At 37.2% G+C, this 103,613-nt stretch overlaps 1 protein-coding gene across 1 annotated transcript; it reads right to left on the bottom strand.

Moving 5' to 3' along the window:
• Positions 1–21,215: 21,215 nt before the first annotated feature.
• On the bottom strand, positions 21,216–74,659 carry LOC129362979 (short transient receptor potential channel 7-like). The gene is made up of 12 exons (XM_055034835.1): positions 74,172–74,659; positions 69,245–70,007; positions 60,335–60,517; positions 56,656–56,820; positions 51,017–51,233; positions 49,484–49,717; positions 46,747–47,011; positions 30,124–30,319; positions 29,535–29,756; positions 25,276–25,356; positions 24,315–24,390; positions 21,216–22,298 (listed from the first exon to the last, which is right to left on the bottom strand). Exons 1-12 carry the CDS (start codon positions 74,657–74,659, stop codon positions 22,159–22,161), a joined length of 3,030 nt encoding a protein of 1,009 aa, XP_054890810.1. The 3' UTR covers positions 21,216–22,158.
• Between the last annotated feature and the right edge of the window lie 28,954 nt (positions 74,660–103,613).

A 103,613-nucleotide genomic window follows, 5' to 3' on the forward strand; every position in this document is an offset into this window, starting at 1 on the left:
GGTTACAGTCCTTCAGCAAAATGTTCTGCAACCATGCTGTGCATACAAATAATAGGACCTGGGGCTCCACCGTGTGGTCAAAATATAAACGGCAGTTATTTCAAGGTGAGAAGGGAGTGGATTCAAGCTGGTGTTACATGCTAAATTGGAGGATTGGATCTCAATTCCGAATTTAGAAACAGACAACCGCAAGTACATTTTTAAACATACATTTTCAAAGGACTTGTAATTCTACTTCGGCGAAAATTCTATGCGTTGACTTTCATATCAGTTGAAAACATACAGATGAAACTTTGACAGAATGAGTGTTTGGTATTATTTTTGCTGTCTGCTTTATAGATATAACAAGATAAGATTCATTGCATAACTTTGACTCAGACATACACAAACTTGTAAGCGCGCATAATCTCCCTCTCTCTATCACTCACACAGCAAGAGAGACAGGATCACACAGACAAGCTTATTTTATCTGTCGTGGTATGTGAGTGATGTTTCCCAATAACAAGATTGGAGAGGATTTGCACATCACCGGTGGCACTGAAAAAGACAACACTTTGGTCTGCTTTATCGCACAGGACCCCGCCACAAATCTTCGTCGCCAACAATGGTTATGAAGCTAAAAATTGTCTATGAGAAGTTAATTACAAAAGTGATAAGGCTTGCAGTCCTGTGGCACTGTGTGTAAATGCCTCTGTGGGTGTAATAAATGATAAACAGTTGGCCTGTTGTGTCAGCACTTTGCAACATCTTCTCCTGTATTATTCGGTCAGAAGTACACAACCAAAAGAACAACAGAAGACATTTCAATATCTTTATACAACGACATATAGCCACTATAATCTGTCATATTATCATTTTACAGTTGAAAAAAACTTTTCAGATTGTATCCTAATTGTCTTACAAGACAAGACAGTCAAGTTACAGTATTACAAAATACTTTTGTACAGATTAGTACAGTAGTTCCTATGTTGACTCATTGCGAGCCATGTTTTCATGAAGGAAAACAGGCCCAGGGCTCAGTTCTGTGATGCAAAGTGCAGGCGCCATGTCAGATTTGTAAGCAGTTGGATGAGTTAATGCTGGAACAACTAACTGGAATGAGGATCCTGGAAAAAATTGGCTTCCGTTTTGTGGAGAGCTGCTGGTGAATCATGGCAGAGGATTGTTTCACGTTTCATTATTTAGATTAGCAGAAAGTACAGGCCGGTGATTAATGAATCATTTCTGAGGTCCCCCTTTTATCTTTCCACCTGTCACAGCACTGAAGTGTTTTTATATGTCAGTTTCAGGCTTGCGGGCAGCATCTACTGTCACCGATGACATTCCAGGTAAGAGATCCAGCAAATGTGCACCAGGAGTTCACTAAACAACACGAATGCCAGAGCTTTGTCCCTGTGGGGAGTTATTTGTAGGAGGTCCGGGCCTCTCTCAGTGACCTGTCATATGGCATGGAGGCGAAGAAGGAGTTCCGCAGCTGGCAGTTGATGAAGAACACAATCAGCAGGACCAGCAGGAAAAGCAGTAGGCACATGACGATGTAGGTGATCAGGTCCGGTTTGTGCAGCTCGCCCTCCCGGAGGCCCCCTCCGCCGCCGCCCCTCCCCGTGGTGGGTCTTAGAAGGGCGGCCACGCTCACGGAGCCGCTGTTGGAGGCATTTAGAGAGGAGGGGGCGTGCGTCGTGGACTGGGCCATGAGCACCAGGTCGAAGTCCGGGGAGTCGGTGGAGTTCAGGAGGATCTGTCTCAACATGACGCCCTGTGGGTTCACCGACGGTCGGCTGCAGGAAAAGAAAACAAACAAGCAAACAAATTATACAACTGACTGACAGCTCAGTTGTTTACAGGGGGCATCTAGTGTTTGATTAAAGGCAGATAAAAAATAAATAAATAAACAGAAAAAGCAGCATCAGAGTAGAAATGTTATTTTAAAAAAATTCCATCAAAAACATTTGTATTCAGCAAGGTAATGATGATATTGGCAAAATAAACCATAAAGTAGTCAAGTAGGTTCTAACAGTAAATAATGGCCTTATATCACTGAATATTCTACAAGGAAAAAAAAAACTAATTTACTTTGGTGTGAGCTGCGAAGAGTTCCGCAGGTGATCTGAAGAAGTCAAAATCCGCATTCCTTAGCGTCCCCGATTCTGATCCAGCGCCGCCAAGGACGAGTCGGCCCGTCGACAGCTTCTTATCGGCGTCCACGCGTGCAGAGTGGGTCCTGGTGGCCGCTGTAACGCCGTCTCCCGTCACATTAAGAGGACGCAACCAAATCCACGTGTGGAGACGCAACCAAACCAAAACATTGTCTCACTCGCAATCGTCGCGTTTCACAGCCCACACTTTCTACTAGAACAATATCCAGATGAATTTGGGAATTTGAAGTTGAGCGGCGAGCGCCGGTGCGCACACATGTAGTTGGTGCGTCGCGGACCGCCTGCATGCGCGCACAGGACTCGGCTTGCGATTTCCGTCGCCCGCCCTTCTGGTTGCCCTTTTTATCCGGTAAAAGAATCGATGCGTGTTGATTTGATACTATTCCGACGTCCTGCCCTTACGAGTTCATCGATTCAGTGTCACTAAAACGAGGTGAAAGGCGAGGATTAATGGATAGCGAAACACACCAGCGCGCCAGGTCTTGAACAGCTTTCCATCCTCTCCCTGGGCTGCATGTTAGTGACACAGACAGGGGGAGAGAGAAGGAGCAGAGAGGGAAAGAGAGAGAGAGTATTGCAGCTCAGGAGGCACGCACATCCCCGGACACCACGTCTCTATCTATTCCATCTGTTTTCCCTGTCTATCTTTCTTCGGTTCATAAAGGTTCGTTTTCAGATGAGTGACAGGAAGTCCATTCCCAACTCTGGTCCATTTCTGGGCCGGCATGGGGAATGTCTCACACTGGGGTGATGAGAGAGCAGTGGAAAGGTGTGAGACTGGAGGGCGCATGTATTACCTCAAAATGGATGATTAACCTACAGAACAGACCTACCTTCGTCTGTGGTGCGTTTCTCGAAAGCATAACCTTTCAAAGTGCTTGAGATTGAAATTAATGCAAATATGATGCAAAGCAGAATCAAACGTGAGTCAAACAAAAAGCTCACAAGAGATGAATCTCCAGGTGTGTCCAAAAATATGTAAAAGGTAATTTTCCTGTTTTCTCAGAGGAATATTGTTCCACAGTAGAAAGACCCCACTGAAAAAGCACAGACTGCTTTTTCGGTCTATATTGAGGAACAAACAAAAGATCTTGATCGGATGACTTTATAGGTCTAATGGGAGTGAATGGTGTTACCAGACTGCTGATGTAAGTTGGAGCCAAGTGATGGATTGTTTTGGGGTTGAGAAGAAGGAATATATATTGAATTCTGAATGTCCCCTCTCTGGCAGCCAGAGAGGGGACATGAGACCTGTAATCATGTGGGCATGAATGGAGTGTTGGGAAGCAGTTCTGCAGGTGAGTTTTAGTGCATCTGCAAGCAGGAAGCTGACTCATTATTTAAGCAGGAACAGACAGAGTTGCAGCAATGTTGGAGTAATGAAATAAAAGCAAGAATTACTGTCTCCATGAGGCAGGAGTATATTATTTTATCACTTAGAGAAAAATATCAACAATAACTACCATATCTAAATTGTCATTATATTATACACTTGACTCTAATGGATCAGACAAAATTATTAGAAAAAGCTCTTTGGTGCAAAAAACAAAAAAACAAACAAACTAGAACATCTGTTTGTAATTTCGGTAGAGGAAATTAAGAGCCATCTTGTTAATAATAACTGAAATGCATTGGTGTTAAGTTGTGAGCTTTGTATGATCTTTGAAGGGGTGACTCAAGGGAAATAAATACAAAGAGAAAGGCCCAAGCATCGATACCTGTGGGATATCATGGGTGAAGAATACTAGGGAAGAGTCCAACTCATCAGTTGTCACATAAAACTTTAAATTTGATCCCTGACAGAATCAACAGAACTGAACAAGAAATGTTATGATCTTATCGTAATTCAATTTGTGAAGAACCCATGCGTAAAGATCTTCAGGGAGATGAGTATTTAATTGGATGAAATTAAAGGATAGTGAACTAACAAAGCTCTTACAAAGAGGGCTGGTCATATGACACAGGAAACAGGCAGAACAGAGATAGGCAACAGAAGGATGCAGCAGTAAAAGAGAATGAGGAGCCTGATTACCAAACTCAGGACAGGTGATTGATTGGAAATAGGAGAGAGCACCTTCTAAAAGCCCCTAGAACCTTCTAAAAAAGCATAAATGGGCAATTTCAACATTACTGTTACCCAGGGCCAATCTAGTGCTTTGTACAAAATGATATGTTTGCAGCCTGATTCTTATCAGAATCAGGCTGCATGCAAAGAATGAACTAACACAGTAAAATCTAAACATAAGTAGATAAGCAGTTAAGGAAGATTGATTGAAATGAAAACACGATTGATTGAAAAAGAAATAATTAATTACTATTGTTAAGCACCAATAAACAAGAAATGTGATCAAAAATGCAAACAATGGAGAAACTCAATAGCCTAACAGAAACCTGACAGATTTAATTCTAGGATATCATTCATAATCTTGAGGATAAATAGTCTTTGTCTTTCACAAAGAATATTTTACTTTGTTCTTTTGAGACAATAAAGAACTATTTTATTCAATTTTAATTCAAAAGGTACTTTTTTCCCTCAGATTTTAGAGAAAATGTGAATCTTAGATGTAGGTCAGTAATTTATTGGTGACTGTTGGTTCAGATGAGGATTCTCATAAACGGATTTAACTGAAATTATTTTAAGTAATCCAGGCACAACACCGGTGCTAAGAGACTGATTTATTCATGACCAGCAGACTTGGCCCAAAGACAGTGCAAGTCTTTGGACCTTGGGGTCATAACAATATCAAGGGCCAACGTATTTCATTGTCCCTCATTAAAACAGAAATATTATCAAAGCAGACTGACTTAGCAAAGAATGCTGCAGAGCTGCGTTTGGAAAGATTAGGAAGAATGAAGAATGTTCTAATCTTTGATCACTTACTCAATGAAAAGGTTCTCCAAGGAAAATTAAACGTTACCCAATGATCAAACTTTTGCTAAGTTAAGTTTTGACCGAAGTCCTAACTGATGTGAGTACTTGGCCCACTGATTTGTTTGGTTTCTCTGTGAAATGCATTAAATATCATCTGATGCTTAAGTGAAGGTGCTAAAGATGAAGTGTGCATACAAGGTATTGCCCTGTTTCATATTCATCTACATCTGCTCTCTTTCAAATAAATTAAATCGGTAAGCCCAGAACAGAAGAACAGGGGGGCAAACACACAAACGTGTGTTGAGACATGTACATACAACACATCTCAATCAGCAACCAAGATTAATGACATATTGACACAAGCAAAATGATCTAAAAGAAAAAAAAAAATCAGTAAATAATGCATCCTACCTTGTGAGGTCTTGCTATCCTGTGCCTGCTTTACACCCAGCAAGAGGATTACAACAATCCAGTGTTTGGGAGAATGTGTGTCGCCTGGGAAATCTGAAAACAGCCCGAAGCGTTGTTGAAACTCTAGTTATTGTGATTTATAAGGAGATTACAGTTTAATGCGGCATCTCTTTATTATTCTTTAATATTCTTCATTGCGGTTTTTTCTCATTTTCTTTGACTTGCCTTATTTTAAGAGGATTACTGTTGTTTCAAACAGTATGCTCCCAGTTATCAATTTTTCAAAGAAGATTAGGATTTCACATTAAGCCAAGCAAATTGCACATGTTTTGCCACATAGTGCAAAAGGAGGAATTTTTTGCATAAGGAGAAGCAGACATGTTCGCCACAAATACTTCCTAAAACGCTAAATGTTATTGAGTTAAATAGCTTATGATGCCTGTTAAGTTATTCAATCACATTTGAACAAATTTTCAGACAAGAGTGGGCTCAAAAAACAGACATAGACTAAATGTTCTTGGTGGAAATTGTTGTCCAGACTAAAGGAGAATGTGAGTTTTAATTCCTACTGCATTAATCATATTATATCATGTTATATCTATTTTCTTCAAGCCTTTTCAAAATTACTTTCCATAGAGCTCATGGCAGAACAAAAAGGATGCTTAGATGGACCAGATTTAATTAGTAGAAGCATTCATCGGGTGGGATAAACCAAGGTCAAGTTTGCTGATCGCTGAATTTCTTCCATCATACTCACCGTTACTGAAGCTGTTTGGCGATATCTCTATCTTGTAGACATGAAAATAAATTGTCAAAATATCAGATGTGTCTACTGAGATGCCTTGTGATGACAAAGACTGCTTCACCCTGTGCAAGGATTTCATTCAAATCAAAGGAAGAGATTGGGCAAAAATTTCTATTGTAATTTTGCCTAATCTATTCACCATTATTATAATACATTTTTCAGTTTGACTGGAAAAAACAACTTTTCAGTGTTTTTATTTTTCTTATTTTTTTTAATGAACACTGTCCTGAAATAATAATGAAAAAAGATGAGTTGCAACCTTCTACCACTGACTACTATTGCATTAATTCTCTAAACACCTTATGCCACTAAAATGAAATAACCCTTTTGAAGACATTTAGTGTCTTTTCAAACACAATTTCAAGTCGGATTCAACAGTTAAAGCAGAGCAGAGCATCTCTGAATGGTTGAACTGCGTGTTGGGAGGTGGACTTAGCTTTCTACACAGTCCCATTTAAAAGATATGTGTGTGTCAATAAAATTCAAGTCAACTCAGTTCACTTTCACACAGTTAAATTCAGTCATCATACAGTTTGTTTGTAAAGTTAAATGGATTTGCATATTAGTATTAATAAACTTAATGTTATTTAGAACTGCATAAAGCAAGCATTAATCAGATGATGGATGTAAGCCTAATTTCAACAAGTACTTTTTTTTTTAACTATTTATTTAAAAACAAAGACAGAAACACTCTGGGATCATAAACCCAAAACCCAAAAACCTATGGAAAAGAAATGTTCATGTGAACATTTTGCAACCAAAGTGTTTAAGTGAATGTTTTGAGATAATTAGACATTTTCTGTAAAGAGAGGCTATAGGTTGCTGAATGCTGTATATGGAAACTGCAAAAATCTAAGATTATTTCTTAGATCAACTACTGAAGAGAAACCAAATAGATTTCTCTCTGATGTACTTGAAAGTAGTGGCTGCATTTTGAATGAACTATAGTGTGTTCATTGATTTGCTTTTGACCTAACAAAATGGTACTGCACTGAGTCTATCTAATAGCAATAAAAAGATGAAATAACCTGTATGTTTTATGTTGCAAAAGCATAGTTATCATCTTCGAAAAGCTTTTTTATCCTGAATATGTAGAGAAAAGAAAAGTCTTGGACAATGAATCCAAGATTTTCTTACAGAATTTCTTACGATCAAGAGAAACACAATAAAACCTGAGTTTTTAAGTACAATATTGACTATTTTTCATTTTGTCCTTTTGCTGTTTTGGTCTTTTTATGGCAAATATACTACTGCACTTTTTCATTTTTTTCCCCTTTTAACAGATTTGCTTTACATTTGAGTTACGCAGGATGAATATAGCCCTATGTGTGGAAACATATAGGAGAATTACTCTAATACAAAATGATAATGGAGGTAGTGAAGGGGAGACCTGACATGGACCCATCTATGCCCCTACTCATAGTCTGTGTAGTTTATCAGGGCTGGGTTTTGTGTTTAAGGCTGCAGGAGAAACAACTGTGGCTCAGTGAGCACTTACCTCAAATAACAGCACAGAAATACCTTTGTTGGAAAACTCCTTTTGTCTCTTGTTTTCCTTCTTGATTTTCATTTGTTATTTACTGTTTCTTAATCCCATAAAGGATGAAAAGACAACTCATTCATTAAGAACTGACGACTCAAAGTAAGATTTAATAATAAAAAACAAAACATGAACGTTTGGGTGCTTCAGTCAATCAGTTTTGCAGAAGCTAAATGTTTAAAATAGTTTTTATGCTCCCAGTGATTTAACACACAGAAAGCAAGTGACAGACTTGAATGGTCGGCAGTGATTATGTTTGTAGCCTCTACAAAGACACCTCTCTATCTCTATCAGCTAGCTGGACAATTTGGCTTTTCTAATTTTGTTATTAGTCAGTTTTTTCCATGAGTGGCAGGACAAAAATACAGGAAATATCTCCTCAAGCAGCTCTGCTGTTTTGCATTATTACGTTTCAGTCACCTAGAATTATCAGTAAAGTGAGGGCACCGTTAATAGCAGCAACAAAAGAGGAGGTAATCTCCACTCGCAGCGGTGCTTTACTCAGCCGTCACGGCTTATTTCTCTGAGGCAAATTGCTTCAGTCTGCTGAGTTTTGTTTATTTTTTGCTCCATTAAATTATTTTCTTGCTTTCCTCAGCATGAACCCCACAGAGCAGAGGAGTCAGCCGACGCACCACCAGGATGCCAACAGCCACAAAATATAGTGTCTATAGGGTCTATCCATCTCTGCTTTATGCTGCCTCGGTGGCAGATGGGCTCATAAAAACTGTTCTGCCAAAGTCCCCAAATCACAAATGATCGATTTTTCGAAACAATAAAATCCTCTGTGTTTGCATGCCAAGACACTACAATTGGCCTCAGATAATAGCAGTTCCACAAACATAGTCATTGGTGACACAAGCGACTGATTACAAGCACTCTGCTGTACTTGTCCTGCGTATGCACATGAAAACACATGCATGGGAGTCAAATGGCCTCTATAAACCTCAATCTTGAATCACACACTGTTTACACTTACATAAACACAGACAGAGAGACAGATTGAGAGAGAAAACAGGCAACCACACAAAACACAATATGATGACTAATATCTATAAGGGCAGCGAGTGCTCTTTTGTCTTTTATGTCAATAAACTCCAATTATCACCAAGACTGACTCAGTAGGAGTGAATCTTAAACAGACAAAGCAGATGTCTCCTCTCTCTCATTTTTTTGTAATTGCATTTAATCTCTTCAATACATCTTCTTCATCTGGCAAATCACAACTTTCTTCTGCCAGTGCTTGAAATGCCCCCAATGGCAGAACTCAGATGCTGCACAATTAGTCACTTGATTATCTCACGAAGCGCCAAACGCTTAGAATATTTTTTTTGTGCAAGGGAGCGCTAAAACGAGAAGCACGCATTGTTTCCCACAGTGTAATGTATAAATACTGCCTTGCTGTTTTACAACGGGTGAGACAACAGAGCTGTTTGATGCCCTCGAAGATTTAATAATTGCAAGCACTTCAAAGTGATGACCATAAATCATTGGTTTGGAAGGCCATTAAAGCGCTTTCAATCATAAACCTCTTGGGATCCTTCACAGTTGTAGAAACAAGTAATAAACTTTGTGACAGAAGTCTGTGAAGGATGTTCGTGGAAACAACAGCGATTCTAGTGTTACTGGCGCCCTGGGCAAGCCTATCCATCTGCCATCCCACACACCCTTCAAATACACACGCAGACACGCGCACACACTCCACACCATAAAGCCTATTAAATCACAAACAAAAAGAAAGAAAGAAAAATACTTTCTGTTGTGTAACTAATCAGAAGCATTAAGAATCAACACAATTCAGGCAGAAATGTTACAAATAAGATTTCAATATTTCTACAATTAAGTGAAAGAAATCTGAATCTCTCAGTAAAGACTTACTTAATTACTTACTTGATTAACATTTAATATCTTCCTCTGATGAACCGCATTTCCTCAGCTAAATTTAAAATATCTTCTCTTATCGTTGCATGACAACTATAGAAATATATCTCACTTTGCATAAGCAGGATCGTAATGTGCAGTCAATCTGCAAAATTGCTGAGAGTCATTGATCTTTCTAGCCTTGCTCGATCTGAATTTCAAATGTGACTGATTCAGTGGAGTTTGCGTTTGGCATCAGTGAGGAAGTTCAGTAAAGTAAAAGGTGGGTCTGCTCCGGGTGAGCAGAGTGTGGGGAGGTCCTCGGTTCGGTAGCCACATGACGGAGCATTCATTATCCCAAAAGCCTGGGATCTAAGGGGGGAAAAAAGCAAATGACTGATTAGGGAAAGAGGGAGATGTTGAGCAGCAAAAGGGTGGAACAGAGGATATCAGACCAGCGAAACAAATAGATGGGAAATGACAAAACTAGCACTCCATATAGAACATAGCCTCTGATCCCACCAGAACTATGCATGTATGTGTGCCTGAGCCGAAGAGACGTGAAATGTGACAAGAACTAAAATGGAAGCTGAAACAAACAGGAGGTGACAAATAGTTGAGAAAATGTCACATGCAAGGAGAAATAAAAAACACAAAGGAACTAAAGTGAAAAAAGAAAACAAAGAAGCAGGATAAGTGAGAAAAAGTAGAACAAAATTGATAACAACCAAACTGGGATGAAAAGGGGAAAAGTGACTCAGAAGATGAATGTCGGCCAAAAAACTGCAGCAACCCCATAAAAGGAAAACTATGTTGCAGGTACATAAAGAACCGAGAGGAAATTTAACTGAATTTACGAGCCGAGTTGCTGCGACTGAACATAATTTTCTTTGTGATTCCCTCCTGCTTTCTCTCAGTTATTTCTCTCACAGAGAAGGAAAATCTGAGAAAAAATCTGCAGTTCAGGAAATGGCCTGGAACAGCATTTCCTATCTGCTGATCGCAGCTGCCAATATGACTGATGCATTTCATAAGAGGATGAATTATTAGAACATGGTAGTCAATTATGGCTGATGCTGACTTTAACAGCTCATATTTCATTAGCTGTGCTCTGATTACAGTGGGGCTGCACAGTGGTGCAGTTGATAGCACTGTTGCCTTGCAGCAAGAAGGGTTTGATTCCCAGCCCAGGGTCTTTCTGCACAGAGTTTGCGTGTTCTCCCTGTGCATGTGTGGGTTCTCTCCGAGTACTCCGGCTTCCTCCCACAGTCCAAAAACATGACTGTTAGATTAATTGGTCTTTCAAAAAAAAAAAAAGAAAAAAATTCTCCCTCAGTGTGTGCATGGTTGTTTGTCCTGTTTGTTTCTATGTTGACTGTTGACTGGCGACCTGTCCAGGGTGTACCCTGCCTCTCGTCCAGATCGCAGCCAGAGATAGGCAAAGAAATGTCACTTCTATGTATGAAAAAATGTAACAAGCATTTTCAGTCAAACTACTCTTTAGGTGATCAGATTATGTACTAACATTTCATCAGTAATTCATTACTTCCTGTTTTTCTGGGCAAACACAGCAGCTCGTGTCTTTTAGCCACCTTACAAAATGTTAAAAAGATCCTTTTATTTGTTAAAAACATAATAGATGTGGGATCTTCAAAAGTCAGGAAAGGACTGAAAAGAAAATAGTTTTCCATCTAAACCAGCAGATATCTAGAGTCAGATCAAGAATTAAAAAGGTTAGAACAGATGGAGCTCTGATAAACAAAGCTGAACAAGGAGCCCACATTATTTTGTCACTTCACTGAAGATAAATCCATTTTAAACAAATATCACCTGTGGAGTGCCCTCTAAATGAAACGATACAATAGAGGAACTGAGGCAGACTTTGATGGCTGAAATCAGATTGATAGTCATACAGAAATTTGTTCAATTGTTCTTCATGAATGGTTAATTAAGAGGTCAAAGCCTGAAGCATAGAGAATGATTTAGTTGCACTATTAGCGTCTTTTTGTTCTCATCCAGTTTCTACAAAGTGCATTAAAATGTTTTTTATTTATCCATTCGCTCATAATAAGGGTTTTGAATCTCTCTGGGCCTGAGCGGACATAATTCTCAAACTACAATGAAATATTTTGTGATGGTGGAGGACAAATATTTCTCTTAGGGGGCAAAAAGAAAACACATCCAATTACAAAGATGCTCTCGTGACACATTTATCTCGAGTCAAGGCTGCCTCCACTCTCATCCCTCAGTGCAGTGGTTCATGCCCCTCATGGCTCTGCGGAGCCACCTGGAGAGCCAATAGGAGGTGTCCTATCAGGCTCTTCATCCATCCTGATCTGGTGCAGGGCAGCTCTGAGAAGAAGGTAAATACTCAGAAAATGTTTTCATCTTGATGCCCCCGCCCCTCCCCTCCCTGTGGCCATGTCCTCTGCCACTCCATCACCTCCCTGACTGCTCCAGAAATGAGATATTGGCGTTTCGGCTTTGGTCAGAATTCATAGCAGAAGTCACACAGTCATGAACTTCGGCTTCATTTTGCTGGCCGTTATGCCGGAGAAGTAAAACCGAGATAGAGCAAGTTAGAAATTATTTCTATGTCTCTAATGGCACGTCTTTTCTGTTGAAAAACTTGAATACGATTGGAGACTCATGACAGCTGTTCTTTAGCTTGTTTAGCAGGAATTTGATGATAAAGTCACCTCCAGAAGGCGTACTGAGATGACAGGCTGAAACAGCTTACGGGTGTGATTAATCCCCTGGATATAAGCTGTATATGTGTGTAAAAAAAACATGCAAGCACATGTGTCACTTTAGGAGCCAGACATGCATTTGAATTTAAAACCCGCTTCCTGGCAAATCCCTCAGAGTATTTTTGCAATCTTTCTGTTTGTCGACCAGAAGGTACATTGATTGCAAAAATATACACACCGTTTAGCTTTTTAAAAGTACAACCATACACCTCAGAATATCTGATTGGAACTTAATGTGACAGACTAGCTCAAAGTAATGCAACAGGAAAAACATAGATGAATTCCAAAATATTTACAAATAAGAACCTGAAAAATGGGATATTTGTTCCTCAGTGCTTATTTAAATCATTTTTTGCAGTTACAGCTGGAGGACTGCGTTGTGTCTTTACCTACTCAGTGCAGAGGACCTGTACATAACATCTCAAGTGTTTGAAAAAGAATTGAAACTGAATTTAGGTCTAGACTTTGACAGGGCCAGTCTGGAGAATGACTATGCAGTGATTTAAATCAACCCATTGTATCTCTGGATTGGACCAGATTGAAGGAGAACCCCCAGCTCAGTCTCGAGTCTTTTGAAGCCACTCACTCGTTTTCTTCCATGTATCTTCTAACAATCCCAGACTAGTTTTTCTGTTCTTTGTAGAAAAAAAAAAGCACGCCACAGTATAAAGCAGTAACCGCTTTGTTTGATTGCAGGCATGGTGTCTTCAGTGGCCTGTGCAGCTTAAGTGTCCTGCCAAATGCATTGGTCTCATCTGACCAGAGCACCCGCTACGACTCCTATAAGGTGTAACATCTGTTCCTGCTGTCACACATCAGACAAGAGGCTGAATGTTACCTTGGAGCAGCTGCTGGAGAGCCACAAAGAAGAGAGTCCCATCTGCTTCAGTTCTTAAATGGCACAACCTCATAAGCGGATCATACCATTTAATTGCAAGGAGAAGGGAAATTTGTTATTTGTTTAGTTTTTCTAATATTTGGGGCAACTTCTTGTATTGGATTTATTTACAGGTTACTTATTAATAATATTATGTCCAGTATCTGTATGTTAGTTTGTTGTCATTTGTAGCAACTATTTTTGAGAACTTCCAGTGTGTCTGGCTGGTCTGAACCTCTCACACATATTGCCGCAAACTGTAAATGTGACTTTTCACGGCTTTCTTTTGTCTTCATTACCACTTTTCAGTTACTAACAGCATTACAAACCACACTTTTTGGAACATGTATAAAAGGTCAAAACGATACACTCCAAAGTTATCTGACGTTTAAGTTTGGTCAAAGAAATACAATCCAAATAACATACACAAAAATTAACAAATGTCAAAAAGTTGAAGCGAATTTCACACTTTTGCATGACTTGTTTGTATGCTAAAAGTTGTATGGTATGTAGATCTGCCTGGGTTTATGTGCATTAATGCTCCAGTGACTGAATAATGCTTGCAGGTTACATCTGAGACCACTATAGAAGCTTTTGTGGAGAAAATTGCCATATTTTAGACCTGTGAATGCAGTAGACATTTATCTCCCTGAGAGAGCGTAGGAGACTCTTCTCTAAATCCATGGATTCCCTGTCTCTCAGTGGCAGGAGGTCTCAAAGCTCCATGCTCTCAGGAGAAAGCGAGAGGAAGACAGAGGAGGACAGATGGAGACACTAAGAGGAGAGAAGACTAAAATTCTTCCTCACCTCAGGCCACAGGGACAAATTACACCAGAAAAGCAACGTCACTTCATACCATGCACCTCAAAGTAACAATCAAGACACAAACTAATTTATGTGGTCTTGCTGTTTTTTTCTCTTGTTTTTTTTTTTTTTTGGAATCTATTGTCAGATTGCATTTCAAACATATCAAGCATCAGTACATTTAACTTCTTAATTTTATTTTATTAAAACAGAAAACTATGCTCACCGATGCACAAACAGTCACTGAGTGAATTGTTGAGTAATGCCCTGAAAAGCTCAAACTCATGTCAGAAATGTAAGGGAGAGCAGTGAAGGAAGTGATATAATGATATCTCCTGTGAACCTCCAGGACCCCGTGTTCCTCAGACTAAATTTATTACAGCAAAGGGGCTCGGTTGTTTGTGCCTGCAGGCTGTGCAGCATTTTTAAACAAACTTTTTTTTTTACTTGCTTTTGCGTTATTTTACTCAATAGTCAATAGTATACAAAATGCACACTAATCCATGTGTGAAAATGATGTCTCAGGCTCCCTGAACCACTCTTTCACGATTTGAGCCAGATCTTTGTCATATGCCCATGCCATCAGAATAGAAAAAATAATAATTAATTGATGAATTAACCTGGTCATTTAGCATTTTAGTACTCAGGTGATCACATAATGCTGCTGAACCTGGACCTGACCAACTGCAATCATAGTGCTGCCCTACAGACTGCTACAGTAGAGGGATGCATCACTTCTTCTGCCTCTGTTCTGAACACATCAGTCTGGAAGAAGGTAAATCTGGACACATCAGACCACATGACCTTCTTACATCATTCTAGAGTCTAATCTTTATGCTCCCTATCAAACTGAAGCTTTTTTTCCATGTTGTTTTATGGCTACAAATTTTTCCCTTCACACACTGCGGATGCTCTTACATTCACCATTACACACAGCATCAATTTCTGTTGTTTATTATTTGTTTTAAATTTGGATTAATTTAAGTGATCACCAATTATTATCACTCAGGATTTTTTCGGACCACACCAAAGACGATGCTTCTCCTTTTGTCTTCCAGTTTTCAATAAAGTGTTGGACAGTTTGTAACCAAATTTAAGTAATGTCTGCAGTCTTCTTAGACATTGTCTTGACATGCCAGTGATTTTGTGGTTCCTAAACAGACAAATAACTTTTCCACAACACCTGATTGTGTCTTTTGACAAGAAATGAGGGGCTTCTCATTGCATCAATTGGGGTTAAATAACTTGTTGCCAGCATTAACTATCCAACATTTGAATCTTTTTTTTTTTTCCTGAAGGTTATCTGCAAAACAAATAAGACTGTCAAAGACATGCAAAGAGAAAAGAAGACATAGCAGACCTGGCAGGGTTTTATAAGATGTCTATTTAAGGAAAGTTTCTTTTTTTTTTTTTATGACAGCTTCACTTTGGCTACAAGCAGACCGGATAATAAAACGGAGTCGTTCAGAGACAGCTTGAAACAATGCAGAGAATGCGTTGAGTGAAAGGTATGGATGAGTTTGACTTCTTATAAACATCTGGATGTATGTAGGACCACAGTGTTTACAGTGTGGCTTTATGGGGGACTGTTTCAGGATGTGTCTGGTTCATGCCAAGTGTGTTTGGTGGGGTCAACACAGGTGCAAGACCACACACCCAACACTTACAGGCAAATAAGGTTTCAAATTCCACATTAGCTCTTCAACTTTTAAACCTTCTAAAAGTTACTTTACATCAAATAAGTGAGGTGGAAGTAAGGAGAATATTTTTTTTTACTGTATATAAAAAGGGATTCTAGAGGAAAACTTTGACAAGGACACCAATCCTCTCCATAACTCCAAATGAGTCAATGAAACCTGATCAAATGGTGTTAAAAGTATGACTTTATATGTCATACTGCTAATTATTTTCCGTTTCTGTCCTTATTAAAGTTTAAAAAGTGCAATGTGCCATTTGACATGCCATATGATTTGTTAGAATATCCAACAAATGATGATTTAAAATGCTATTTCGGTATGTTAACCAACTATGATGTCTTTCCGTTGAGTTGCTGCAGCTTCAGGCACATGGAGCGCTCAGTGTTTAAACAGTAACAGAGTAAAGCGACATCTGTGTTTGGATCTGTGAAAAGGACATCGCTGACTGGAGTTGCTGTCAGTGTTGCATATTTGAAGAGGAGTATTCTTGGACTACGGAGCAAAAGTCTAATGATATTAAAAAACATATTTCAAACTTAAGGCTCTGGAGCCAAATCTGGACCACCATAGCTTCTTATGTGGCCCTCTAGACTTCAGAGGGATACAAAAAAGATATCAATTTTGTGTTTGAATATTTTATCAGTCAAGTCAAAGCAGTTTTTATCTATATGCTGCCAGATTACATCGAAGTGAATTATTATTTAATACTTAGAAGAACTCATATAAAGAGAGCTATTCCTCCAAATTTTACCAGTTTGCAAGGTTTAATGCTGTCTCCCACATCGGATTAAAGACGGCATAAGTGAAACACCAAAGACAAAAAGATCAGTTTTGTTCTTCTTGTATTGCAGAGATTGTTTTAATTTTTTCCTAGGTACATATAAGCAGTTCTGGTTGCAGGTTTGGGGCCCAAAACCTTACAAAGCCAATACTTTTTTTCTCTTACTCCTCACATGTCTGCAAGTCATTTCATGTGACATGTGCCACTGATCTGAAAACACAGCTAAAGGAGATGATTTGCATACTAAATGGACCTCCTAGCATGTAAATGAAGAACAACCTGCAGAGCAATTCAGTAAAAAGCCTTCAGTTTAACCCAACCACAGCAGAGCGTTCTGATAAGCATTAAATGAAAAGATAATGTTTCTCTTCATGCAAGACAGCAATTATTTGTTCTTTCATGTACAAAGCTCTTAATGGCCATGCTCCATCTTTTCTGAGAACTAAGAATTCAGATTTTTACAGCAGTGCGTCTTACTCATAAACTACAGGTTTATATTCGAAAATGTCCATTTTTGATAATGCTTATAGTTAGAACTGACTCAAAAGGTAAAAGTCTGCTGGTTTAAATGATTATTTTCTTGACACTGGGTTCTACTGAACATAGCTAGTATCTGAATACAATTACAATTTATATTAGCCAGAATATGACAGTATTAGATTAAATATTAGAAACTGTTTTGCAATGTTCCTTTAGCTCAGTTTTGCAAGCTATCATAATATGAATACAATAAAATTAAATTATTGAGTTGAACAGAAGACACATTTTACATATAATAAATACTACATCTCAGTATATTTGAGTATGTACAGTTTGTCCTAGGTGGGATCCACCTGCTGCTAAAATTTCGATTTTGAGATCATCTGTGGGTTTTGTTCTTCTGAGTGTGTTTGTGTTCTTTTGTGGAAGCGTGGAGCAACTTTGCAACCACCTGTCTGGTTTCGCTCCAGTACCCATCATCCATTTAAAATGGATGATGGGTACAAGCACAATTAGACTACACCAGCACAGACACACAGAGTGCATCAATCCCAAACCAACCAGTTTAGCATATTTATTTCAAGGATCAAAAATATGACAATATACATGTACAAGAGTCTGGTCAGTATGTTTCGCATACAAGTCAAAAATACAGTATTTCAGTATTTTTATAGGAATGATAAAATGTTCCCTTGGCCAAATCTTATAGTTTGTCTGATTTTATAAATTCGGAAGAAGAAAAAAAACAGACAAACTATAAGAGAAATCAGCAGTTCTCACACATAACATTACTATGTGAAGATACTTTTTACCTTCTTGTCTAAAATAAAGGACATTTGTGTATGTGAAACAAATTAATTTACTGCAAGTAGAAAATAAAATGATGCAATAACAATCAGACAGATCAGATAAAAAATAAATAAATAAATACTCAGATACTGGCAAAAGTAACCCTGGGTCTTCTGAGTCTGGTTTTGGTCATGGGTTTAAAGGTTTAACTCTGTAGAAGAGGAAGATGCTACAGAAGAAAAGCCCCTGGAGCTCGTTCATACACAGTCAATGTTAATCAGGATAGAAAACATTTACATTTTCCCAATTAAAAATAACTCATTGCACATGTGTTGTCAGAACTTAAGACTCTTCACTGCTCAGGAAGTGTTTCATCCGAACTTTTAAAAAGTTGCAGCGGAATGCATAAGAACATGAGCTATGACTGAGCTGCACTGAAAAGATTGGAATAATGGCGCCCAGGTTCAAGATTATGTCAAGAAAGTGCTGAACCTCAGTTTGCACTGCTCTGTTAGACGACTTTTGTTGGATTTTGGAACGGCTGAAAATGCTAATCAGGCAGAAGATGAAGATGAAAATCAGGGAGACTTCTATTTTTTGTAAACAGCACACAACCTGCGTCACGGGACAAATAACGCAGGCACTGAAAGAGAGATGACTGAGACTGGACTGAGAAGTGAAACATAAACAGAAAAAAGTTATTTCTGTAGAGATTCTTTCCATAATGCAGTCAGATTCTTTAAGCAGCTGACACAGGGAACAATAATGGCTTCTTCACTTTGCAGAACTGACTCGGTTTATAATAAATGTTGCAATGTCTTCATTTGGAGATAAAGTTATTAAAAAAACAGGATACCAAGCAGACTGTGTGTTTTCCGAACATATTTGGACAAACAGATATTTAATATGGTGAAACACTGTAACAAATCACATGGAAATGTTTGAAACATTTTAAGGTCCGGCCATTTTGAACCAAGGTTTTTGTCTTCTCCTGACTGTGGAAGAACAAAGGGTATAAGTGAAGGAAATTCAAAATAATTTCCAACATACTAAGGTCGGGTCATCTAAGCAAGTTCATCCTGAAAGCAGACAGGAAATCTTCAAAAACCCTAAAATGTCAGCTTAGGACCTGACATTTTTGGTCCGAAGCTGACTTTGCTCCTATTTATATGAAATTGTATACCTCTAAATTCAGAAAGAAACTCAACTTCGGTGGGATATGTGGAGGAAGAAAGCTTTGCTCGCTAAGAAAACATGTCGGCCAAACTAAAGTTAGTATAAACATTTTCCTAAGCTAGAAAATATATTCTTGATATGTTATTTCATGAGTAAAACAGGTAATTGTACTCAGGTAATTGCAAAGGGTAATGTTTGATGTTCATCAGGAATAATCTAAGTTGGTTTCTTACATGATTAAAGATAAATATGTGGCCATAAAAAATAACAATTGCTAGGATGCGCACTCATGTAGATGTAAGCAGCTGAAATAATTTACTTTTATGTGCTCAGTCCATTGAGAAAATGTCTGAATTGATTCTCATAAACAATTTAATGAAAGTATGTGAAATCAAGAAAGATGTTTTCCATTGTCGTAAACTGTAGGAAGTGCTATACGAAGGGTAAAGAAATATCATTGGAAAAAGGTTGAAACTTGTGCCATGGTGAAAGTGTTAGATAAATATTATTACATCTGATCCAGAGAGATTAATGTCTCATTTTGATTTACCCAAAGCAGCGGGGTGCTCATTCAGACATAACATTCCAGTGTTCAGTCACCCCCGGATTATTGGAAAAGTGGTGCAAGTCTGCTTGGGTTTTTTATTTAATGACAATCTGAGCGCATCAGATACAAATATGACAAATATTGTTTTTCTTTGCATGAACGCCTCGTGCTATAACAGTGCAGATTTTAGTTGCTGCTAGTCAAATTGTTGTCTCTACACAAAGCTTTATCAACACACAAATGTATCCTGTCAGCAATTAATATGATATAGTCAATGACATTTTAAAAAAAATTGTGAGCAGACCATAATTCAGAAAATATGAAAATATGATAATTTCTTCAAGCTGCTTAGGCACCACATGCCAATATTTTTTTATGGTAAAGTCTAAGTGTTTACTCTGCAAAACTAAACAACTACTTTAGAATCAAAAAAGCTAAAATTCAGTTGTTGCCTGCAGACTGTTACTGCTCATGTCTCAACCCTGTGCAGCAGAGTCTCAAGGGACAGGAAAAAATAGACCAGAAAATGACTCCATGCAGCTTCTGAAAAAGAATCTCACCTTTATAGCCAAATCAATGCATGTGAAAATAAAGTCCCACATCGCAAGGTTTTCCTCATCTCCCAAATGCACTGCTTCACCTGAAAAAAATTGACTCCTGGATTTTACAGCTGTAAACACAACTCTATCAATGTGTTTTGACATTTCGGAAAATATTCTGAAAATGGGTCATGTAAGTTTCAGGAAACGTAGAAGAGAAAAGTAAGTATTGAACACGTTAACATTTTTCTCAGTAGCTATATTTTCAAGTGATTTACTTACATTAAATTAATATCAAATGTTGGCAACAACTCAAGCAGTCTCTACATATTTTGAAATCAAAACGATTTTGAAAGGAACAAAACTGAATCAAAGAGCAAAGAAAGTGTTTGTATTTACAAAGTAATCACTTCTCCTGTCAGTGCTAATTGATATTAGCTATTTCAAAGCTCTGAAGATATATTTTATCATCAAAGTATCACATGAAGAATAGAACTCTTCATCTTTGGTGTTGCTAAACATGCTTATGAAACCGGTTATAGATGTATTGATAAACTTTTGAATAAGTAAGAGAATAATTTCACCATAAATCATTCATAACTGGTTGCTCTTTTAAAAATTTCAGGCAGGTGCGTGAAAAGAAAAAATTAGAGCCAGGGACCGCTCACAGAGAGTTGCTATGCACATTCACTGCACAAGACTCCACTGCTGAAAGAACAGCATGGTGACTGTTAATGTTTGCAGCTGAACATTTGGCCAACTCAAAGAAACAGTGAAAGAATATAGTGTGGCGATAAGACACCAAAATCATGTTGGATAAGAACCTGAATTTAAAACAACGGTGGATTTTCTGTTTTACCAAGACAATCCCAAACACACAAACAGAGTTAAAGAAATTCTCAGTTGGTTTCAGAAAAAAAAAAAATCAACAAAATGGAATCAACAAAATGACAAAAAGTTTATCCGATAATTTACGTAAGCAATTGAAGATTAGACTGCATGGAAAAAAAATCTAAGAACAATTGAGTTTTAAAGACAGTTTGTTTTCATTTCAATGTGTGGATTACTTTGGTTGCTTTTTACAATGTGAACTTTAGGCCAATAGCAGAAAAACATCCACTGTGAATAATGTTGACGTTGTTCAATTCCTATTTTCCAGGGTGCATAAGAGATGCACATTTTCTTTTATTTGCAAAATGTCTACAGCTGAGTTGAAATAACCATACTATCTTTTCATGCTGACCTAGTGCATTTATCACTTAATTAACTGGTTGTGTTTGGGACCTTCCATTCATTTCTTTCTAAGAGACACAAAGACAACATCTTACTTTTCAAACTATTTCTGTAAAGAGTTGAACATCAGTGCAATGAATCCACTTTACTGCCTCCGACTTGTATCACAGGTTGTGAATTAGATCTGCATTAATTAGATAGCCTTGTGTATGAAGGTGTGTGCATTATCTCAACCAGCAGGAGCACTTCATCTGACAAATTAAAAATATGGAACGTAGCAGGCGTCTCTGCTGTGAGTAGCACTTGGAGTTTCCTCTTGCTGTTCCAGTGTCTTCCCATGGCTGAGTTTCACCTCTCTCTTCTAAATTGGTGATAAGCTGACACACTGATATCTTCTGGCAGTGGGTGTGGGGCCCTCATTGCTGCACTGCATCGCTGTTGATGCCCATGGTGTCTCTTCATATCTCCTCACACTTGTCTTCCCCTTCTTACTCATCTCTATCTTTCCCTTTAATTAGAATTGAGCTGACAACACAAAGTCCTTCCAAGTGAGTTTATTTTCCTAACCTCACGTTCAGTTGCGGTTTTATAAGTCTTCTCTAATTGGTCATTTTGCGTTGAAAGCACTTGGGTTTTTATCTAAAGCTAGCTCATTTTAACTCGGCACAGTTTCGATATTTTAAGCTGTTAACTATTCTTCGTTCATCCTGTCCATTCACATAAACATCCTGCCTCTCCATTGTCTCTTGTCTTCCCACTGAGGTCATGAACTACCTGGCCCGAATCTGCTTTCTACGCCAAACCTTCTCCTCCTTCCTCCCTCCCCGTTGTGCAAGGCCTGTCAGTGTCTCATGGTGTTTTTGCCAAACTTGTCGCCAAGTTCCTGGATGAGCAGAGCCAGCTCCCCAGCGGCCTGGGACTTCTCCTCCAGCAGCTCATAGCGGAGGCTGGAAATGTCTTGCTTGATCTCCTTCAGCTCGCCTGCAACACACACACAGAAAAGAAAGGACGAAGTGAACAAACACCAATCAGGATGGGAACAAATTTAGGCATGAACTGGGGTCAGTTTTTGACATTTAGTTTAAATCTCTGCTATGATACAGTATAAGAGGAGGAGGATAATTTTGTCAGAAATATTTTATTTACAGATGTGGACGCATTCATATGTGTAAAAAACCTTGAAATAACTTTGTTGTTTAACGCAGTACCATATTTTAGAAAAAAATTTGATCAATTTGAACACCTTTAGTGTCAGGGGACAAAAAATATGAGTCTATTTTTCAAAATTCCCAGTTAACATCCACTTTTTGCCAATATGACAGTGCCTAGTTTTATCCTAAATCCACCTGAATGTTAGTGTAGCACCACTCTCAGATCTCAGGCTTTCCTCACGAGGCACGCTGAGAAATTGATAAATAATCCTGAAGCCAGTCCTGCATTGCTTGGACAGATAAGGTTCAGCTCGGCGTTTCACTGAACCCTAAAGTTTCTGAAATTGTGAAGCAATTGGAGAAGCCTTTTTTCTCTAAGACTTTGAATATATTTCATGCAACTTTGTCTTGACAACACTGTCTTAAGCATTCCTCTATGCTTAAGAAGAGAAGAATGCTATTCTTCTTTGGGGAATGCTTTAGGGATATCAAAAGAATAATGCTTTTGTTATCCTCACGTTTAACTGAGGAAACCTAGAATGGAAATCATCCAGTACTGGAGAAATGGTAGCGAACAATTGGTGCCTTGTATTGATTTCCTTTATGGACAAATGAAGGTAAGCTCCCATGATGAAGATTTCTATTAAGATTTTTTTCTACAAAGAGAAGGAAGTGAAAACATTTTAACACTGGGAGTCATTAGTTTGGAGACCAGAACGCTACCAGTTCAAACCTGAAGGAAAACCAATCTGGCCAAGGTGATGTGCGTCTTATTATAAGGGAAATTTGTGAAATTACTGAATTCTGCAGTGATGATAACAGTTGCAGTATAGTCACATTTTCTCCACTCTTTCCTTCTGCTTTTGTCATCACAGTGTACCCATGAGCTACGGATAAAGCTCAATATTACTCAAAAACTTTCTTTTGCATTTGTGGCGCTGCACATATTGTTACAGTGATGACAATTTGACAATTAAAGTCATTCATGAGAATGTTCATATTTTCACAAAATTTAAGCATAAGTTTAATTTGTTGACAAAACAGAAAGCAACATAGTTGAAACTGAAAACTAAAAATAAACAGCATTCTTTTGAGCGAATGGCTGCTGTAAAGATGACCCCATTCAGGTTATATTTTCACTCAAAGATCAAAAGCGCTCCTGCATATCTACTTTTGATGATTCAAAGATAAGACAAGGTCAATGACCAGGTGAGATGTAGTGATAAGATACGGAGCGAAGAGACAGCGGTACGTGAGTCCAAGTCGACTCCATTTTATGATCCTTTCTTCTCCAAGTAATCTCAGAAATAGACAATAAAATCCTGAGTTTGGTGCCAAATAATGCTGACGTTGGAGCACAAACAGCAACGAATTGTCTTTTGATTCAGTGATGCAGATTCAGATTCCTGGTTTAAGAGACTCTCATTGTGGTAAAACAGTGTCTTGTATGTTATTGTTATTAGCTTACATGTTTTATACCACAGAGGTATGATGACATGTGGTTTTTTTGGCTTTCCAACAAGTTCAAATAAACCTCATGTAGTCAGAAGATTCTTCAAACCCAGCTGGAGAATGTCAAAGACAATGAGAAAACTACTTGGATATCAAAGAGTTATAAAAGTGAGTCTGTTGTGTTATATGGATTAGCTAACTACTCCAACCAACATTTTTATTTATGATTACATGCAGCCTGATGCAGAAAAAAAACCCAACACATTAAACTCAAGGATCTGCAGATGTGCATCGAAACTCACTGATCAATTCCTGCACACATTTCTGCACTCATACCATTATGAGCTGATAATGGTGCAACTGAAGTGTGCTGAATTGAAAAAGCGATTCTTACCCTCATTCACTTCATCGCTTTCTTTGTCCACTTGAGCTTTCAGCACATAACGTTTAATGAGCCGCTTCATGATCTTCTGCAGTGAGGAAAGAGAAAGGTGAAGATTCAAGACAAAGGACGCAGCAGCGACAGATGACAACTCATTCTGTATTTATGAAGACAGAAAACTCAAATCGTTCTCGAGACAAAAAGAAAACAACGCTAATTGTGGTACAGAGTTTCACTCGGTCTCTCAGACAGTGTGTAGAATATTGAGTATTGATTTGTGACCAGTTGCTGCTGCTGAGCCTGAGGCAGTCTGTCTCTGAATGTAGGCACTCTGGTTACGGGTCGATAGCTGCCACCATCCAAACAGAGTACTTACATATGTTTAATTAGGTGTCAATTCACTGTTGTGTGTGTTGAGCTGTTGGTGTGTGTGCAATAGATATCCTTAAAAATGTACAAAACTAGAATATTTTCAGAAAAAAAAAAATCCAGGTGACCTGTGAGGATTTTCCTCACAGCAGAGTAAAAATAGGTTTTGACTTCTACTTAGTAAAATAATGTAGTTTGAGTTGATGCACAGAGTGTCTTGATCTCTGTTACTCTCAAAGATCTCATTAGAGGAACTTTCAGCCATGTTCATTCTTCTCTCTCTCTCTTTGTACAAGTTCCTTTTCATTTCAAACTCGCTACATTTCTTTATTACTGTTGCTTGGTTTTGTCTCACTTACACCTCTTCTCCTCTACCGCACCTTTTCTTTCCTTCCTTCCTCTGATCCTGCCATCAGCGTCCGTCCAACCAACCTCAATCTGTGCATCTGCAGTTCTTTGATTTCTCTCTGCTGCATATTCCTCTGCCAGTTTGTCTCACATTTCATTCTTCCTCCAGACTCAATCTGATTTCCAATTCCCTTCCGTCTCATCTTCACTCCACCCTAAATGTTGTCATCTGCATTCAGTTCTGTCAATCTCTTACCTGATATCTGGTCGGGTGTTTTCGAGCTTTTCTCTGGATGAACTCCTCTCCTGATCGCGCGTAAGACCTAAACCGTTCATCCTGCAACAGCAAGAAGTAGACACACTTCAGAATAATTGAAGTACTTGTGAAGGATGTTGAAGAAGGCGGCGAACTAAAAACTAAACAAATAACAGTGTTCAGTATTCATGAGAGAATCAGCAACGCTGCTTTATCTGAAATCAACTCATGTTGTATAAGTGTGAGAAAGACTTTCACCTCTAGTGTGGACAGACAAAATCACCTATTATTACACTGAAAGCATTAAATTCACAGAGCATTAAAATCTATTAATATTAGATCTGATTAACGTGAAATGTCAAAAAGCCAGAAAGGTAAATTTACAAACTTATATTGACAACATTTAACCATTCTTCAGATTTAAAATCAAGAAAAAAATGCACTTTTGAAGCCATGATTATAACTTATTTGTAACTTTATTTTTCCTTTCAACCAAAACCACATTATAAGAGAGCAGCATACAATCTTTAAGCAATTACATGGGTCGCTATGTAAATATTTTCAATATTTATATAACGCAATGCAATGAGAAATACAATATGACAGATGACACTCTGTCTGTCTGTCTGAAAACATTTAAACAAATGAACCATTTGGGTTCTGGTCGCAGATGTCTATGCATTTATCATTGGCTGCGTATCATTAATTCTGACCTTAAAATGTATCAACTATTTCAAGAAGAAGATAAAAAAAATAACAATCTAATTTATTTTGGATTACAAATTCAATATTAATCGCAACTAAAATTGGGTTAAATGTGACTTTTCGAGTTGCAGAGAAGACAAAGGTTTGTAGCCATCAACGAGGTCCTGGCATATTTTTCAAATGTTTTTTTTTTTTCTTCTTCCATCATATGTTCTTAATCCTTCCACCTAATTTTTATTTATGGCTGCAGAAATCCAACCTTCTTGTATTTCCAAGTTTGCCTTGACTGTCACTAACCTGCACTGTTTCTGTGCACCTTTGGAGAAACCCTGCCACTGTCTTTGAGTTCCTGCCTGTGTGATCTCAGTACTCTGTGGTCTCAAACCAGACATCGCCATTACATGTCTACCTAGCTTGAGCTTAACTTCATGAGAAGAACTGCTGGACTAGCTTATCTGCATCTGTCACCCATTTCACTGTTGAGCTGCCAAAAACCAAGTGAGAGAGAAAACAGTCCCAGCTACCTGTCCACCCTCAGTCTGCCACGCCACTCACCATCCCTCCAAGCCACAAAGCAAACAATGACAACTGTACCGACCACCTACTCTGTTTTATTGTCTCTGCTCCCATCCGGAGATCTCTTGTCAACTCTCCACCGATAAGGCTTCATCAGCAAGAAAGTAAGATCACTAAATAAATAAATTTATAAAAAGTCTCACTTGAATGTCACAAATTTTTCTTTTTCCCCAGAGTTCATTCAAAAACTAATTCTATGTTCTTGTGATTTTCCATCTGGATCAGAATTTGCAAACAAAACATGGTATTTAAAGCCTCACCCTGACTCATTCAGACATACTTCTGGTCCTTTTCTTCATTACTTCCTCTGATAATAATGTTTTTCCAACATTAATTTGGCTGGTCCATGTAGGAAGCAACAAATTTCAGAAGGTGCTGATTTTGTACTAAGTGTGTCTTTCTTGGCCCAGTGCCCATTCACTCCCTCTTTATGTTAAACAGGAACTGAGAGGTGCAGTGACACAGGCTTAGTTCACTGGGACAAATAAAACAATCCAGTTAAATGAGCTCAACCATTTCTGTTCAAAATGTCAGTAAAAGCGTTTGGTTTCTCTGCAACTTTATTCACACATTATGAATGAGAACTTGTGGATTTGTGAAACTCCCATGAGATTAGATGCTGCTAAAAATCAAAGAAGTTGACTGTTTTATGACTGTCCCACCCTGGAAAAAGTACAGTTTAAATAAATAATTAACTATCCATTTTGATAATTTCATCAACCTAAAAAAACAAAGCGTCTGAAATTGAGAGAGAGACAGAAAATATATTGTGCAACTTTATAAAGAGTTTATGAAGAGTATATTATTTATTAACTACAGGAACTTTTAAAAATGATTTTTAAGAGAAGTATTTCTGCAGAGGAACAGAAGCCAGTGGCTCAGATAGCCATTTTATTTGTCTATTCCCCACATTGCTGCAGCTACATCCAGATGAGACAGAAATTTCCAGTTTTATGTGAATGCTGAGAAGGCATCTTCTAATCAGAAGTCTCCCCAAAGCCAACTGGCAATATTAAAATATATTTCCTGCAGTTCTTAGTCAACATTAAAAGCTTGATTTGCTGGGCTCTCCTGACTCTGTTTAACTAAGATTCACATAAAGTCCAGGCTGGCAGTTACCAGCCAAATACCAACACAATATAATCACATCAAATCACTGACTTTCACACATAGTTTTAAAGGAATCAGTTGGCACAGCTGCTTTTCCTAAAACATTTTTATTAGTTTAATGCCCATATCCATCCTAATATCATAATGAAAGCACTGAAAGAGAGAAGAAAAGAATCGGTGGTTCAGACAGACCACCCATCACTCCTAAATCTCGCTTGACATCCTCAATGCTTTCCAGTGGATTAATGTGGGCTTATCCATTGATCGATTCCTGCACCTTCCTGCCTTCTGCCTCGGTTAAACTGTCAGGTCTGCAGAAGGTTTTAAACACTCACAGAGGCAGCAGGGTGAAGCCTATCTTGTCCCTATCCGAAATCTGCCCCGGCATTAGCAAACGCAGGCAGAAGCAATGGGCTGACTAATAGCTCCGGTGAGGTGAGCCATTCCAGCCGAGCAGCCCGGCGGAGGAAATGTCTGCGGCTGGTGGCTCGCGCTATGTTTGATGCCTTGTTAAATGTTCTCTGGTGTTTCCAATTAAAAAACAAAACTTTCTTTCTATTATAGAGATTTGACATAGAGGGATGCTCCACTTAAATCTGCATGTTTCCTAAATATACAGATTATACTTTCAAAAACAACCAACCAACACAGACAGATGTCTAATTATATAAAGAAAACAATGAGGATTTTTGTTGTTGTTTGTGCATCTGTCATTCTCCCTCAGTGTAATTATGGCAGTTATATAGAGCTACGTTGGAAATCAGAAAATGTTAATTTGACAGGAAGTATTTAGTACAGTAAATGCGCAAATTAGTATATAATTAGAGAGTCACTGCAGCATGTTTTGTTTGACTAGAGAATAAAATGGAGATTAAACTGTCTGGAAATGATATTGAAAAAGAAGACAAAAGAATAAGCTGCTTTTAAGTTAATAATCTCCTGCAACATTGATTCAAGAGGTAGAAATAAAATGACTTTAGATGAAAGACGCAGAGGAAAACATTACTGGAGGGATCACAAACCTCATTTTATATGAAAAACGTATTTAAAAAGTACTTAAAGACTTTGAACTTTTTCATATTTTGCCAAGTTACAACCATAAATTTCAATGAGTTGTTTTTAAAACTTGAAATATGAGATAGATCAACTCCAAGAAACACAAAGATGGTCAAGATATATACAGCAATATAAAGGACATCTAAATAAATAAAACAAATATAGATCTGGAAAATGTGGCATGTATGACCTAGAAAGCTGTAAAGAGTAAACTGAAAGATAAACTATGATAAATGCAGAGCAAGGCCAGGACAAAACTTATGAAAAAAGGGATTTTCCTTCAGTAGGAAAATGACACTAAACATGCAGCCAGACCTACAATGGATGATTTAAATAAAAGGACATTCAAGCAGTCAAAGTTCAGAGCGAAATTCTAGAGGGAATCTGTATTATGGCTTGAAAGGAAAGAAAAAAATCTCTGCATCCAATCTGATGGAGCGAGAGCTACTTTGCAAACAACAGGCTCACACTTCAATCTAGATGTGCAAAGCTGATACACACGAAACCCAAAACACATGCAGCTGGAGTTTCTGCAAAATGCACTTCTACTTCGAAGTGTTGATTCAGCTTACACACAGACACACACCACATTTTTCAAATATTCACTAGTAGAAATAGAACATAGAAAACCATGTATAATTTCTTTCTGCTCCAGTATTATATCATCATGCCTTGTAAAGGTTTATCTATAAAATCCTAATACAAAATACTTTGAAGTTTCTGGTCTAACATGACAAAATATATGAAAGTTTTATTGACATTCAAGGCACGCTTTTGCAAGACACTGTAAGTAGAAAATGCTAAATTTTGACCTTGGTCTGTGTGTGGAGCATGCCCATCTCCACCTCATTGTTGTGGCGGCGGCCATTGGCTTTGCAGAGGCGTATCAGGCAAGACTTGATGCGAAGGACCAAGTAGTAGAAGGATTTGGGGCTGGGAACCAAATTAAACGGGGCAGGCAGGGTCCGACCCTCGTCAAAGTAGGACAGCCACAGCTTGGCGCGGGCAAACTTCCACTCCACGTCTGCATCCTCCTACGGGGACAAGCAAACACAGACGCAGGGTGAGTCTGCTGATGGATGATGACAGGAGAGACAGGAATAACAAATAGCTATGACTTTCTTGAGCACTTTGACTTCTAGAGGACAGTGCTACGGTGGCAGACAGCCCAACGTCTGCCTGTTGACAACAAGTCTGTGTTTTATAACTTTGAGGGGAAAAAAAATCTTTGAATTTTTTCTGTCTTTGACGGAGTCTTATGTTGTTTGATTGATTTTCAATAGCTGATGGCATTTTTTAAGTCGCAGTCTAATCCTCTTGTAGACACGTCACTGATACCAGATGATCCTTATTGACTTGTTGACAACATTCTGCCCTCTTTTCTATTGAGCCGCTCCATACCTCAATCTCCTGGTACGAGCTGTTGATCATGGCAATGAGCATGTTGAGGAGAACCACCACCATGGTGACGTTATAGACTCCGTAAAGCACATAGCCGATGTTCTCTATGAACTTGTGGTCGTATTTCAGCACCACAGAGATCACTTCAGACAGCCCAAAGATAGACCAGAACAGAGTCTTGAAGCTCTCCTCCACCCTGAGAGAAAAGAGAGATGGGGTGAAGTCAGAACACAAGAGGGTGCAGGTGTGGGTAAACACTGTTAGCTGCTAGTTGCTGAGTCACACACATGAAGACAGACAATATGTGATCTAATGCTTCTTGATTTGTGAGGCAGGAGTGATGAGTCATGTCCAATTTGAACACACAACCCCTCTGCTGCACACAAAGTGCTGCAACTGCACACACATGAAAAAGCAGACAATGACTCAGCTGAAGCATTTAGGAGGTAATTAACTTCTCAAACTAAGTTTATTAAGTTTTAACCTTTTGTCAAACTTTATGCAAAGCAGACATCTTACGTTAATGGGGACATATTAAAAGTTTGCTCAGATCAAAAATTTGTAAGTGGCTTACATACAATATGGTTGGAAATGTATATATTTTAAATTTAGGACTTTAATACTTTAATTAGACCACTTTTTTTCTGGATGGAATAATTATACAACAAACAGCCTTCATGAAGTTTAGCCAAAAGAATTGGATGCACATCTGGTCGATAATTATCTCTACTCCACAAATACTCCAAATTACACATGTAGGCTCAAATACATAGATAATTAATACATGTGGCTCAGGACCATTTTGCACCTGAACCACAAGCTATTTGTAGTTGTCAATACATTTGTGACATGGGTCTAGTTCAGAATCATGTCACGTTGAGTCCAACATTCAACCATCTGACTCACATAATTATTTAAATGAATGCAAGTGGTTTGATGGATCAGAAACAGAAATCACCACGGCTTAAGTCCATCATAAACAGGGCTCTGCTGGAACACCAACAGCAGCTCTGTCTGCAGATAAATGAGCTCTTCACTTAAAGAAGCATCCACTTCAAATTAGTGAAATTCAACTGAGAAAACTGAGAAAAGCTTTGTGTTCGGGTGAGACAGAAAGACTTTGCTTATTCACTTAACAACCGGATGGTTCCTGTTTTGTGAGCAAAAGGTAATTTGAGGCACCAAGGTTCTTGGTAAATAACATATTTTTCATCAAAAAGAATTCAAAGTAGCGTTGCAAACTCAAGAACTTTGAGGCAACTGTGAAGTCTGGTGATGGCAGCATCTTCATGTGGCGCTGAGTCGTAACCAGAGGTACTGGTATGTTTTACAAAATGGATAAATTAATAAAGAAGTAGGACATCCTGTACATTTTTTTTTACCTTCAAATAAAATCAACAGCTAGATCTTTGAGAATTCTCAAAAGACCTTTACACCAAACATGCATCAAAACTGGTTTTGAAATAGATAAAGTTGGCTAACTTTGAATATTTGGAAAGCTTTGACTTCAACTATAGTGAAAATTTGTGGACTGAACTGAAAACCAGGTCAGTATATAGACATGAATTCAAATGTATGAATCCATTTGCTTTTGTTTAATTTATTGAAGATGTATGTTGTATCATCATTCCTCCCTGAAAAAGAACAGGTCAAATCCAAAACTGAAAACATAACATTCATGGTCAAGAAAAATGTATATAAATGGATTGCAATGGTATGGCAGTAGTTGTCATACTATTGACAAATACCCAATTTGTGTCCTATATTCAAAAAATCATGTTTGTCAAAATTACTTTTCTCAGTTGAATGAATTTTCACTGAATAGCCTATCCCTGTGGATGAAATACAGGCAGTTTTTCACCTCTAATTGACTTTTCCTCTGTTATTCAAGGGTGCTAAATCATCCACTGGCACATAATTAAAAGGACATATCTAAGTTTCTGAGTTCCACAATTAAATGTCCAGTTGTGTTTCTGAGCCTGAAGGTTGAAAAAGGAAAAACCAGCAACAAGGCACAACAGCAAAAGGCTGCATGACCTGTGAGCACCAGTGTCGTGTACATCTGTGTCGTAAAATATTCCATGAGAGGCCAGCATGGGGCTTGAGATGACAGAGGAGTCACAGTGGGAGGAAAGAGCGGGCAGGTTGAACTGCTGGAGGGCTCGGAGGTAAGAGAGAACACTCTGGAAAGGAAAGATGTGTAGGTTGTGGAACTGCATCTTCCAAAAAAACTTCATCCACTGGCACACAAAAAAAGGCTAGGTGTTGGCACAGAGGAAAAACCATCATCTCGCATGCATGAAAGGAGTCTGTCAGACAGGAACACAACTTCCCCCACGTTTCTCTTTCTCACTCTTGAAAACAGAAAAATCCTCTGGGTGCTTCACCTTTTATACCATAGGAGAAGATGGGGGGGAGGGGAATCCTTTATTCTTCTATGGAGCGAGAGTAACTTTATTTGTTTATATTTAGCCTGTTCAGCGGAAATGAATTTCTACAATGTTCTCTAAATGTTGTCATTGTTCTTTGTGAACCTCATGAGTTTGTTGAAAAGTATAATTAATGTTTATTGTGCATAGAAAGCTTTGAGATAATAACCATGCTTCATGTCTTCAAAAGAAGCAACTTTTCATTTTCAATCAAGCCTCTGCGCATAGAAGCTTCTGCTGAGCGACAAAAAATTGTGTTGGATGCAAGGAAGGTTTACAGAGGAATATTTTCTTTGTGCCATTGCACTCCCCTCAAATTGCCAGTTTTTTTGCAGACTGCTGCTGTTGCTGTTGGAGACGGACTATAGCTGTGATTATGGCTATTTCCACGAGATGCCATTGCTGTAATTGAGGCCATGGCTGTGCTTTAGTTGTAATAAATGCTCTGTCATGTCAGCGGCACATTAGTTGTAATGGCTGCAACACGGATGACATGTAGAGGTTATATGTGTGCCAGTGAGTTGACATCAAGAGAGCGTTAAAGAGTATTTGCAGAAGAGAAATGTCAAATATAACAGAAATGAATGTTAAATAAAAGTTCAATCATTACCTGAAGTCTGATTTTCACTGAATGGCAGAACAAATCTGAAATATAATTTTTTTTGCTATTGGAGCAAGTGAGGAGTGGTAATTTGTATCTAGCACAGATCAGCTGAAACAAATGATGTATGACATCAGCAGACCACTTAACTAAAATTACAACTAATGATGTGGGACATTTTAATGTGCCTCACAAGCCTGTTCATAATAAAATTAACTTTTCTATGTCACAGTATTACATCCACAACATAGAGATGTTCTGTTTTAATTTTACCAACAAATGAACGTGGCTGGAGATAGGCACCAGAACCTCCCGACCCCACAAGGGACAAGGGTGAACAAAAAATGGATGAATGGATAGATGGAAAATGCAACACATAATTTTAAAGCCGCGGAAAGTAATATGTGGTTTTCAAACTTAAAAAATGAAAGAAAAAACTGAAAATGTGTGGCTTGTTTTTGTGCTCAACATTGCTAAATGCAATTGCCTTCAGGAGACGCTTGAGAAGTGAATAGAGTCCACCTTTTTGTACCTGAATCCTGGAGAACAAACAGCATGAAGAATAAAAAACAAATCAGACAGTTCAGGATGTAGCTGTGAAAAGGTTAGAATACCAAACAACTCTCCTCGCTTTGAAGATCTCAGAGGACACTTATCTAAAAATAGTGTGGCATGAGAATACCAAAACATGGGCGCCCACTTGAAAACAGATTCTCTGGAGAAGCTGCTAAGCACCACTGCTCAGGTGGTAAAACTAAAGGACATGCAGTCCACATCTTAATGGAAGAGTGGCAAAAAGCCACGACAAGCTCAACCGGAGCTACGTTTAAAGCAAAACAAACAAGAGGAACACCACATTTTTAAGTTTTGATGACAAAACTTAAAAATGTTATTTTCAATTAATTCAATGTTTTTTATCGAATTAATTATTCGATAAAAAACGTGTATCAATGTATTAAAAATTAAAACCCTACACTGTGAAAAGGTGATCATGTCCAACAAGGGACTAATTCATTATTGCCAGATAAATGTTCAACGCTGACATTTATCTGTGAAAGCACATCTAGTCAGTCTCTTACTTATACTATTATCTGTTATTTTCTTGGCATATTTAGCTGACACAGAACATCTACAATGTACGTCAGTACAGACTGAGTCAAGTAGATCTCAGTGAATTACTGGTACTTTAAAGACTTTGACCACTGGTAGGAATGCTCCACCAGTAGTGATTCTTTTATCAAGAACTATTCCCTCAGCATAAAACACAGTGGGATCTTTTTGCAAAAGCAGAAAGAGAAGACATTTCTGGCAGTGTTCCTCATGTAGATATGTATGTAGTTATTGCATTCTAGCTTGTAGGGAACAAATACAATTTTGCAATTCATACAATGATAAATTGTTAACTCGGTTTAAAAGAGACAAAAGCCATAATGGTTTTGGTTTGTATCAGATGAGTGCAGTTAAAACGGAAGAATTCCTACAAAGAGATTACCCAAACATTTATTGTTTCTATGCAATATTCATAAAAAACATAACTTAATAAAGGATTAAATAGCTGCCATCTCCACTGCAGATTGCCGTACAATCATCTAATTAAATCTCATGTACTGTGAAGGTGTCCAACAACAAAGAACTTTCACAAACCACCGTTTTGGGTTTTAAGTGGCTTACTGGCAGCGACGAGGGAGGAAAGCTGTTTCCATCAGTATTTTCCCTCCAGCACTATTAAAATAATGAAATCCAAAAGGCTTTGGTGCAATCAGAGGAGCTAAAGAAGGTGATTTTGGAGGGCATACTGTGAAGACCAGTGACTGAGACTCTCTTACAAGATGAAACAAAAAAATTGACTTTTGAATCAACCCCAAAACGGGGGACACTTTCCTGCTCTTGATTATGTTATATTCCATTTATCTTTCTAATCTAATAATTTAAAAAAAAAATCAGTTTCAAGGTCCTACTTCCCAACCTGTGAAACTTGCCTGATATGGAGGAGTTTCTCTAAAATGTAAGAGGAGATAATTATAGACAATTTTCTTTCAGCCAACATTAAAGTGTTGTTAAGCAGACATTTGCAGGAACAAATACAATTAAAATTCCACACTCACCAAAAGGCAAGTCTATAAATAGTCATTGCTCATCTGCTGGGGCAGATTGTTAGTTTGATAGGAGGAGACTTGCAAAAATGTGACATTCATGCGTTGGCAGAGTGGCTCAGAGGGTGTTATTGTTTAATAAATGTGGACACAAACTGGAGTTTTCACTTCATATATCTCTAGATTTTGTGACAGTTAAGATGTTTCTGCTCTTCCGCACATATAAGCGTATTTTATAAGCATTCATATCTGATCTTTTGCAATAAATGACTGCTAATGAACAACAAAATACTATTTTATGCTGTTAAGTTGTAGGTCTTACTACAACTTTAACGTGTTTTTGTTTGTTTTATCTTTAGATATAAACATAAAATATACTGGGCAATACCACAGCAGGACTTCCATGATACATCACAGATATCTTCATATTTACAGCAACCTATGCAAAATGTGCAAATGACAAATAGTGATGTTTGTCAAGAGAGAACAGGTAGCTCAACCATTTTTCCTCATCGAGCATCATTAGCTATGATGCTCAAAAATCGGTGAAGAATGTCTAGTCAACTTTACGTGTGTGTGGAAAAACTGGAGTACTTGAAGAATACCCAACCATTGAGAAACATGCAAACAAAACATAGAAAGGCCTCAGCTAAGATTAAATCCCCCCCAAAAAAAAAACCTTTTCAAAAACTTGGTAGCTGTTCAGTACTTCACAATATGATTCTTTGAAGGGTCGATGACCTGACATAACTAGTTTGAGTCTGTTGGACTCGAACAACTTTTTCACCTAATAGTTTTTGTGACTGATTAAATTTTAATGTATTATATTTTAATTGGTTTGTCTGACTCTGTGTGGACTGCTGGACGAAGAACCCCCGCATCTCCATGACCTTCGAATAAGCTGCAATAGAAAATGGATGGATGGATGAATTGGGCTATAAGCCACTAGGTGGTTATGAATTAAAACTGTTTGACAAAAAGTTTATATGTCACAAAATATTTAAAAATGGAGTAAAGATAATGTTATGCTTAAAGACAATAGTTCAACACTTTGTACTTTATTTTTGACAGAAATAAATTGATTTTTATTTTTTTCAATTTGAAGAGCTGTAAACCATTCAGCATTTTATTAACTGGATCTCAATAGTTGTTTTTTCTCAAATTTAAAATTTGTACCAATAGTTCATACCTGTAACTCCTAGGAGGGAAATCTAACAAAATAAAATGTGTCTGAATCTCAGTACAACTGGGAAAGTCTCCACGCATCACCTCTCTCTGCACCAACCTGAGACATTGCAGATAGAAAATGGATGCAGGTATAAACTGAGGAAAGAGCTTCTGCTTTGGTTCTGGCATATATTGATGCATGAGCAGAGAGCGTTGCTGAGTATCATCATTTGTTTTGCTTATCTTGTTTTCAGGTTATTTAATTTACTGAAATCTATGCGAGGTGCCTCTCGGGGAGGAAGTCCAATTATGGGAAATCTAAAATGTATCCGTGGAGATCAACAGCCCTTATAAATTCAAATTTGTCCAATGTCAGCCATTTATGAGAGTATTTTACAAGAAGAGACGGATGATATACTTGATACCTCCGATTATGGAGGATTAATGTTTCTGACTCGCTAAGATTCTGATTCATTCGTTTTAAAATTGCATGTGACTGTATTTTATAGGAGTCATCTGGAAGCCGTAATAGATGGTCTGTTTGTTTTTATAGCTGCCAGCTAACAAAGGGCTGCATAAGGCATGAAGGCTTCACACACAACACAAACACAGTCATGAATGTGAAATCTGACTATTTTAAATAATTTCCCTTGAGGTCTGACCTAAACCAAAGCAACGACTACCCCCCATATTTGCTTTTCGAGAGTTGCTTTATGTCCCTCCAAAGAAGTCAGCCTCCCAGATTTCTGTCCCAGGGTGTGAATAATACAAACCGTTACACTCAGCCCTGCAGGACTCTAACAGTAAAAAAACTGATGCTGCTTCTCATTCTCTTTCTACCAAAATCATGCCACATGCAGCATGGCGTGCGTCTGTGAGTGGGAGACTGGTGACTCACCCCATCTCTGCGGGAGAAGACCAAACCTAATCACCAATGGGCCCAAATCAACCTCATCGCCTCAGAGACAAGCCCTTATTTTCTTTCTCCATGCTTTATGTTTCCACCTCCTCTCTGCCTCTCTTTGGGGCCATGTCCCGCTCCCAATTTCTCATTATAGTTTCACTGCTTTTACAGCATTCTCCACATTTCTCTCCCAGCATATCACTCTCTCCATTGTTTTCACCAAACAGCTTTGACCTATTCCTGTCACGTTCTCTTCTTTTAATTTATTTTCAAATTTTTGTGTAATCCACAGCAAATCTTTTTTATGGGTATAACATAACATAGAGCAAATGTGAACATACCGTCAGTGAATGGCCGCAGCTGGCACACTGCTCATTATCTTACCGCACTTCTGTCATTAGCAAGACATTTAATTCACCGCTCTTCTACACCTCTAAAGGCAAACAAGTAGTCAGACAGGCAAATATAGACAAAATATTAAATTGAGTGATAACTACCTGTTGTGGGGGAAAAAAAGAGAGAGAGAGAGAAAGAGAGAGAGAGAGAGAGAGAGAGAGAGAGATGTCACCATGGTAACCAGACGGGTGGGGTCATATCCACATCTCAATTTAATCAACAAATAAATTTGGCTCCCAAGAGATGTGCATCTGTGTGCATGTCTGATAGTGAGCCAATCAACCAAGAGGGAAGAACAACATAAGCTGATGTGTTTGCCTCTTATATGCACTTGTGCATGCGTGTGCATGTGTGATAGACAGAGGAAATACAAAATGAGGCTAAAAGAGAGGAAAAGCAAAGGGAGGCTGTTGTGGTGAGTCTTCAGGCAAGATGTGAGAGGAACCATATTTAGCAGAGAATAGGATATAATGCCAAAAGAGGAGCAATTACAGAATCAAGCATGTCTTAAGGTTCCTTTTTTATGCGCCTGACTGGTTTTTGGCTCTAGCTTCCCTGTTCTGTTTTCTCACATAATGTGGAGCAATTTTAAAGACTATGCTAGATGAGATATTTTCTGTTTTGTGTTTCCGAGCATATGTAGTTGAAATTACGCTCATGAGGTATGGTTTAGGACAACATGTTGAAGTAAGTCACATAATTAAAATGCAAACTGTACAAATCACATTTAGAAAAAATAACAAGGAAAAGAATGGACGACCAGGCTCTCTGCGTCCCTAAGCAAAAAAATATACTATTTTTTTTTGTTCAGGCAGCAATTATTCTTTAAAAGGAACACAAAATATTATTTTTGTTAATTACAACATTGCAAATCATTGCAATCATTCCGTGCGCCATTCCAACGATTCACCCATAGCGATTTGTCGACTGATTTCCATTGACTTCTTTTGTAGCCTTTTGCTAATTTGCTTTAATCTCCAAAAACACTTTGGGAAAAATGTGTTATAATCAGCGTAAACCAAAGTTGAGCTTTTTCTTTTTCTCTAAAATCTGTTTCTAAAAACTGCAATGACTTTACTTGTATGACGTTTGGGTTGGTAATATTACTTCTTTGTTGAGAACATAAATCACTCATGGGAATTTTCTTGTGAAATCAGTCAGTTTTTTTTCCCTCTTCACTTGATTTGAGACGACTCAGTGCTGAATGGGCGTGCAGCTGAAATTACCATCAGATCTAATCAGATTAAAAAAAGCCACTGTTGTTACACTGAAAACTCTGGCTTTGGGCCCTACCTAACTCATCAAACCATTAATCTGTTTCAGTGCACCCCTTAAATCTTTTTGTGAACTAAAAATATTCCACTAAATCTTTTGGGGGGAAAAATTAGAGGCATTCTCATTTATTTTGTCTAATAACACATTTAGTTCTTGTATTTGCATCTCTGGGCCATGCAGTTTTTGTCTCAGTTATTAGGTACAATGTCATGTATGTAATGAGAAAACAAACAACAGCTGCGTCAAGTAGCAGAAAGCCACCAGTGCATGAACACACAGAAACAGTGGCAGATAATATAACAACCAAAAACTTGGGGAAACAAAAAATAGTGACAAAATTAAGAGACAAATCTTTATACATGACAAGTTGGTGACCACATTGTTTCCCAGGATGATGACGTTGAAAGGCCCAAATTAGAGAGTTATAAGGTATTCAAAGGAGGTTGAATTTAAGCTACAAAGTATTTGTAGCCCTGCCTCCAGTAAATTATATCAATGGCCTGGTTGGGTGGAAGGAGTGAAGTTACAAGGATCTTTTATGTTGACAGACATAAAAAGTAAGAACAAACTTTCACACTGTGAGGTAGCTCCATGTTTACAAATGAAGGTTTCTAAAGCCTTTTCAACCCTGTTGGTAAGTTCAATGAGAGACTGAGGCCTGACAGGCAGCCCACAGGGCAAGGAGGGTTTTTGAGCTAAATAAACTGGAGGGTTTTTTTTTATGACAGATTCAAACAATGAAGAGTTTATTCCCTCAATTCGATGTCAGCCATTCATTTATGAACAGTTTTCCAGTTTGTCATGAAGTAGCTTGAAACTCTATGCAATCTATCTATAACCTCTCTGTTGCAGTTACTGATAGCGGAGCTTTTTTGAACTTTATGAGTCACAGAAAGGCAGTTCATAGATGGAGAGATGAGTTAAGGCTGCTATTGAATGTTGGATTAAACATTTATAGATGGGAAAATAGTATTTAGTTTGGATCAATAAAGGGATGGCGATGTCTTGCTTTACTAGACAATGGAGAGGAAAGTAGTGCCACAGAGGACAAGAGGCCTAGAAAGCTATGCCTGCTGATCAAAATCCAATAATGTACTCTTTCATGACTGGTTTGCCTGCTGGATAAATACAGCAGGCAAAATGTCATCCAGGTCAAGATACACCTAGCAGAGAGGTCAGCTGGATGTCTGGGTTTTTCTGTAGTAACAGAATTTTCTCTGATAGACAACAAACAGTGAAGACTCGAACTAAAGCTCCAACTTGTTTTTTATAGGATGATGAGCTTTTACCAATAAATAACACCCTGTTGGAGGCAATTGAAGGTAACATGACAATGAAGCAAATTTATCTGCTGGATGATTGCATAAAATAAAGTTTTAAAGGGTCAATGACAGTCAAGAGTATTCAGCAGTGGGAGCAGATTAAAAGTGACCAAGTTCAGATGACTGACTTTGAATTCAGAAGCTCCCTGGTTCAGATGAATTGTGGTAGAATAATTGAAATGATTAACTTTTTGTAAAACATATCACAAAGGCAGAAAAAAAAAGAAAGGCAGGGTGACCTGAACCACTTGATCCACTGATTCATGGCAGAGCTTTTCTACTGCTTCTTCTATGTCATTCAGAGATCATTTTACCTTGAGGAGATTAAAAAGATCGGACTCAAACGTAAAATAGAGAATATTGATTTCTCCCGGAAAGACCGAAAGAGCAGTTGAAGACATGGTGGCTGATTAGCAGTGGGGTGTACTGGAAGAGTACTAGAAGCAGGCTTCATCTCCCAGCGGCGTGCCTAACGTTTTGGCGAAAAGTGAAAAAAAACCCACAGAGGATAAACAGAGCAGTAATGAGGAGATGAACAACAGCTGCACCAGGTAAGCTATCGGGGACCAGGAAGCCACATGGGCGAACACATACACACACACATAGACTGACAGAAAGACAGATAAGAGACTAACAGACACATAATGAAGAAGGGGGAGAAATAACAAGAGGAGAGGCAGACCCTCCTGTCAACGAGAATCATCACAGACACCAAATATGTAATCTGAATCATTGGTTTGCTTTTGACTGTAAGGATTTCTTTGTTCATTGGTATTTTATTCCTCACCATGAGGAAACTAAACTTTAATTTTAAGCCATGTAAAGAGAAGTGGATTGTTGGCAAAAAAAAAAAAAATCCATCCATCCAAAAATGATAAAATTATATTCCCAAGAATAATCTTATTTTAATGAAAGTTTTTAAAAAATAACAGTCCAAATTACACTTAGGTTGTGACTTGTGAGGAAACTGTTTTGTAGTGTTAAACTATATTTATCCTTCTTTGAAAAAAATAGGAGAAATCTGTCTACATCTCTCAACATTGTTCAAAGTAAATTCACTTAGCTACTTTTTTTTCCATTTTCTTTAGCAGTTCATCAGCTTGACAGTTCTGTCCTCCCTTTCATAAATACTGACGAAGCATCAAGACAAAGTCACACAAAAAAAAAACAGAGGTTTATGTACCTCATGTGCATGGAGCGGTGTGGCACCTGTTTTCATTCTGTGCTTCATTGAGATGGAACCAATGTTTTCAAGGGCAACAGCTGGTGTCAAAGTAAGAATCAAAATGTTAGGCTTGCAGAATACATTATCTTCTTGGAAAGCTCCAAGATGGTGTGTGTTTTCTAACAGCCACACTGCCATCCATGTTTGGTGGGATTATTATTTAGATAATCAAATTTTGTACATGGTGCTTTGCAATTGCACTTGCCAGGCAACGATTTCTAACTTTCATGTATTTTAATGGAAATTAAAGTGATAAACACAGACCAGAAAACAACTGTCAAGTGGAAGGACAAGGTTGTAAGGTTTTTATGGATATTTGCAAATAAAAACATTGTGCAGTTGTGTTTAATCCCATTTATTCTGTCAAACCCTAAGTAAAATTTAGAACAACCATATTCCTTGGAAGTGACTTATCTAGTAAATGCTGTATCCTCCACCTGGTTGTACTTATTCCAATAAATATACAACTTTTCTATAAATTTATCTGACATTTGCAGGAGAACACCATGAAGCCTAAACTACTCTCCACTAGGTCAGGTGAAAATACTGTTGAAGAATGAATCATAAAAGGAACCAAGTAGGTTATTAAATCTAAAGAAGCTGCAGTGATCTAAAGCTCAGAGTACAACTATTAGTTGAAGATTCCTCAAATCTTGCCATAAGTAAGCAAAATGAAGTCACTCATAGCTGAAAGAAGTATCCTTCTAAATGTAAAGGAGATAACACAATAAGGCTGGTACTCAGTGATGTCAAAACTCTGCTTTTTTTTTTGTTTTTTACCTGATTGCAAGTCGGTATGTGAAGCAGAAAACTAAGATTGCACTTCGTCCTGAACCCATCATGAAACTGACAGCGCCTTGTTGTCGTGAAGCTTTTGTTCTAAAGATTTAAGACTGAGAAGTTCACCTTGAAGTAGAACAATAACCCAAAACATATAGCAGGTCTACAAAGGAAAAGGTAAAACTCTAACTTATTTATGTGGTCTATCACAATATTCTGTCAGGTAAGTGGTAAACATTGTCAGATTAAAGTGCTTTACAAGGTTAGAGAGCAAATTAAATCTTGTCTGCTTTAATCAATATCTACGGTGTGTTTTTAAACGTGTTTCACTAAAACGAAACTCATGTAATATTTAAGGCAAAATTCAAATAGCTTGTGTCACATACTGTGACACAAGCTGCTATAAAATGAATAGCATAAAATGAACACTAGCTGGCAATAAACATACTCAGAACTCATGTCCTGATTTCTTCCCACCTTTCCAAATGCTTACGCTTAAATCTGTGCTAATCCTGTGAGGATGCATGGCTGTTGCTCAGTCTGCATGACCTTCTCTCATCCTCTCTTCGCTGTTCTTCTTCCTTTGTCTCCATATTCTGGCAGGACTCCTGCATTTTGCCTGAACACAGAGCCAGTCCAAAAAAATCCACCTCTGCATCGCTCCCTGTGGTTCTCCTCTCATCTGTCATCCTCTCCATTTCCCTCCATCTTTCTCCTCCTTTTCCTAATGAACTCTGTCTCCTTAGTTTTTTTGCACCCGGAGGTATTTCTGTATTTATTTTCATATTTCTTCTGTTTAACTTAAAGAGAGGGTTATCCATTTTTTTATATTGTAACATGTCTTCTGTGATGTCCATCTTTCTTTGTGTGTCATGTAGTCATGCATAGCTAACCAGAGTGTAAAAGCTCTGTCTAAATCAATTTCTTTGTCAGTGTTTGTCAGTAAATATCAGAAGATTCTTTGCACATATGCAGCTGTTTCAGCAACACAAACTCTGAAGAACAGTAAGAACAAGTATCCACCGGCTAAAGTGTATGGGCTCTTAACAGAGCATAATAAGATACAGATAACAGCATCTTATCTGTACATTTTGAATTCTGTGATTGGAAGCGTCTTCAAGATTTTCCCTTTTTTTGTATAAGGGTGGTTCAGTCTTCATTAAGCTCTATCAAGCTGTGCATTCATGTGCGAGTTTTTATTAGTGTGAGAGTATTTGAGTGAAATCTGCATGTCGGCCTCACTTTTTCATGCTAATCTTCCCTTCTTCCCCTCCTTCACTGCAACATCCAGCCTGAGTTGTCCCTCCTGGGGTATCATTACCTCCTACACCTGGCGCCCCCTTGAACAGCTATCAGACTGGGCTGTTCTTCATCCCTCCATCAAGCGTGCCCTTTCAGATGTCTGACGTCACACACACATGCATACGCACTTACAAAACAGGACACTGGGACATGTTTCTTTCCAAGAGAATAAAGGACAAAAGGGACAGATTTGTCACTGTTACTATTGTTAACACTCAGCTGCCATACAACCTCTTCTAATTCATGAATATCATGCTAAAAGCAATCAAAAAGCCCTTCTGAAATCTTCCAGTTAGATGTAGAACACGAAAATGTAAATATTCTCTTACATATACAGATACATACATATAAAAAATATATTTCTTTCTCTGTATGCCTGCCTCCAGATACTTTGTTCTGACATGCCGACCGGATAAGATTTAATACCAGACTGACCCCTGGTGGTAAAACAGACAACATCAATTTCTACGAAAGTGAAAATCTACTTTGTGTACAGGTAGACCAAGCAATTCATTGAATATCATCAACCTTATCTCACAAGAGAAATACAGACACTCACAAAGGTCAGTAATGCATTAACATTGTCTTATTTGAGCAACATTAACAACCTTCTTTGAGGAAGAAACTCTAAAAGAAGAGACTGGATTCTACACTTCTTTCTGTCTAGAGCAGCACATCTGTGCTGTGCTTGTTCTTTGCTTTGGGAGAAGTCTTCATTAATGTCAGATGGTGGGTCTGTGGCCACGATCTCTTTGACACTCAATTCCAACTCCATTAGACCTTGTTTCTGCCTTTCTGTGTGTGCTGCTGTCAGTTAACTCTCTGCACTTTCTGTCTGCTCGTCACATTGTCTGGATATTTGGCTCCATGTGGGTAGCCAAGCAGAACACAAAGCCACTCGGTGCCGAGACGAGATACTGTACACGCACCCACTCAGCACAGCTGTGGCTGTAAGTTCAAACAAGAAAGTACAATTTCTCTTATGCTCCTTGTTAGAAGAAGTGACTGTCAAGATTAGTGAGGTCATTTACTATTTTTTTTTTTTGCATTGTATATATAACTGATAGGTGAAGGATATGAGGATGATGAAAGTTGAAATCAGATTTTGGATTTTGACCCTGTGAACATCTGAGCTGACAATTTAAACAAAGAATCTAACAAGAACTGTTTACAATAGTTCAAGCTACTATAAGCTATTATAAAGTAGATTGAACTATATAGTGGATTGACGTAGTACATAACGTAAAGCGTATTAGTGAACATGCAAAGCTAGGCTGAGATTGAGGGTTGTTTTATTTGAATCAGATTAAAAAGTTGTCTGGACAGAGGATAATAAGAAATCAGGAGCTCAACTAAGAAACACAAGTATAAACCCTTTTTTCTGATCTAGCTGAAAAAGAGAAAGGGAAAGTGAAAAGCCGATAAGTTGAAATTAGATGAGAAACATTATAATAGTACAACAATATGACTTAGTCATTTTGAATAATGAACCTACTGTAAGTGTATATTTAGGTGCTAATTCAATCCTTTGAAGGAATGCAACTATTTTTTCAATCTCATTTCTTTTTTTGTTAATTAGTTTTTATATAATTTTTAATGCTTTTTAGAACTGGATGCTTTCACAACATCCAGAGTGAATATAGCATCAAGAAAAGATTATGATAGAAAATATTTGCATTTTTTTCCTTATACAGTTTAACGTTCTGCAACTGTGATAAGGTACATGTTTATTTTAGCACTCGATGTAGATTTTCATGAGAAGTGACAATGAATTTGTCTGGATGAGTCTCACCTTCCTTGGAGATAATAAAACATGATATGTAGTAGGGAAATATATAAAGGGTATTCTCTGTCAAATCTGAGTGATAATAATCAGAAACATTATGTTAGCAGCAAAACATGATATCTTATCCGACAACGACAATGTCAGATATTTGGGAAACGCAAAAAGCTATGCAGAGGTAAGAGGCAGAAAAACTGATGTTATAGGAGATGTTGGAACAGCTGATTCTTGTGAAAGGTAAATTTCTTTCCCCCATAAATGTTGCCTCTGTAGATGATGCCTGAAAAATGCAAAAATGGCTTTTATGCTTTGATGCCTTTAAAGAGTAAACACTTTAACAGTTTGAAATGGCAGACAATAATCATAGGAGGAACAGACACTTAAGCAGATTAATGGTTTTACAGTTTGCTATGAGTGTTGCTGAAAGCTTCTTTGCGATTTAAAATTCTCAAATAAACAACCTGCCTCACTTCAACTTTCCCACAAATTGTTTAAAACACATCACAGACCTGCTGGAAGAAAGTGACATTGTGCAGAACGTCAGATGGTCAATATGGTCCAAAGATACCAAACCAAATACCAAATACATTGACGATGGAGGACCAATGTGTTTAAACCAAAATCACACTTCACACAACTCTGTTTCATATCATCGAATGTTCAAATATAGGCTGATGTAAAGTGATATTATTATTCTTAAGTTTCTAGTTCACTTGGAAATATCTTACCTCTTTGAATTTTTTTAAATTCTGATTCATTTCACAGAGGGCAGTTCCAATCAGCCATTTTGTTTTTCACTTTAAGATAAATCAGAACCTTGACCAGAAAGTAATGACTAAATGGCAATTATCTTTGTTGCAGCTACAGCAGTGACACAAAGCCAAGATCCAAGCTGCCTGTAGATATATCACTAGATATATTATTGCATAACTTTAAGTCTTATTTGATGCAACCAGGTAATCTGGTTTTAATGCCTAAAGATTAAAAACTGACCTTTCCTCTATAAGAGCACCATGACTTTAAGATTTCAGTTTATTTCTTACCTTGTGCAATAATAACACAAATTGAGCTCAAATTGAATACCTCTGGAACACAACGATGTCAAAAAGTATTTACAAAATTACATATCTGTCTCAGTTGGACATTCTCTAATCATCAGTGACAGGAAGTCCCAATTGAAAAATGTAATGACCTGACATGTTTAAATGTGAAAAACTCTAACCCTTTCTGCCCCCCAAACAACAGAAGAAGTCTGTAAGGGGCAAAACTTTTTCAAAGTGCAGTAACAATAAAGGCAATTAAACCTCAAACAGGTCAAATCTGTCTCAGTGCCAGGGTGAACTCACGTGGTGAAAGCTGGATTGTATTTGGCCCCAAGGTAGTATGAGTAGAGGTTGAACATCCCAATCATGAAGGCCACAAACACCATGATGAAGATGACCATAAACTTGAAGATGTCTTTGACCGTCCGTCCCAAAGAGATCTGCAGCGGGCCGAAGCTCTCATTGGCTGGCAAGATGTAGGCGATGCGTGAGAAGCTCAGCACCACGGCAATCGCGTACAAACCCTCTGAGATGATCTGAGGGTCAGAGGGGCGCCACTTGTTCCTGGCTGAAGAAAAAAGGCAGAAATTTTTTTGTGTAAAAAAAACTGACCTTTAGTATCTTCAACAATAAAACCTTCTTGTCTTCTAAATTGATGTTTTTGAGTAGTTTTCTATTGCTTTGTGAACTTTTTGTACTTATTTGTTGCGCCTTCTTCTTGACCATGACTATATTCAGTGGTGCACTTAAAAATGAAGAAGATAGAAAAGTCAATAGTAGAGGAAGAAAACTATGACACATACAATTTAAATGTAATGTCAAGACATCACACTCAACTAGTTTTCAACTCAGATAAACTAAAGCTTTCATACATATGTAAGAGCAGGCACACAAAATAGATCAAATCAAAAACAGCAAACAATATATTCACAAAATTATTTATATAAAAAAATTTATATAAAATTATTGAAACTTTTTTCAGCTTTTTTTTTTCAGTTTGAAAATTTTGTAGGTAAAACCAGGTGGGCAAATAAACACACACACACAAAAAAAGGAAAAAGGAGTGGCCTGAAAATGATCTGGAGAAGAAAAGTGAAGCATTAGAAATTACTACAAAAAGCAAAGAAAAAAAAGTTAATAATAATTACTTCAAAAGCTCACAAGTCATACATGTTTCTTAAAAACACAATGGAAAGCAAGAGGGAGTGACTGTAGAGTATTTTTAATTTCCTAGTATTGTTTTTTCCATCAATTTATTCCCATGTTACTGGTTCCTGAATTCATACACATGTGCTATGTCTCTGTGTCCTTTAGGACTGCTAGCTGCAAAAACGATAAGGGCTTCAAATCGAATCAAGCATGCTGTACATTTTGCCATTGTCCTCATGTGCATATTGATTGCTTTTACAAATGTTTCTGAGCAGAAAAATATTCAGTAAAAGGGTGTGAATGAAAGTAAATGTTTGAAAACGTTAAAAAGCAAACAAAGGGAAAGGGGGAAAAGTAACTGATTAAACAAATATGTAAAAGTAAATCATTTAAAATGGACAGAAGGAGAGCAGCAAGACACAAAGCAATGAAGGTAAGCTGAGAGTCAAAGGGAAGTGTGTTGAATAGAAATGTTAACCTTCAACTTAAAAATGCTGAATATAATAAATCTACAGTTTCATTGTGCCTGTTAGTATCTATTTAGAACAATCGCCTCCATCTGCTGAGTCTTTTGTTGTGACAAAGTCCAGCCAGCAGGGGGAAGCACTAGTGAAGTTTCTTTACACGTGCAGATAAGCATATCACCTGCAGCCGGGAGTCCTATTGCTACATCAATATGTGAGGGACTATAAATGAATTAATTACTTGGTAAATGTTCACACAGATATTTGCTTGTTGTCATAAATTTAAGTAACACTAAATATCATACTTTCTAATCATTGTTCACATTATAGAATAAGATATAGCTTTGAATGCGATAATTTTGTTGATGGAATCACAAGCAGGCCAGACCTGGCACGTCATGCTCTGCATATCAATTAATAAACAACATCCATATCATTTTGCTTTGCACAAGGCAATTATAAAGCTCTTCCAGAATCTCAAAAGTAGATTGTAACTCGTCACTGTGTTAATTTCAACCATCATTTGGCTCAGCGTATGACCACAATGCAAAAATCAAACGTGATCAATTATGTGCCAAATTTTTACACAAAACTAAATGTTGCAGCTAAGGTGTGCTCATTATGCTGCTGTTGCTCCACTCTGCCTATTTACAGTGATCAACCAGAAGTACTGGTCTGTGCTTCAAGCCTGGTGGAGAAGAAAAGAAAATCTGAGTCACCGTCTCATCTCCAAGGCAAAATGATTACTTATAGGTCCAATTCAGGGGTGAAGCAACTTCAATGCCTAGTTCCTTTGTATTATATTGAGAATGGCAAGGCATAATGAAGATGCAGCAATATCTTTTAGAACAGGCAGTGCTCGAGAGGCTATAAGCTGAATTGACCCTATCAATGCTTCATGTTCATTCAGTCAATGCTATGACAAAATCTCTATGATAAAATAATTTCCTGTAACTGAAGCCACACTTGCATTTCCTTTCACTGTGAAAGGAGTTTATTTATTTTGCTAGATGCTCTTTTACTTAAACCCTGGACCTATTTTTTTTTAAATAAAAAATACCTAAAAGTCTTCAGAAAGCTGTTTACAAGCAATCCGAGCCATAGCTATATATGGTAATACCAGGTGCAACTGTTTCAAGTCAAAAGCTGAGATATTTCTGCATTTCTGACATTTACTGTACATATCTGATTTGAAGCTTCTTATTAGCAGAGCATGTATCACAATAAATAACCAACCCAGAAAAGATGTTAAATTTTAAAACAATGTCTAATAATCCATTTGTATGGAAATAATTGCTAAACATCATAATGGAAGAGTTTCCACCCATGGGGAACTCAGGTTTTGTGAAAGCAAAGTTCAGCAAACGGTTGAAACAAACATTGCTTATATTATTGCCTTTTTTTTCCACAGTGAATCAAGTGTTTACCGTAGGTGAAGTAAGCCACTTCATCAGGCAGTGAGGCATTGCTGAGGTCTTCATCTGGCACATGCATGTCCACATACTGCTGGGCTTTTGATGCCTTCAGGAACGCCATGAGACGTGCCGTGAAGGACGCCACAAAGATGGACAACATGCCAAAGTCCAGAACATTCCAAAGGTGCATGATGTACTCCCTGGGCCCATCGCTCCAAATCTCCTTACATTCTGACCAAATCATGCCTAAAGGAGAAGAAACATGTTATAGTCAACATCAGTATCTCATTACAGGGTGATAAGGCTTTGGATGGTGACTGTATGAAAATCTATCAACATGTTCAACAGGGATGAACATGAATGAAAAAGCACAAAATTTGAAATAAACTGAGTCGTAAATCTAAATAAATTGCTAATAAAGGTTTTTCATTCAAACAAAACCACTTAAGAGATGCTATTTGATGCTCAGGTGTATACAAACAGACATAAACATCTGAAAGCCAAATTCTTTGCTGTGAAGCCATTATGTCTCTCTCCAGATGGAGCCAAACAGGGGGAAAATTGCCTAGTGAAAAGGAAGCCCTGATCGGCACCATCTCTTTCACAATTACTGAATGACAAAAGCATGGCTGCGAACGAAATTATGCAGCAACTAAGCCACAAGCCTCTGTGCAGACTCGCACATGCATACACATTTGGGGTAACACACAGTTATACAAACAGCTGCTGCCAAAGATGAGCATGTAAGAGGGACGAATGATGCTATTACACATAAGCAAATAAAAGCAGGACCATATGAGAACCAACATGGACAAACCACACTTATAATGTTGTTATGTGTGAATGAACGGGAGGAAGAATATCAGCAGATGGGAAGCAGCTGAGGTCTGACAGATATCGCCATGGGCTATTTATCCTTTGAGTTTGTCTTTGTCAGTCGCCTCTATTTTCTTGCTTCCTCATGCCTGTCTTTTGGGGAGCCACACGCTTCATTCTTGTGCACTCTTTTTTTATCTGTCTCTTTTAGCCACTTCAAACTTTTCCCTCATTTTTGCTTCACTCCAGCTCTCTGTATATTTCCTCAGCACAACATCTGGGGCGAACCTGAAACTTTCCCGCCAGGCTCATCATTAAGACTCAGGATGAAAACTGCTTCAGCAAGTCAGAATGGGACTGAATCCATGCTGGCAGTAACCTCTGTTTGATCTTTGGAAGATGAAAGACTATAATTGGTTGTACAACTGTAACCTTGTCTTTTATCCACTTGGTTAGTGTGTTGCTGTAAGAAATTTTAATTATGCAATATCTGAAAGTCGGGCAAAACGTTTCTGACCCTTAAGAGAACCTGTAATCATTTATAAAGGATATGTTTTAAACAAACCTTTGTTTGGTATTTACACTCTCATACTTTGCATACATCTAGTGTATACATGCAGTGCTCCATAAATGTATTTAGAAAAAAAATCTGAAATATTCTAGTATTATTGTTTTTTGTTTTCTTTTTAATGTTAAGATATCAGTATATTTGTGCATTATTCGACTCACCCAACACCCACTTCATGATCAGCATCTCTGTCCACGAGAACTGTGTGGTTTTGACCCTGAAAACCTGTCGGGGGTGGTCAGTGATGGTCTCGTTGGGCAGGTTCTTCACACCCTCAAAGCGGTCTGAAGCATTGACGATCAACAAGCCGAGGAAGAGGGTGAAGGAGACGGCGTGAGCCACAAACTTCATGAAGGGACTGCGTAGAATCTGACCAAGCTGGAAGCAAAAACAACAGGATTTAGTTTGTTCAATTGTGTTTAGACCTGTGGTTTGTTAATATTGTTGAATAAAATATCTTTACAAAGCAATAGGAATGTTTTAAAATTGTTGAGTTACCTAGGAGTCAACCTTTCAAACATTTCTTCCAACTATTAAAATTGAAGCCAAACGCATCTGTTTGTCTTTCCTCAGGTAACTCAGCTTTTCTGAGGAGCTATACACATTCTGGTCCTCAGAGATGAAAAGATGGAAAGCATCACTACAAACCCATCTTAGCAGGAAAACAGCAGCTGTTCTAATTCAATGATCCATTTTCCAAGCAACATAATGCCGGAGTAACTCACTGCCAAACAATCAACAGTTAACAGAAAAGCACCATATGGACAAGAGGAAAGGCTGGAAGGTACTGAGCAAAAAGTGTTAAAAAATACCACAAGGATGGCACCACAGTATGTCAGCGATTATAAATACACACATGCTCACACTCGCAGCCACATATAGACCTCTGGGATCTCAACATTTGCCAGTCTCATAACCTGCTGTGTTCAATATTAACTACCTACGGGACACCTGTACCCGCTCTATGCAGAGCAACTCATGAAGGTGAACGGATGCAACACACACTGCTACATCAAGCAGGTAAAGGTTGCCTGATAATTTTTAACCCTGTAAAACTTCATCTGAAGATCTGGCCTCCTTCATTTCACTTTGCCGATGCATGAAAGAGGCTGGTCCAACTTCACCGTCGGCCTCATAAGACCCTTACTAGGCTTTTGTTCTTTTGATGCATGAGAACCGCAAAGTATGTGGGTCTATGAATCGAGACGTCATAGACCCATAATGAAGCTTTAGTGCTCTCTGACTTATCAAGTGGGACTAAAATCTGCACTGACTGCAACAGAAATACATTTTGGTATATGTACTGTACATGCGTGAGCACTGTGTGTAAATCAAATTTACTCTCAGGGACACAAAAGGTTTTAACCTTTAAATTGTTTATGCACACTGCACAGAGCTCAGCACCTTATAACTTTAAGAATTTGTAAAATCAAAAGATATGAAGTACTTTCTAATTCATGATGTGCATTGAGGAGTCATAAACGTATATTAGCAAAATGTGTGCTGTTCTTGCATCTATTTAAGATCAGGCCATGAAGTGTTTCTTTTATATGGTGTAAAATGGTGGGGAAAAACAGTATCTTTTGCTGGAATAATTAAAAAACATTTGAAATGTGAGACCGAAAATACAATGAAATGGGGTAATTACCTTTGTCTTCATTTCAGCTTCTTCCTTCTGTTTCAGTAATTTTCAACACCAAGACTTCATAATGTATTTTACCTTTTCTGTCTGAAAATAATCAAGTTACCTTGGAGCACAGATCTGGATTTAACACATGCTGTTGGAAATTTGATTTAGTTTTGATCCCAGAACATGGCGCCATCAGCTACCACCTACGTTGTGCTTTGGAAAGTCCTGCTTTTGTCCCTGCGCCTGCACCCAATAAGGGGTTTACTTTTATAGAAAACTGAATGTGATTTAAATTCTTCAGACAAAATTGAAAGGGTAAGAACATTCACTATTGCAAACTTAAATATTTGTGTTTTAAATCAATTATATGAATGTTCACAAATGTTGAACTACTTGCAAATGTTAACATATCATTGATTTTGTTTGCTTTCATAATCACCATCAGCAGAGAGCCTTTCTGTAATTACTGTGTTGCAATTATGTTCCAAGTTAAGGACAGCAAATCCACCATAATTCCAGGAGAACCTATTTTTATTTAGTCAGTGTTCCTCACACACACACCCAGCCTGTCTTAATTAGCCAAACAGAGACCGAGTTAATCCTTGACAAAACACCTAAGGCTCATCTCTGGAGGCCTCAACCAGTTCACATAAGACTCAATCTTTTTCTCTTTTCTTGGCTGCTCTCTATGTGGAATGTCTTACTTCATTCAATAGAAATGTAAATAAAAGGAAAATATATCTTAAATGTTAAATAATGTTTGTACTGAATTTCCATAAAATCTGTATCGATAGCTGCATTTGATAAGGCGTTACAAAAATGTAATATAACTGTGCAAATCAGTTTTCCTCTACAAAAACAGCATTCAAAGTCAAGAATAACTCCAGTAATCCACACACAAAGAAATCAAAAAGATTACTTCAATAAATTGTGAATGTGTGATCCAGTGCATTGACACAGAGAAATAATTACAGAATGTATGAAAAAAGCATTATTTTATAAGGTAAGCTCTATAAAAGTGGATTCAAAAGAATAATGAACAGAATTGTCCATGAACAAAAGGCTATTAATCCGATCTCTGTTAAGACTTGGGTTAGGTACAATTTTCAATAACAAATAACTTACAGCACAAGACTCCACTGCTGAAGGAAAAACAGGTTAAAACTTGTTTAAAGTTTGCTGTACAGCTTTTGAACAAGTTGAAATAATTGAACAGCATAGTCTTATCAGAAGGGACCAAAATTTAACTTTGGATGTCACTGCACACCCAATAACTGGAGGACATAAGGCACTAAATATCATCATAAAAATAAAAGACAAGCAGTGAATTTGATAGTGAGGACATGATGGTAGCGGATGAATGGAGAAATGTACTGAAACAATAAGAATCTGAGAATGAACAAAGGTACATTTTTCAGCAAGACAACAATCTTGAAGTCAGCCAAGAAAATAAAACCGAGGGAATGGCCGAATCAACTAACTCGAATTAAAAAATCTATGTAAAAACCTGAAGATCAAAGTGCATATAAGAAACCAACTAGATTTTTCAGATTGTTGTTTTGCAGTAGTTATCCTTCTGCCCTTAAGGCAGTTTTGTCTTTATAACCTGATAAATCTAGCTACCAGAATGATATAATTACTGCTAACTAATAAACAGCAGCCTCTACATCCCTAAATCAACTCTTCATTTCAGTGCACTGCTTCTTGTGCACGTTCCAGTGTCACAATTTACAGACTGTCAGATCCAGCCTCATCGGTTGGCTGATTCATAATTAAAAGTAATTATACACACATGCACACACACTCATGTACACAAATATTTTTGTGACACAGTGAGATCAAATGCAGACAGTCCGTCATGATTGAATCCCTGTCTCAGTGGTGAGGAATCTCTCAGCTGTATAGCACTCGCCATCGTCTCACTCAAACACTCGACATCAGATGCTCTCACTGCCTGCAAAATGACACACTCATCAGTGAAAGACCAGGCATGAACCAGTGGCCCACAACAATGTCAGTGCATCTTACACACAGGCACGCACACACACATATGCATGCGTGCATTCCCCCACTTGATGATGAGGTGGTAGAGGATTATCCAGCATGATGAGCAGATTTGCATAACTGCTTGCAGAGTTCCTGCATGGCCTTTGCAATATTGTCACTCCACAAATTATAATTTCCTTGATGGAAAATTAAGAACGTGTGATAAAATGCCTTTGGCACCGGGATGAAAGTCAGTAATTTTTAAACCTCAAGGCAAACATCTTAATCTGTTAAAAGCTGGTTTATACTTTGTAAGAAAACTCATGATGGAGCAACTGAGGTGATGTTCTGACCTCAGTTGCTCTACTCCAACAAACACATCCACAAGTTTCAATAATTAGTATCCTGATTAGAGAACAAGACTGCATGCAGTCTCTGCCAGGGCTGCTTTTTGTCACCTATTCTGTTCATTACTTTCATGGAGAGAATTTCTAGGCGGAGCCAAGGTGTTGAGGGGATCCGTTTTAGTGGCCTTAGGATCGCATCTCTTCTTTTTGAGGATGATGTGGTCCTATTGGCTTTATCAGGTCATGATCTACAGTTTTCACTGGAGCAGTTCACAGCCGAGTTTCAAGTGGTCAGGATGAGGATCAATGCCACAAAATCCGAGACCACAGTCTTTAGGCGGAAAAGGTCAGAGTGCCTTTACCAAGTTGGGGGGGTATGTCCTACCCCAAGTGGAGAAGTTTAAAAAGTTTAAAAAGTGGCTACTACCCTTGTTTACTTACATACCAAATGATATTTACATATTTTTTTCGAGCAATTTAACTAGCCTAATTACTGTCAGGCTTGTAAAATCAAAAATCACTTCAATAAAAGCTGTTTGGCAAAATGAAGGAGGATAGAAGATTTTAAAAACCAAAATCCATCATGTCTTCTTCATTGCACTGTACATCTTTGATCTAGTATACGAACTGGCAATCCATGAATTATATCAAAAGTTAAATGTGTACAAGAGAAAAACCTCAAAAAATAAGATGATTGAATGAACTGTTAGTCCATCACTATCTTTGAGCTTAGCTTCAACCAACCAGACCAGTAGAAGTGTGCCAGCTGTTAAATTACTTAAAAAACACAACACAACACACCACACCCACACACCCCCCCCCCCCCCCACACACACACACACACACACACACCCACACACACACACACATTTATTTTGCTGTTTGAAGAACAACAAAATGAAAACAATTCTGTCACCAAGAAAGCCCTCACTAATGCCCATGTCTATGTATATTGCTTTTCTTCTTCTGTTATTGGTTGCTGATGACTTCCAATACCTACAATTAAAGGTAAAATTAAGAATGTCCCAGGATGATATATCTTGTAGTAACATCTATAATAGCAACAACTTCAAGTAATTTTTTGTTTGACTTTCTATGTCTCTCACTCTGTTCAGAATAAAGGTGTTTCTTTTTTTGCTTGTTTTCTAACAAAGCTCCAGCTAATTAAGGTTTTCACTAATTGTATTAGTTTCTGCAGAGCTTTTCTGTTAAAATCCCAGCAAAACATTTCAATTAATTTGAGATATGAAGTTTAAATGAACCACTGCAACACCTAGGGTCTTTCACCTATTCTGTTTGAATTTGCTGTGTTTGAATCCACAGTCTGGTTGCATGATCCGGTTTCATCTAAACTCCAAACTCACATTTGACTCTGAAATACTTTGGTATACAAAGGAGTTCATGGTTGAATCAGTGACTGCAAGGAGCACAGATCCTAAGTATGTTAATTTCTTAAATATAATACTCTAAAAGTTCATTGCTCCAAAAGTGTTTGAATTAACAATAGACTTTTTCATTTCAATCCTTTCAAAAAGCCACACTTGCTCGAACTTTTTTCTAACTTCTCCAGTCAAAAGTTTGGACATTTAACATATTAACTACAGTTTCCCAAAAGGAGCAGATTATACAAGCAGAACAAGAATGCTAGATCTTTAACCGTAATGTTAACCTTTAGTCAACAATCCCATATTTCCTTACTACAGGTGTACCAACATGATAAATCACCAAGACAAATGTTTCTATTACATGTTACTTTGCATATAAAAACAACAATATTTCCAAAATTGCTTCACACTTTTTTTTTTACATTGATATTGCTGTTGCTATCAGGTCCTACCTTGCTGCATGGCATTATCCAGTAGGCAATAGCCAGGAAGGGGAGACCTACAGTTACCCCCAGGACTGTCCAGCACTTCACGCCGATGGACTGCTGCCTCAGGCCCGGCAGGTTCTCGTACCAAATAGTCAGCAGCTGCTGCTGGCAGTTGGGATGTGCAACAAACTGAAGACAAAAAAACCAAAAGAAAATTTAAAAAATGTGGAAATAATAGACAGAAGGATGTGGAAAAGCAAGATGAAAGAAAGCCAAAGTAGAAATAAATGTGCCCTTGGTAATATGTTCCCGGAAATAACACTTTTTTAATATGATCAAGGCTGTAATTAGGGTAGAATGATACAAAAATTTCACACTTGATACTGATACCAAGAAAAATACTGAACACTATTTCAATTATATTAATGAACTATATCTGCTCAATTGTGCCACTGTGTGTTTCATGTCAATTTCATGTTTTTGTAGCCAATTTAATCGTCAGCTGATGAACAATTTTCTGCGTTAATTCGTATCGCAGTAAAACGGGGATTGCAATGAGGCGTTGAGCTGCATCATTATTTTATTCAAAAACTCTATGAGTACTAAGAAACTACAATTTATATTTTTAAAGTTAAATTGTTTAGCCTTGAGAAGGTTAGTTATATTTCAATGAGCCTAAACTTGGTGATAGGTCTGGACTTCAGGAAGTTGATTTCTGGTCTTATGCTGCCATTCAGTGTGTGCAACAGTTGGATTAATGTTGCCTTTGTTGACATCAGTCAAAATAAAGCACTGAACAAAAAGCAGCAAAAAGTACATTTCAAACTGTGTCTACATGCACTTTGACCTTAAACAAAAAGTGCAAGGTAACCAAAATGATAGATGTCAAAAATGAACATATTTCCTCTGTTCATTGAGGTAAATTAAGTAGAAAATCTGTTCTATTTGAATAAATCTATCATCATCAAGATCTAGAAGTATAACTCAGTTATTTGTGCTGTAAATATTGCATAAATGGCTTTGAATTGTATTAATTTTGAATACACATCTATGAGCAGGTTTTGAAATCACTTTGATGAAGGACTAGCAAAGGAAAGCATGAAAGAGGGCAGCGAGTAGCAGTGACTGATTGCACACATTAATTAATGACATTACTCAGGGAGATAAATGAATGGTAGAAAAGGTATTACGGGGACAAATAGAGTACATGCTTCCTTTTAGCTGGTGGAAGGATGTGGGATGGAAAGGAATCAATGCTTAGTCAATGGCTAAACCTAACAATCAAATTCCATGTGGAAGTGTTATTATGTTCATGTTTAATGTTGCAAGAGACTGATTTTCTGTTGATTCAAACATGATTTCTCTACATTTTTGTTGTAGATGTAGAGGAAGCACCTATAACAACTAAAAGTTTTCATCTCAGTCGTTTTCACCTCCATCCCAGTGGGGTTGAATTCATCTGAGCAAATCTGACTATAGCAACACGTATGGGTAAGGTGTATTTGTGCAGCAGTTCAGTTAAAAAACAAAGATAACGTTGTTTCCAGTCAGTTTCCAGTTAGTCCTGTAAGCCACGAACCCATACGCTTAATTCTGTCTGTGTCCAGTCGTGCTCCACCTTGTTCCTACGGCACTGTGTCTCATCCCTGCAACTTCAGTAATTAGCAGCTTGCTACTAGAGATGCTTTTGTTTACTGGTTAAAAACAAAAAGTGCATCGCACAGTTTTCTTGCTGCCCAACACACACACATAACAGAGATGCAGGAAAACCATCGCTACCCAGGGGTTGCGATGGTTCAAAAAAACATACAGCATTGATGCCAAATGGAAATATGCGCCAACAGGACTTTTGTGAAGTGAAATGGGGGAAAGGGATTTGATTTGACATTTTAAAGCCAACTCTGCTGAGCGCGGATTAGTTCTCCCACAGGGGCCTGTCAGTTGCTTACTTTAGGTCTTCTAAAGGCACAACTCAAAAGTTTAAAATTTATTTAATGTAATTTTTGTACAAACACTTGATGCTTACCCACATAGTTATTATATGATCCAGGCACTAATGCTGAGTTCATTAAATATTAATGCGAGACCCAATTACCACAAATGGTTGGAAGCTTTTTTACACACACACCAAATGTAACATAAATCTGTAACTCCGTTTACGTTTTTTAGCAAGAATTTTTTGCTGAAATATGTATAAAAGTTATGCATTTTTAAATACGGTTCAAAATGTAATTTGATCCAGCTGATGTTAAGTACCCCCCATTTAAAAACAATGTTATCTTTGATAAATCCATTCTGACATTTATTCTGCAATTTGAAATTAGGAATGAGGATAAACAATTATTCTTTTTCACTATACAGGCTCATTATATGTTTGTATTATGCAACTTGGAAAACAAAAATCTGAATGATCTTCATGGTCTCCATCTCCAAAGACAACTTGACATCTATTTTACAGTCACGTTCATAGCTGGATATGAATTTCTACTCAGAACATTATCATTGTTCAGGGTATAATTGTTATATGTCTGATACTTGTGCAGTTCATTTTTATGTTATAAGCAGTTGACCAAGTAAGAGGCAAATAGTTCTTCAAAATTTTCCAGTATTCAGAAGTAGCTATATTAATCCTAAAACCATGACATGTATTCCATGTTTCCCTCAAACTCAAACTTTGGTTTGTTTGTTTGGCTTTTCTCGGACAAAGTGGGTTGAAAGGAATATAAGTGATTTCTCAGCCAACATGTAATACGTAGGGGAAACACTTTGAACTATATATTTATTTTTAAAACAACATGCTACAGTTTTTTACTTTCATTATCTGTAGCGCAACTGAGTGTTACACAAAACATAGTCTGGAGAATGAGCTGGATTCTTATTTTATTTGTTTTTTTTCTTTTTACAAATAGGTTGTCTATAAGATGATAACATTTGGATGAATTATGTTTACTGGTGAAATTTATTTTTTTTAAGATTTGTTTTTTGTATTCTGCATAGATGTTGCTCACTAATGAAATGTTGTTTTTGGAACAATTTTATGCTTGGTTGGTTTTTCCCCTCTGTGTAGTTTGTGGTAGACCGCAAGCTTTATTTATCCATTCATGACACATTCAGTTTAAGCTCTTTATATAACACTTTGTTGAACTGTAACATGTCCTCACCAAACCCTATTACGACTGGATTATGTCAGGTGGCTTTACTAAGCTTAGAAAGTATTTTTTTTATATTGGATTTCTGCCTGTAGCTTTTAAAGATCCATTACAATCTAAAATGTACTATTTTGCAGTGAAGGCAACTTGATCTCATAACTCTGCTGGTTAGTTTAGAAACATGTAACTTCCAAATAAAATGGGATATGACCTAAAAGGATGAGTAAAAATCCTTTTCAGTGGAAAAACATTTTCATTTGTCCCTTTATCAAAAACAGTAAATGAAAAGTTTAAACTCGCATAACAAAAAAATAATAATAATAATTCAAGAATGCAAATTGATCTAATTAAATATGAAGAATTTTGATATTTTTCAAATCTGTTATTTAATATACAACTGTTGTGTAATGTCAAACATATTAATTTATTTTTTTTGAATGTTATCAAGAATAGAGCTAGCCTTCATTTGTTCTTTGTTTTAATCTTGGTTATATTTCACTCTGTATATCTGGTTTAGCAATTTTCTGTTTCCCAAATTTTTACTTTATTCGTACCTTTTTGACTTCGTATTTGATGGCCAGCTTGACGCGACTGAGGCAGGGCCGGTTGTAGGGACTTGGTGGGCATTGGTCCACATCTCCATTCAAAATGGCCTCAACTTCTTCGGTGTCTCGACAAAGGTCCAACACACCCACTACAAAGTCTTTGCACTGCATGGACAACTTTCGGTAGTCATTCTGCAGAGGAGAAAGGGTTAGAAGTGTTAATATCAGAATTACAAATAATGTCAAAAACTACTTTTGCACAATGCAAGCAGTTTAAAGGTATTTAGCAGTGTTTTTAGTAACCCTCCACCACTTTCTTTTTCATTACCCATAATAAAAAATAATTATAAGGTGTATAATTATAAGGCACAATATATTGCATGAACCAAATATACATTATGGATTTCATTTTGAGTTCTACCATCTAGCGTGACTTTTTTCTTATATTGCATGTTGGACATATAAACCTGCATCAACTGTTTCCAAATAGATAAAAGATAAACCATCATGTTCATTTTTCAGTTCTGTTACCCCTCCTGCGGTCGTTGTACAATGCTTAAGATGAGTGTGGAAAAAGCCACGGCCAGACAGCGGGGAAGCTGGAGTTTTTCTATCAGATTGTCAGTTTCCAAACGTACACACAAAAATAAAAACTTGTAAAAGCGCAGTGTCAGTAGGACTCCGTCGGACCGTGCCCAAAGGAAAAGACGTGTGGGGTCTAAATGACTGTGGGAGGGTTAAACATCTTTCAGGTGCATACTCTATGCTGAATAAGATTTGTTAGTTCAATTATTTTGACATAAATTAAACTGTGGATTGATTATAATTGATTATACATTTCTTATATGTCACATGGGACTTTAGCTGATCATTTCACAGCTTAATTTTTTAATGCAATATAAATGTATCAGAATATGTTTATTATGAATTTGTCCTAACAACTTATGTGTGATCGATAGTTATTTTACCTATTAAATTAGTGAAACAGTGACAAAAAGGAAGCATTTTAAAATTAGCTTGTTCTGTCACGGTTGCTGACCAGGCTCTTCTACAATTTGCAAATTATGTCACCACAAACTCATACATTGTCATACATATATATAAAGGGAAAAAATATCACAACAGTGTGATTTTTAGATTATTTTGGGTTAAAAGTCACGCTGGTACGTGATGAGTGATGATACATATCACTGAATGTGTGTGAGACTGTGATCCGTACACACACAGCATGCTCTGTGCGTGTGTGTTTACGTCACCTCAGATAAATTTCTGGTTATTCTCTCAACTGACATTCATACTTCACACTGTTTTAAAGTTCCTGAACCTTTTGCCACTGATACTTGAAAAAGCATCCCTGACTTCTGACATGATAAATGACAACCCCACTATTTGCAATTATAATATGACTCATGTGTTAAATAATTTAAAGAGTTCATCTGCCATTTCTTGACCTCTTCTTATGAATCATTTCAAGATTACCTTTGTCAGAAAGGGGGGAAAAAAGACTGTCTTCTTCAGCAAAAGTCTGATTTAGAATAAAAAACTCCCAAATAACTTAAAAACAAAAGGGTTTGATGTTATAAATTTTGGGTTTATGCACATTTCTAGATGGCACATTAGAAAGAAATATAAAAAAAGACTTAAAATTTCTACCAACATCGCAATATGAAGAGTTGCATTTCAGAAAATTAGAAAATGTTTTAGTGTTGCTGTTCTGGTTAAAAATACCTTTTTAAACTACCAACCTCAATAAGCCTTCATTTCCATAGTAAAAAGTTTTTCTTGCTTTTGTCTGATGTTATACACTAATCGTAATACACAATAAAAGATAAAAGATCAACAGAAATTAAAAATTGAAAACATCATTCTGTGTGTAATTAATCTATATAGTGTGTTTCCATCAGTGCAGAAATAAATTAGCTATTCAGTGATATTCAAATTTATTGGATATGACCTTCTATCTCTGTCTGTCTTTCCATTTCTCTGCTCTTTCATCTATTTATTACTTAAAAAGGGTCAAAGACAGGACAAAGAAAGTACAACGGTCAGATTGAACTTTTGCATGATGTTGCAAAGCTCCCTGCAAAGCTTTACAAGAACAAAGGCTTCATGAAATTTCAGTAAAAGTAAAAAAAAAAAAAAAAACATTCTATTGAAAGGGCAAAAAATGTGAAACTTTATTTCGCTGGATAAACATTTTCTGCAGCCAGGTTTTTAAAAACTGTATGGAGCTCACCTACTGATCATGAAGTTCATTTGCATTCCTTCAGTGTGTGACCCCTGTGATGATTGTGTTCTTCCAAGCATAACTTGTATCATTTGTGCTGAATATAAAATAGCAATGTTAGCTCCTGGAGCGGTGTGCAATTTCCTTGGATTCATTAATAAAACTAGAGAGAAGTGCGTTTGATAACACTGGTTAGATGACTCATCACTGTCAGTCAATTAAAGGTAAATAATTTAGACTATCTGTTAGAAACATCTGTTTGGTCAGTGTTTCTTTCAGACAGCTTGCTGAAATAAATCCATTTTAATCTCAAGACAATACATCAGAGTGCTACATGTACCAGCAATATATTGACAAGCAACAACATTTACATGGCAAGGTGGGAAAATCTAGTCTAACAGATGATAACGCGTATAAAAATCCAATATCAATGTCAGATGCATGTCTTTTTTAAACCGGATATGAGATTACAAAAGATTCAGGAGATTAAAATCGAATGATGTGAAACAGACAAAATGGGGAGGAACCCAAGAGAGAAAAACAAGTCAAAACTGGATATGAACAACAAAAATCTAATTTCACTGAGAATTAAACTCATTAAATAATTAGCTTTGTGTTTCATCCTAGTTCTTTTAACATAAAAATCGGCAAAAATAATTAAAACAGAAAATAAGAACTGCGTAAATGAAATAACTCCCTCTCCACTGCACTTTCTTAAAAAGTGTGGCTGCCTTTGTCCGGAGGCTGACATGCAAAATTGATAGCCTGTCTTGAAAAGTAAGACGTTTGATGATAAATGTCAAGTCACTATGGCAGGTTCTGGTGCCGGTAGCTGTACTCACATCTTCATTTAACTTAACTTAAAACAAAAAAATTCAGCATTTTTTGACGTTAGATATTTCGCCAGAGGAAATAGAGTTGGTCATTTCTTTCGCAGATGTGTTCTTTTTAGATACACACATTACTGAGATTTTTTACACACACTTATTCTATATTATCCCAATGTTTAAGATATTAACTCAGAGCTTTCAGTCTTCAGAGAAGACTCTTGCAAGGTCTGTAGAGGCTTGCTATTTCTGGAAGCTCAGGGATGTTGAAATCTGCAAAACACACAATGAATCAAGTCTATAAAAATATCTGAGTTTTAGACTTTAAGACGGACCTCAAAAGATACAGTAATTAAAATTAGGTTTATTTTCTACAAGACAACTAATTACATGCTACTACCCAAACGTTGAACCACCAGAGTAAGGAGACAGTCATTACAGCAAACCCAACAATGCTAAAACCTGTGTTCAGTTCTGCTCTCACAAATTAATGAAAGACGGCCATTTACTTTGTGTTGCAAATCAGAGATCTGATGTAAAATAAATTTCCTCTTCAAAGAATAGGTACGACTTTCATTTAAAATTAAGTTCTTTTATTTTTTTTTGCACAGATTCGACCAACAACAACCATTCACACATGAATTAAAACAGATTTACTGCTGATTATTACAAGCTTGTTTCAGGTCAACATGTCTGCTTGGAAATAGGCCTGTGAATGCTTTCTGTATTTATGAACTTATTTTTCAAACTTAACCAAAGTTTCACCCACCCAAGAAATAAACAAAAGGGAATGAATACTGGTGGGTTGTGATGATGTAAATTTGGAGGATTCTCAAATCAAAAAAGGCTGCTGTTTACAAGCTGTCCTTCAAATCTCAGATATGACAGCTGTGCTGGTTATGTGTTTGCCGTGATTATGATTATGCATCTGTGTGGCTCTGAGATGACACTGGAGCTGATGACATAGCTTGATTGCTACACCCAAAGAGATTTGGAGCACCTGGCACCAGATCTTTTTTAGATGTGCAATTACCAGCTTCCAGCATGGAAAGAGTATATCTTTTTCTGGTCTCTCTTCATTTTAGGGACTTATTTTATTTATTTGGATAATTTCCAATCACATTTTTGATATAAAATCTAAACCAGGGGTGTCAAACTCAAATACACAGTGGGCCAAAACTTTCAATTGAACAAAGTCGCGGGCCAAGGTTGAACAAATGAATCTTTTAATATGGACCCAAACAAGTTCTAATATAACAATAAATATTGAAGAAGCAAAGCTTATCTAACTTAAAAGTGCAGGTGTGCAAAATTGAGTTGCTAATAATAATAAAACATATTATATTAAATAAAATATATTTAATATATGAAATAAAATATTAAATAAAATTTAAATAAAAATGTAATGCCTCCTTTCTGATGTAAATGTCTAATATTAATTTGAAATTGCCTCGCGGGCCAAATATAATTACACTGCGGGCCAAATTTGGCCCGCGGGCCAGAGTTTGACACCTATGATCTAAACATTAGCATAAGGCTAACAAACAAAATGTATATTTTTCTTAGGTATTTTCAGAGAACCAGTTCATTTTAAAGCTGAATGATGTTGTTGCCATGCAACAAGACGCCCAGGGTTTGAATCCCGGCCTCATATCTTCCTGTATGGAGTTCAAATGCTTTCCTCATAGATGTGTGGGTCCTCTATGAGTACTCTGGCTTCCTCCCTCAGTGCATAAACATGACTGTTATTTTATTTTATTATCATCATGTGTTTGTTTAATCTGCCTCTCACCCAAAGCCACAAGCCACAAGCTGGAGATAGCCACAAGCTCCACAGCAACAACAGACAATGGAAGGATGTTCAGTTTACTATGAGTAGCTTTTGTTGTATTTCCTATTTCTGCCTAAAACTCTTAGCCAATTTGATGACCAAGAGGAATACTAAATTCTCAAAAGAGAACTAACTTTAGCCCCAAAACCTCAACAAAGCACTGTCCAGCAGATTCAACGTATTTTAAAATACCAGCCAATAAACAACATTTACAGCCACAAAATGAGTTGATAATTATTTGAAAGAACATAAGATGCTCCATAAAATAAACGGCCTAAAAACTTCTAACATACTTGTTTCCAGGAATCAGAAAAAACCAAAACTTTACCTCTATTTTCATTCTAATACAAAAACATAAGAACAGATTTTTAGAGATACTTTGTTACAGGTGAAAAAAAAATACTGCTTTGTTTAGCATATTAAGAGGCCAAAGAAATGTATCACTTCCTCTTGCTGCAATTCTAAACCTGAACGTTCAAACTCATTGGCTGATTTGGGCTATGATAACTTTCATTTAACCAAGAAGATAGTTTGTTTTTTAAAGAAAATATGTAGATCTCTCAAAATATCTGAAATCAGTATTGTATATTTTTTGTCTTTATTGATGTTTTAATGAAAATCACAGCGGCCATTTTAGGCATACCCTTCTCAGCAAAGGTTTTATTGGAATAGCAGCAATGAAATACTTCTTATAATAGATGAGCATGTTTTTTCATGTGTCTACTGTTATGTTTGGTGATTCATATTTCTGCAGTGTTTTTCATGTCTTTCAGGTTTGGCGGCCTCCTTTTCATTATCCTAATCTTTAGCTCCCATCTCATATTCTCAGTTGGATTCCATTCATCACTTTAGCTGGGAGTGGGACACTCAACAATGTAAGTATTACTTCCAGGAAGGAAACATGATCAGACTTAAACATTATTTTCAACTTTGAATCTGCGGATTGAACATGTTTATATATGTCACAATGTCAGAGAGAAGCTTTGCCCTGTAACCTCTTTTGATGCCAGAAACCTGATAATTAATTTGAGAGTGTTTCAATTTTTACAGTAAGTGGATAGCTTGGTTGCAAAAACTTTGTATTTTTACAGACTGATATTAATCTGGTTTAAAGGGCTTACATAAACATTTCTCTGTCAGCAGTCCCATTAAAAGATGCACGTTTAATCTGTCTCTCATTTGACTATTTATAAATCTTCATTTGTCACGTGTAATTTGCCCATGTAAAGTTGATTGACTAATGCTATTAGCAAACCGAGTAGACATTATTTGATGCTTTAAAGCAATGAGGAGATAATGTGAAGGGAGACAGGGAGATAAATAAAGAGAGAAGACATGGGGATGGTAATGAGATGGTAATGAGTCCTAACACAACCCTGGTCCCTCAGGTGAGCCCCTCTCATTAATTTGTTGGGAGATGGGAAACAGAATGACAAGCGGAAAGCCAGCATATCAAAGACAAATGTGGTCAGAAAGTGGTGAGAACTGATAGGTAGGCACAGACATAAATTAATAGACTTGAGGAAAAAAAGAAATAGGTGAACTAAACTCCACATAAGTAGAAATTGAAAAAAAAAATCACAAAAATGGACTGTTAAAATCCAATATGATTGAATGAGCATAATACATGTTTGTGTACTGATTTCAGCTAAGATAAGGGTGCAACACAAAGGGTGCTTTTAATTACACGAGTCTTAATATTGGTCTGATTACATGTAATTTAGATGATTGCTGTTAATGTTTTCTAAAACCTATTTGTGGACAAAAGCCAATCAATCAAGTCCGCCTTTTTGCTACTCATCAGTCTCTTGAAATTGTGACTGATATAAACTTGGAAAATAACACATTTATTGACAAGAATTGTGTCTGTAATAACAAGAATAATAAACTTTATAGAAAAAAGCTCACATAAACAATGATTTCACTAAAAATGCACAAAATAGCATTTTGACTGATGTAAATTTCTGATTTTGCCTTTCTCAAAGTCATCGTGGAAGAATAACAATAAAAACAATTGCAATCATCATAATGGTTATATGTAATTATCTAGAAGGTATCTTTTAGAAAATATATACCCAGCTTTTATCCATGAGTATATTTCATTTGCCAGGTGGCTTTTATGTGAATGCTTGCTTATCTGGGTCAGGTAAAAATATGTGTCAAAGTATCAGGCTCAGGATGGATTCGGGCACCTCTGTAACTCAAGCTCTGGCTTAAAATGGGCCCAGCTGCTTTATAGCTTACATGTTCTGCCCCCAGCTCAAACCGATGAGATTTCTCCTGGAGAGATGAAAGCAAAAAAGGGTTACAGAATTTATTTCCTTTTCTTTAAAAGTCTCTATAGTTCTGAGATGCTGTTGAAACATTTTCAAAAACTTGAGCACTTTGGCTGTAACACACAAGCAATGACTGTACAAATGTAGCACACATCAAGACAATTTTTAATATTTAAAATTTTACAAAGAGTTAAGGTACAATGTACAAGTTTTGTTTAACCTGAAAAAAAATACTGAATTGGAAATAAGTAGTTCTACAAATAAAGTCGGGCCTTAAAAATCCATTAAAGATAAGACTGACGGACGCAGGAGACGGTTGAATAACAGACTGAGTGTAGTGTAGAAATCTTTGCTTCAGCACTATACAGCTCCTCAATAAAAACTGTAATTTATGTCCAGTATATAATGCTACAAAAATACAGAGAAACATGGCATTCTGATTCCTAGTGCTTTCCCTATTTCATTTGTGCAATTATGAAATGCAAATGTTTTATTGAGTGTTTGCCAGGATGAGTCTTACAAAATTTATAAAAGCAATGAAAGAATAGAATAATCTTTATTATACCCAGAGGTGTGGTGAAATTGAGAGCTCCCACTGAGCCACCCTGCTCCGCCAAAATAAGAACTCATTAAAAAACAAAAAAATGACATAAAGCAAGAAGATAAAACAATGGAAAATTGTTACTTCCCGAAAAATGGTTAAAAAGTCTTTGAGGTGACGGGATGAAATCAATTTTTGGCTATTGCTTAGGCATCTTATGCGAGTCTGTTTGTATGCGACTGTGAATGTAAGCAGTTCTGACGGCCCAAAGTATGAAGCTGTTGGTCAGTCTGGTTGAATGTGACTTGAAAGCTGGTTTGTGCACATAACCTACAATAAGAAAAGCACTCTGAATATCCATTTAAAACTAAAATCTGTTTAGAAATACCTCAAAATTCTGTCAAGTGGCCCATGCATTTGCATTCAGCTCATTTTTACAGCAAAATGAAATCCGGCACACTCTCCTACATGAGATCCACAACTGATAAGGGAGAATGTGTCAGTGTCAATTTCTACAAGGATGAGGTACAAATGTAAATCTGCAGTTTGAAAAAAGCCAGATAAGGGACACAGCAAACAGGTTAAAGAAGATGCTCTGATCAGATAGAACAAAATTAAACTTTATAGAGGGACAGTAACCCTAATCATGCAGCTTCAGTGGGATGGTTAAAATCAAAGTATATTCATGTGTTAGAATGGCTTGGAACAAATTCTAATTGTCAATCTGTGGAAACACTTGAAAAGAGATGTTCACAAATGCCCTGCATGGACTCTGACCAAGCTTTAGGGATATTGTAAAGAAAAATATGTAGAACGAAAAATATAAAAAGCCAGATGCTATTTTTGCAAAGTCGGAAGTCAAACCCTACAATGCAAGAACATGCAATCGTACTGAGTATTTTTGTGTATTGCTAAGTCAATATATCTTAGTATGCTTGAAAAAAGACTAAGCTAACTTATATGTAACTTTTCAGCAAGATATAGGAGCTTAATACATATGAACAGGAACAACAAAATGAAAATTAATTTCCTTTTCACATCATAACTATCTGCTCCTCTGTGAATACATAAAATCCTTTTCAAATAATTTCATGTTGTGGTTGTAACCTGAAAAAAATGTGCAGAAGTTCAAAGGTACTGTATGTTCTACAGAGAAGCTCCATATCTTAGCAAAGTAGATCAAATAAGGAAGGATATAAACACATCAGCTGCCTCACCTTAAACTCTGTTTCAATGTTGGCGAGCCTTGCCAGTTCGTTGCTGAGCTCAAGGGCTGTGAGCACAGGGTCCTCACTGCTGAGCGACAGGTAGGCTGCACTGGCCAGGCCCTTGTACGCATTCATCCTTGACCGTGAGTGACTGAAGGAGTCCTTCTTCTGCTTCTCCACACATTCTAAGCATTTACAAAAATAGTCATGAGGCCTTTCTATGCGGGCCCCCTTCGTCAAAAGGATGTGAACAATCTCATACTCCTGGCAATGAGCTGCCAGAATGATGGGTGTGATGTCATGGGAAAAACGTGTTCCATCCTCGTCGTATGCATAAAAGTCATCATCTCTCATCTCTTGCTCCAGAGGGCTCAGAGCCAAACGGAGACCTCCACCAAAAGCAGGATGGCCGAGAATGGCCTCGACTATTCTGACATAGCCTTTGGAGATGGCCAGGAGCAGGCCGTCCCCGATCCGAGCCAGGCCATCTTTTTTCAGCAACAGCTCTGTCACTTCCAGGTGTTCATTGCCCACTGCCAGTTGTAGAGCATTCTGGCCCATGTAGTCCACACAGTTAAAGTTCAGTGTTTTGGACTCTTCTAGCATTTTGCGCACCACAGGAATGTTGCCATACTCTGCAGCATCCAGAAAACGTTCCTCCTCTGCAGTGAGAGCAGAGCCGCGCTCATTAAACATGTAGGCTGGACCCCGAACAGCCTGGCGACGCCCCTTTTCCCTCAGTGTTGTGTGCCGGCGATGCATGGCTTCCACTCTGGGAGCAAAAAAAAAAAGACAGAAAACAGAAGTCAGTAAAAGCAATACTTTGTGTAATGAAGGAGGAGAAGGTGTGCTAAACATATCTGACAAATTTGGGACTTAGCTGTAAGAGTCAGAGAAGTATAATCAGTTACATTGAGCTGTGATACCTCAACACAAAGCTGAGTAATTTCTGTTTTTGTTGTGATTATGATAATGACTGTGTTCAACACAGATTTCTATCCAGATCTCAGAGAAAATCCCAATCCCAACTAAAGCAACAAACTGTTACTAAATCTAAAAAGGTTGAAGCATGACAAGAACAGTCGCTGTTGCTCAATATCTTTTGGCGTGACAAAATTCCTCTGTGATCCAGTGACATTTCAAACACACTGCTCGCTAAACTGGGATTTAACCATCATCAAAAACTGAAAAACTAATATTTCCTACAATGTCTTGCTTTGTCAGACAGACAATTAGACAGTAAAAGCAAAATAACTCATAGAACTTATGAACATGAATTATTACAAAGCTACATTTTTAAAGTTTATTGTTTCCCACAAAAGCTTGTGACATAATTCCAATATTATTGACATTAATATTTACACAACTTCCTAAAGGTCTAGTTTGAAAACAAGTGTAGCTGCTAAATTACAAGCTTGTAATTTCAGTTGGTTGTAATTCCCTTCTGACTCTCTTTGACTGTGCGTGTGTGTGCATGCGTTGGTGTCCATGGTGTGTGTGTGTGTGTGTGTGTGTGAGCAGAAAGCAGGACATTGAAGAAGGCGAAAATGGAAACCTGTTCATGCTAGATGTATTCACCTGGGGGGTTTTATGGATGTGGAGCTGAGAAAATGAAGACAGCTCCCTATGCCAAATCCAATGCACATGGTTTAAGGGAGCTGCGTATGCATGTGCTTGAATGTGTGTGATTAAACCAGGTCAGCAATGTTTTAACTTTTCATTTACACCATCAACATCTCAGGACGCCAATCACTGTAAGAAGGAAATCTTTCTTCTTCATTCCTCATACATTTAAGGTGTCAGACTATCCATGCATAATGTCAACATAGAATACATTATCTGCAACATGTAATGTAAATTATTAGCCCTATGGCAATCAGCAATTGTGTATGGCTTTTAAGTTATATTCTATAGTTGATGTTAGCAGCTTCACACCATCACCAAAACCTCCTGCATTTCAAAGCATTTAGAAGATTCCTAATAAATAGAAGAACAGTCTGTGTTCCAGCCCATTTGCATAACCTTACAGTCAAGTAATAAATTGCCTTTTCCCATCTCTTTTAATCTCTTTCTCCATCCATCTTTGATTGTTTGTGATTTGGTCTAGAAATAGAATGTTTTTGCATCATTGCAGAGTTGAATTACAGCAATGTGGACAAGAGGAAGATCACACAATCGAGAAATACTGTCTGTGTGCCTTGGGGACAAAAAACAAATTGCTGTAGGAGAGAAAGATTGCTTACATTACTTATATATGATATGGTATTATTCACACTTTGCACGAGGATCCATCTAAAATTGGATCATTTTTTATCATTCTGAAAAAAAAGTGGACAAATTATCTGGCACAGAAGCAGGAGCCCCAAGTTGTTTTTACAATAAAGCACATAAACCATACATTATCAAATTATTCTAAAATGTATTTTAAGCCTAACTGTTGACAAGATGTATAATATTCATGCACCATTCTATGATTATTCCTATACACCAGCTTAAAACAAGTGAGTTTATGTGAAAGAGGATCATATTGAAATAAACAAACCAGAGAACCTGTGGTGTGTAGAAGTTGATCTAGACTACTGGCTTAAAGCAACTTTTAAAGTTTTATTCAATTTTGTACAAAATGTAAAAAAATAAGTGTAACATAAAAACAAGACGCTTCTATCATTTGGCTTAATTTATCTAGGGAGGATTTGGCTAATTTGGATATATTATTCATCAATTACTGCACTCTAAACAGACTTTTGCAGTCTGACTATTGAACATATTTTTATTGTATGCAATAACAATATGCTCTTCAGCCTTACATATAATGCAAATCTTTGACAAAAGGGATACTGAACACTTATAAACCACAATATTAGACAATTACACATGCTATTACTTAGTTTGCTGAGGGAATTTTCATATCACTAAGCAAATTAGTTCATAGTTTGAGTAATAAAATGGATTTATGAATCAGTTTCATTTAAAATTCCTATATTTGCCTGTTTGGGCACAAAACAACTTTTAATGATACTCAAATAATCCCATTTCCTTCAAGTAAGATTTGGTGATCATGCTAAATGACTGTTTCTGACAGTTTCTCCAAAATCACTGACAGGTTGTATGGAAATGCAGAGGAAATTTTATAAATATTTAAAATCAATATAACACTTGACAAATTGAAAAATAAATTCCAAGCTTGTGAGTCCTGCACTGAAAATATCCATTATTTTCATTACACTCCTCTGCTGAAGATAAATGGTCACCCTTAAATCAACAGAACATTGTTCTGAGGATGTTTCTCCCTCTAAAAAGCAACATTTATGCAAAAGTATGAGAGCACAATTTAAAAAGTGTTTAATTTTCACCACTTCTTTAAATTAGGCCCCTAAAACTTTAGATGAAAAACCAAAGACATGTGAGTCCATGTTAATGTTTAATCCAAAACAAAAAAAAAAAACCAGTGAACTAAGCGCACTTGTCCTCTCACCACAAGTAATAAAATGGACATCAGACATTACTATAATATGTCATATAATAGTTATTTAGTTCATAATGCAGCAGGGGCCTTCAGCAGATTGCTAGACTGAACACATTGCCAAGAGGGATAGACATTAGCAATAATCTTAGAAAACAGGGGCCATGTCAAAAGAACTTAAGTTTATGATTAAGAAAATATATACATAAAAAAGTATAATTAAACCGAAGCAATCTGTTGAGGTTAAAGGAATCCTATTGTCTTTTATGTCTCACTATAAAGGAAAAATCTCTATTGGCTGTCTTTTGGCTTAATATTCTTATTCATGCATCACTTCCACTGCACCTTTATTCACCTGTTTAATTATATCTACCAAACAAAACTATGCAATCTGATCTTGATTGCTCAGAATGTGCTTCTTTTGAAAGCTGATCTCTCTAAGGTGTGACCACTGGGTCATTTATCAGTGCATGCAATCATTTATACCAGGTCATTTACAGTTTAATAAGACATGAAAAAGAGAAGAGAATGAATTTGGTTTCAAGTCAAATGCAAGAAGACCACTGAAAAAGTGAAAATTAATTTTTCATCTCGGCAGCTATCAATTTGTCTAATTTAAATATGCACCTTTCGAAGGCATTTTTCAATATATTGTAATGCTGACAAAAGTATGCAATCCACCCTCTCTTGCTTGCATTTTGGACAACACTTACATTCTGGTGGCATTAGTAAAAGTCAATGTGCTTCTTTCCCCTTGATAGACCTTTAAAGCTGAACACTGGAGTATCAAAGAGGCAGACCAGGGATGATCAAAGAGCCAATATAGAGAGGCCTGCCGTTGCCAACTTCTGATAGTCATGGTTATAAGCTGCTAAATTTTCATTACGTGCCATTGTGCATGTTCCAAGATCTCTGTGGAGCACTTCCACACTGGAGCTGTGGCTGTAAGCTGAAAATGTTGAGCCTTTACCTCTTAGTTAAGCAGTGAGAATGGGTTGAAAAAGTAGAAACTCTTTGTTTGATTGCAGGACAGTAATAATAGTCACTGGTTTAAAAAAAAAGTGTTTGACTGCATTGCATCGTAGTCTTTTCACAGGTGAAACAGTGAGTCTGAAAGAGCAAAGAGATGCAAAAAGAGGCTGACAATTACAGTATTTATCTCAAGCTATTGCTAGTCAACCAAGTTAATGATTCTACTGAAAAAAGCCTCCACTTCCCCCACTTGATGTGAGTTTAAAGCATTTCTTCTCACATGCTTGATGCAAACTGGGTCAGCGGAGATCCTAAACTCACCAAACCTGACCTGTACCTGTTGACAAGAGGGATGTTGACGTCGGTCATTAAATTCCCACAATGCAGAGTTTGCCTTGAAATGGCAATTCTCCGATATCTGCAAAGTTCCTAATTGCATACTCTACGCAAGGCCTGGAAAACACCACATTAAAACTGAAAAATAAAACTGTCAGGACTCACGATTGCCGGCTGTCTGAGCTGAACTCGGTCTCTATGTGCTCAGCAGAGAAGTGGTTCCCGTACTCGGAGATCTCCGGAGCCCTGTACAGCCTCTGTCCACGGTGCTGAAGGCGCTCGGTGCTCTCCGCGCCGCGTCCCCTCCATGTGGGAAGCGGGTCATCGTGCTGTTCATGTCCGACATCTATCCTCACATCCGGCCGCGAGCGAGAGATACACCCGGAGTCCACGGCACGCTTGCGGAACTTTGGCGGGGTGAAATGCGGGGAGCCCTCGAGTTCCCCGGTCCCCGGAGACGGGTGCAGACACTCTGAGGAGGCGAGAAAAGGCGGGTCCGATTCCCCAAGCAGTGGAGAGGCTGAGGAGAACAAGTCCAAGGGCCGCGAAGTGGAAGGAGATCCTCGGGGAAGACTGACAGAGAGAGGCGGCGAGGGAGACTCCGACAGATGTGCTCTCCCGCCGCCGTCGCTTTCCTCCCCCCCGTCAGACATCGGGAGAGTTCGGCAGCACCATTTACTCTAAAGTATTTTTTGCAAAGCGGCACATATTCCCTGTGTTTTTCAAAGTTTCAATTGAACAAGTTGCCGCTGAGGCGCGCGGCAGCGAGGGGCAAAAACCTCCACCTTCACTCAGAAGTCCGCGCGCACTAATTAGAGAGAGAGCGCGCGCAGGAAGCCCGACCTTTTTACAAAATGGAAGATGAGGAACAAATGAAACACAAACAAATATTACCAAACAAGCGGACGCAGCCAACACAAACAACTATAATTAAACTAGGGAGTAAAATAGAAATGACCGACATTGGTTATCTATAATGAAACGCAGTTAGTCGCTGATTGGACATGTAGTGCGCAGGTTTCTGCTATTTTGTATTTTATTTTATTATTTTTTTTATTTTTATTTCTTGTTTTTTGTTCTACGTTTTGTTCTAATCAACTTTACAAAACAATCTTCAATGCACAGAGCCGTCCAAAAGTCCATTGGGCCCGCGGGCAGAATTACAGGACCATTATCCATTAAGTTTACTGTCTGGATGCTGTGGATTTAAAGATTGAGGATGTATCGAATTTGAGATCTTTCAGTCTTCTGGCAAAAAATATTTTTTAATGCCATGACATGCGCCAAATTATTGTGCCACTTGTGATGTCATCAACTCAAATACACATAAAATAGATTTACCAGGGTTTTGTTTCTTCAGTCCACTTTTTAAAAAAGTTTTGTGTAATTCTGACAATCCCAGCCTCATTATGTGTCTGTCTTTCTATAGTCCACATACCTTTTAGAGGTGGAAAAAAATATACACTCTAAAATGTGTCTTTAAATGTTGAGAGTAAAAAGTGTGCTCTATTTACCAAGACTGCAGCCCACTTGTTTCGATGGCTGTCACAAAACTAAAATATCTTCTCCTGACCACACTCTCAAACTGACAACTGTTTAACTCACTAGCTCCAGTCAAAACACTGAAGTCAGCCATTTAAAAAAAATTTGCACTTCACAAAGCAGTACTTCTTAAAGGTGTGGACAAAACTAAACACCATTTAAAGTTGTTCCTATTAGAATTAAACAAGAAGATAATCCCTAGCTTGAATATCATCCATTTTATGTGTGTGTCTGTGCGTGTTACTGTGTGCGTTTGGTCCTCTAATTAGAGGCACAGACCCATTAGTCATGATGGAGACTTCCTGCAACCCACACACAGACAATAACCAGTCCTGAGCCAGCTCTTTGATCCGCTATTATGTTTATGCACCGGACGCAGCCTCTCGCAACACCTGTTTTCATTTGTGATTACATGTGGGAAGAAAATCATTCACAAAACTCCCTGAAGTCTGAGTACTATTCTGCAAATGAATATGTATTAAAATAAATGTTACACTTACTGAGTAATTTGGCATCCAAGCCAAATATGTATTCTCTTGTAAGAAGGAAAACAAACTGTTTGGACGTAAATTTATTCTCTGATTGCTGCTTTTCCACAGTCCATAATTTTCAAAGCTCATATGGGAGGTCTGAAACTGCTCAACCAGTTCTTTACACAACTTCTTCTCTAACACACGATAGATTATGAGTATCATTTATTATGCTTGTATTTTTGCATTAGAAACCTATAAAAATGAAAAAGCAATGAAGCAGCTTGACTGAATGATAGAAAGATTAAAACAAGTATTTTATTCATACTGATCAATTTTGAACTTCTTAATTCTTTATGTTGTAAAGAAAACAATCAGATTTTACCACATAAAAATACCAAGCAATCAGTAAAATAAGGTAAAAAAAATGGATTGTTAACATGCGCGAGCTAGGATTTCTTTTGCTGATGCTGAGCACAAGTACGTTTCTAGTGGATACTGCACATGTATGCATTCTGAATTAGGGAAAGGTTCAGTATTTAAACCATTTGCATTTTACATAATTGCTCCAAAGTCAAAAACTAGTCATGGTTACCTGCATCAAAGTGTGATTCTGGCTTTCACATCCAAAGTAAATGTCTAAAACTATGACAGTGTTAACATCTCACTTTAAGAAAAAATGTAATGTTCTTTTCTGGTTTACTGTTTACTCTAAGTGAAAACATACTGCTGCATTACATTGCTGTATTCATCAGCAACATAAAACTATAGCCTGCAGTCAGCTCTCTTATTCACTTCCATCACTAATGATTGTTTTTACACTACACTGTGAAACTGGAGAAGTCTGAGAAACTGTAACATCCACAGAAAATAAATAGAAACACAATACACAAAGGCCTGTGTCTTATGAGGTCAAAGAGCTAACAATTACGCCTCACATTTTCATTTTGCAGTCTTTCTTCCTTTTATTATAAATCAATGCATTGGAGAATTTGTCAATGCAGGATTTAACATTTGAAAGAATATTTTAAAGACCTGAACTTTCTCCAAGCAGCAAAACATATTCGCAGTACGAAAACTATGACTTCAAGTTCACACAAACAGAAATACCATAGCAGCCAATTAAAACATTCAACATGAAAAAGCTGAACTAGTGCACATCTGGCCTGATTTAGGCGTATGCCACTAACACCTCAAGTGTGTGCGTGTAGTTAAAAGCACATTTTAATTATTTAATATTTTGCTCTTTCTTCTGGACAGGGATCAGTCTAGTGCAGTGATGTGCAGTGAGGTTCGTGGCTGGTGAGGCACTGACTTAATCAAAATCTTAAAACCCCCTCCATGTTATAGTTTAAATATGGACATTTCTCACATGCAGACAACGTTGAAAGGCAAAAAGACTATAGTTATAATTATCCTTTTGGAAAGGCTGGTGTTTTTTTTTAGCAGTGAAAAAATAACATTAAAAATAAGCTTCAGTTCAAAGAGTCAATTTTTGAAGTTCGTTATTAATTTTGTTAGATTCTTTGTGTGTCCAGTTACATTTCTGTTATTTTCTAATCCACTGATTAGTCTTTCTTGGTCCTTGTGTCATTCTATCACCTCCCATGCAGTTAAAGGTTAGTTAGCTTCTCCCTGTGCCTGCTTCCTGTGATGGGCTTTACTTGTTCTCCTGTTGCTACTTGTTTACTACAGTTTTTAAGTTCTCCTCATGTCTCATCTACAGTTGTAAGTACTGTTATTTAGCAAAAATTGTGGTGGTCACACCTTGAACTTTTCCCCATGCCACAATACAAAAATTCAGTTTGAGATTTGATGTTTCATCAATGTTTCATCAATGATGAAACATCAAATCTCCAACTTAAAATTAGTCTAAACTTGTAAAGTGGAAAATTAGTCTAAACTTGTAAAGTGGAAAGTTAGTCTAAACTTGTAAAGTGGAAGAAAACTTTTCAAATATTTTTACATTTAAAAATCCAAATAGTGCTGTGTCCATTTGTATTTACTCATTATCTCTGCTACCCTTAAATGACACCCGGCAAAATCATCTTGCTTCATAAGTCAGCTATTACTAAAGTAAGGCCTTTTGAGTTTAATTGAATTTCAGTATAAATCCAGCTGTTTTCTGAAGGTCTTAGTGTTCTGGAGAACATTAAAGAACAAACAGAGGAGCTGCACAGCTTTATTGTCATCCGATGTTACTGTGGTCTATCAAAGACCACAATTAATAGTTTTATTAGTTGTGGTCTTATAAAACTATTGTGGTCTAATACTGTTATTAGACCACAACTAATAAAACTATTAGGCTACAAGGCTGGTTTTTAGGGAAAGAAGGCCCCTAGAAGACCACTGTAGAAAGAAATTCATAAAACGTAAAGTTGAAGTTTGCTAAAGTTTACAGGACAAGATACAAAGTAAACATGTGGAAGAAGGTACTCAGATCAGACGGGACAAAAACTGAACTTTGTCGCCATCGTGTTTTGTGTGGCAGAAAATCAAAGGTGCACATTACTCTGAAAACGCTATCTCCATATTTTTAGAGTGATGTGCAATGAAAGCATTATGCTGCGATGATGCTTTCATCACCAAAGCAGACGAGAGTCTTGAGGAAGATAGATGAATTTCAGTTGAAGAGAAAAACTCATCAGAGGTTGCACTTTCGTTTACACTGCCAGAACTACAAGGGAATATTGTATGGAAGAAAATGGCCCAGTTAAAGTCCAGACCTAAATTCACTTGTGTATTTTACATTTTGACATTGTCTCCTCCTCCCCCCAAAAAAGACTTGAAGTTAAAACTCGTTCTACATAAAGTGTTCCTCTTCTCAAACATGCTGCTTTGTTTTGTTTTACCACAAAAAATCCGAATGTAAATATATAGGAGTTTGTGATTGTAACGTAACAAAATGGAAATGTTCAAGACTGGGTTTTTTTTGGAAGGCATTATAACATTTGTCGGAAATAATCACTGCTCTGCTATTAGGGATTTGCTTATATTAGTCTAGTGAAATGTTGAAAATAATTATTTCTCGTTTTATCATTCAAAGGGGTGATCGGGTTTTAGATAATGCGAAGACTCTGTGTGGGTCTGAAATCTGGCCTCAGTCCAATCACTTCGTCACAGTAGGGGAGATTTATTGTCTGTCACAAGTATAGTTCCTGCTGTGAAATCACTGATTGGGTGATAATAGAAAAGCAACAAGCTTGTGCAGAACATTTTTCTGCCCAGTGTGATTTGCCGTGAAATTGCCATTATGAAAACATTTTTAGATGAAAACTCTCACTTGCAAGTATCCATTACGCATGCAAGTCTACATTACATGTTATTGAAACTATAAATTCCCATTAGTTTGTTCATAAGCAGATCACAAGACTCATTCAGATAACCTCAAACATAACATATTTTTTCCTTGGCATGATAAAAACTACTCACTTAATATCGATTCAAGGACTTTCTCTAAAATTCTTAATCTTACAGAAAACAGTTTAACTATAATATTCATCGTATGTGCAGGAAAGGCACTTCTTTCAGTCAATTCCATCTGTGTTATCAGCTAGCTGCCTGCAGCATCTGGTGGAAAACCGAGCAGACGTACCCCTCACACAGTTAAGTCAGTTCAGACCGTTGGATAGGTTGTCAGGGGGGTTTCCTTTCTCTTGTGTCACTGAACAGCAGAATTGCCAGCGTGTTGATGCAAGCGATCACTTACTCTGGAATAAACCTTCCAAGTTCTGGCTCCACATTTGACAGTTGCTTTGCCTCTACAATTGTTTGGCATCTTGACAGAAAGTCCACCAGAAACCACTGACAGATCATTAAGACTGGACTTGTTTGTGGTTTTGGCTGAATAAAGAAAGCTGCAATCCCACGGCTTCAGCACAGTCGTCAATCTGTTCTTTTCGTTTAAGTTTGTTAAGAGACTGGAGGGCATAACATTGTTCTACTTCACCGGAAATAAGAAACAAAAATTGGTCATTTTTGAAGTTATTTGGTGCAGCAATAACCTACAGACCTACATTAATTCATCTGCTCTTCTTCTCTGAGTCCGTTTGCTGAGAAAAGCAATTACTAATGAACACAACTATGAATCAGCTGAAATTAGTAAAACAAACTTTGGCATTGGCTCTTTCTAATCATTGTTTGCCGTTTAGTTGTTGCTTGTTGGTCAAGAAATTAACCTCAAACATGAAACACTTTGAGGTGTGGTAAGTTAAATTAAACTGTCTGAAAAATGTGGTGCATAATATTCAGATTTTATTTTTAACGTGCTGCATTTATTTTATGAACTTTCACATTTTAATTTTTTTACAGAATGCTTTCTATGTCCATCCATTTTCTGACACTCATGTCCATAGTGGGGTCGGGAGAATTAACCTGACAGCAATGTTTTTGGACTATGGGAGTACCTGGAGAGAACATGCAATGCTTTGTGTCCAGAAAGACCCTGGGCCAGGGATTGAACCTAAGACCTTCTTGCTGCCACTGTGCGGCCTATGTCCTCTCAGCAAATTGACCATTGTACAATTTATGAACGTTTTATTCCTGAATCCTATTTTAATTTGTGTTGATAGTCTCTGTTTTTTATATTTTTGGGTAATACACAAATGCAGGAAAAAAAAATGAGCTCAACACTGCTCTGCTTTATTTCTGTTTCGGAAAACAGTGAGGGCACCTATCGCCTATGGGCTGTGTGACTTCACAGTTATTTTATTGATCTCTTGATCTTTTATTTATTACATCTGTAGGAACCAGGTTTCTCTAAAGGCAACACATTTGGTGCCATACTTGTGGGTTTATAGTTTCATTTTCACAGATGGGCTTTTATAGCAGGCAAAAACCAGTATTAGGAAATTTTCATATTTTAGTAGCAGAAAGCAATAGAGACCCTGAAATATATTGGATGTTCACAGAGTCTGCTTGCTAGATTTTGATGGATGACTTTTGACAGAGGTTACAACAAGACTTGTTTTCATTAAATGCACAAGTGGCTGTGCCACTCACAAAACACAGTTTCATGCCAAACAAAAAATAATTGAAGTTTATGCAAATAAACACTGTGGGGAAAAAATTCTCTTGGTCCATTTTGTTTGTTATTACAGAGCCAGAGGTGATGCAGGAAAATGTTTTGAGATAATTAAAAAGTTAAAATCCAGGATAGATCATTGCCAGTTATTAGTTATGGCACTAAAACACACAGGGATCAGGTCTTTTGAAGCATTCAAATTAGCCTGCAGACACAACATCCAGGGCATTAAACTATCTACAGGGAGTAGATAAACTTGATCAGTAATATAATAAGAAGGATATTGATCTATTGATTTTTTTTAAGTATGTTTATTTATTTAATTCAAACACAGGGATTTTGAGGAGCTAACCCAAGCTAACCCACTGAAGATGTTTTAGTTGGTACACAGTATATTATTGTTGACAAGCCCTCTGAAACCAAAATCCTTTGAAATATGCTGATAATTCTTATTTTTAAAATTATGCATTTGTATTTTTAATGTTTTTTAAAATATACATATTTCTACATTCCAAACTTTTTTTGGAATGCAGAAGTTTTGCAGAGATATTGTTATTTAAAAAAAGTTATAATTGGATTCATACTTTCACCTCTGTGCTTACAATTTAAAAGTGTAGCTTGGGACTTGTGACAAACTTGCAACTACCAGCCCGTGTAAAGTGGGGAAATGCAGCTTCATTGCCACATGTGAAGCAGAACATTGAAACTTGCCATCAATTATCCCCACCAGTGGCCTTTACTGGGAGGATCAACACTGGCTGTGGGTCCCAGCCTGCCCCCTCAGCTGGAGGACTCGGTGCCACCACTGCGGTCCAAAGAAGACAGCTCTACCACTAACATTCACAAATCATTTCAAAAAACATTCAGTGAGTGCTTCTTTGGTAAATGCCAGCAGACTTAAGCAACACAAGTGATAATGTTCAAATCCCTCAGGAAACCCAGATAAAAGCCCTCACAGACATAAACAGAACTGTTGAAACTGATACCTGATAGTTTCATTTTGAATATCAGCAGAGATCCTAATCGACCACACTGACTGAAATTTACCACCTGTTGCTTTTCAAATTAACGGAACAAAGTACCATCATTCCAACACTCACAGAAGACTGAACACCGTTATTTGGGTGTTTTGAAGGCCCTTTGTCTTGTTGTGTCCCCACATACCCAACCTACAGCCACACGCTGCTTCCCTCTGAATTGTGAATGACTCCACACTTTCAGCACCGTGCTGAACCCACAATAGCCTCACATGTGGCTTGTCACACATCCGATTTCTCTGCCAAACCCCTTCATCTCAGTCTCAACCACTTTTGACAGCCATGGGAAATCCATGCTGCAAATTGAAAGAGGTCCAGAGAGAATAAAATGGTGGGCTATAGATTTCTCTTTTCACAGAGCCAACCAAAGATGTGACAACGACGCAAGGCTTTGGTAGATGTGAGAGTATTACCATGACAGCTGGACAGCAAAGGGTTTTAATTGAGAAATACATCCCACAAATGACAGGCAAATCAAACCAACAAAAAGCTCAAGTCTGATGTTTGACGTTTCAAATTTGTTTGTTTGAAAAGTGAAACATGGCTACTCTTTAAATTCTTATTGTAAATGTTTTGTTCTAAGGTTTTCAAAAGCAATGTCTGAATTAAAACCTAATTAGTCAGCGACTGATGAAGAAATTGTGTATTTAATTTAGATTATTCTTAGTCAATGGAAATGTGCTTTATTTATTTAAATTGGTTTGTACAGTCAGGTCTTAGTCAACATATATTTCTCCTTTTTATGCAACCAATTTCTCAACAAAACATGGACATCACATCTCCATGTAGCTATGCTGCCATGTAGTTTGAAGAATTTAATTTTAACACGCGATTCCTAACAAATGAATAAGATCATAAATTAAAAATGTCTCAACTGTCTGGTCCTTTATTTATTTTACATATCGCATTTAAGTGCTACTGCTGTCGGGCAAAGTGCTGCACAAAAAACTTCAACCTCACCTTTACTCCTGATGCATATCAACCTGAACGCACCCTTTATTTGCTTCTGACTATGTGTTCTCTGCAACTGAATAACTTGAAAATACATTACATCCCACTTAACACCATAATTTCATTTTTCATCAGGCCATCATCCGGAAAATGTGTTAAAGTGCAAAGTTAGATTGCGAAAATGTTTTTTAGTTTTCACAGTATGTTTAATTTTAAATATGAATCCAATTTGGATAATGTCAAACATCTGAAGAAAAACCCTCCTGCAGTCTGATATGGGCTCATGCTTGTTATTATTGAAGAATAACCGGGTGATCAGTCAAGTCAGTCCTTTTCTGAAAATGTTAGCAGCAAGAAAGAGAGAGAGAAAGTTAAAGTTAAAAAGAGATTTCTCCCTCGCATTTCAGTTTGATAAAGTGCAGTCGTAAAGAAATGTAATTTAAAAAGCCTCTGATGATATATGTGTTTTGATTAGATAACAAAGAGGTTTTTCTCTCTTCAGAAGGTTTTATTTAATATAAAGTAACAAACTCTCTCTATCCGGACGCCTCATGAATGACATAGTTGGCTTTTTGCGTTTCCATGTGACATCATCCTCCTTGGGTTTTCTGGCATCAGTCAAGTGTATGCAACATCAGCAAGTGCTGTTATCAAATAAATGTGTGATAATGATAAAATCATGCATGCATCAGTAGGTTTATATCAGTCAAATCAGTCCTTTCCTGAGAATCTTAACAGCATCAAACTTTTACGTAAAGGTCGATTCAATGTGCAAGTGCACTTGTGTAATAAATAGGTAGAGTTTAAAATCATAAACAAATGATCAGATGTCTTTAAAGAACCAGGACAAGAATGAGGGTAGCTGCTCATTACAAGTTCCAATTATGTAAAAGCATCACCAAGTTCTGAGTGTTCTTGCACAAAATTTGATCGCAGTGTGAATGCACCAACACTCCCAATTCATTATCACCTCAGTCTTTTTCTCAATTTAACATTAAATTACTCTTCTATCAACTCATAAGAGGAAAATCCAAATTCTTTGGCCATGACAGTAAATTCTCTTTAGCAGTTACGTAGTTCAATTATCATAATGTCCACACAGGGACCTTTTGGTCATGGTATGGAGTCAGACATTTATTTCGCTAAAAGGTAGACACAAAGAATGAGAGAGAGAAAGAGACAGGTAGAGATAAGCAAAGAAAGAATCAAAGAACCAAGAAATGAAAGATAGATTTGAGGCTCAGATTGTTAAACACTACGGTGGCCCAGAAGGGTCAAGAAAATGCAAACGCCAAAACAATGAAAGCTAGTATATGATAGCAAAAAACAACAGTGAAACAACAATAACACTTACAGCACAAGTGATGCTTGATAAAGAAACAGAAAAACAAAAAAGCTGAAAGACAAACATGAAAAGTGACACAGCCAATACCTGGCTGAGATCCTTTCATGAAGTAAGCATCTCCATAAAAAATAACAGATATGCTGTTGACTTGCAATTCAGGTTAGAACTCACTTAAAATGATTTTGTTGTTTAATTCATACACTGGATCACTGGTAGGGAACAGAAAGGAACAAATATGGAGAAATTGTGTTTTTTATTAAAGTTCTATACTATAGCTTCAATAAAATGCAGCAGTATTTTTTGAGAAAAGTGAATTGCTTTATGTGTATTTTGTGTCATAGAAAGTCCAGTTGTTTCTATCAGGTAGCTGGATATCTGTTGCTTCAGAAAAAAAAAATAGAACAGCAGATATCGTATTTTAGAGTGCAAAAAACTGAACAGTTTGGAAGTATGTGTGAAGTATAAATAAATCACAATCAACCTTTCCATCGTATTCCAGAGCATTTAAATATTTTAAAACACACATTTGACCGGCATCCTTCAAAACAAAAAGCACTTTAATTTCTGGATGGAGAAGTCGGGTCGAAAAGTTTTGCCACAAAGATTATCTGCATAATGAATGACGGTTAGCTCTGGGGAAACAGGTGAGGAGAACAGACTTCTCTTCTCACCATCCCAAAACAGTGTTTGTTCAAAACATTTTTGATCCAGTATTATTTCACAACTGGAATCTTGGGTTTAAGAATAAGAACGACCAAAAGCTGAGGGGAAATGACATCATGCAGTGTATGCCATGACTACGACACCCAGCTTGAGCTGGAAATCAACAGTAAAATCTCAAAGGATGCGGCTGGGGGCTGAGCATATGGTAAGAAAATTAGTTCCTCTAGCATAGCTTTTGATTTTTACGTGTCTGTTGGTACTAGGTATCTGCTAGTGGCCTATTTGTTGAATACCTATTACTGCTCCCCATATGCTCTTCCTGGATGTTTACCCATGATATATTAGCTCGAGGAAGAACTTGTTTACTGCCTGAGAAAACTGCACAACAGAGGATGTCTTTTGAGTATTGTTTTGTTTCTTACTGCAGTCAAATCCTTATGTGGAAAAAATAAAGCTTGTATAAAGCTTAGATATAAGGTATTCAGTGATGTAGTTTCTAGAAGATGTTGGAGGAATAATGCCCATGAGCTTCAAAATAATAATGCCAGTCAGAATTTGAGGAGTTCCAGATTGTAGCCAGAACTTAAATTTTTATAAAATTCTGCTTGTTTGATGTTGTGAGTAAGAAGCAGATTGGGCTCAACACAGAGTAAGTTTTAGATCCTTTCTTAGACAACATTTTATCTTTGTCCTCCTTGCCTAACACATGACAGTGTAAATTTTCACTTTACACACTATTATTTTGAATGACCATTGTTTTATGCATCGGTCTCTGAGACCAGCGTTCTTCCATCAGCGTGTGCATGAATGAATGAATGTTTGTAGGGTGAAGCACTTTGGGGTCCTCTGGACTTGTTAAGATGCTATACAAGTTCAAAGCCATTTATCATTTACCATCTCTCTTCTGCAAGCTGCAAAAGAGTGATGGAAGAGAAGCTGGATTTTGCTCACTCTTCACATCCACTGTCTCCTACATATTTCTTGATTTTGGACATGAAAATGCATATAAGTACTGTGTGCAATAACACAAAACAGAATAAAAAGGAACAAGATAAAAAAAAAAAAAAACATCAGGATTTACACCCTTTAAAATCAACCACAAAACACATGTGATTTACATAATGCAATATACCTAAATTACATTTACTGGTTTCACCCATTTTTCTTTTTTTTTTTTTTTGAAGAGGACATAAAAAATGAGGAGTTTTTATTCCATCACTGCTGCCAAACAGGAAATGGCTTGTGCGAGTAATTAGACTCAGGTCCTAATCCATAAACTAGCTAAACCTCTCCCAGTGCTGTTATCCATAAGAAGTTTTGACAGTGTTGCTCAAAGGCAAGATGTTTTGCTATGCGTGATTGAAATTCCCCTGTAAAGGTCCTGCTTGTTTGATATCAGACGTAGCACAGGCCTGTGTGGGAGAGGAAGAAAGTGAAAATAACAACCTAAGAATGTGAGGCTAATTTGTTGGAAAAGAAAACACAGACTGTGATCTGGAGGAGTTCTCTTCTGTTGGAGAACTTGTAGGATAAGAAGGGCCACAGGAAGGCAGAAAGAATACAGAACATGAATTGAGCTACAAGTAAGAGTTAGTGGGGAAAGATATCAATGCAAAAAAAAAAATAAAAAATCAAGAAAAAGGTCAGATAAAAGAGAGAGACATTCCATTAATTAAATAATGCTGATAAAAAATAATTTTAAATTTTAAATCCACAATGCCCAACACCAGTGTTTGAGAGCTACTATATAAAAGGTCAGCAGAGGCCTGGCTTACCTATAACGGCTCTGTGTTGTCTTAAACTGAGGTTAGTTTATGTCCAAGACTCATTTGTCTTTGATTTGATGTTTCTCCTTATTTTAACATAGAAATGCAGAGTAATGTGTAGTATTTCTGTCTGATAACACAATTCAGGAATATTTATTGCAATTGAAAAAGAAAATGATGCTACAAACAGCACTTTCAAATACGGTCGTATATTGTTCAGTTACTCATCGAGTATGGAAACCTTCAGCATCATCTGAAGGTTTCCATACATTTTGAAACTCAATGTCTCTGCCTAGTAGCTCTTTGGTAGCATTTTTAAAAATTTTCACTGTAGAAAAATGTGACTTCTTAATAAACCTTTGTTTTTTTTTTCTTTGTGCAAAACAGCTTGTCAGCATTTCAGCTTCTTACTCAATAGTTTTGTATACTACAGTTTCCCTTTATCTTAAGATGATCTCATCGGCAAATGAAGCTAAGCCAATGGGAAACAATGTTCATGCAATAGCTGGTGATCCAGTACATAATCTGTTGTATCTTGAACAAATAACTATATTACTACAATTGATTACTGCATCAACACAATCCATTACAAGAGGGAAGTGGGTTCTTAACTTTAATAACTAAAAGCAATTTTAATATAAATTCTTATATTTTTTTAGGCTAGTTTACTGACCTTTTAACAATGAAAGGGAAGACTGAGTGGGGTTATGTCAGCAACAGCAAACAGCTGCTCAAAGAATAAACAGTAAGTGACGCATGCTGCTGTCCTTGGTGTTTGCCAGAGATTGTACAGATTGTGAGTACTTTTTGTTAAAGTAAATAGCTGCAAGGGGGCAAGTCCTGGTTCATTATATTCTCTTGTGATTTTGGATTACCTGCTGGACAAATTTACAGTAGCTTACAGTGCTTATTGAAAAAGCTCCAACAAGCAAAGTGAAATTGTTACTTTGTCTGTTGGATGATTATTGCTTTGCCTAAGCAATAAAGATAACAACTCGGTTTGTTCGGCTTTTAATTTTTCTTGAGACATTTTATGCCATGTTTTGTGGTGTCAGGGGAAGTGGATGTAAATCGAGATGCAGTCTATTAATTGTAGGCACTCATTTTCATGTTTGATAAAACCAGAGCATAAAAGTATAAAAGTCTGGGCTTGATTGGGAGAAGACAAAAGAAGACGGGAGCTAAAGAACTTTAATTTCCCAGCTTGGCAGGGGCAAATCAAGTTAATTAAAGTCTGAATCTTGTCTATTACTGTTTAAATTATTTATTAAGGGTATTGGTTATAGAAGAAGAGAGTAGCATACTATATCCTCTTTTATTTTCCCATCAGGAGTCGTTTATGCACTTTTTCCAACATTTTGAGAATTTTAAATGAGTAAATGTGTCAAGCCATTGGTGGTCAGTAAATGGACTGACACTTTACAACTTTGTCTTTTATGAAGTTAAAATAAGTTACCTTAGAAGTCATTAAAACACTTAAAAGTTTTAAACTAAAATTATTTCATTATACCACAACTACATCAATTATTTAAGTAGAGGGGTGTGTGGAAAGGCTTGTTGTTTACTGATTATGTCAGGTTGATATATTTTGTATTTAGTTTCAGATGAAGGACAGTTCATGCTCTGTGCTTCCAGGGAGAAACCTTTTCTAGTTGTAAATGTCAGAAGTTTGATGTCCTACAGTGTCAGTGTCTGGTGTTATAATTACTTGGCTGCTGCTTTCAGTATAAATCAATATAGAGTGCAAACGACAGTTTGTGTGTACATGTAAGTTACTGTCACTGCCAGGAGCAAGGTGAGTCAAACATGACTCCAGTTTTCTGACTTTACTCCACAAATCATCCCATGTCAAATTAACAAAATGAGAAAAAGTTGTAATTTTGACAAAAAAGATAAACACAGATGATGCAATTTATATGAGCTTTTTGTCTACTCCTTTAGCTCATTGGCACTTAATTCTTGCAAGCTGATAATATCTTAAGTCTTGTTTCAGGCATTTTTTCCATTTGTCATGCAGATTTTATTTTCTTGCCGCTTAGTTTCAGCACACAGGCATGTGAGATATTCTGTTTTTAATTTTAATCCCATTTCTTCCAGCTCACATATCAACACTGGTAAAGCATCCTCAGCTCCACCACAGAACCTCCTCTGTATCCAGTTGAACGCAGATCTTTACACACACTATAAAAATACATTTGTAGATTAGTTTTATCAGTGTTTGACAAGCAACCTGACTAAGTTTTGTCTCTTAGGATTACCCAATGTTTTTTCTACTCATTAAATTTACGTAACTGTGATTGATGAGAGAATCTTTTAATCTGAAATCTACCTACAGTACATCCACTACCATTTTGGGAACGCACAAATTATGATGTCTTGACATTTTAAGCTTATGAAAGGACAACTTGCAATGTCAGTAAATGAATTCACACCTGCTTCCTTGTGTGACATCATTGGTAAATATAAAGAAGTCAGGTGAACTATCAGGAGAAAATTGAGGACCTCCAGCAGTGTGGCTCATCCTTAAATTAAATTTTCTGACACGAGAGAGACAGAGAGAGAAAAAAACTCCTTTCAATTTGCAAAGTTGAAACTCACCTTTTGGCTGTCGTGGCCAAAGGTCTGCCTATGATTACTTCCTGGTGACGGGTCTTCTGAAAGCTCTGGTTAACAGAAAGGAGTGATGAGTTTAAAGACCGTTTAGAAAAACAAATATGAAACAAATAAAAATTGTTGCAAAAGAATGAAGTTTGCTGTATTTGAATCACGTTTTTAAATCTCTGTCGTCAGCTATTTCTTTATAAAGGATTGAGTTTTCTCAAAACACCAAACCTATCTTAAGTGCCTTTTTACCAAGCGAGATAAATTTTCCAATATTTCTTGCTGCCTGTCACTATTAATTTATGAAAGAAGGCAAATTGCTGACAGTGTTTAAAAAAAAAAGGAGGTGATGGTAGGCTACAAGAAATTTTCATAAGTAATTTGCACTGAAGGCTCTGTTCTCACAGCTAATTAAATTGTTTTAAGGAGGTGCTCTAAAACTTATAAATAACTCGATGGTGCATATTACTAAACTTCCCATTATCGTTGCCCCCAACTTGCCTCAATATCCGCTTCTGGTCTTCAAAGAAAACAGACAGAAAATGACAGAAACTGAAAGACCGAATGATAATGGTTTGAAGCAAGTGAGAGGAGAACGAGGGAGGAATGACAATTGAGGCAGGCGTTTGCAGTTTATTGTCTCCTGTCAAATCTTATTTTCAGCACGAATTGTTTTCATTAGCCTTCACCACAGATGTCTGATATGTAACCACACACATACACAACCTCTGCCATACCGCTCCTCAATCGGTCAGCATGGTATTGCTTCGGTATGACAGCCGGTCAAAGAAAGGGGGTCTTTTCTTTATCTTAATTAACATATAGAAAAGTACCGGCCATCTTATGGGAGACAGAAATCTACCAGGTGACAGTTTGATGTGGGAGCTCCAACACTCAATACCAACTGAGGTGAAAATGGACGAAAAGTCGGCTGGCAGTGGTTTATATATAGCATCATCCCACTGAGGAGATGCAGTTGGGAAACCACCTAAACAAGCAAAACGGGAAAATAAATAATCTTTGGTGATAAATATTGAACTGCTGGAGAGAAAATATGGGTTCTTATACTTCGCAACAAAACCTGTCACTGCAGATCTATTCGCCCTTCAAGTTAAAACTTAACATGTGTGTTTATGACTGACATTGTTTAACCTGTCACTGATTTACCTCTGATGATGCAGTTTTGTGGCAAAAACAGAAACCTTGGAAAACCCAATAATTATCAGAAAGAAGAAATGATAGTAAAAGCTTTATGCTGCAAACAAATCAAACCTGTTGACATTAGAGAATTATCAATTCTGTTCTTTTACCTCTCTTTTTATTTGAATAATCCATTTAATTCCTCTGAATTTATGTGTTAAATTTGTTCTGTGAATAAGGTTTTATAGTGCTTCTTTTTAGTATTCTTATATGCTGAAAAAGACTAAAGCAAATTGGTTCTAAAACTAAGTCAGGGGATTCAGGGGAAGTTGGGTAAGCATTGGTACATGAGGGTGATTGACAGTGCTAAGACCCTGACTGACTGTTTGTGACCAAGCTGCGTAATTCTGCAGATGGTAGTAGAACAAGTGAGAGGAGGAAGTGGAGCTGGATTTCCTTCTCAGATTATCGGTGACAGTTCTAACAAATTGTGTGTGGGGGGGGCTTTCCTGGTACTGATCACTGTTCGGTCAATTGAATATGCTGACTTATTTCTCGCCAAAATGACTGCAGGACACGGGTACAGAACCCCCAATACTCTGCAAGGATTGGTGTATCTGCAGAGGAATAAATGCCATGCAGTCTTGCACAAAGCATGCTACCCAGCCTCCAAATTCCACCTACTTAACACACAGAGGAGCTAAGACCTATTTGATTACAGATGCAGAAAAACATTAGAATATGTGTTCAGGGTGCAACTTACCGATAAGCTATATCCTGTTATCTCGTGCTGATAAACCCACTTTCTACTGCCCTACAAAACTGCTAATATGGCCCATGCTTACCCAAAACAGCCACGTGTTGACCTTTTACTCAGGAGATATCCACAGCAAAGAACGGACATCTGTTGAGCGATTGTAAAATTCATTTATGACCATATTAGCCTATGCATTATATTTCCAATCAAGTGTTACATAATGAAACTCCTCCCATGGTGGACAGAGCAAACACTGTTAACAGGATGCTGTTCAAGCATGGCATGTTTAGCATTTCCTTTGAAACACAATGTCTTCATTAATTAAAACCATCGCAACATAATTGTGGCACCATTTTCTATTATGTAATTTTTCTTAGTTTTCCCCACCACCTCAAAAAGATAAGGAAATAAAAGTAATGAAGCATTGTGAGAAAAAAAATCTCCACAAATAAGACTTTTGAAAAAAGGAAATCCCAGCACTAAAAGTTGTTCTTCACTGAAACTTTATGATTACCAGTTGCCATGTTAAGAAAATCATTCACACTCTGTTGCTTCTTTGTCTGAGCGTCTCTTGGTTTCTGTCCTTGGTTGTTGTTTGAAAACAAGATATTTTTCCCTTCACTGGCTGCGTGTGGAGCATTTAGAGTCGGTATAAAAAGTTCACACACCCACGTCAAGAAGTTAGGGTTTTGTTATGTAAAGAAGAACAATGATGGACAACTTCAAAACCTTGCAATTTTGGAACAGAATTTTTTTTAAAGGCAACCAAGTTGTTCCCTATACATGTTAGACGCACTGCGCAGTTTCTCCAAGCCTTAAAAACACACTGCTACTGTACTAATATTTAAATTATAACAATTATGACTATGCAAACAATTCAAACCCATACCTTTCTGCTACAACTGTCTGCAGTATCTCCAAACCAGCAGATGCCTCCCAAGATAAATGGGCCTCCCACAAATCTCTCAGTAAATCTAAAAGCTGCTGTTTATCTGATCTGATGTCAGCTTCAATCGCTTTAATTTGATTTGTGTATTGCTTAGACATGAGACACAAGAAGCAGATATGATTTAGAATAGAAGATGAAAGGAGTATATGTCCTGATTTGAAGGAGACAAAGTGAACGACATCAGAGAACAGCAGCAGTTCAACCAATAACACCCCCAGGCCTCATTTCCTAATCACTGCTCTAATAAAGATGAATCTGTCGTCTGCATGTCCTCAGCCACGCAGTTTTATTTTAGTAGGAGTATTTTTAAGTTTACTAATTGATTTGAGGCTGAATTTTTATTTATTTTTTTTCTATTCATTTGCGCTATTATTTGTTGTTGCAACTTGATATATACACTTAAAAGTCATCGCAGTGTCTTCATGAACTGCATGAAGAATATATCGTTTATTGTTTTCCACATCAATAGAACTGATCTGCTGAATAAACAAACCAAACACTGTCAACTGGAAGCCACAGAACACCTTGCATGTTCACATTAGGGTTTCATTTCTGAGATGAATGTTTTTTGCTGGTTTTTATTTTTTATGTTTAATCAGTAAAATCAGTTGATCAGGCACATTGACAGCAGCGAGCTGAGCTGTGTCGTTGGGAAGCTTTGTCTGCTTTTAGATTCCTTGCTCATTAGCTCACTGCAGAGGCACAAGAACTAACAGCAGAATTATCACTGTGTCCAAAGTGCAGATTGAACTTTAGAAACATTGCTTGTACAGTTCTGTTCTCTGTTCATAATGTGACCCATGAGTATTCAGAGTCAAATACCCAGTGGAACAGGCACTGTGTGTATGTGTCCATTTCTAGGAGCTCAATCAAACACACAACAGTGGCCCCACAGCCAGACCGAGGATTTATTCATATCATCATCACTGGATTCAACAGGGAGTTTTACACACTATGAAAAAAAAGTGGTCTCAGGTCACTGCCACTCTGACTTTTTTATGGCCTGAATCAGATCTTTTTAGGTTCTCCGTGGTCCGTCGCCCCTGATAAAAATCCAGAAGCAGTAAATCCAGATGTAAGCGCTGTCTGTGAATTATAAATCTGAAAACTATGAAAGACCATTGTGTCAGTAAAGTGAATCCCATCCCAATCTAACCATTCTTGGTTCCAACGACATATCCAAAAAGATCTTTCACAGTCAATGCTCCACATAAGACCATTGCTATTTGCTGTTCTTTCTTTTTTTAAGCTTCCTTCCTGATTTTGTGGCAATACTGTCAATGAGTGTTTTTGTGCACAAAATGTTCTCAATGTCTCAACAAATTTTTACTAAATTTGCTTTTTACCTTTTATGAAGATCATTATTAATTTTTCACAAGGACTACTTCCAAATAGTTTAGACATACCACATGTACTTACTTGAATATACACATTAGATTTGGCAACTTATTCAGTCGGCCTACTGGAAATCAAACCAAGGAATTGAAATATAAAAATTTAAACGATTGCTGGAGAATTGAAATGTTAGTTCCAGTTCCAATAAATTGTTGAGACTTGATGCCCAACCTGACTGAGGAATCCCATGTCTAATTGAAGCTGCAGAATAATTAAATTAGATTTTCAAAAGTTTATGCGTCATCGCTGGAGACGATTAGAACAACTGCGCTGCTTCAGAAATGCTTGAAGAATGAAGAATCTTTTGCTTTGACAAAAATCAGGAAAGCCACTGATGAGAACAATTTAACACAAGTGACTGAAACATCTCACAATGCAAAAACAAACAAGCAAAAAAAATAAATAATCATACATACTGTGAAACATGTCGCAGGTATTAAAAGTCATCAAAGACAGATTACATTTTTATACAAACACGAAGGTGCACAAAGAGGTACACACCTTACTGAAATAATCATATCTAAGTGTTCACAGACCCCCTGAAGGAGCATAACAGCTGATTAACCAGCTATCAGCCTCTGCAGGGACCTCCTGGTAATTTATGAACGCTATTATCACTGTCAGGTTTCTGATATGAACAATCACTAACATGCACACGCAGACACACTCCTAACACACTCTTAATAAAGAAAGCACAAACAAAAGAGTACTTAGAAATATTAGGGTCTGGTTATCGTCAAAAAAGGAAGACATTTAATCTGAAGTGGAGTAACAGGAACTGAGGCCGAGCTTTAATATGCAGAATTGTGTGAGAAGCAGTTAACAGTGGAGTCTGGAGGGGGATTCAGTTGCACTGCATATTTAGGGATTGTTAGAAAAAGCTGTGGGTTTGGTTTTCATTCCAATTAGAGCCAATTATAATGTGTTGATATAAATACAGCTGTGGCAATACTAAACTGGAGTAAGGCCGATGTCTTCATGCAAAAATGGCTGCAGCCTTTCAAAAGTATTTTATTACAAATATTTACAGCACAAGCATGCAGTCCGTTGAATAGAACCTGCAGCCAATCAGAAAGGTGACAGAAATAACAGAGGGAGAAAATACAAAAGACAGCACCACTGCCACGGCCTACCATAAAGTCTGGTGGATGACAAAGGCTTCTTTGGCGTTGTTGTTTTTCCTCCGTTAAAAATATTCCACAAACTTTCGCCACCGCTTGTTCCTCGTTGGCCATGTTTAGATTTCCCTCTAAATAGAAATATAAACAGTGAAATCTGGCCGTCCACCACAGAATGTAGGGACAAATCAGGTAAGTGTGTGATTTTAAAGGTGTGTTTTTTCCCTCACTGTGTTAATGAGCTACAACTGACAGCTGGTAATGCAAATGATCTTTTTTTTTTTTTTTGATAACTTGTGATTTATCGACAGAAACAGCAAAACACACACATACAATTTCCAGGTCCCCAAATGTTTGATACACTCTCTCAGCTTCTCATCTGTTTTTGTTCTCAGGTCAGAAAACAGAGGAACCAATGGTCCCCTGTTCACAGAGCTTACCTTCCAAAAGAAAGCATAACCCACAGGAACAATTACAAGCTTCAGCTGGGCAAGTGGAAGGTAATTAACTATACAACAGCCTCATGTGCACTAGTGCAGATGTGCTCTAAAGAAAGAATCTTCAGCAATTAATCATAATATCCCTCTGAAACCCAACTCCTGCAGTTTTATTAAATGAATCAATAATTCCTAGAGGAAGAGCATCCGTTGTACAAGAAATTTGATTATTTCCCTGTAGCTTAAAAACTGATATTCACATCCTTTATATATATCACTCCTCGTTCTCAATGGTTTATATTAAATCTCCTGTTGATTTCTCAAGAGACTTCTACTTTATTCTCTAACCCCTAATCCAAGATTCATAACTTTGACTCCGAACTTTTATCAATTAACCTCCCAGTTTTCCATCACTCCATCTCTATTTGTTTGGCTCTCTTGCTGCCGCTCTCTTCAGCTTCTAATAACATTGTTCTACTCGGGGTAGATAAGTGCAGCTGCTGTGATAAGGAGCTGGGCGAGGGAATGATGTAATCTGTCTCCATCCCCTCCTACAGTCAAAGCGGCTCAGATCCTCCAGCAGATATAAGCAGCGACTGAATTAATGTGCAGCACAATGTGGCTGGTCTCTGTCTTTCACAGAGGGAAATGACGCCCCCAACAACAGATAAGTGTGTTGTTGGGGGCATGCTGTTGTTACCGCCTTACTTATGCTGATCATTTCTGGCTTCTGAATGGTGGTAAATTAAATTTTGTCTTCTCATGCAATGCAAACCCAGCCTGTTTTTTTTTTCTTGTTTCAAAATAAACATATATTTTCCTGAGCAACTACAGGAATATTGTCATTAGCATCATTTTTGCTGGCAAGCTATCCTCTTCGTCAGGTGGAGCTCCACCTGACGAAGAGGATATGACCATGCTAAGCTGTTGACCAAGTTGTTGACCAAACCTTAGCATGGTCAAAAGCTAAGGTTTGTCAGTATCTGTGGCATTTCTTACTTGCCCAGCTGTCAAGATCACTTTAAATCTGACCCTTCCCTGATGCAAAGGAAGCCCTCCTGGTGTGTGAAATCCCAGCTTTAGTTGTTTTTCTAACTTAGTGTTAAGCTACTGTCTGTCCTCTGGATTTCAAATATTGCCTCAACTTAATTTTTTTATTGACTAAATTTAGATTATTTTATCGTTTAAGCTTTGTAGCTTTGTTTGTTGATATATATTTTTAAATAATTTAGATTTTTTTTTCTACAGATTCTGCAACTGAAGATGTTTCAAATGACTTCATGGAGTCTTTCAAAGATGTTTTATTGTCTTGTTTTAATCATTTTATTACGTGCCAAGAGTGTACTTTTTAATGTATATTTTTGGAAAAGTTTTAGTAAATTTCAAATATTCTTTCTTCGAACATTTCTGCGAATGTTAAACTTTCCGAATAGGAAGACAGGCATCAAAAACAGATTGCCCTGGAGCACTTGATTCCTCAGGGCATCACAAACTGGAGAAATGCTGGTTTTTCATCTGGTTTTTCTACACCTTTCCAGATATTTCACACATTTTCAAACTGTCAGCTCCCTTACGGTGTAAGCTTTCCTCTGGCCAACCCCCTGCTCCCTTACAGTACATGTGGCAGATTTGTGACCTTTTGCCCAGCAATGTCTTGTCATAAAAAGAGAGGCATGTGTGTTAGCTCAGTCTCAACAAATATGACATCCCAGTGAGCCAGCAAGCAAAATAGAAAGAGGTATTTTGCTATAGAAATAGGAAGCATGTTCCCTCAGCACGTTCCCTGCTGAGGGATTATTCTGTTAACATACATGATCAATATGCTAACAGTGCTGTAGATATGGTCTTAATGTCACAGATCAGTTATTAGATAAATAAAGTAGCATTTTAGCAGTCTTGTTTGTGACAATCAACAAAATGCTAAAGAAAATCCATGATATCTCCAACAAAAGGTACACCATGTACCTTGAAATTATTTGAACAAATCCAAAATGCTGCCTTGCAGAAATTGAATTCATATTTGCTGCTGCTATACGTATGGTCGTAATCGAATTTCAGGATTGCTGAACAAGATAAGATATATATTACTATACAAGTCTGGTATTCCACTTCCTTTGACAATATTACCACTTCTTTCCCACCATGTTTTGGTCTCCATGTAATCTTCAGGGAAATATCTGCCTCTTTAGTTGGGTAATGCCTCACAACATTCTGCGTTATCGCTAAAAACAGATGCTCGCTGCATTTCCAAAGCCCCAGATGAGAGAGTCGGAAAAAGGAGTAAGGCAGCACTAAGGAGAGACGGAAGCAAGAAGATGAAAAAGAAAACAATAACAAAACAGCAAAGCAGCCCAGTGATTAATCTCAGACAAGTCAGTACAAGCAAATGAATTTGTGAAAATGAAATGCAATCATTTCTTTTGTCTTGTTTTGCTTTTTGAATCTTTTGCTCAACACAAGTCTTTCATGGGTTCATGTAAGCAACAACTCTCCTTTCTGATATCAGACGTGAGCTCAGCAGGACCTTAAAAAGAGTGCAATACAATGTCACCTCCTGCAAGAGACTCGAAGAAAACAGGGACATTCTCTTCCATAAGTCGCCCACTGATCTCCAAGCAAAGTACTTCTTTCAAACCTTTGAGTGTTTAACCTTTTGCTGATTCTTTCAGCTGTTCAATTGCAACTCTTTAATGCAACAATTGACTGTATTAAGAGGCAGTAGTAGTGTGATTTATCCCTTCTGTCTCTTAATATGATCAATTTAAGTACATAAATGCATATTTTTACCTCACCAGCTGAGGGAACATTTGGTTAAACTACTGTTTCAAATTACAAGTCACACTGCAAATACGAAAAGATAATCTTCACTGACTCTATATTGTGTGGGGATTAATGGCACATTAGCCCTTACCATAATCAGTTTATAATTAGATTCTGAAATGATGGTTTCCCCAGCTGTTCACTTGTTTTATACCTTGTGAACAGAGGTTTCATTTCACTCTGTTCCTACTGAGAGGTTTTCACAGTCCATGCTGGTTGCACAGTTATATCTTTACAAAACAGGGGTGTTTGAATAGGAAACCTAGCACAAAGTCCTGCAAACATGTTTTTATAAAAACTTTTTTTTTTTATCACACAATAAAAAAATAAGTTACTTATCTTTGCAGGTATACGTAGATGTGTAATCATGGCCAAATTCAGGTAATTTCAGGAGAGTAAAAATGTATGCTCACAAAAGAGCATTGTGGACTGAAAACAATAGAGCAGGTTCTGCCAGGTTTTTAGCATTTTTATTTTACTTCAGCCTATTGTGCACATTCTAATTAGCAAGGCTGCACACCATCCTTGGCACTTACCGACCAGAATGGAAAGCACTGAAGAGTCTGAAAGCATGCTAATTTGAAGAAATACATAGTTTAATATGACCATAAAAGGAGTATCAAAGTGCATTTAAAACAGTAACACTTCAGACATCAATTTCTGGAGCACATTTACACATGAGGAACATATGACATTTGAACGCTTATAATAAGCACAGAGGCAGATTTCTTTTTCCGAACATGTTTGAACAGAGACCAAGTGTGGATCTCACAGATCTGAGCCAATATTAATGGAAACTTTGCTCAGGTTGACACCTGGACTAAAGCCTGAGCATCACCCTGCCCTAAAATCTAAAATTTCAAGATATTTCTCTGGTTTAAATGAATGCTTCATTGTATTTGTAGAACTTGATGACATAGTGCGAAGGGAATTCAGCTATTTGAGTCAGCTGTGTTAGAACAGGAACAAATTATGAAATTATTCAACTGTTTTTGATGAATTGGACATGCTTAATTTTGAGATACATTTTTTTAAAAATAGACAAGTCACATCGGAAGTGACAAAAATATGAATACATAAACAGGAATAAATGAACAAATAAAGATCATCTAGGTTTCTAGCTTCCGTTGCAACCAAACTGGATTTCTAAAAATCTTAGTGATGGCCTAACAAAAATGCATAAATTAGCAATTAAAAACTGGTTAAGGTAAATCTTGCAACCCTTTGAAGGCATATAAATGATTTTCCTATCGCTTATACTGTATTAACTCAAATTACCTTGGAAGATTTATTTTAAAGTTGGTAGAAGTTTTCAGTTATTTGACCCTCCTTTTCTTTTGCTATCAAATAAGTTTCTTTCAACTTTTAGAAACAGTTCTTCTGAACTTTAAAATATATATTTAAAAGTTTAAGTACATATTGTGATTTCCTTTTTTAAGAGCTTTCAGATTACATTTACTTTCTGCAGTTTTTTTTAAAGACCTACATTTATTTAGTCATTTATTATTCAAGTGGATGACATTAGGACTCAGAGAGCTTGGACAAAACTGTTAACCTTACAATATTGCAAGACTATCTGGTTTTTTGGAAGCAAAAAAGTCATTTAAAAATAAGTATATCTTTGTAAGCTTTTGCACTGCACTGTATTTTATTCAAATCTTTTTTCACCTCAGGGAAAAAAGTTGAACTGTTGATAAAGCGATTTGTCTTGATGCTTCTGACGTTTTCTCAATTTAATAAGAATGGATGATCTCACACATATATATCAAGCAGAATCCAGCTGAGATTTGTTGTTCCGATGATTTCATTATGTTTTTTCCCATCCTGAGCATCCAACTCCTGAGGCAACCTGACCTGTTTGCCTCTTATACAACCCCTTCTACTTTATCCATTTCCTCGAAACCTTTTCCGAAACCTTGTCTGAGTCAGGTCAGATTTTCCATATCACTTACACAGAGGCTGATCTTTACAGAAAACACATTAATGGAGACTGACATCAAGAGAGTGGGACGAGCAAATGCGTCCTGAGTCCTTGTAGATTTGTAATTGCTTGCCATTCAGAACAAACCTGACAGACCATATCAAAAGTGAAATTTCCTCCCCGTATTTTGAATTTTCACTTTCACTTTTTATAGGTTCGGCTTTTGCCTCCCTCTGATTTTCTTCAGTTTTACATCTTTAAAAATCTTTAGTTACCTCTTTATGATTTACTTTTGGTGAATCCGTCTGTTTTGTTTTTTTCTTAATGTCTTTTTTTTTTTGGCCGTCCTTTTATCTTTCTGGTCCTCAGATGACGGTCGGGACATGACAGCAGGCTGTGCTCTTGATTCTGAGAGAATTGGCCAAGATGGTGCCTGTGCCTGCACTTTTGTGTTGCACTCTTTACATCAAAGAGGCCCACATACACACACTCCATTCATAGTAAAATGCAGCAGACCACCATCGGAACCAAAAGAGAACAACGAACAGCACGCAGGGCTACTGCTGTCCATTTCTGATTACATAACATTGGGAATGTAAAAAAGTTCTCTTACTTGTGTGCTTGTATGATCCCAGGCTGAGACAGCGTCTTTCTGATCTGTGAACTCCAGAGGGATTAATAAGCCTTGCATGCATCACAAGGAAGGACACGGTATGAGAGAAAGAAAAAGGGACTCCAGGAAGAAAGTTGTGGTTAATTAGACTCAGACAAAGTCATCTTATGAAACCTGCAGGTCATCCGTGAACTGTTAAACCAGTGAGCAATGTGCTGAGAAAACAAACAAATGCACAGAGAGAGAGAGAAAAAAAACAACAAATACAAATATTGAAAAAAACATGATTAGTGTTTATATTTTGAGGTTTGTATTAACTTGCCACATGAATCATAAAAGTGACTGTATAGTGATTTAAATTGTGTGTTTTTAACTGTGGAAGGCTTAAAAACACATGGCGATTTTAAATTTGTAGTGGATTTTCTCTGATTTAAACAGTATAAATTATACTTAAAGGATCCAACCTGTACTGACTGACCTTTTAGTAAGATATATGTCTGCCACAAGGTTTTGACAGTCTTTAAACAAGTTTCTGGCTATATTTCCCAGTGATTTTGAATGTGTTGAGGCTTTTCAAGGAAGTTAATGTCATCTTGTATTATTCATTCCAAACTACCTTTAATGTGTGTTTGGGATAATTGTCATGTTAGAAACCAAACATTGTTCATGTTTTAACCATTTGACCAAAATACACATTTATGCACCCATTCCTCTTGGATGAGAAAGAAATGGACGATCAACAACATCACAGAAACATCCAAGTCTCAATCTTTTCAACCAGATACCTTCAAGAAAGGACAATAAGCCAAACAGTAATCAAAAGTGCTTTTGGGTTCAACAGAGCAGATAATGAAAAACATCCAGAGTGTTCTCAACCTTACTAAAAACCTGCAGTCTTGGGTTAAGACCTGGTGGTGGGAAATCAGTCTATTTGATCAAGCTGAAAATTTTTTGATGAGAATAATAAACTGTAATGAATAGAGTGGTGAAATCTCTTGTCGTAATTATACAAGAGCCTTTACGGTTTTGACATTTACTTTAGGTGTCGGGGGGTTCATAGATCAGTTTTACACTTCACAGCTTGGGGATAATCTACTATAAATTCAAACGTGTTCGTAATTCATGCTTTTAAAAACTCTTAGAAAGTTCCAGTAACAGTCTGTAAAAGCCCTGAATAAAAAATTAAATTGAAGCAAGTGTCAATATTACTTGGTATGAATTAATTATTTACAGCTGCATATTCAATTTGCTATTTTACAACACCTTTCAAGTGCAATGAGTTCTATATCGTTTTCACGAGGCGATAAGTAACATCCCAGAAAAAGAAAAAAAACATATGAAAAGAGATAAACAGCTGGACCATGAGGTAGGAAGGAAAATAATCTTCCTACCTCACATTCGGCAGCTGTTAACTGAGATTCTTGGTCTGTATTTGTGCGATACAGTCCAGCCAGAGCTCAGCACCCATCTGGCAGCCAAGCTCACACAGACGGAGGGAGGTTGTTGCTTTATCTCTGGGACCACCTATCCTGGACCAAGATGTCCTGGTGATTTTGTTGGCAAGGAGCAACTCACATCTCATAATGTGAAAAATCCTTTATCCATTAATATTCAATTTTCTGCTTTAATCCTTCCGCATATAGTGCTTGATTAAAGCCAATCTTATTGTCAAGTGTATATACTGCTTTGATGTGTGTGTGTAATTCAGTCTAAAACAAATATTCTCCTCACCTGATATGTTTTAGGTACAGGTGAGAAGCCTTATCTTCTCACTTGTATCTAAAATCTTATATCTTCTTAGCTATACCAATGGCATGAAATCAATTCTGTTTTCCACAAATCTGATTTATCTAATGTGAATGTTGTTTAAATATTTCTGTAATTCATTGTTGATGTAGCATTTTGCTATGAACCGATTTGCCAGACAAATACCTCATATTCTCATCCTTTGAAGCATGTTTTTCATGTTGTTGAAGGAACAGAAGTTAAGGAAAAATATTCATTTTAAATCATTATTTAATTAAACCCTTACTTTAATTAAAATATTAAAAAGTAAGTCATACACTTTGGTCTATAAATTAAATTAATTCCTAAGTGGTTTAAAAATATGTCTATTTGTAGGTGTGAAAGTTTTCTTCTATTCATAAACCTCAAAGACCATTTGGAAGTGTTTTTATTGTTGTGTAATGATTTAAAAAAGACAAGCTCAAACCAAATCTTTGATCAGTTCTGTCCAATCTGTCAGGAAATGAAAAGCGTCCTAGTTTACAGTTGAATATATCTGAGGCCAACCTGTAGAGCACTCAAAGATACAAACAAGCAAAAAACAAGGAGAATTTAGGACAACAGGTTGTTGTTGGCATGTTAAATGCAACGAATCCTGACTGAATATCTGGCTTGCCTGCATGTGTCATCAGGCATCTTTTGTCTGTGGCAACATTTTCTTTTCTATTTGAACAAACCACAACACTTCCAGAACAATCACCTTTGAACAGATTAATGCTGGATCGAAATCACATGCAGGACTTGTATTTAATCCAAACTATTTAGCATGAAAGGGAAAGATGGATGACATGCAGTTTTTCACAGTCACAGACCTGGGCACTTTGATGTCATTTAGCCAATTTAAAATACAGATTTTTGAAGATTGAAGAAATCTCCCTGATTGTTTGAGCATTGCTAAAAGATTGTCATGCTACAAGATAATAACCACAAACATAGGGAATCTACAAGATAATGGTCTGATAAAAACAACCTCTTGACATTCTGAGATGAGATTCTAAAGAGGCCATTAAAATAAATGCAGAAATTCAACAAGTGACAAAAACCAATGACATCTATGACAAAGTTACAGAGTAGCTTACTGCAGATGAAGGTAGTTCTAAAAGAAATTAAAATTAGAATTAGTTATGTTCATGAAATAAAACCTAAGCATAATGTAGCATTTCTCACCAGTCTGAGCTCCTGTTTAACTAATCCATAGACCCATTAAGAACTCCCATTCTTATTGCTTTTAATGAAGCATAGCAGTGAAAGAAACATGCTGATCACACTTGCAA

This window comes from Poeciliopsis prolifica, unplaced genomic scaffold, assembly GCF_027474105.1.
Source record: "Poeciliopsis prolifica strain line A6 unplaced genomic scaffold, Auburn_PproV2 SCAFFOLD009, whole genome shotgun sequence".
NCBI lineage: Eukaryota > Metazoa > Chordata > Actinopteri > Cyprinodontiformes > Poeciliidae > Poeciliopsis > Poeciliopsis prolifica.

What these genes read in the sequence shown, in the direction of transcription:
- LOC129362979 (XM_055034835.1), bottom strand. Translation starts at nt 74,659, where the DNA reads ATGTCTGACGGGGGGGAGGAAAGCGACGGCGGCGGGAGAGCACATCTG. An exon ending in AGCTCAGACAGCCGGCAATC is followed by an intron (nt 70,008 to 74,171) that starts GTGAGTCCTGAC and finishes TTTTGCTCCCAG; the next exon opens with AGTGGAAGCCATGCATCGCC. An exon ending in ACATTGAAACAGAGTTTAAG is followed by an intron (nt 60,518 to 69,244) that starts GTGAGGCAGCTG and finishes TCTCCTCTGCAG; the next exon opens with AATGACTACCGAAAGTTGTC.